The sequence below is a fragment of the Dromaius novaehollandiae genome, chromosome 3, assembly GCF_036370855.1.
Source record: "Dromaius novaehollandiae isolate bDroNov1 chromosome 3, bDroNov1.hap1, whole genome shotgun sequence".
Classification (NCBI taxonomy): Eukaryota; Metazoa; Chordata; class Aves; order Casuariiformes; family Dromaiidae; genus Dromaius; species Dromaius novaehollandiae.
The window spans coordinates 45,621,125-45,737,852 of record NC_088100.1 but is presented as its reverse complement, the minus strand read 5'-3'; the positions used below and the strand labels follow the sequence as shown (position 1 = coordinate 45,737,852).

The 116,728-nt window shown below is 40.8% G+C and overlaps 3 protein-coding genes and 1 long non-coding RNA gene across 8 annotated transcripts; 3 read left to right on the top strand and 1 right to left on the bottom strand.

Annotated features, from left to right (window-relative positions):
* The first annotated feature begins 4,028 nt into the window (after positions 1 to 4,028).
* PNISR (PNN interacting serine and arginine rich protein) lies at positions 4,029 to 32,984 on the top strand. 2 transcript variants are annotated; one of them, XM_064508814.1, is made up of 12 exons: positions 4,029 to 4,047; positions 17,574 to 17,692; positions 18,905 to 19,090; positions 22,124 to 22,347; positions 24,061 to 24,247; positions 24,500 to 24,690; positions 25,303 to 25,440; positions 26,221 to 26,320; positions 27,042 to 27,095; positions 28,409 to 28,579; positions 31,285 to 32,392; positions 32,639 to 32,984. In XM_064508814.1, the coding sequence occupies exons 2-12, from the start codon at positions 17,605 to 17,607 to the stop codon at positions 32,667 to 32,669; spliced, it is 2,478 nt and encodes an 825-aa protein (XP_064364884.1). In that variant the 5' UTR covers positions 4,029 to 4,047; positions 17,574 to 17,604; the 3' UTR covers positions 32,670 to 32,984. The 2 variants fall into 2 exon arrangements, with proteins under 2 accessions (XP_064364884.1, XP_025977875.1); XM_026122090.2 differs by lacking the exon at positions 4,029 to 4,047 and adding an exon at positions 4,921 to 5,072.
* A 4,933-nt stretch (positions 32,985 to 37,917) lies between these two features.
* COQ3 (coenzyme Q3, methyltransferase) lies at positions 37,918 to 45,959 on the top strand. The gene is made up of 7 exons (XM_026122100.2): positions 37,918 to 38,076; positions 39,495 to 39,615; positions 39,990 to 40,142; positions 40,303 to 40,402; positions 41,959 to 42,201; positions 43,348 to 43,507; positions 44,904 to 45,959. Exons 1-7 carry the CDS (start codon positions 37,977 to 37,979, stop codon positions 45,098 to 45,100), a joined length of 1,074 nt encoding a protein of 357 aa, XP_025977885.1. The 5' UTR covers positions 37,918 to 37,976; the 3' UTR covers positions 45,101 to 45,959.
* Positions 45,960 to 51,338: 5,379 nt separating this feature from the next.
* LOC112996552 (uncharacterized) lies at positions 51,339 to 56,951 on the bottom strand. The gene is made up of 2 exons (XR_003262481.2): positions 56,837 to 56,951; positions 51,339 to 52,785 (listed from the first exon to the last, which is right to left on the bottom strand). It is a non-coding gene; the product is annotated as an uncharacterized LOC112996552 (long non-coding RNA).
* A 1,874-nt stretch (positions 56,952 to 58,825) lies between these two features.
* Positions 58,826 to 112,632, top strand: FAXC (failed axon connections homolog, metaxin like GST domain containing). 4 transcript variants are annotated; one of them, XM_064508810.1, is made up of 8 exons: positions 58,826 to 59,307; positions 60,691 to 60,826; positions 68,006 to 68,202; positions 74,995 to 75,212; positions 84,234 to 84,350; positions 86,011 to 86,292; positions 86,372 to 86,489; positions 87,535 to 94,659. In XM_064508810.1, exons 1-8 carry the CDS (start codon positions 59,039 to 59,041, stop codon positions 87,611 to 87,613), a joined length of 1,416 nt encoding a protein of 471 aa, XP_064364880.1. In that variant the 5' UTR covers positions 58,826 to 59,038; the 3' UTR covers positions 87,614 to 94,659. The 4 variants fall into 4 exon arrangements, with proteins under 4 accessions (XP_064364880.1, XP_064364881.1, XP_064364883.1 ...); XM_064508813.1 differs by lacking the exon at positions 87,535 to 94,659 and adding an exon at positions 108,354 to 112,632 and having other exon boundaries at positions 58,844 to 59,307; XM_064508812.1 differs by lacking the exons at positions 58,826 to 59,307; positions 87,535 to 94,659 and adding exons at positions 66,809 to 66,948; positions 108,354 to 112,632 and having other exon boundaries at positions 60,690 to 60,826.
* Positions 112,633 to 116,728: the final 4,096 nt, after the last annotated feature.

The following is a 116,728-nucleotide window of genomic DNA, read 5'->3' as shown; positions in this document are numbered from 1 at the left end:
ACTTTTACAGGAAAAAGCATTCTGTAAAAATGAGGGCAACAGGTGCAGTTATGGCTTTAGAATGAAGAACTCAGAGAATGATATCCACACCTTTAGATCTAAGTTTTGTATCTCTGAGTGTATCCTTTAAGACCATGGTTTCTTGTGTTAGACTTGGGCTCCAGCACAAGTGGTTGTACACGAATATGCGTGTAGAAGACCTGTTACAGTTGGGCACATTCTGTATCAGGAATTCCAAAAGAAAAGTTCAGAGCATTCCAGGAAAACAGGGCTGTGCATCCTATATTTGCTAGTGTTTAACACATTTCTAGAGTCTATTTATGAAGTCTAGGAGCTCTTAGTTTCTTGCAGCTGCTAAAGGTGTGCAGACTATTGAAAAGTTATGGGTGTTTAGAGTTTAACTGAAGGGCCTGAATGTTTCAGACTCTCCTTGAAATCTCTTCTGCTACTAGACTGGGAGTTGATTCAGGCCTACAGTATCTGCTCTTCATAGAGCTATACCATATCGTTATGTTTTTGCAGCAGAAGTGCAGTAGCCTGCCTCACCAGGGCCTCACCATTTTCTTCCTCAGCCCCATCTGCGTTTTACACTTTGGAGTGTCCTTAAGCCTCTGTGTACATGCCCTTTCTTTCACCCATCCTGAATAATAAAATAATGTCTCCTCATCCCATCCCTTGGTTCCTTGAACTAGCAGAACTCTTACTGGAAGAGGTACTGTAATCATAGTCCTTCCTCTCCCTACGATCATACTGGCTTTATCTATAGATGGCAATATAGGTATCTAAGAAAAGCTGCGACTCCTGGGCAGTTCTCTGCTGCCCAGTCACAAGACAGTGCCTTTAAAACAAAGAAAAAGAAAACAAAGTAAAAAGTTGCACAAGTTTCAATAAGTAAACCTAATTTATGAGAAGCGTTTGATTTGTAATGGAACAACTGGAACCCTTAGAAAAGTTTCCCCATAGCTGAGGCATCAAAGTTGGCTCTATCAGCTGACGTAAGAAATTAGTCTAGATTGTATAGTCTTTACCCTCAGAAAGAGCTTGATCTTTGGATCTATAGCATTATGCTAAATTTGGAGGAAGATGGCAAAAAAGTCATGGGGCGGAAAATTATTGTCTGTATGTTGGTGTAGACAGGTCACTACAGATAGCACATTTATATAAGCCTGTTCTCCTATGAAAGTGGGCTGCAAAAGCTGAAGAAAAAAATTAAGAAGCTTCATTGCTCAAAATGTGTGTACTGTAATTGTCTTTGTTTAGAAAATGAAATTACATTTTGCCAAATGTTCTTTCCCTACCCCCATCTGCACCTTCACGGTGTATGAATGAAGAGCCCTTACTTATGAATTTCAAGTGGTAGCAGGTGAGAGTGGTTTATAAATTCATTAAAAGGCTGAAATGTCTTAACTTCACCATTTGCTTCTCTTTTGGACTTTTTTTTATACTAACACAAACTGAATCATAAAGGGACATGAAATTAGTGCATCTACATTCTCAAATTAACCCATTATATAGAATTCTTATTTGAACATATCAGTAACAAGCTAATATTTGGAAATGAAAAATTTCTTGAAGAGAAACTTCAAGATGTATTGAAGTGGGGACAAAGAAAGCATTTGAATACAAATTTTATGTTAGGAAGAATTAGCAAATGTAATACTAATTTGGTTTTGGCTGTACCCTATACCTATTTATGTATGTTGGGATGGACATAAGAAGGATGTCATTGATTTTCAGTAGAAACAGTTCAGTCTAATTATTTTGATGGGTTATTTTTGCTTCTGTATCTATATACTCTGTTTTAGGGTATCATTTTGCCTGTTGCTGTAGGTGTGTGTATCTCTCCCCTTAGTGTATAAATGGCAGAAATAATGGGAAAGTGATTATTCAAAAAGATTAAACATCTATTTTTTTCTATAAACTGAGTTTATAAAATATATTTATTTTCAGACAGAAGTCTGTTAGTGCAAGTCAAAACACTTCCTTTGCACAACATTACGTAAAAAGTCTAGATGAATTAACTTTATAATAAAATAAGTGGAATTCACTGCAACTATTCTAAAATGGCTTGGCATACATTCTATTTACATAAAGTTAAATACTTCTGTCTTCATTGATAACAGTACCAAACCAGTATTTTTTAAGTGTTAAGAATGTTTCTTCCATCTATTGCAGCTTCCAATATTTTTGTAGTACAAAATATGCAGGTGCAGTACTGCTTTTAAAAGAGAACAAAAAGCATTTTCTTTGAGTATGTTTATGACTTTTTAACATCTCATTGCTTGGCTCTATTAAATTTTTGTTTTTGAACTGCATAACCTGGGACTGCAATGAGTTCTGTGTCATGAAACCTCTATGTCAATGGCACCAATTCCCTATTTAGCCATTTTACAAAGTCAGGTTCTGATTCTATTATGTGCATGGGGATAATCCCTGATGTGCTCATATATGGTTGCACAAATGGCAATCTATATAGTAAAAAAAATTGTTGCTAAGTCTGAAATACTCTGAGCAATAAATTAAATACATTAAAGTTTCACATTGTTTTTGTTCATTTAGTCTTACAGGACCTTAGATGCAGATTCTGTTTATAAAAAAGAACACCAAAAAAGGTCTGATTATTTTTCCAGTCTATCTTAGGTACTTTCATGAGTTTCTCAGAATAAAGGTGCCACTTATTTTCCATTCATTTTGTCTTTTACATCTATGATATATATTATTTGACAGATGTATGAATAAAATATCCAACCATTTGGAAAACTGTATTGTCTAATTCTAAACTGTGTTGTACAGTTGAGTTCACAAAGCTTCTACTTTTTTAACTAAAGAAAAGAATATTTTTTCCTTTCACCTTGTGTGACAACATCACTGCACCTGGAAGAGCTCCCCAGATAAGTCCATATCTTTGAAAGCTTAAGCTACACCACTTGTTTCCCACTGCCTTACCATCTGTGGCATTTCTTACAGATTATGAGACAGTTTGTTCCCTTTACAAAAACAGTCTTGTAATCCTGTGATGTTAGACCAGGAGCTACACCGGATCCCTCCCATCCCCAGTTTCACTAGAGCTTGAGGCTTGCCCATGCATAAGGTACCACTCCAAGTTCCCAGTTGTACATCAGGGGACACGGCACATACTTGAGACTTCCAAACGATTTTTGTTCATGGAAAGCATTCTTGATCTAGCCATTTCTTACAACACAAAGAGGGAGAAGTCTAGACTACCTCAGTTAATAGTAATATGCAGCAGTAATGGCATCAACAAATCTTAAAAATAAAACCACTAAATGAAGTAAAGCACAAGTTTTTTGAAACTTTGAATTATCTGTACATTTGTAAAAGTTAATTTATTCTGTTAATCCATGTCAGTATTAATGTTGCTTTACCAATGATGAAACAGATTATGGATGTTTTATGCATTTTCTTCAGATGAAGTAAAGGAAGTAATCACAGTGGCAAGTAATATACTGGCTAATGAAAATTTCTGTTCTGCAAAAAGCAATGCAACCACTAATATTAATTCCTTTGCCTGCAAAATCAACCCACTGACCATACAAGAAGAGCTGTGTACCAAGGACAATTTTGATTTATCTTCACACTTGAGAATACAACGATCATAATATCAAAGGTAAATCTCATGAGAATGCAAAACTTAATTTGGATATTCTGAAATTATTGAATTATTAATATTTAAATGATTATTAAAACCATTAAAACTACTTAAAAAGTATCCTCCTCCATGAATACTCCAGATATACATGCACTGACCTAACCTATTTAGATGACACTCACATCCTGCAACTATGCAGGATGAGCTATTCATATATTTTAACACAACGTCACCACTGAGAATGGAACATATATAATGCAACATACATAACTTGCTTTTAGGCAAGGCTAATCGCAACACATTTACATGTCCGAATGAGAAGTCTGAGTCAGTGCTGGCAGATTGCCCCAAGCAAAAAACCTACCATCCAATGAGCGTGACTTGTGAGACAGACAGACCTACAAAAAACGGATCTTCTGAAGTTTGCAGTCACCTAGGTGAGTTAAAACGAACGCGTGAATACATAAATTGACATTACTGCAAATATCTTAGGCCTATATAAAGGCCTTATGTATTCGCTCAGATCCCGTTCTCCGGCCAGCAGGATCCGCTGAGGCCACAAAGCTGCGCAGTTGCCGTGGCTTTGCTCGCGTCGAGGCGCGGAGGAGGGAGCTTGGTCGCCGGTGGCTCCTGCCCGCTCCCGGCCGCCCCGCTCCGGCAGCCCGTCACGCAGAGCGGGGCTCGGAGGGCCACGAACCGCCCCGCACCACCGACAAACGGCTGCGTTTTTTTCTCTTGACGGGAGCCCGAGGGCGGGTCTCCCTGGCCGCCGCCGCCTCCCGTCCCGTCCCCGCTGCGCGCAGCCCCCTGGGGCGCTCGGAGCCCCACGGCGGCCGCCGCCCGCGTTACCCGCTCAAGACGGTGGTTTACGCCGAGGGCCGAGCGAGGACGCGCCTCAGCCGCCGCCGGCGGTGACCGTTGGCCGCGGGGGCGCGCGCGGGGCAGGGCCGCCGTTGCCGCTCGGCGGAGGGGAGGGGGATGGAGGGGCGTGCTCGGCGGCGCCCCCGCCGTGCAGGGAAGGCGCTGGCCGCCCGGGGCCGTGCTCCCCGCAGAGGCGGAGGCTGGCAGGAGCTCTCTCCCTCCCCTCCTCCTTCTTCCCCCCCGCCGCGGCTGCCATGGAGAACGCGGAGCGACAGGAACTTGTGTGGCTGCCCTCAGTAAAGATGGCGGCGGCTGGGCGTCGCCCGGCCGCTGCCTGAGGCCGGCCGCCAGCCGGTCCCCGGCAGGGAAGGGGGCAGGGGAGGAACACGCCGCCGCCTGCCTGCGAGCCCTCACCAAAGATGGTGGCGGGAGGCGTTCGCGTTGTCCAGGGAAGGGTCAACAGCGTGACGCGTTTTACTTCCGGGTGAGCGCCGCTAGTCGCCATATTGTCTTGTTCGTGAAGACGAGGAGCGAAGGGGGGGAGAAAACGGCCGTGAACCGATAGTAACGGTAGCTCCTGCGGCGGGAGGCGGGGGAGAGTGTAAGTAGTGGTGCGGGCAGCGCTCGCCGAAGCTCCTGGGGGGCTGGCGGGTGTGAAACTGGGCCGATCTTCCCCGTCACTCCTCCTCCCCCAGCCGAGCCAAGCAGGGAGGCGTTGGAGGGTGCTGAGCGCCGTGTCCGGAGCTGCTCGCGGTGCGTGAGGCGCGGCGGCCCCGCGCTGCCTGCGGCGGAAACCCGTGCGCCTGGACGAAAAGGAAAGACTTTAGCTCCTCGCCCTCCCCCACGGCCCGGGCAGCCCCGCGCGCATGCGCGGGGGGCCGAGAGAGCGGCTGGAGCCGCGAGCCCTTGTGTTTCCCCGCGCTGCCCAGCGCGCCTGCGCCGCCGCCCTGGCGGGGGTCCTGGGGTGGCCGTTGGAGACGGGTCCCGTTATCTGCTCGGGCGCATGCGCCGGGCGCCCCGGCGGGCGCGCGGTCCTGGGGCTGCGGGGCGGGCGCCCCCGGGCAGGGACTCCGCGGGGCGCCCGGGGCCGCCCCTGCCGGGGTCAGCCTGGCCTGGGTGCTCCCAGCCCCAGAGTGTGGCGGGAGAAGGCCGTGCAGGGGACATGTAGCCAGGCCATGGGGCGAGCACGCAGCTTGGCTGGGGGACTGTCCGATGGATGCTTCTCAGTTGCTCATAAAGTAGCGCCCGTTGGTGCATGGCTGAGGACATCTGCTTGCCCAGCTAGTAACCCGGTTAGGAAGCAACACTTGCCTTAGGATTTTGTAGTTGACTGTATTAATAACCTGGCTTGTGCAGTCTTTGTGGAATATTTGTGCTATTTCATGGGTATTCTGCTGAGTTCATTCCACTGGAGTGCTCCAGAGAACTAAAATTAACATTATCATCATATGCAGCAACTTTGTAAGACACCTGAACCTGATTCGGTAGCTTGGCAAATGCAGGATGTAGCTAAATGGATCTTTAAACAGACCACAAGTTTGCAAGCCTTTCTCCGTTAAGCACTTATGCAGACAGATTTTAAGTACTTTTCAGACAATTGCACGAAGTTCAGTGTTGAATTGAACATGCATGAGAAGTGCTAGGCTGAACCTTTACAGTTAAGGATGTGAATTGAAGATGCATGAGATGTGCTGGGCTGAACCTTTACAGTTAAGGATGTGCTATCCCAACTGAAGTTTGACTAGTTTCTGGAACAAGTTAATGTACAGAGTAATCTAACCACATAGGTTGTTGTTCATTTCATCTCTTAAAGTCTTACCTGTAATTGTTTGTCTGTAAAAGACCATTATTGAAAGTTATGGGAGATAGGGAGTAACAGGTGGTCTAAAGGATTTGTTTTAAGGTAAAGGGTCAGCAGTGTTTTAAAGATGAGAGATCATAGTCTTCCTTCGAAGTCAGTAGACAACATTCAAGCCTCATTTTACAAAGATAGGGTTACAAATAACAGTCTGATACAGCTGAACAGCTACGTCGTGTGCAGGAGTAAGAAACCTCATTCCAATTCTAAAGTCGGGCCGAGCTGAGAGCTGTTGCCTCTCATGGAGGTGAATGATGCTGTGGCTCATGCTAGTTGCACAACACAGTGGGAACTGAGCTTTGATTTTGTCGAGGGACAAGATGCTAGCATTATTGTGAATTCAGTAATAAGTCAGAAGACAAGCTACTGATTATTCGTTTGTCTGGGGCAACAATGAACCTTATGTCATCTCTGCTGTTTTGCCATTTGCAAGACTTCCTATACTGTCTTTTTCACATGTCGTGCAGACTCCTGCTACAAAGATTGGTTTCTACGCTTCTGGGCCCAGAGATTTTGTAGAACTTTAAAGTCCACAAATTCAGTACAATTCCACAAATTCTTGGCAGACAGCTTTCTGTATCATCTGTAGTGATAGAGGGTAGTCTTAACCACGGTTAATTTTCAGTTAGGCTCAGGATTATGCAAAGGTATTATAGAGGCAGGAGTATCCAGTCCATTTTCATGACTGAGGTACATTGTGATCAGAAATCTGCCTTTCACAATAAATAACGCAAAGCAACTTATCTGTGGGTAGGTTTAGCAGTCCATCTTGCTTCTGTCTCTAGCTGGTCTCTCTTGCTTAAATGATAGCTATTTTTATTGTTGGGGTAAAATCTGTACCCAAACAGGGAGGAATACCTGTTTATTTAGCTGTTAGTTCTTGTATTTTGTTAATTAGCTGTTGGTACTATTTGGTCCAGAACATGTCCTTCGAGACGGAAGTTGCAGATGGACAGTATGCTTCAGGAAAAACAGTACAGTGTGTTACATGTCTAATAGAAAATCTAATATCAGATCTTCTGTTGGAATGACACGTGCACAAAGTAATCAGATCAGACTTTTTTTTGCCAAACCCAGTAGAATTTTGACTGAAACTACTCAATTATTTTTAGTATTTTTGTAGTAATGAACATTCTAATGATGATTTCTGTGCTTTATGGTAGTCAAAGTAATGCATGTGTTTGCCCTTATGTCTTCAAAATGCAAGAAGAAAGATAAGTGAGTTGCTAGTATCTTGCCCTTTTGTGCTTTTGAAAAGGTTGGCTACAATTCAGCATACCCACTGTAGATTTAAGTTTAAAATAACAGGAGTTGGAAGCCTTACTCTTTGAATGACTCACTGCAGAAGTTTTCATAGCACTTTTTTTAAAATTTGGCTTTTGTTCAGCCTATTTCGTCCTAGTAGTACCGTAAGTATTAGTCAGACATGCTAACGTATCAACCAGATTCTGGAAAACTTTGTAGATACCAAAAAAGCAGTTTTCTTCAATTCCCTTTATGTTGCTGTATTTTGGATCTTGGTTAAGTATTTGGAAAACCTGTATTCCTCACTCTGAGAAAGAATAGCTTTTTTGTTGTTCTAAATTCAGTGAAGTAATTAAAACTGACTTCCAGAACTCTAGTGATGCTCAACTATAAATGAGCTGAAGGATTTTATGGATTTTTTGATTCAACAGCTTGCTAACAGATCCCAGCAGGCAAAAATACATTCCGGTTGTTTCTGGTTCTCGGGATAAAATACATAGTATCTCAACATTAAATACCAGCAACAACTTAGGCAATGCCATAGATACTATAGCAAAGTCTTTGGCCAAGTGTAAGTGGGATGGGTGGAACAGAGTAACAGTCAGGATAGTTATTCTAACTTTTTTCAGAAGTATGCAACCTTAACTCACCCCTGAAACATTACACTTTGTGATCAGAAGTTGAATATAGTATTGTAGCAAAGGTTGGGTTTAGCAGATAAAATGGAAGCTGGTATGTTTTTCTCTGAGTGATAATCCATGTTTGGTTTGACTCCGAGTGAACGTGTCTGCAGCACTCCTGTATTAACTCTTAGTGTTCGTACCCAGTGTGTAGGGTGGAACCTTCTTCTGTACTCTCAGTTCTTTTCAGCTCCTGAGACGGACTGACTACTTGGATCTCAAACATGAAGACCACCTGCTGATGATTTGTATAGTACCTTCTCTGCATTGTTTTTTTTCTTTTTGGTAGAGTGACTAGCCCCTCAGGGTGTGGAAGATGTTTTTTCATTTGCTCTCCCTTTTTATTCACACCTATTATATACAGATTCATACAGTAAAGTAGTATTTACTCCACAGAGGCACAGTCATGGAGGAAGTGCTCAGTTTATGCTTCCTTCAAGTTTAGAGCACACTGAGATAGGTATCCTTGGAGTTTGCACAGTCTGAGTGCTTTACTGACTTTGGACACCGGCTCTGTTGGAGGTTCGTGATACCCAAGATGGTCTGGTCTCTGCTCTTCCTTGTGAAACTTGTGAACTGTTGCGGGGGGAGTATCTCTACAGTATTTATGCATGAGTCCTCCTAGCCTCGTCAGTGAGGTGTAGGTTATCATGACCCTGATGAAGCAATAGCATAAGGAGAGAAAGAGGGAAAAATGGCTCTTAAGCAAAAGTGTTCAACTTGAATTCTGCTGGTGGCATTTATCTGATTCTTGTCTTGCTTTTAACTGCGCTGCTCTGAGTATTGTAAAAGTATGAGTGGATTTAACCTGCTCACAACTGAATGGTTCTGCAGAATTCATCACGCAAATTCACCACCAACCTTAGGTCACTGTGCTATAACTCCAGTGTCAATATCCTTTTGCAATAACTCCTCTTGAATGAAAGGAAAAGACCCTACATTAGAACAAGACACTACAAAGGATTGGAGATCAATCTGTGGATTTCAGGGACCTTTGCTTCTGAGAGCTCTTCCTTTTTCTTAAGGTCCATCTCCAGAGCCTAAATCTATACGGACCAGAGATGCTCTGCCTGGAAAGTATATGGTGTTCTTGATAGCCTCCTTCCCAAGCTGTGGCTTGGATGACCTGTTGCAGCCAAGGAATTCCACAAAGAGAATCAACTAGAGACTGGCTGATACATTTGTTGCTAGAAATGCTTATGTTATCTTGAGCTCATGCCAAAAGGTTACCCAGCTAATGACAGTGATTATGAAATAATTTAATGAAAATTAAATAAACAATAATTAGTTTACTGTAAGCCATCTGTTAGGGGCTTTCCCTTCAGCTACTCGGTAGACCTAAAGAGAGGCAAAAAGTCATGGCTGCAATGGCAGTTTGACTTAAAGGAGATAAAGCATCTGGTTTTTTTTACCTAGATACTGACTGATGAAAAGAACATCAAAAAGAGCAGGCCTTCTTTAAACCTTGTGGTCCAAAGACCATAGTTGTGTAGGGGTTCTGCATGCCTGCTGTTTCAGCATCTTTGTTTATTTTAGATAGAGGATGCTTCTTTGTTGAAGTACCATGCGTGTTTGGAAGGCCTGCAAGACCAGATCTTTATTCACCAGAGGAATTTCTGCAGGAATTTTTATGTATTAGAGCTCAGATTGCAAATAAAACTTCTTGGGGCATTTCACGTCACATCTGGAGTTGTTATTCAGAGATAATGAGTAGCATCATCACAGGGTGATGCAATGGCCTCTCTACTGCATCAGAAAGCATTTGGTTATTGGCACTGGTTCATTAGGCTCCAAAATTGTCTGTTATTCATCTGCTTGTTTAGAGGATTGAGAAAACTCAATTGCCAGATTGCGTCTTTGAGATTTGGTCAAAGGAATTCTCAGCCTTTATCTCTTCAGCTCATAACATAACAGAAAGTGCCTGTTACTTTCCTCCTAGGACAGCTTGAGTCCTGGGCTGTCTCGTGGTTTCTTGGAGTTGAGATTGTTGTGTGTACTTCCTTTAATCTTGCTTCTAACATGTATTCTTTGGAAGATGAAATTAAATAGGGTACTTGTTTTTGTCTGTCAAGATATTTTGGTTCCAGGAATTTTTCTGCCACTAGCCAGCAAGAATCTCCAGATCTCTTCCTCTTCTGCAGGAGCTGTTGATACATAAGGCATTTTCTCTAGTGCACTTTAGAGTATGGATCGTGTATGACCCTTTTATTGAAGAGGAACATATTTTCACAGTGACAGGAGATTCTTGGATTTAGGAGATTCCTAAAGCAAGGAAGAGTCTGCTAGATGCACTCATCTGACCAAGTAGATATGGTTGGTTCTCTTTATGATGGAGTTGAGGTAACTTCATAAGCCTCTGTGCTTCGTATCTTGGACCATCTGCATGAATTGAAGGAATTCACATTATCCATTAACTCTAGTAAATTTTGTTCAGGGACAGTTTTTGCTTATGTTTCCATGGAAAATTTCTTGGTATTTTTCAGTTCCGTAGTCACTGTCATGAGACATGTAATGAAGACAGTCTCTCCAGGATGACAAGACTTTGTCTTTTTACATTCACAGGACTGACCTCACTCCCTGAGAGTGCTCCTCTCCATTGTTGAGAGGTCCAACTGTAGTTACCTCTGTACAAGCACTGTTGAATCGGATGACAGATTTCATGAGTTTACACTATGAATCTGCCAAGGTAGAGTTGCCCCAGGAATCTGAGGGAGTGCATTAGAGCTTAAGCTCTGTTGGTGACCTTGTCTAAAAAAATGATTCCATCTTTGACATCCATGGGCCACGACCCAGAACATCACTGAGGCCTTCACCAAGCACTGTGCCATTGGGAAATCGTCAGAAAACTGCTGCACTTGCCAGGGCAGCTTTCCTGTCTGTGTGAGAGAGTCTAGCTTGCCTCAAGGTAACTGTGTTTTGTGGGCAGTGCTGGGGGGAGTCTCACAGAGTTAAGAGGTCACACAAACTACTGCTCAAAACTCTGGTTACTGGTAAGTAGCTTCCCTCTGTCTGTATACTTCTCAGAGTGTGTGGTGTGTCTGGGCACGTCATAGAACTCTGTCAGAAAATACCTTATTTTGTGGATGAATAGGTAGGTTAAAGAAGATGGTTTTTCTTCCTAAAAGAGCAAGTTAATAGTGAGTCTAGTCTGCAGCTGAGATGTGCATCACAATTGAGGAAAGGAGTGGAAAGGCGCCTTTTAAAATATTTGTTCTTTCTCTATCCTGACCTAGCATTTTATTGAGTAAAATCCTTAAGTACAGTAGAGAGTTTGAAACCTACTTAAATTTTTTCTGAGTGCTGTTGGTTCTTAGAGGTTGTTATCTGTTGGGGATCAAGGTAAGTCATAGATATGTCATTATTCCTGATTTTTGTTGCCAGAACAGATGCTTTCACTAGCAATTCTTTTGAAGGTATTACATTTTTTTTACCAGTAATTTGGTATATGAAAATTTGAGTAGATCCAGCCTTTGAATATAAATCAGTCTTTTAGGCTTACAACAGCATATACTTCTGAATGTGTCTGCTTTTAAAAGCTTTAGCAAAATTTTGTGATATTGCATTGACTTTTTGTAATCTGACAGTCAAGTACATGTAGCTGAAAACCAGTGATAATTGATTGGGTGTTTTTACTTCTTGTGATTGTGTTTCTGTAAAAAAAACAGAACAAAAAAAATCAGAATTGGCTTCTGTTTTTCCATTGGTAAACAGATTTTTAATAGATTCAGGTTCCTGTTCTGTGATCTGACGTGCGGGAACAATTCTTGGAGCACCAATAAACGCTCTTTTGTTACTCATGTTTGCTAGAAAGAGGAAATACAGAAAGGCTATAACCAACTAAATTGAAAGGTAAAACAGCTACATAAAAGAACTGAAATCCATTGTCATGAAGGAGGCTTGTGCCTGTGTTTTCCTTCGCAGGTAGGCACCTGTAAAATCTATCCTTTGAACATTTTTCCTTTTCAGAAGTTGTGGCATGCACATTACCCACCCATGACATCAGAACCAGAGTGTCTTAATGACTCCTAAATTGACATACCTCTCTATTAAGAAGGAAGTGTCCTCCTAATGTTTGAATTTAGGAGGTATTCATGTCCCTCCTTTTCAGTGGAAAATTAAACATTTCACTGGAATTTGGATGCTCTGCAGTGTATTTGGCCTCGCGTTACTAGTGGGAAATCGTCTTAGAGCCGTCCACTGCTGTTGGGTGAGGCCTCTCTCTTTCAGGAGATGCTGATGTGGGAATTTTGTAAGAAATCCAAACTGGTTTGTGTTTTGTGTGGCAGCACCGCAAATTAGTTTTGGCAGTGTAAATTTTAATTAGATCAGAGAGATCTTTCTTGTACCTGTAACTGATTCTCTCTTCTCCATCCTTTTATTATTACTACTTGCATGCGTGAAAACGATGTCTGCTTCTTGTCATATGTGTCAGCATAAGGGGTTCCAACTGTTCCAAGGATGTTAAGTTGTTGATTTGCTGGGGCAGGGGATGTTGTTTTCCCCCCTCAGTATTTGGGCTGATTTCTTGACAGTAAATTTAAAATTGCTGGATACAGGCTACTTAGTTGCATTTCTATGTGTACTTTAGAAGTAGTTTGTGGCCCCTTCCAGTTAATGGGCCTCATTTCAAAACACTTATTTTGGTGACTCTCACATCTGGTTAGTCCATTATGGGAATACTTGCATCAATCTGTATAGATACTATTTTTATTTTTAATATCTCTAAAATAGCTCCCCTAGCAAAGGAAAATGTCTGATGGAACAACATAAAGCTTCTCTCTAAAAATACTTATTATATATATCACAATAAAGTTACGCAAGACTTTGTTTTTTTAAGTAAAACAGACTAACATCAAGTAGCCTATGTACAGGTAATTTTATAGATGTGCATGTATATCAAATTTTTTTAGTTATCCTTTTGAATATGATAGCAAAGAATTAAAACCAGTTTATGTTTGCCTCTGAAACTTAAGAAAAGATGACATCATTAAACACAGCAGTACTTAGCATAGCAATCTGTAGAAACAAAACACCTTTTAATATCTGTAGCCTCCCTGTAGTAAATGAGAAAATGTTTCCTCTTTAAAGTCCCTTTTTCATGTTTATGTTATACTAGTTAGTAGAAATAGCAAAAGTGCTGGAAACGAAGCAAGGAGTAAAAAATCAGGGAAGTCTATTTCTCTTCTAAGAATAAAATGAAATGATGATGTTCTACTGTTTCAGGTCAACAGGTAGATTTAGGTTTTAGAACAGATCACTTCTGTTCACTGTTTGTGGACAGTGCATGTTAAAATACATCATTTAATTGTAAATGCTGAGAATATTTGAATAGATTATATTTTCTTCTTTTGCCAGTATTTTAAGGTTAATTTTATTTAATAAAATCACTTCAGAATGCTAATTTTCTTCCCTCCTTATCCAATTCCTGTTTCTGTCAATAGAAAAGATGAGTGAAAATAAATAGTATGTGAGAAATGGTTTTGGCCATTTTTCACATAATATTTGAAAAGTGCTTGTGTGTGTGTACACACAGAGATGCATAAAGAAGGCGATGTATTTGCTCAAGTATTTGTGTAGTACATGTTTCTGATTAGCAAAGGAAGTTTTATGCTAAATTTGACAGTAAAGCTGTTTACTTGAAAGCCAGCATGTTTTATAGTTGCCAAGCTATGAAAATCAGCATTTCTTTAGGAAGACAGCTAAAGTACAAATGCAATACAGAATTAAAATCTTTAAAATACAGATCACAAATTAAAATTTGCATTTTCAAATGGCAGTGATTTTTAAATCAGTCTGTTCTGGATGGTATAATTTGAATTAACCAAATGCTGAACTGCTTCAAAGTTTAACAGAATTGTTGCTGTCTTGTCATACTGTTGTGGCAGGTATTTCTATCAAAGTACAAGTCGATTCCATGTCTGTCACATCCCTTCGACCTCTTGCTTTGCACTCCCCCACCTGACTTTTTCCCCTAAAATAGCAATAACGGGGTGAAATCATCTCTCTGGGGAAAACTGAAGACTCCAGGCTGTATTATATTGTAGACCAATGCACTGGCAGCTATCTATACTAACAAATACAACATGACTGGGATTTTTCTCTTGCCCTGAAGCCAGCTGGCAGAGACCGGCAGTCTCTGACCTTCCAAAGCAGAATGGCCCCATCCTTGCTGCCGGTGGGGTGCTGGTCCCTGCTGCCTCCTGAAGTGTGCTGGGACCAGCACGGTGGAGCGCCCGCTGGCCTGGGGCAGAGCCATGCCAGGGACTTCTAATGGTGGCGATGGTTGAATTCCCATGCCGTTCTGTGGCGCTGCTGCATAGTCTGGACTTGGCCTCAGAGTCCTAACGCAAAGCAATGTACAGTGGGGAAAATCGGAGGACAAGGAGCTCTGCTGCTGCCTGGAGTCAGGATCTGTGTCTCTCGCACCACCTTTACAGATGCCACAGGATGTGGCCCCAGTATACTTTACCTCTCCCCATGATAAAGCTCAATTTATGTCTTTGGACAACTTGTAGAATAATAAGATAGTTGCTGGCTATCTTGAGTGTAGGTTATGTAGAAGAGATTCTGAGGAATTAGTTATCTTAGACCTTCTTACGTTCCAAACTGGTGTTTCATTCTGTCCCTGGTGAGGATCAAGGCCTGAGAATAAAGAAGAAGGTAGGATACTAAACATCCTTTTCAGTGATGAATCTATTAGCAGCAGATAAACAATGAGCATTTTAACAGGTACGAAAGTTTATTGCAAACTAATTATGTAAGTTGGAACCTATCAAAACATCTGATTTGTCCAAGATTTTAGCACGGAGATACAGCCAGTACAATAAGAATAAATGTTATCTGATCCTATTAGGGCAAAACTGTATGTGGGCATCTCCAATTCAGTTGAATATATAGATATGTTTTAATAATATTGCTCCACTTACTTAAGAGAACAATTTAACCTTGTAAATCTTTGCTGAATTTATTTTTGTGACATTTCACAAACTTTTTCCAAGGTAGTACATACGTAGGTAAATAAGTAATATCAGAAATACCAATTAGAGATACATTTTTATCATTGCTAGTGTCATTTAATAGTTGGAAATGGGACCATGAGGCAGTTCAGTTCTTTGAAGACTAGTGATTATCCTGAACCACAGTTGATGCAGCTTTATTTTAATATGTTAACAAGTTTATTTTGACAATTGAAAGATTCTGGATCCTGAAAGGGAAGATGAATTGAAGGGAGGAAGAAACAGAACGATTTGCTTTCTTCTTACTTTAGGATGATAATATTTATGTGAGATTACTATTTCATACTTAATGTGTCAAATAGGTATATGTGAGTCCTCAGAGAGCTAGATGTTGCAGGGCCAGCTTAAATGTACATTAAGTGGCAGCGTAGTTCCCTTATTAGCCACTTTTTCTGCACTCAACTAATACAAGAAAGTTTCCAGATACAGATCAAAATGCTGATGGCATGTACTGTCTTCATCTACTAAAAGTTTGAATATCATTAAAATGTCATTGAAATTAAAACAATATTTAATTTGGTTAAAAAAGATAATGAAAGTAGCAAAGCAGATTTTGCCTGATACTTTTCTCTGGTGTTAAACTTGATCTGGTCTTGTTGAAAGTCTCCAAAAAGGGAGTTGCAACTGAAGTTTTCTGAGCTTTACACATGTAGTTTTTGTATTGGTTTAAGTATAAGTGATCTCAAAACTAAGGTGATCCACAGTTATTCAGAATAAAAATAAAATTTGACAAAAATATGGAAAAATAATTTAGCTGGCATTCATCTGTCCGTGATCCAGCATCCCAGAATATTATGTTCAGCATTTTTGGTAGCCTGCTGCTCTCTTCCTGTACAATCATGCAATTATTTATATGAATGTGTAGCCGTTAAGCATGAGGTCCCTTTTTGAGCAGGACCCGCTGTAATTGTTTATGTTGTATCTGCTGAAAGCTGGCCCTGTACGTAGGGATACATGTATACCATAAACTTTTACAAAGTAAAAATGGTTAGGGGTATGTCCCTGGCTGTGCATCCAAATGGCACTGACTGCTTTGAGCTCACTTCCTCTGAAGCAGACTGGCTGTATTCATTCATTCTGTGTAGCACTTGACTGTGAGTGTCCTCTAGGTTGTGTGTGCTACCCTGGTGACTTCAGGAAATAAATATTTTTGTTGGGGTTCTTCAGTTGTTTCTTTTCCTTTAAGTTCAGAGTGTTTGAAGCAGCCCACATGGATGGTGTTGTATAGCATGAAACCAAGCGTTATGAGTTGAACGCCCTCTGGAATGTCATTATGGCCTATAAGATGTTTGAGGGTGTAAAGCCTTCTGAGTTGCTGTTAACAGAGACTGTGTAGGGCAGAGGGAGTCATGCTCAGTGTGATATCATCCATACTGGCATTTGGGAACAGTCCCTGGAGTGAACTGTCTCCAAAACTGTACCTGGGCTTGGTCTTCAAGAATGCAATTTGGGGCAGTGTAGACAGCACTCTCTGGCCCTCTGTATATAGCAGGTTGGATATACGTAAGAGGTGCAAATTACCCAAAGAATTTGGTGTGCTATTATGGACATACCTGGTAATCTGCTGTACCTCATTTATTTCTTGCAAACGTGGTCCCAGAACGGCACTTGAAGGAGGTTGTGGAGCTCCTCTTTTAAGTTCTAGTGCTGTTACTTGCCACTCAGCGAGGATGTACATCGCTACACCAAAAAGGTTTCTGATGATTTTAGGGGACCATGTGGTGAATCTGCATATATGCAGTGAAACTTTTCCTCAGATTTTAAAGCATATTTCACTTAGAAATCATAATGAGCTTATACAACACATAAAGCACATTTGGAGAGCATCTTGTGCCTGTTTAGCTCTCCAGTGTAATCGTTAATGAGCTGTTTACCATTTAGTGACTTTCCTTTGTCTTGGTTAACAGCATTGTATGAAACTTGTGTAGAAAAATACCTTTTTTTCCCTAAAAAGCAGGCAAGAATATCATTTAAATAACATCTTGTTTATTTTGACTTTCTTTAAATTGCATTTATTGTCATACATGTGTTTTTTCTGACAGACTTCTCATGTCTCTCCTTGAATGTCATTTTATAGTTAATTTCCTTACAAAAATATGGAGGAAGCATACTAATCTTCTGAAATCTTACAATAATATTTTCAGATATTACTCTAGAGGATGAACCATTTCCTTCAGCTAAAAATACTGAGCCAGCATTGCTTCAGCTTGCTTTGGAAGGCTTAAATGTATCTGCAATTATTTAAGTTTCAGTTATGTGATATTTCATGGACACCCATTTAAACATACAACTATTATTTTTAGTTGAAATATAGACTATATAAAGACTTAAAAGATGTGGGATCAAGGTGGACAACCTTGGCAACAATGGCCTTTGAACCAGCAGCAGTGGATGCAGTCATTTCAGCACCAGCAAGATCCAAGTAAGTATAGAAAGCTCTGTGGATTTAATATCTGTTGTAATCTGAATTTTAGAATCTTCATTACAGATCATTACTGATAATTGCTTTATTATATCTGCTTTCAAGATACTACATTTATGATGCTTTTCAAAACAACTTAAAAAAACCAGAATCCATACCTTGATTTCCAGAGTTTTGACACTTTTAATATTTAATATGCAAAATAGACCTCTAACTGAGTTTTCTTGGATAAATTATCAACATTGTACCAGTCACACAGACCTACTTTTAGACCTCCTGTTCTTTTACAGAATCTATATGCTTTTCAGTTCTTCAGCCAAGCTAAATCATAAGAAACCTTCATTTGAGAAAATCTGCCTTGTCGTTCAGTGCCTGCATGGAAGAATTTTTAATGCAGATGTATACATAGAAAAACCTCTCACTGGAACAATTGATACAATATGTATTTTAGGTTACAGTAGTGATGATCATGACCTAGTTTATTTCCAAAAAAAGTTTTAAGCAATAGAATATAATTTACCTTTGATTATGTACAAGGTAAAAATTCAAAGCATCCAGAGGTATCCAGAAAAGAGGTGGAGGGATGTATTTAATACTCAAGCAGAGTGAATAGATTGACTGGTTTTGCATTGTTATCCATTGCTTAAATTTCTGCAACCTCAACATCTGTTGACTTGATAATTAGTGGTAGACATAATACTGTTCTCAGATGACAGTGCCATTTATTTACCTACTGGTAGGAATGATGGTAAAGAAAGTAGGGGGAGAGAACTGTAACGTTAAATAGCATTCCAAAAAGCAGATGTTATACAAAGACCATACATTGTAAAATGTTTTCTAACTATGCACCTTTCCTAAGCTTGAATCTTTACGAATTTAGAATTTAAGGGTATGTTTCTTTCTGACATAATTAGTTTACTTAAGAAAAAAGAGTACTGCTACCATCCAGTGCTAATGTGAACCTAAAATAATCTGCCTTATGGTGTTGTGAATGTACATGGAGAAACTCTGCTTCAGCAAGTATGTACGTTTTGACATTTGCAGCCAGTTTGTTTTATTGTACACTGTGAATAAGTAACAATTGTGCTGGTGATACTTGCTGAAGGTAAACACTGCCTGTTTCTCTTGAGCAATTAGGCGCGTAATTGAGAAGCAGCGTCACACTTCAGAAATGCGAACACTAACCTCTCCTGTTTTCTCTGTTTATTTTAGGCCAGATAGACTGGGCTGCGTTAGCTCAAGCATGGATTGCTCAGCGAGAAGCCTCAGGGCAACAGAATGTAGTGGAGCAGCAGGGAATGATGCCAAATGGACAGGATATTTCGGGAATAGAATCTGGTCCAAACAACCATAATAATTTTCAGGGGGATCCCAACTTCAACAGAATGTGGCAGCCAGGTTTGTCTTCCTTCCCATTCATTTCTTTTTTCCTATAATGAAATTTTCTTTTTCTCAGGCATATTTTGGGTTTGTGTATGCCCTGTCCCTCTGATTTCAATATGCAACACTAGCAGTAGGATCAACTAACTAACCAAGTATCAAGCTGCTACTCACCAGTCAGTGTCCCGCAAAATATGGGTAAGAGTAGAGATACATACAAACACAACTCACTAATCTCTATATAAATAAAAACATTGGTTTATAATAGTACATATGCAATAGATTTGTTCTATCCCTGAATATTGTAGGATGGTAAAGTGTGAATTACAGTTACATACTTATCTCCCCAAATCTATTCTTGCATCTTACGTGTTTCGTTGGTTATCCCAAGGCACTGGGAACTGTAGCACTGAAGGCAGCACGATGCTCCAGAATTATAGAACATCTGTTACTCTCTCTTGTAGCCCAATATCTGTTTCTGGCATGATTTTGACATGTAGAGAAAGTTCATAATATAACTGGCAGATTCTGGCTTTAGCTGTCTTAAAATCTTGAAGAAGGAGATGGGTGAAATTCCATGTATAAAATATACTTCTATTACATGTTTCATATATAAAGAGGTTAATAGTTGCCTTTTTTGTCTTGAGTATCTGATTGTCATGCATAATTTTTCATTTATAAGTTAAAGTTGGTTGAAAGCTTCTGTTAATATTGATTACTTTCACTTCTTTATAACTATCTCAAAACTTCAGTTTCTTTTTAAAACTTCATAAAATAACACTGACATCAGGCATGGGGTAGAAACAGGATATTTTCTGCTAAGAATTTTTCTGAAGTTGTGTTCTGAAAATTTTCCAGAACATTTGTTGCTTCAGCACAGTATAATGTAATTTGAAATTTGTGAGGAAGGTAGTTTGTGATACTTGCAGATATATACATGAGTCTGGCATGAAGGCATGCCTTCAGACTTACCTCAGTAAAAACTGCATTTCCTGCTTGATTCTGTTAAAGATTGAGACAGTAATACTTCCAGTTTTCATTGCAACTATTCAAATTTGCATAAGTGCAATATTTAATAAAAGTAGGCTGTCTCAGAATATCATTGGTAGTTCTTATACATGCATAAAAATGGATGTAGATATCAGGTTTCACTTAAATGTAACATCACTGCCCTGAGCTGTAAGTTATTGTAGCCACATGTAAGAATTTAAACTTTACTATGTGGTAGTATATAGAGCATATTCTAGCTATATTTCTGTATTATAAGCAGAAGTTTGCACAGAAATATTGTGTCATTATCAAACAGCCATGTTCTTTATATGATCCTGCAGTGATGAGTTCTTCATCCTATCCTGTTTCATTTGTGAGGTGAAAGAGAATAAGATCTTTAGCGTTAGTTTTGTAAATAGTCACAGAATAGTAAAAGCGAGGAAGATGTTTTGCTGCTAACAGGGCTTTAGGAGCTCAAGCTCCCCCAGAAAATGGAGAGCAGGAAAGCATCCATTAAGAATTAGATTAGAGAGCAAAAAAATGTGACACCATGTGTTGAGGGGAAACTATGCCAATGAATTCTGTTACTGTTATTTGGCATATCATTCAAAGAATATGTTGTTTTCCAAGTCTTTTGGGATACTCCAATAAAGACCATGCTGATGCAGATATAATCCAACTTCCCCTAATTTAGGCAACTTCACTCTTAGTTTATAAAAGTAATCACAACAGACAAACTAAATCATAGTACATATGTTTAGCCAAATTACTCCTTCACATATTCACTCTGTTTCTAGAAAACTTCATCTTTCTTCATATCCCTTCTAACTTTCTCAATCAACTTTGGATCCAAAAAATTCTATGCACACTACTGACAAAGGAGGATAATGACAGTGTGAAAACTGACTGCATAGCTAGCAAACAATTCATTTTGAAGGGTGTCATGTTCCAGAAGTGAAAACAGCATCTGTTGGTGTGCAGCTTGGAAGTTTCCAGTCAGTTAGATTGAAGTGAACCAGGCATTTAAATATTGTCAAATATTAAGACATACATTTATAAACAGTAGCTGTTGTAGGCTGTTCCTAAAGGATAAAGCATTCTGTCCTGGGAGGTATTGGCTCTGGAAAAAGATATGAATAATGAGCTAGACATGACCTTACAGGATGACACTGAGAGTAAAAGGAGTGATACAGTCTTTGAACCTACAAATAAGGGGACTACCAAGTAGAAAAGATATGTTACACCTTTTTAGTAGCTACAGTAATGGATCCAATTCTGATACTGGCAGGTGGAAAAGGCTCTAAAAAATGAGAAAAAATGGAAGAATTATTAAAGGATCAGAAGCCAGGTACTATCACAAGAGGCTAGGTATTCATTCTTTAGTGATGAAAGTTTAATCACAGTCTATAAGTATCTGTATGATGGATATAAATTTTAGACTGATTTCCTGAGAAAACAAAGCTTATGGCCAGAAGAACTGTTTATTCATTCTTCCCAATAACGTCACTCTGTTAGCAAGTGGTAACTTGAGTTTGAGGGTTAACGGCCACAGCTTATACTGGGACTTCTGTTAGATATTGGAGAATCCATGGAAACATCCATTACGAAGACATATGACTTTGGAAAACAAATTTAATCAGTTTTGCTGCTCACAGACCATTTGTGTCTATAATAGGTCTCTTAAGTCTGTCCTGCAAAGGAATAAAACAGCTCAGTGGTTAGAAATTTGAATAATACAGAAGTAGAGAAGTAGGGGCAGTTCTTTAACAGTTGGTACGATTTCTAAGTGCTCTGGTGGACTCAATATTCCTGTAAACCTAGAAAAATAAATTTACAAATTTAGATATTTTTTTTCCTCCAGAACATATGTTCTGGTTCAGCTATAGTTATTTGTCTGTGTTTCTCTCATTTGATCAAGGAAATTATTAATCAAGACAGTATAATACAGTCTGTAGATCAATGATTCTTCATAGCTTTACCATCTGTGTTGCTTTGAGGAACCTTGTGACTCATACAAATCTTATTAACTTAGCATTGAATTGTATTCTAAATCCTAAACAGAATGGGGAATGCCTCACCAACCCCCTCATCCACCTCCAGATCAGCAGTGGATGGCTCCAACCCCAGGTCCGATGGAAATTGTTCCTCCATCTGAAGACAGCAACAGTCAGGACAGTGGAGAATTTGCTCCTGACAACAGGCATATATTTAACCAGAACAATCACAACTTTGGGGGACCTCCCGATAACTTTGCAATGGGGCCAGTGAACCAGTTTGACTATCAGGTGAAACATATTTGTTGCTTTAATATTGTAGACGTGCAGAGTCCCTTCCGTGGATGTGTTCCTCTAATATCATCTAGCGGCGACTTTCATTCTTCGGTTCTACAAACAACTACAGAATCTGTTATCTGCTAAGATACGTTTTTACAAAATACTTTACAGAAGATGACTTTAGAGTTTTCAGTTCTATTTTGAGGCCAAAGTTTTTTTTCTATACTAGTAATGAGAAATGGCTGTTGTGTGCAATGTTAAAATGACTCACTGTTTTCCACTATATAACGAACATTATGAAGTTTTGTGTGTATTTAAAAAAAAGGAAAAAGAAAAAAAAATAAAGTTCAGAAATATATACTTAAATACACTAGATAATGTACTGTAGGGAACAGTCCTGTATTGGCAGGGAGATAGATATGGAAAAGATCAATAGATCATCCAGTCTATCTACTGTGATTCTGTGAATAAACAATGCTATTTCTAAAAATCCACATCCAATTTTTTCTTCATTTTGGCATACAGGTTTTGTAGCATAATAAAATTAGAGGCAGTTTTAACACTAATAATAAAAGGGGGCATTTTACAACTCTCTAAACACAAAAAGCCTGTGGATCTTTCCCCAATTTTCAGTATTCTACATTCAAAACTCTTGAAATAAATGACAAACTGTACCTTTTGGAACATCCACCTCCTATTCAGAAACAAATCCAAGGGAAGACTGACAGAACTGTAGAAATATGTTTCTATCTTCTGGCCTACTCTTCTCTATTGTTAAATATTCATCTTCAGCAATATTGTTAGACAGGAGGTGAACTAATCATTTTCAAATACCCTAGGTTATAATAATTTCCTATGTTTACTATCATGGGATCAAAACTTAATTTCTCAAAATTCTCTAAAGAGTACATAAAAATTGTTTTGCATGCAGGAATACATGACTTTAAGTTGTAGTGGAAGAGTGCTTCTACTACTAGTGATTTAAATGGATAGTCAATAGAATGTAATAAAAAATATTTGATGCTATAGCTTTCTTCCTAAACACTGTCATCTTAAATAGTTGCATTAGGCATTTCTGGGCACAAAATACAACAAAAACTGTACACCTCAAGATTTGTGACTCTTGGTTTATACAAACCTTGCTCAGAACCCAGAGTCTGTACCAAACTTGCATATACATGTATTTAATATTTTAATCAAGAATAAAATTTATTTTTACTGATAACATCCATGAGTAATTACTCAAAACTTCACAGTGCCAAAATTTTTGTGCAATAAAAACTTGAACTTTTTATTTTTGTCCTCAAGTTGTAGTTGCAGGGAAAGACTGCTAACGTAACCAGACCCTAAGACTTTATTTCGTATACTCTTCATTTAACTGCATGCTCTGACAATAAGTTGGCAATAAATTGGTGGAGTTAGATGGTGATTGTAGTGCTTAATGTTTAGCTCAGTATGAAAGGAGATCGTTTGAAGCCCTTTCAGCTTTGTTAGTATCCATGCTTATACTCTAAAAATCTTTTTCAAATCTGTAAATTTTCAAATCCTTAAGTATTTAAAGAAAATCTGTTTCTTGAGGACTACAGGAAAGCAGATTGGGAGATCTCGGTAGTCTAGAAATCGTGGATGCCTACTTGCATGGATTTCTGTAGACCAACTTGCACACATGTTCATGATGTATATAGTAGTAAATGTGAAGAAAAATAAACTGCATTACTCTTTCAGCATGGGGCTGCCTTTGGTCCACCCCAAGGTGGATTTCATCCTCCTTATTGGCAGCCAGGACCACCGGGGCCACCAGGGCCTCCAGCACCTCCTGCACCTCCTCAGAATCGAAGGGAAAGACCCTCGTTCAGAGACCGTCAGCGTTCACCTATTGCGATGCCAGTGAAGCAGGAGACTCCACAGATTGGTATATATTAACCACTCTTTAATGAAAAAAACATGAAAGCGTTATTTTAGAAAGAGATTTTGTTTTAAAAAGAATTTGAAGAGGTATTTTTTTTCTTATAAAGTAAAGAACAAAGGAAGGGAGAAAGCTATTATTTAATGTTTTTTGCCTGCAATCGGGTGCATGATTTGTTTGAATGGGGGTGGAGGGTTTGCTGTTTTTTTGTTTTGAAGGTTTTTCCATCTTACAAAACTGTAAACCTCACTTGTGTAGATGCTGTGAAGCGTAGAACTCTTCCTGCCTGGATTCGTGAGGGCCTGGAAAAGATGGAACGAGAGAAACAGAAAAAACTGGAAAAAGAGAGGATGGAGCAGCAACGTTCACAGATGTCTAAAAAAGAAAAAAAAGAAAGCGAGGAGGCTGAAGAAGGGGATGGTCCACGGTTACCTCAGAAAAGTAAATTTGTAAGTAGAAGGGTTTGCTTTTTGCTCAGGTTTGTATTTCCTGAAAGGTACCAACTTTTTGGTCTCTTCAAAAGAGAGACTGTGTATTTCAGTTTGTTTCTTTCTGTTACTTAAAATCAAGTGTATATAGCTAATTCTTTGTTAATATTTACTTGGTATATTAAAGTCGTTAATGGCTAAGGTAAAAGTATAATACTTGATCTGTATTGGCAAAGAATGATAAAATTATGCTTCTTTCAGTTCTGTATTTTGGGGTCATGTGTGGTCTTTAAAGAGGTGTGAGTTCTAAATAAGTAGCTGAACAAATTCAGACATTGGTATTTGTTAAACGGAACCAGTTTAAGGAGCTTTGTGTTATATTCACTTCAGTAGTTGGCCCATTTGTTTGCAATTCTGAGTGCCCGTCTGGCAGTGAACTGACAATTTATTTATCCCATGTGGGAGTGGAGGGATCTGTGTGTCTGTTGCAAGGGAAAACAGAAAAGAAACAGGGGTTTATGATAGCTGTAGGACAGACTCCATTACAAAATAAATGAAGTTCATTATTATGAATAGAAACTAATGAGCTTTAAATCTAAATTTTTTCTGCAATGTGCAATGCTGTTCTTATAGGACAGTGATGAGGAAGATGAAGATGCTGAAAACACAGAAGGTGTAAGTGTTGGGAAAATCAGCAGGAGTCCATCCCCAGCTCCTCAAGAGGAGCAAAGTGAACCAGAAATGACAGAAGAAGAAAAGGAGTATCAAATGGTATTAATAATCTAGTTTTCACTAAGTATTTCTATTTGCTGATCTTTTTCATGCATAACAAAATTTAAGAAGTTTTTCTCTGCCTGGTACTGTAAATATGGGTATAGTACACATCATGTAGTGAAGACGAGTTATATTTGCATGTCTTTTTATAATGCTGTCTTTTTAATATAGACAAGGACATAGATTATATAACTCGTATTTAGCATAATAGTGGAAGAATACAATGACTGTAACCTTTACATTGATCAGTATTAATTCTGTTGTTTTGGTTAACTCTGCAAATTTCTGAAAACTTTTAATGATTAAATGCATCCCTCTGAGGTCTATGCTTCAACCTCACTTCCTGTGCAAGGAAATTTTAAGAAGTGTGTTCTTGCAAGGAAATGCCAGAAACTTTTTAAGTCCTGGACCAGCAAGAATTTCACTGTGGCTGCAAAACCTTTGTACTTTGATATCATAGTTGTTGCTCTCGAAGGGGGAGCTTCACACTCACATGGAAGTAGACATGCCTAATTTTAGCAGTGAGAGTTAGTAATTCCTAAAAGTTCTCTGTCTTTGATATTTCATGTATAGCAAAATTACTGCATCTCGTATATAGCTTTTCTGTTGATGTTTTCTGTTTTAAGTGATGTCTGTTGAAAGAAATTATTAAATAAAACATGCAAAAGAATGCTTTTATAGCTATTAAGAGAAATGAAGTTGTGTTGTGGAATATAACTTGAATGCCCATTTTAGTCAGGAGGTTTTACCTTTAACCATATATAAAATTTTCTTCAGATGTTGCTGACAAAAATGCTGCTGACAGAGATTCTTTTAGATGTCACAAATGAAGAAATCTATTATGTGGCCAAAGATGTACACCGTAAAGCAACTAAAGGTATGCTTTTTTTTTTTTTTAAGTTTCTTCTGTGAATATTCTATATTTGCATGTCTCTAGAACACAACCTCCATAGCTGTCCCCAAAGAACAATCCCAGTATAATGCATCCGACTTTATCGATAGAGTTCTAATCCAGTAATCATCAAATCCAGTAATCATGTACTGTTGTCCTGTGCAGTGTATTGTGAGTTACTTCAGTTATTCCATTTCCTTCATATAATTCATTTATATAGTTAAAATGGTACCTGTGTGTCAGTCGCTCTTGAGTTGTAGCTGTTTCTTAATGCTATCATTTTTATCTCAAGTTCTTAGCTGTTCAGAAGTGAAAAGAGACGAACTTTGAATCCTCAATTAGTAATTCTTTTGCTTTTACTATTAACATGTTACTGTATTTATGTAACAGGTGTTTTTTAACATAATTGAGTTAAATATGTAACTACCGAAACTTGAAAATCATGTGCAGATGCTGTAACTTGGAAAGTGATTTATGAACATAGATTTTTTTTTTGTCGTTGACTATTAATTTGCAGTTAAATTCTAAATCTTCGTGGTCAGAAAATCTAGAATTGGTTTTAAATGGATGATGCGTTTTTAATGTTTCTTCTCTCCCTCCAAGAACAGCAATAGTAGTAGATTTAACAATACCGTAGACTCTCATGACTATGAAATCGTGGCTATTTGTGTTAACATGTTGTTCCTGTTGTTGATGTGATACAAAGCTCCTGCAAAACAGCTGGCACAGTCCAGTGCACTGGCTTCCCTCACTGGACTCGGTAAGTATGTTCCTTATTTTTGAGAGGGCTTAAAGGGGGAGTTGCACTCTTGCCTTGCGTTTCTAGAAATTGCATTTTGAAACTAGATTTTAATTGCCCAGAAGTATGGGTCACTTTCCAATAACTTGATCATTACCAGCACCTCTTATTTGTTCCACAGGTGATCCTACTGATATCAGTGGGGTGGTTTTTGGAGTAAAGGCCTAGTCAGTGTGAGTTAGTATATCAGAATCTTGCCCTAATTTTGAAAAATATGTAAAAACATGAGATAAACTTACTTTTCAATAGGATGATTGTTCCAGGAGCACACTGCAATCTCTTAGAGAGAAGAATACATTTTTTATATGTTTCTCCTATTTTGATCCATCCAAACAAGAAAGGAAAGTTGGTAGAACAATAATGTTTATAAACAAATGTTTATAAATAAAAATACAATGTTTGAAATTTCTATTTTATTGATAAGCTACATATGTACAGAGGCTCCCATATCTCAGATTACCAGTTAAAGGCAATGCAGGAAAAAGAGCTTGAAATTCCAGCTTGAGACATAACAGCAGAAGATCTTTCCCAACATGCACTTTCTATCATCTAAAAACATGACAACAAAGTGTCAGTGATCATTTGTGTGTCCATTACATGGTATTACAATGAATTTGAAAGTTCTCATTCCGAGTATTCAAACACTTTAAGAGTACTTTATTAAAGATCGTAAGAACCTCAACCTCAAAGAAAGTAAAGTATCTCCATGTCAGATGTTTAAATTGACTATTTTTTTTATCAGTCCAGTAGTTATTAATATCTTTGGGGAGAAGAAAGACCATTTCTGTTCCTTCTCTGTACCTGTCAAAGTGCAGTATTTTCTAAATCAATATAGAAAAATTGATGTGGCATTCAGAATTTCTGTTGCCTTGGACTACGGAGGCGGCTGAAGTCATTTCAGAGATGTCTTCAGGGAAGAGTCCCAGGCATTTCCCCGCTTTTTCTGTGCGCTTGCTGATAGGAAGGCATTATGATCTCCACAAGGAGTTTTTTTGCCCTTCCATACAAAGGAGAAAGTATCGTGATCACAGTGGTTGCCTGACGAAAATAGACAAGCTGTTCCAGAAGGAGTAGAACCAGACACTAAGCATCAATGCAGATATGGGGGCCTTGATCACACCAGTCAAACAACATTGGCACTTACCAGAATAAAGTGGCTTCTTCAGAGAAGAGAAAGTGAAGGAAGGGCAGTGTTACTCTCCTCTTTGCCCCACAGAAATATTAAGAACAAAGCTTAATCTTTCCTCGTGATAGACTGGACTTTATGCACGCAGGTGGACTGGGTGGTTATGGATCAGGAGACAGTGAAGATGAGAGGAGTGACAGAGGCTCTGAATCATCTGATACTGATGATGAGGAATTACGACACAGAATCAGGCAAAAACAGGAAGCATTTTGGAGAAAAGAGAGAGAACAGCAACTATTGCTAGAAAAACAGCTAGAAGGTAAATCATGTTATGTCTTCCTACTATGCTACTCCATGTGCATTCTTCTATTTAGAGAGTATATGTTAATCAGTTTGAGCAGAAGAACATTTTGAACCAAAAATGTGAAGCCTAATTTAGAAATAATGTTCTTTAGTAAAATATTTTAATAAAAAAGGTGTTCAAGCTACTTCATAAAAATTGGGTTTGCTTCTCTTCTTTCTAACAAGGAAAAATCCATTAAGTATATTTTTCATAAACTATTCTACCTCATTGTTAAGAGAGCAGACATGTTACAAACATATATATATATATAAAATCTATTAGATCTCTGTGTGTGTATAATATACATGTTTAAAAAACCAGTTCCATTAGTATCCGAGTTGTGACAGGGGATAAATATTACCCCTCTGAGGAACTGCAGCAGACTGCATTGCGTATAGACTTGGTTTCTTGAAGTTGTCCCCTCTGAGTACTTGAAGCACCTTTTAGTTCTGAAAAACTTGCTTTTAGATTACATAGTCTTGTGCAGTGTGCCTTTCAGAATGTATGGCCGGAGGCTATAGCTTCTTTGAACTTACTGTTTTCAGTTGTAACTGAGGCATGTGTCCACATGCTCTGTCTTCGTAAATGGGTTTTTGGACCTAATACTGGGGACAGATTATTGAACCCAGTCTCTGAGAATTATTGAACCCAAGCTCTGAGAAGTTGGCAGGTGTGATATTTTTTTTTCTGTGTTTTACTGCTGCTTTTCCCTGCAAGGTAAAGTATCCTATTATATCAATATTATAACTCAAAAGGCTATCATAGACAACCTTGTACTTTTCTAGCTGCAGAGCAGTCCTGATGGATAGATGAATACAATGGAAGTAAGCCCACATGATACTTGGTGATCTAAATTTCTAATCTGGAGAAGACAGAAAATGCCATCACAATAGCATATTTATTTCTTGTTTTAAGATGGATGATTTCCTCCATTTTGTTCTTATTCTAAAGGCCTAGGAATAGGTATATGGATCATTTAATAAAAGAATGTGCTATCTAAACTTTTGCCTTTCTTATCATTCTTCTCTCTCCCTCTGAGTATTTTAAGATTTATGTCTAAAAGGATAGCAATATGGAGAGTGACTGAATAGTTGCCTATGACCTCTGTCTTCCTAGTGCGAGAGGCCAGATGCCAGTTTGGGGGATGTCTCTCCGGGCTATTTACAAAAATACGAATCTAGAATACAGAAGTCCATTCTATAAATCTAGAATACTGAAATTTCTTCCCTAAACTATTCTCTGTAGAAATTCATAGTGCTACAAAGCAACTTTAAGCAGCACTAGAACTGTACACGAGCCAGAGTCTCATTCGACTCAGTACAGCATCTTCTAACATACACTGGCTTCTGCCTGTACTACCTGATAACTCGGGGGCCAGATAGAACTGGTCTGTGGGTTAGATTTAACCATGAGTTGCCATTTTGAGCATTCTGGGTTTCCTGATGCAGTTTTATTCCCTAAGCTAATTCAGGAACTGATGGCGCACATCAAAAGGCCATTTCTTGACTAAAAATATTATATGTGAGTTATTTTCTCTAAGTTCAATTAAAAAATGGGGAGGGGATGTAAACTTGCCCGGTGATGCAAAGGATCCTATGTGGAACAGAAATAAGTAATACTTTTTTAAAGTTCGAAACCTCTGGAAAATGCTCTGAAGGTCTGAATTTCTTTGTTTTGTTATCTGAAAATCTTGGCCTGCATACACATTATATTACTTTTAAGAAATGTATTTGTATTTCCACAGTTGTCATCTTACCATATTTATGGTATTTGCTGACTACCAAAATGCTATACAATCTCAACCAATGTTAACTTTTTCTTTTGTAACAACTTCACAATCTGTCTATATTAAATGCTGTGGTGTTAACTTTTGAGCTGAGTCTTAAGCAAAAAATTATCTGTAAGTCTCCTTTTTTCTGCTATTCCTCCCTTCCTTGGTATTCATTTACTATCAAAACTGTTTAAAGAGAGGAAAAATGTAAATTGTTTGTAACTATTTAGCATTTAGGGCTAACCTGGGGTTATCCCTAGATAAAGCCATAAAAGGGATGTTTTCTCTCAAAAAGCAAACATGTATCACTACAACAGAAAGTACTGTACAGAAAGTCTGTAGGACTGTTTTGGATAATAAGTCCTACAGAACATGTAGGCAGGTACAGCCTACATTGTTCTGAGGTTGAGAGGCACTGTTTGGGAAATGCATCTTCTTCAGACCAGACAGTGATTACTCAAAACCCAGGAATAGGGCTGGAAGAATGGCAGGGAGCAGAGGTATGGCTAGAGGACTAATGCAGGGAGGAGAAAGGGAGAACCAGGTGTGTGGAAAGTTTGCAGGAGGAAAAGTATATTTATGTGGATGAATATAGTGGTCCAGGGTGTTTAGTGGAGAACTTTGTCTTAAGCCACTGAAATATGAAATGACATCAGATAATTCTAAAAGTCTCTGACTTCTGCACTTTTCCTGAAGCAGGGGAACAATCTTTCTAGAATTAAAACAAAAAAAAAAAATCCAAGAAACAACAAGTTGTTTGGTAAGTAGTTTGTATGATGACAGACTGTTTTAATTATAAGTATTAGGAAAGGTGCTTGGAAACCTTGTTTTTGCCAAAAGTAACAGCATGGAAATTATTGACATATTACTTCAAATTACTTGTATTTTTCTTTTGTATATTTTTTTTCAGAAGAAAAACTGCAAAATGAAAAAGTTTCAAAAGAGATGAATGAATTTATCATCAAGGAACAAAACAGTAATTTAATATCACAGGAGGGAAAAGAAATTGAAGCAGATATGGTTCATGAAAAGAAAAGATCTCCAAATGCAATTGCACCTGATATAGAACCCAAAAAAGAGGGTAAAGAAAAAGAGAGGACAGGAAGGAGTAGGTCAAGAAGCTCTAGTAGTGGTAGCACTAGCAGCAATAGCAGAAGCAGTAGTAGTAGCAGCACTGTGTCTAGTTCATCGTACAGCACTAGCTCAGGCAGTAGTCGCAGTTCTTCACGTTCTTCGTCTCCTAAAAGGAAGAAGAGACATAGTCGCAGTAGAACCCCTTCACATAAAGTTAGGCGCAGTAGAAGCAGGAGTTACTCTCACAGAAATAGGAGAGAGAGAAGTAGGAGTAGGGAAAAAATAAGGGAAAGGAGAAGACCTAGTAGAAATCGGAGTACTGAAAGAGGGGAGAGACGAAGAAATCGGAGTCCTTCCCGAGAGAGAAGTTGGGATAGACGTAGAAGTAGTAGTCGTTCAAGAGACAGACGAGTTAGCCGTGCTAGTCGCAGCAGAAGTAGGGATAGACGTAAAAGTGAAGACCAGCGTAGAAGTCCAACTGGAAATAGGCACAAACATAAAAGTGATGGCAAAGATCAAGAAAGGAAAAAAGAGCAGGGTGGAAGTATAGATAAAGACAGGAAAAAGAACAGAGAAAGGGAGAGAGATCAGGAAAAAAGAAAGGATAAGCCAAAAAAAGAAGAGAAAGAAAGTAAGGCCGGCAATCATGATGACAGTAGATTAAAGAGAAAAAGAGACAGTGAAAGAACTTTCTCTCGCAGTGATTCAATATCTGTGAAAATATTAAGACAGGATTCCAGACAAGAAAGCAAAAAAAGTTCTACCAAAGATAGCAAAAAACATTCAGGCTCTGAATCTAGCGCAAGGAGTAGTTCTGAATCACCAGGAAGCAGTAAAGAAAAGAAGGCTAAGAAATCGAAGCATATTCGATCATGCTCCATGGAGAAATCTCAAAGGTCTGGTAAGAAGGCAAGCCGCAAACACAAGTCTAAGTCACGATCAAGGTAGTATACTTTTTAAGTATTTTGACTGACTTTTTTTTTTTTTTTGCTATTCGTCTTCATGTGTACAGCATATCAAAGTTTTTTTTTTTTAATAAAGTATGGTATTTATTAAATTTCTTGTCTTGGGCAAAAGTAACTTTGGAAATTCTTTTAAAACTATTAATTATTAAGCCTGAAGTGTGTGTGGGCTTGGGGGTCTTTTATTTTTTTCAATTAACTTTTTCCCTTTTTTCCTTTATTTTTCAGATCAACGACTCCTCCTCGTCGTAAACGTTGAGGAATGATGTGGCACCAGTGCTATGACGTTTAAAAATTCCATGAGTTATAAAAGGCTTGTCTCATTATAGAGGCACATTGTGGCTATGTAGGTGAAACCAGAATCCTTTTTTTTATCTGTAAATAGGTGTATTTTTTCCAAATGCTGCTCAAAATTAAATACCTAATAGGATTTCTTTGTATTACATTTTTTCAAGAACGGTAGTGCTTAATAAGAGTATAAAACATGCCATTCTCTTTCAGCTATAATGTTCTTAAATTACTATTGAATGTACTGTGATGTCAATAAAGCTCTTTAGTTCATTTTTGTTTAAAATTCTTGCACCTGAATTTTGTGTTAAGCTGTAGAAAGTACTTTTTTAAAAAAAAAAAAAGGCAGCTTTTTGGTATAACAAATTTTTTAAAGTACTTGAAAAAAGATTTTAGCATAAAACACTTGTCAAACTATGTTATCCATGGACTTGATGAGATTAATCTGTTGGGTGGGGAGTGTGGAGAACAAAGAATAGACATTTTATTTTTTCTTCAGATATGTGTAATAGGTTTTTAATCTCTCTTTTATTTGGACTATGAAGTGACATATGCCGTGTGTGTTAAATATGGGTCACTGTAATACAAGCTATACTTAAACAGACTGAACCCCTTTAGGAATATGTGCAACTAAGTGAACTTGTGTGACAGTGTTAAGCTCTGGAACTATATTCCTCACCCACTTTTATTTGATGTTCAGAAAAAACTTTTTGGACAGTCAGGGATATTACAGGAACAAGACTCAGCATTTTAGATGTCTTATTGAATATAATTGTAAAGGACACTCAGTACACATTAGAAAACTGACAATAGATAAAATTTACATTTTGGCACACACATCGAATGTGTAGTCAAAATTAAGAATGGTTATTTTTGTTAGTGTTATGAGAATTGTGATTCCTGTAAAGTTAATACATTGGTTAGACAGCAACTTAACTAAACCATTGATTTTAGTATTACCGTAAAGTGAAAGAAGTCACCGATTACCTCCTTGTTCAGAAAATAAACTGTTGTTAGTAATGAGACTGTGCAGTAACACTAATAAAAAAAAAACACAAAAAACAAAAACAACCCTAGGCCAGTGACTGTTATAGAAGAATATTAATTTAGACAAAGATTAGTGATCTGTACCTAGAAGGTCTGGTATAATAGCAATTGTGAAAAAGATAAAAGGCATAACATCAAAGTGAGCTGGCTCTTTGATGGCTATCTCTTATAAGAAAAAATATACTAGTACCAGCAACTTGCAAAGCATGCCTTCTTGAACAGATTAATCCATTTAACTAAAAGTGGAGTTCAGCTATGTAGCATTTTTGCTTATGTCATTTTTTTCATAAATGAGATGCAGAAATGAATTCCTTTGGTGCTTTGGCAAAGAATCCACATTTTAACTATACATTTATTAAGCAAGTTAATGGCTGGTGAATACATGCATGTTTATCAAAACACTTTTACAGATAAATAATTAGTTAATTCAGTTATAAATAATATACACCCCAAATTTAAGTCTTTTTACATGGAGTAGATTAAGCAGTCGTACCTGATAGCAAAATAAGGCATAATTTGCAACACGCTACTTTTACTTGCATTGGTATGGTTATAAATAATGATGTATCGATCCAATCTCAGTACACTATTGGCTCTTGGTAAAAGTGAGGATTTTATTGAAGAGTAGGTAGTATAACAGTTCAGATATCTTAGAAGGACTTCTTTTTTGAGAGACAGAAAGAAACTAAAATTAAGTGGAAGAAAAGCTATTGAGGAATACAGTTTCCATGATGCATTGCATTTGATTTTCAGTTCAGATTTTATCTTATCTGTTCAATAATAAAAAAGATTGTGTATGAAAAGCTTTATATACTCTGCCAACAACTGGAATTTTGTCACTTCCTGTAAATATGAAAATTATTTTTTTGACACATGCACTTATATGGGTAGTGGCTGTATGCCAATAAAAAGAGCATACAACTGCTGTATTTAACTGCTTCGGAAATCTTACTAAGCAGCAAACTCAGCACATCAGTAATTAACAGTACATTGGTATTGTGTCAGCTTCACATTCATTAGACTTCATCATGTTTTAGTAATTCCCTTACTGAGTGTTTTTCAAATGTAAAGGCTAAAATAACATCCAGTTTTAATTCCATATATTTGAAGTGATCTTAAATTAAAACATAAACAAATATATACAAAGGCGGGAATTGTAGAAAAGTCTAAATTCAGTTGTTATTCTATTATTGTACATTTTAAAATAAGAATATTTTAAGAGTACTTGTGCTGTGTAGGGGAGAAAGACATACAATCAGCAAGACGTACACCTTTGAATGTTATGCAGTGACTCTGGGGGAATTGCCTTGAAAGTTTTTTTTTTTAATATATAAATAAAGAGATGGTGTGGAATCAAGTGGGAAATGGTTTCCATGCAAGTATTGCTTTGGCCATAAGTACAACAGAAACTATGTAAGTATCCAGAAGTACCAGTTACATAATCTAAGACCAGGAGCAGGCTGCTGCAATGGATAGGCCAGAAAATGGTAGTTAAGTAAGATCGTCTAACCGTAAAGATTGAGCAACTCCAAGCTTTCTGAAATATGGCATAATAACTCTTCCTGGTTTGGAAAATAAATCTGCTATCATTTGTGTCTTTGAGGGCCTTTCTTGGGGGATTCTAGGAGGAAGAGTTTAGGCTGCTGCTTTTATCTGTTGTTATCTCAAAATTTGCATTTAATAATAATAGAAAAATGGAATACCTACCTGTAGTTTAAAATCAGCTTATTTTGTTAAGTAAAATACTTGCCAGTGTGCATGTATTTAATTTCTTGCTTGTTGTTAATTTTTTTGAAATAGCAAATATAAAAGTAATGGCAATCTAAGTATTAGTTCTAATTCTCCATATTTTGCCTTTGCTTTGCCAAATAAATGAAAAGTTATGAATTAATTTGCTTAAGTCTAATACACAAAAACACAGTTTATGGGTAGCCTTAATTTTGAATTTTAAGGAAACTGTTTTTTAACATAAAAGATTTCTTTCTTTGAGCTCTGCTTGTTCAGTAGCTCCGAGATGTTATTAATGACTCCTGAGTCCACTGCACTGTGAGCTTTGGTGGATGGAAAGCAGGTGAGTAGGGAAGCTGTCCACAGCTACAGTAAGAAAGTTTGTCATGTATTTACTCACTGCTGAGACAAACTTCTTGGAGAGTTTGCTGTAGTTTTAGTGGTTTTTTTTTAATTCAAAATAGCGTATTTTCAGAATATGCTGTACAACACTTTCTGATAGCAAGTCCTTTCTAACTGGAGTAAGACTGGAAAGAAAATAAATCAAGAATATGTTTGTGTTATCCAAGGATTAAACTTCTGTGCATTCACAAAGAATTTGTTCAGGCTTTGTCTGTCTGACAGGCATCAGTGTATTACAGCAAAGAGAACTGCAAAAACCACTGAAATGATACAGGCATTCTCAAAGAGAAGGTAACTAGACAAGATTGGAAAGTTCACAACATTTTGTCACTGAATTATTTTAACTATGGATGCTATGCTTTCTATCTGATTCGGGCAGCATGAGAGCCTGTTTGAGGAAACTTGAGTGGCTCCTCAGTGTTACCCAACAGAAATGTTTTGGAAGTGTGAAGGGGAGAAGGTTACGGGTCTGATCCTGTCTCAGAGATGTTCTTGTCTCTTCTACTGAATTTGTAAGAGCTTTACATACACGGTATTTATCATTAGTCTATACTGTGCCTACCATGGTAATCTTAAAAAAAGAAAAAAAAAAGTTTTCTGTCTTCAACAGCAGATCTACAAATGGGCACAGATTTCGTATGTGAGTCTTGTAACTCCTAATAATATCAGTTAATGAAACAGACTTGCATTAGATACAGGGAAGAGTGAGTCAAATCATGACTATTTTATACTACTGCAAACCTCCTGCTGCCAGTGGCCTTGCCTCGCCTGTGCTGATGGCAGTGCCTGCTGGCAGGGCAGGCCCCCGCCTCGGCATGGCGCTGCCCGGGCAGTGTGGGGAAGCTCCCAGCTGCTGCACTGCTGCTCTGCTCCGCTCCCCTCCGGCTGGCACTGGCTTACATGAGACTTTCTCGTGAGACCCTTAACTCACTAAAGTGACAGAAAACTATTCTTTCTTTTTTTTAAAACCAGCTTAGTTCCTTAGCACTTAAGCATGTTAAGCTAGCTCCCCGGGGGGATCTGAAAATACCAAAGTCAGACAGTGACAAAGTGCAGGGAAACAGAAGCCCCCTTTTTTTGTCAGCGTTGAACTGCTAGATTTGCTTACAGTGTCTCGTGGATCTAAACGCTTCAGTTTAACAGTGCAGCTAAATTAATCTAATGCCTTGCTGGTACTCATGAAAGGTTTGTCCTGTCCTCTCCTCCGTATTAGCTCCTGTGCTTGTTGGGCCTGTGTGAGCCAGTTCAACTTACTAACGTGACTTAAGAAAAAGGAGTAATTTTCTGCTGGGCTAGTAAGATGAATTGTGTTTGAGAGGTGTCCGATGTGCACTGGATCTGGTTGTGAAAAGAGGGGAGCGATGAGCCAGGGCTGCGAGCAGTACTGCCTGCGTGAGGGAGCGGAGTGAGCCCTGTCCCCATTGGGCCCCAGCCTGGACTTGGCTTGCGTCAAGCAGATCATGAAGGAGCACCCTATGTACAAAAGGCAGCAGACCAGCTGTGGTGGTTCCCAGCAGGAGGGGCTCAGAGGTTTGCCTCAAACCCTACCAGCTCGGGATCCGTGTGCTTTGCTCCCTGCTGCAGACCTGCAGCCCACCTGTGGTTAATTTGCTCCCTCCCCTCCCCTGTCCCCCCAAAAGAAAGGTGAGGAGTCTCCTGATTTGGGCACTTTTAATCCAGTAGAAACAGTGGAGGGGATCCAAACTTTTATCATGGTCAAAAATAAGCATAAAATTGTTTAATATGACAAAGATAGGGCTGCCGGGTTCTTTTCAGTATTTCCTGCTAGCCAAAGCGCCCGGGCTCAGCAAGCTCGCCAGCATCCGCGCTGCGGGTCCAAGCGCTGCCTCGTGCCCACGGTACGAGCCCTCGGAGCGGTTCTCCTCAGGATTCTTAGAGGGAAAACTGCGCTGAAAGCAATCTGGGAGTAATCAGTCACTTGGTTTTAGCAGGAGGGACCCGCTAGTACGGCAAGGGCTTTTCCCGGAGAGGCTCTTCCGCAGCGGGCAGGGCTGCCCGCGGCCCCGCCGGAACGGCGCGGCGCGGCCCCTGTTGCCGCCGGACGCCGGGCGGTGGGAGCGCGGCGGCGGCGGCGGCGGCTATGTGGGGCGGCGCGGCGGGCCGTGCCCTCGGCCTCAGCCGCGCCCTGGCGGGCCGGCGGGCGGCGGCCGCGGTGGCGCGGTGCTGGCGGGCGGCAGACAGTGAGTAGGTAGGGGGGCGGCGGGGAGCAGGCCCGGCCCTGCTGTGGGGAGCGCGGTACTGGCGCGGCCTTCTGTTAACGGCCTTCCGGTAACGGCCGGCCGCGCGCGGCTGGCGGTTGTGCTCCCGCCACTCCCAACGGCTCTGAGGTCCCGCGCGGCCATGTTGTGCCGCTGCCGGGCCGGGCTGGGCCCCCGCACCCCTGCCTAGAGCCCCCTGCACCGAGCGGCAGCGTCGGTCTGGAGTGCCCTTCGGTGCCGTCATCTCACACCAACTCACAAATCGGTTTTTAAATTTCCGCTCTCCCATAGCAAGGCTCAAGCTGCGCTTTTTCACCCGCTCGCCCCGGCGTTTCTGCCTCGGCCTTCCTGCTCTGTTCCTCTGCGGAGGCACACGCGGCCCTAGCCCACTGGGCTCGGCCTGGCAGGAGTGTTTTTAACTGGGCTCCTGCTCGCAACGTGCTTGCTTAGCCTCTTACAAGCAGTGAGCAGTTGTGTCTGCACGGATGCATTTTCTCCCAGCTGCTGCCTCTGGTCTCTGTGCCAAAGTTGGTACAGCTAACTCTTCGGTCTCTTTAGCGTGTGCACATGCTGAAGGGTATTTGTAGATCTCTCCATCAATCACTCTAAAATCACCCTCGTTACAGAATAGATTAAAACTCTAGGTGTACTGAGGTTTATAGAATTTGAGGTACAGGTTTTGGGTTTGTTGGTGACCAGATACCAGTGGAAATTCTGGGTGAGTCTGTGTTGCAGTGCGTTGCCGAAGCGTGCTCGGAAAAGACAAAGGAAAACAGTTTTTAAGATTGTGTTCTTGTTCAGCCTGCACAACATCTGCAAGGTTTTCTTACACATTTTATTACCATTCATACAATAAAAAATAGAAAAAGAGTGTGCAGCTGTGCAGTTCTTATTCCCGTATGTAATGAACCAGGAGTCAGAGTCCTGTGTGGATAGTGATTTATGGCGTGCATGTATATGCACAAGTGGTGGTCAGAATAGACATTTTGGAGTGAAATTTTTACTAGCCATGAAATGTTTCAGGTAGATGAAAAATTGCTGTTTGCTTAGACTCTGAGAAATGTTATCACATGTATTTTGACAAGTACAGGTATGGTAAACTAGCATATACTGTCCTGTTTAATCCCTGTGCGTTCCTTAAGTAGTACAGTGAGCAGGTATGTAAAGATTTGCACAGTTAATATCCAAGAAAAGCCTGTAAAGCAGGTGTCGCTATTTCAAATGAGCCACTGGCTTCCCTTTTTTACTATAAGTGTAATCAATAGATGCATAAACTGCATACTGATGAATGATAGATTTAACAGTTGTTCTGTAGCAGCATTGATGAACTAGATTTTTTGTCTTTGGGCAGTCGTAAAGCTGATGTTTTTCATTCAGTTGTCTTTTCTTCATTTATGCAGATGACCATGGTGATCTGTCTTTTCAGACAGGCCCAAGGGGTACTCTTGAGAACACTACCTGGAAAATACAGCTGAAATCCCATATTACTCTGCCTGTCTCTCTAACTGAAATAAAGAGCCTGTAAGTATTGTGTCTAAAATAATCCTGAATGATGAGCGTCATTTTCTGTAACAATTTAATTTTACTTTGTGACAGTGTCATATGAAGTCATTTTTAAATCTCACAAATATTTAGATATTTGATGTTGCCTATTTTGTTTTAATAATTACTAATTTAAGAATTATAGCCATGCAGTCGTCTGTTCTAGAAAATACATTATTCATACAGTGCATAAAATCTGTTTGCTTTTAATCAAGTATAGCTAGAGTCTTTAAAGGAAGATTGGAATTTTATCTGTTCTTTCTCTTCTGATCTTCAATAATTTGTTTTTCCTGTATTTCAGCTGACGTGAAATATCGATATCAGTTTCATGTCATTCTGCTTTTGTTATTTAGGTTCACCACGAAGAGACTTTTCAGCACTTCACGCTCAACAGTGGATTCAAAGGAAATGAAAAAATTCCAACTCCTTGCACATAAGTGGTGGGATGAAGAAGGAGAATATTCAGCCCTTCATTCTATGAATGATATTAGAGTGCCATTTATTAGGTATGCTTTTGAAGATGCAGACTTTTCTCAGATGCTATTTCTGTGCAACCTCAGAAAATACTGTAAAGGAATTACAATTACCAGTACTTAAGATAATTACATATAATATCTATTAAACCACCTTGTGTGTTTGCCCTTAATCACATCCCTTTTCTTTCAGAGATACTCTGTTGAACATGAGTAATAATCATCAACTGGGAAACCCACTTTCTGGACTAAAGATTCTAGATGTTGGCTGTGGTGGTGGATTGCTAAGTGAAGTAAGAAACAATTTGCTCCTCTATTGTTTTAAAAAGTCTAGGAAGATTTTGTTTGTTTGGTTGGTTTTTTTTACAAATTTGTTTAATTTCTCAGCCTCTGGGGAGGAGCTTTTCTCTTCTACAGTATATTAGTTACAAAGTGTTTGGAGTGCAGTGAATTCTACAAACCCTGTAGATTATTTGTTTAGGAGAGTGGTGGTGGTTCATAGTAAAGAAGGGAATTTGTAATGGGAAATGCTAAGATCATCTCAAGGGTCATCACAAAAGTAAGATTTCAAGCAGGGTAAAGAAAAAGAGGAGAGAATGATGTAAATGTCTTCTAACATTCCTCTGGGCAGTCACAGTATGAAAATCCTTTTGTTTTCTTTTGGAGCCTTGGCAAGAACACTTTACCATGACAACCCCTGTTATCAAAATAGTATTTTCTATTACAAACTTGGTTTTGCTTATCGTCAGTTTTTTCATGCTGTGGTGAGATTCTTGCTTTTGTTTTGATCTCATCAAGAAAATCATGGAATAATGTCCAACAGCTGAAACACACCTCCTCTCTGGCAGGAGAGAGTCTCCTGATGCAAGGCTGGCACTGTAGCTGCTGCCAGAGGAGTCTTCACAAACTTGGAACTGGGAAGGAACCTGATCCATCAATGCTAGAACTGTATGGCCATGCAGGCTCTGAGCAGTGCTATTTCCTACCAATAGGCTAGAGATAGTCTGCAAATTTAGGGTTACAGATAGAGTTACTCTGGGAACTTCATCAGCACCTGAAATAAGAGGTGTTACAAAAACAACTTGAGTCTCTCCCCAATTTTTTTTGTTTATTTTGAGCAAAATTCTCTAGTCTCGTGAGGCTCGGTTCTCAGACATGACTGGCAAAATTGGTATGCTGTGTAAGCTTCTCAAATTGAATAACTGGTGAATTTCAGGTTGGAATAACATACATGTGGTCATGTTCTGCAGGCTGCTTCAGTTTCAAAAGAGGTGATGACTGAGGTCATAACCTGTAAGTAAGAAGACACTAGAGAAACTTGAGTGACAACCATCTCTGATGCTATCCTAGTAAACATCAGTGTTTAGTTCTCAGCAGTGAGAATGTCCCAGAGATAATCATATATTAAGTAACCATTAAAAAGATATGAGGATTTACCATTACAGGTGGATGTTGGAGAAAGTAATGACAGTAATTAAATACTGCATTGGTTTTCCCCCTTTGTTTTTCTGTATGTGATGATAATAGTGGGAGAAATCTCTATTTGGGGTAAAAAACATGGATTCAGACCAATTTATTCTTTAAAAAAAAATATCTACTAAAATGTATACTTATGTCTAAGATTATTCCCTCTTCTTCTCAAGGAATTTAGGGTTTTTTTTTGTGCTTTATCTCTAATAAACCTTTAAATAAAGCTGGAGGATCAAAGCCCATCATTTACTGTTGTTTGTCTTATTCCTCTATTAATGTTTTCTGCAAGTGTTTTCAGGATTATGGAGATTCCGAAGTTGCAGACACCTTTAAGTAAATTGTTTTCAGGCATAGAATAAATTATACTCTGCATTATTAGCCTCTAGGTAGGCTGGGAGCTTCAGTTACTGGAATAGATCCTCTGGAGGACAACATTAGAACAGCAGATCAGCACAAGTCATTTGATCCCATCCTGGCCAAAAGAGTACAGTACAAGTCCAGTTCACTGGAGGAGATTGTGGAAGAGTCTGCGGAAACCTTTGATGTAATTGTAGCTTCTGAAGTAGTGGAGCATGTGGCTGACCTTGAAATGTTTATCAAGTGTTGCTATCAGGTATTAAAGGTAAGAGAGCTTTCGCTTTCGTTATTGGGAATATTTATTCTCTTTTATTATTAAAGCTTTTATGTGAAGTTAAGTGTATGAGAACACCTAAATCTGGATTCGTTCGTCCACCCTGAAGTGCTTAAAATATAAACTGTACTCTAGAGATGCCTTTCTTTCTCCCTGGGGAATGCAAGAAGTTGATCTTCCCAACTTCAATGACTAAAGTTAAAGGGAAATTATTCTCCCAACCCTGCCTTAGTGGCATTACTTAACATTGCAGTGTTGCTTTGCATCAGGATCTCAAGAAATCTGGTTGCATCTGATCTCTTCTGGGTGAGAGAAGACATTGCTGTGCTGCTGCTGATTAACAGCTACAGCTCAGACTGCATTGAAACTCTCTGTAATGACATTTCTGATTCACAAGATTTTATTCCAGATGTAGACTCATATCAGGTGTACTCCAGGATTGCTTTTAAAGGATCATGGTCATGCTTAGATATAATTGGGCTTTGTTTTATTCCTTCTGATACTATTTCATTTGCAAAGAAAGATGGTAGGCCTAGCACACAAGCAGGAGCTCTCCTTTAATCTTTTGATTTGTGTTTCTGATCATCGGAAGGCACGTGTACTATTTGAATGGAACCCTTGACTAATATTCAGTCTATTGGGGGTATAGAAATTATCCTTTATTTCTATCAGACAGTCTTCTAAGCGCTTACAATTCATTCCTGGTTTTTTTTGTCCTTGTAATCGTTAAAACAAGCATTGTATTCAGCAGTATCTTAAGTTAAGCAGTGTTGTACATTTTCTTTTAGTTTTAATTAAACAAGAAATGTGTGTATATATATTTACATTAGGTCTTACATACACCTTATACCTTTCATTCATCCTTTTTCTGGGCAATAGTATGTGTTATATGTGATTTGGGTAGATGTTTTCTGGACAAGGAGATAGTTTTCAGGTAATCCCAGGCTTTGGTTACGTTGACTGTTTGAAGACTACTTAGTCACACTGTTAGAACATTACATTCTGACTTTATTTTCTTACTCTTGAAGCACATAGATTTGTACATAGACAAATTATGTGGCTTAGTGCAATCAAACTTAGAAGTTTTTTTTTTCAATTAAATATTCTTCTAATTGAACATTTTAATCTTTTAATTAGCCTGAAGGTTCTTTATTCATTACTACAATCAATAAAACGCAGTTGTCCTATGTCCTGGGAATTGTGGTTGCAGAAAAAATAATAGGCATTGTACCAGAAGGAACACATGAGTGGGAGAAGTTTGTTCCCCCTGAAGAGCTACAGCGTCTCCTGGAATCCAGTAAGTACCAGGCTGGATGATGGGAATGCACAGAGTTGTTCATTGTAGAAAAGGCAAGGGGACCAGAGGTGAGGCAACTGATGACAACTATACGCAGCTTTTCCTATGTGAATTACCAGTCATGTATTACAAATACAATTTCTGGTTTAAAGTCATTTCTGCTTCCTGGCTTTTGCCTGAAGCAAATAATCTTATTGGAGTTCTGAGAATGTAGAGATTACTCAAGGTTGCCATTGCTGCTGAATCCGTGTTTGACAGCCTAAGCAAAGAGGTAAAGTTTTTCCGTCCTGTTCTGATGACAGCATGTACACTGTGAAGAGGTTCATATCTTCCAGCTCGGGTTTGTGAATCTAACTGTATTGGCACTCCAGAACTGCACTGCTACAGCTGCACTGTTTGTCATCTTCATGCTGGGAGGAGGTGTTTTTTCTTTTGGCTGTTGCTTTTTGTTCTTTATTCATATTATGTTACTAAAAGATTTCCTAAAAATGTGAAGATGAAACCCACCACAGATGTCTTAGTCAGCTATTGAGAAACTGATTTGAACAAATAATTAACCTGCCCTTGTTTTGATCGCTTTTAAAATAAAGCACTGCCCAATGACCTCCTTCTGTACAGATCGTATAACCCCCCCCAAGTATTTTACTTTGCTTTAGTTCCCTGTAGAGAAGCTAAAGTATGATTTGAGTTACTCTCTTGGTAAGGTCTTCTCATAGCACTTTCCAGTGATGCTATAAGGAACATGACTAATACTTGTTCGTTTGCTGGCTGTTCTTTCCATCCTCTCTTCAAAGGAGAAGCAGGTGCAGAGGAGTGGTTCGTTTTGATAGGGTGTTTGTTTTCTGCCTTCTCTCTTGTATCCTGCTGGGACACAGCAGAATCATGCAATGAACCTGAGAGCTGCTCAGCAGGGAGTGCTAAATCACTCCTCACTTGCACTGAGGCCTTGATTGCATTCTTTTGCCTCTTGTATTTACCCTTCTTAGGGGGGATCTCCGGAATCCTTCCGAAGACATGTTCAGATATTGATTTTGAAATGAGTGATGTCAATCTGAAGAATGTGTCCACCTACAAAAACTCTATCAGTCACTCACATGTGGTGCTGTGAAGCTAGCACACCACCTTGCAGTGGCTTGCCGTACAGCATGCTAATGGTATGTGGCCTGACACACAGCTATCGCTGCTGCTACCAAGAGCTGGACCCACTGTCACCAGTGCTGCCAGCGGTGATGCCTATTGCCACTGCTCGTGGTGGTATCTGACAGAAACAGGCTTGTGAAGTGCTGCCCCAAAGCTCAGAGGAAGAAATATTTCAGACTTGCTGTTCTACAGTGATGTTGCAGTGACTTAGAATGTTTGAGAGTATCAGTTGCTTTATGCCTTCTTATTTTTCCAGGTGGCTTTTCAGTGAAGGCTGTGAATGGGATGTTGTACAATCCTCTCACGGGGTCATGGAGCTGGACGGAGAGCACGAGCATTAACTATGCAATGCACGCTGTGAAATCTGGGGGTCAGGGACAGTCAAGCTACACAGACCCCTCGTCAGAGATGCAACGTGAACAGCACTCTGCCACAGCTGGCACTAGCATGTGACTGGGACATGTGGTGACAGACTGCCACCAGGGACAGAAAAGAAGGTTTTATGCAGATGGACATCATAAAACCTTTTGTAACAAGTTTGCTGTTTGCATGAGTAATGCTTATGCTATTTTTGGACAGTTATGTTAGGGCAGTCTCAGAAAGTGCCCATTATCTCAGGAATCATTTAAGACTGAGATGAGTAAAGCTTTTGAAGAATAAGTATTTTTATAAGAAAGTAGTTGCAAATTTTCAGACAGGGAAATGTAAATTATTCTGTCAATAGCTTGGAGGAGGCTCTTCTGTGATAGCTTTTTCGGTCCTACCAGGAAAACTCAGGTCTCCACAGAATAATAGCTTAAATGTAGAATGAGTTTTAAAAATACAGTACTGCATGGTAAATAAAATGCCTTAAATAGTCAAGTTACTAAGTCAGTTAAAAATATAAATCACTTAAAACCCCGCAGAAAATGATTGTTTCCATATTATGCCTCCTCCATGGGAAAAAAAGAAAGAGCGGCGAACCTTTTTTGACAGGTCATGCTATTTCTACAGTTGACGTGAGCTAGCTGTGCAATGGAAGAAGAGTCTCCTAGACTAGAGTGTCTCTGCTATCAGAAGTCTCTTCTCCATAAAGGTACTGTGCCTGTAACTTCAACTTCCTCCCCCATCCAAATAAAAGGAAATAAAGTTGCAAGTAAAATCTTATTAAGCAACTGTATCTTTATGCTAGAAAAATGATACATTTGCAGTCTGTCCTAGAATTGGATTGCTATGCCTACTCAGTCTTAAAGTCCTGATTTCACGCATGCTAAGGAAGAGTGCTGGTCTGCATTGAAATAGGACTTTCTAAATAAAATGAGTTGTGTGTGTCCATGGTTGTATCTCTTTCCTTAACTCTCTCACTCTCAATCTCTGAGCTTGTTTACAGGTAGAGAGAGGGGCTGGCTTTTTTTTTTTAACTTTAGTTTGCAGAGATGAAAATTAAAGCTTTCTTTTTGGTTAGTCATGCATCTCTTGTGGTACAGGCTTGGTAGGCTAAATTATTATATTACACATTTGCATTCTTGCTCTGCTGCATCTGCATGTTGCTTTGGAATCAAAGTTTTATGATGGATTTGATGATGCACAGAAGTATACAGTTCATTTATAATGGAAATATTAGTCATTCATTGATAAAAAGACCGAAAAGGATTATTATGATTATTTACTGTGGCCATTTCAATAACAGTAAATTCTTTGTAAAATCTGTTTGGTATACAGCTTGACTTTTGGGAAGAAGGCTCATATTCATGTAAAGAGTTCAGTGATAGAGAAGCCACTATCTTGATAAGCAGATTGTTCCACAGGTGATTAGTTGAAGTGTACTAGCCTCAGATCCCAGACAGTCATGTCTTTATGGCTTTATTTGTAGATTAAGGCTTCCTCTGCTATCGGCTGTCTCTTTCTTTTAAATATCTTTGTTGTGGTTTGGAGTCAAGTCATCCCTTAATCTTCTCTTGGGTAAATGGACTGAGGTTGTTATCTCAGTGTTGCTCACTACAGTGTAAGTTTCTGACTGCATATAAAATTTTTCTTTTACTTTTTGTGGTAAGCATTTGAATCCATCCCAATTTTTTATTTTCCTTTCTGAAGCATGACCATGGAAATGGATGCAGTGTTTCAGTAATGGTCTTGCTAATGCTGTCTGCTGGAGTACCACTGTCATTCTCCTTCTACCTCGCATCCCTGTTTGGCATGGGAGTGTCTGCTCAGCTGGTTACGCATGCTAAGTGGGGCATAGTGTTTGGGAGTGGAGAAAAACATTGGGAAAAAACATGGAGCCAGAGCACATAACCAAGTCTTTGTTCCTAGGAATGTGGCCTTGTGTTTAGGCATATTAAAGCATGTGGTTTGAGTGAGTTCCCCTAGCTAAGCAATTTACTCAAATTGAAGTTATTTACCAATGCCATAACTGTTCCACATTTTACCAACAGTGAATTGAAAGAAATAGTATCTGAAAAGCACTCAGACCAAGACAGATTCCTGTGGGAGCCCACTAGAAACATCCTCCAAGGGTGATAATCTGCCATTCACATATTTAAAACTTGTCAGGGTAAAATAAAATTAAGGTGGATAAAATTGGGATAGAAAGCTGATTTTTGTTTGCTTTAGAAGTCATAAATATGGATACATATGTAACCAGCTGTTATCATGGCTTTCTCATTCTTTCCCTTCTTCTCAATTGCATGTTACTTACTTGTATTTTTTCATTAAATTGCAAGCTGCTTGGGAAGGATTTTTTTTTTTTTTTCATGGCTATTTCTATTGTACCTGACACAAAAAGCCTTTGATGCTACTTGAGTTCCCTGGTCCTGCTCACAAGAGGGCTTATGTAGCTAAATTAAGAATGGTTGACATTTAAGCAACTAGCACATGCACCTGATTGTCCATGGATTTTGACAAAAAGCTTTCTTAGGCACCTGATCTTCTGCTCCTACACGTGTACAGGAACACTGTCAGCTAGGGAGAGTTCAGTGAGTGGTTTGGGCAAAGCAGTGGGACTGCTTAAACAGGTCCCTATAACCATGACATGTCTCCTAAGTGTCCTGATGTGATCTGTCCTTAGTCTCTAGCCTGCATTTTTTCTTTCCTGGTAGAGTATCCTAACTATTCTGGCTGTATTTCATCCCTCTATTTCATCAACCTCTTTTTAAGCTAGAGAGTAAATTATTGCACTAGAAATAATTTTAGTGAGAAAGCGAACATTCCAGGACTTTCCTAAACCTTGCCTTTTAGTTGAAAATTCTTTTTAAATCCATGCATTATTCAAAAATTTGCATCTCTGACATAACATAAATGCAGTACTATACCCTGAATAATATTATGTATTCATGCTGCAAATACTTTTTTTCTTAAGATCTTCTCTGCACTGGAAACCAATAGAAATTTCATGCTTCTCTTAACTCAGTTGCTGTGGAAATTGCTATTGAAGTAGAATTTAGGTCAAATAGATTTTCAGATCTTTGGCTTTTGTGCTGCAAGTTTTTGTGAGCAGGAGCCACACCTTTGAAGCTTACAGGAACAGTGGTAGTAGGAGAGAAAATGTGATGTTAATGGTAACAGGTAAGCACCTGGGACTCTAAAGCCAAATATGAAGTGATTCTTGCCTTGAGATCATGAAGAAGTCACGTTTTGGGCTTACTCTTCCTCAGTCTCAGTTTTTATTTCTGGCTGCAGAACCATTTAAGCAGTCCTTGTCTCTCCTGTTCCCAGCTGCTCATTTCTGCAACACAACAAACCAAAGCAAGGAGCTGATCTGGCTAAAAAAATCTGACAAAGCAAACTACATTGCTCTGGGTGGTCTCAGCTATTCAGCCCCAGATTTGGCTCGTTGTGTTGTCTCACCTCTCCCCTGTCAGGCCATAGTCTGTCTCCCTCTTCACTGAGTCTCATGCTCGTCCGAGTCTTCCGCACACTGATTCAGCTCTTTGACACAATAAAAATCTTTCTTTTTTTTTCTTTTTGTGGGTTTTCTGCTGTTTAGGGAGCCAAATGGTCCCACTGTTAAGGACCAGAGCCAGTCACCAGGTAAGTAGTGAGAACACATGATCGGGGAGAGGGCATGGGCAGAATGGCCTCTTTGAGTGGCAGTAAGCTTAAAGGTTGCCTCAACCTTTCCTGTGGAACTGCACTTTAAGAAATAATTGAAACATTAATTGCACTCAATTCCAATTTGAATAGTGTAAGAGCCTCAGAGAAGATTTGCATTTAATTTTCTTCTTAAATAACAATAGAACTTGATGTTTCCATGATGTTTCCTTGTGCTATCTCATTGCCTGATATTCACTTGCATGTTTCATGGCCATTTCTAAAGAACTTTACAATTTCTTTAGGTATGATTTCACAAATAACCTGTATCAGTTCTCCGGTGAATGGAAAAGAGAGAAAGTAGTGGGACTGGAAATGTGTAGTGGCTGTGAGTGGAGATAGTCTTTATTCTTATCTTTTAGAAAGTTTTTCTGAAAACAGCTTTTCAAGTTCTTTCATTATGTTGAAATCTCAGCTTTAACTAAAAATAGCTTATTTTTCTCACACAAGAAATGTTTGAAAGGAATAATCACATGCAGTCTGAAGGTTCAGAAATCAAAAGGCTCTGCTTCTGTAATAAACTCTCTCCCTCTTTTATTTTTTTTAAGTGGGTCTGATGAAGCAGGGGAGAGGAGAACAAGTGAGACAGGCAGAGTATGAATCATAATTTAAGTGCTGGTGATGTAATTGCAGTGACTTGAGAGGAATCCAGGTGTATCTGGTATAGGGAACAACACTGGAAAGCTGGTAGTTATAAAAGGAAGAATATTAATTCCTGGAAGATAGATATGACTCTTTAAGGACTGAGAATGTTAGGCAAAAGTATATAGGCCAGTCAGGTTTGAGTGTGCCTTGAAAGAGCAACGACCAACGGTCGGGAGAGTGCCTCTGTCTCAGATTAAAGCATAACAATTCAGGTATTCACAGCCTCCCACTTGTTTTTGTATATTAATCTCCAGTGCCTCATTCCAAAATACCTATGCCCTTGCTGAGTTCCTCGAAAGAAAAGCTGAGCTCCTCTAGATACAAACTGAATATTAGTTGCTTATTATGTGTGATTAGCTGCTAGCTTCCTCATTCATGGTGTTTCCTCTGTTTATATAGAGAATCTCTTATTCTGCTGCTATAAGATGTGTTCCTGCACTGTTTCTTTGTATTTAATTCACTCTTATCAGGAACACAGGCTATGGGAAAACTTCTTCACCACTTATGCCCACAGGTTGGAACAACTTTAATCCTAGCACTGCAACACTGAGCAAGTGAAATGCTTAGGGCAACATTGATTTAGTAAAGATACTGTCATTAATTTATTAAAAGGGAAAAATGTGGAAGCCCTAATGGATGATAAAGAAACCTGCTGCGTAATTTCTCTTCCACATCCCTTCCCCTTTGAAGTCCTCAACCAGCCAGCTTAGGACACCTGAATACCTTTTGTCCCTAAGTCTTTACTGTGGATCTTTATTTTGAAGTCAAGGGCCCACAGTTAGTTATGGGGCTGCCCTCAAAAGATTTTCGGGAGGTAGAGCCTGCTCTTCTGTCCTTTCCACAGAGCAGAGGGAAGATGATATAGTGAAAATTGTATCTCACCGATTTTCTTAGCAGATCGCAAAGTGCAGATCTCAAGTAAGCATATTGTTCCCATTTTATGGGGAGACGAACTGAGGCACAGAGTGGTGAAGTGAACTGCCGCAGTCGCCTAGCTGGCCTCAAGTGGACTGGTAACAGAACAGCATCCAGAGGACCAGCTGGCCATACACCGCTCTTTGCACTAGGCAGCATTGCCTCCCTGGTATTGCTGAGCCCACAGGGGAGGGAGTGGTATCGTTTAGTATGTAATTATCCTTGAATATATCTAAAGCAGATCCATGATTTTATTAGTTTCTCTGCTGTCTCAGAGTAACTTTGTTTTTCCAATGCAGTGTGAATTTTGTTGCATTCTGTCTCCTGCTTCATGATGAGTAATCAAAAAATAGTTCTTCTTATGCAATGCAGTTATCTTGTCATCCTAACCACATATTTTTCTTAGCCTTCATCCAGTGGAAAGTAGAACATTGGTTTTATAACTCTTAAAATCATTAATTCTGCTTAGACTAACAAGTACTACGAATCTGAATAAAAATAACATACTTTCAGATGATGTTTTTCTGGTAAAATCAACCTGCATTCACTCTGGTTCTTCCAGATTATAGGATAAAATTCCAATCATTTAACATTCATGCTAACAGTAGACATTCTTTGTACTGATAGACTCACACCCTGTTTTCTTGAAGGGATATAGGATGATGTCGTGTTTTATTCTAGGCAGAGAGGCTAGGATTTCATCTAGGATGTAAAATCACCTGACCTGTCTTGACTTATACATGCATTCTCTGCGCATCCAACACTCCTTATGACGTCAGTGCATTAGGAATTCAGGATAAATACTTTGATCTGCACTTTATAGTGCTTTTATTTCCACATGAAGTCACTGCAGTAATAGACAGAATCAATATTCACCTTTTCTAAAAAATACAATATTTTTCTGCTTAAAAGGATGGTGAAGACCATTAGTGTTCCATTAATAAATGTGAGACCTCCATTGCATCCTCAGGAGTTGTGCTAACAAGAAAACCCTCTGAAACAACTGGGAGATAAAAATGCTAATTTTGCCTTAATATACAGTAATTATAAAAAATTATAATAATGGAAGACAAGATCTGAAGTGTTTTATTCTCCTGAATTAGAAAAAAGTGTGTAACACCTGAAGACATAAAAAAATGAAAATAAACCAACAGTGCAATAAAGGGACATCAAAAGAATGTATTCAGATCACATAAAAAATATAAAGACTAAATAATGAATATTGTGCTGACTTTCAATCTATTATTTTTATTATCAACGCTATTGAACAAATGAGCAATTTCCATGAGCGTACAGATTTACCCTGAATGCCCTCTGAAAAGAACAGCACCAGCATTGAATATTGGGGATTACTTCCCAACTTTGCCTTCCTCCGGCTTCCTCTCTGCTGCTGGACAAGAAACAGCTCAGTACCTTGCCTACCTTGATTAATCTGGAAGTTATGCTTTATAAAAGTAACGGGACCTAAGCATCTTAAGTGCCTATAGGAGTCTGCCCTTAATGTGCTCTCTGCCTCGGTTCCCCAGCTGTAACACATGAGGCTGTGACGTGGATGGACATACTCGAGATTATCAGGTGTCTGTATTGCTACAGGGACAGAAGCACCTTTAGCAGACAGATGGTTAGAGATGCACAGGGGAAGTTGTGCTGAAATAAGTCAGACACAAAATGTAATAAAAAATACAAATGCAGCTCCTTGGAAGGCAGTGGTACTTGAAAGGTAAACAAGAATCTACAGACACCTAATAGGCATGACACAGTTATAGTACCTACAAATGCTACTGACAGGTTTTTAAATGTTTTCTCCTAATTGCACCCACAACATCTGCAACACTGAGTATTTAATCTCTGCCATATCCAGACATGTTAAATAACAATAAAACCCAGTATTATTCTTTCTGAAAAAAAAGCAACAAACCCAGAAACAAAACAGTACCATCTTTCTTTAAAATGCAGAAGAAAGGCACCTATATGTTCATTAACACCCTCTCCCCTCCTGCTGCCAAGTATCTAATTCCTTGACCGAGCAAAAGCTTTTAAACCACTGAAACTATTCCCCGGTCACGTGCTTGCATGGAGTCTTCTACTCTGCAATCAGGAAACATGCAACCCTTTAAATTTTAAATCCCTAAAACAGTATTTCTCAATACACCCGCAAGAGAAAATGTCCTGCCAAAGCTCCCTGCAAAAGATGCCCGCTAAGGAGAAACATACGCAGGAAGGATGAGATCTGATTCACCCAGCTACGGCTGTTGACAAAGTATTCTGGAAATGCCTTATTTTTTCTGTAGGCTGTAGAGGAAGGATGAGACACTAGCTGAACCTACATGCCAAAGTTTCTGAAACTGAAGTCAGGTGAAAGGATCTCCCATGAAAGGATGAGGAAGAGAAGGAGTTACATGGGCTGAAGCACTTCATGGTGACAAAAGGAGGAGGTTTCAAGTGGCCTGTCCAGGCAGGACTGCATTCTTGTGTAGGTGGTGCAGCATCTCTCCCTCACCATCTCCAGCCTGTGGATAAGTAAAAGGCTTCTGTCTAAGGTCCTTGCCAAGTAGCCCTTTTTTTCCCAGCACCAAATGCACAACAAGCCAGAGTCCTGCCATCTGCTGTGGTGCTCATCAGCCTGCGTTCCCAGAGGGTGCAGACAGTGGGACAGCTGTTGTGCCACCCTGGCTCCCATCCATCTTCATTGCCAGAGCTCTCTGGAGGCGCAAGAACAGTCTTAGCCTCAGGGCTGCTTCCTCTGAAATGGGCTCTCCTCCTCCCTTTTTCCATTCCTCCTCTTTCTCCTCTCAGTGCCTTCAGCTTGGAGTTGATTTGCAGACAAATGTGCTGCACTGAGATGATCTGCTGCTCACATTTTTTTGTACTATTGCCCTGGATTGACAGGGTTTGTGTTAGCTAATGGGACATTGTTCTATTTTGCAGGGTCTGCAGCAGCCAGGCTTTTTGTCTCTGTCATTATTACCTTAGGCTAGTTGCTAGCTAATCTAAGGCAGATGCATTAAACAACTCATTTTTCCACAAAAAACAACACTTCCCACTTAACAGGATTATATCTGAAGACTGGACATGTCTTTTGAAAATAGTAAATACAGTGCTTAGAGAAAATCTGCAAAAACGTCTACATCTTTATTCTTAATCAAATACAAACTGAGACACTAACCAGATCACCGCCCTGTGCGTTGCAAATCTAAATTCTTCTGGAGGATGCTATAAATGGGTGAGGGAGAGAATTTAACAAGTGGCAAAAGATTGAGAGCCATTGCACTAGGCTAATAATAAGTGATCTGTACTCAGTGCCCAAAACTATTTTCCTATTTACAGACTTTTAAATGAAAGATCTGACTGTAAAAGCTTGTAGCCGTACACATGACGTTCTCAGGTTTGTCAGCTGTTCAAAAAGCTTGTAAAACATTGCAATAAAATTATAAATAACTAAAGGATCAAAAGACTGTAGGTATGTCAACTGAGTATCTTTCTCTGTACATCTAGCTCTGTATCAATAACTTATGAATATGACCAACTTAGCAGGGAACTGACAGCCTGAGTATTTCCATCTGCAGAAAGGAGATTTTATACATAGCCATTTTTTTGCAAAAGCAAGGAAGAACGCTGAGTTATTCTCATCATTTGGGGCAGTCTCATGGTATGAGTCACCTCAGAAAGTGGCTTTGCTTACCAGAAAGTACAAGGTAAACTCTGCGTAACTGATTGAATTGTACGTAATGTGGACTTACATACAAGAACTTCTGTATAGCAGACAAGAAGAATGTTTAGCATTTTCTATGTATTTGTACATTTATACTTAATTAAAGTTATAATTAACCCATTTTTAAAATCCAGACTAAAAGGCAGCATGAATGTTTTGCAGCTATACTTTGGCTATTTTTATTTGAATAATTAAAAAGATGTGTATATGAAACTCAAGCTGCCCAAAGAGATCATTAATATTACAACAAAATAAATGCTGGCAGCAATAAATGATTATTTCAAAAGGAACTTGGAAAGCCTGCCAGCTATGAAAAAGCCCTTTTTCTCCCTCTTGAGCTCAGCCCTTACCACAAAACCCGATGAAATTATGTCTTCTGCAGACATAATTTCTGCTCAGGAAATTTGGGCTATTTCTGAACAGGAGGAAAGTATCTCCAGAACACTGGAGCCTTCCCAGTGCATGCCCTGCCTGCAGACAAAATGAGAGGTCTTACCAGTTTGCCTGGTGACAGCAGGTCACTGCGTACCAGCAGCGTAAAGTGGTTTTGCTTCAGGAAGAACAATTCTGAGCAGCATTTGCAAAGGCCACGGTCTGTTATACAACAGCCACTGGACCTGATCACAGTATAAAGCTTTTCCTTCAAGCACTCGGAGACCGGAACGATTGCTTTATGCCATGTAGCATCAGAAATAAACACAAAACAGTCTGCACAAGTTAATGGAGTTGTTAAAAGCTCCACTCTGTGCAAACTCTGAACATTTAGAAGAAAGGTAGGCAAGTTTCAAACACTGAGTAGAAGCCATGGGCATTATTAGTGTGGAAGATAAGCAGAAAATTGGTGGCCTTATTGCTAAAAACTGTGGGGGAGAATTGGTGAGTGAAGTGCCACTTTCAAAAAACATTTGACAAAAGTACCAGGAAGCAAAACTCAGAGCAAAGCATTTCATGTGACATCTGATTTTTAAAGATTTCATTAGATCTCAGATAAAATACAAACTGTGACTGCCAAGACAGCTTCTGAGAATGACAGTCTGCAAAGACTGTTTATAACTGCCTGGCTAAGACTGTGTGGTTTCAGTAACTATCTCCAGCTCAGTGGGCACCCTTCGGTACTAAGTGGATTTTTTTTTTTTTTAAAGAGATACAGTGATCTCAAGGACTTTACAGAAAAAAGATCAATGTAATAAAGAACATGAGATTTTATACCGAAATGCAAACCCCAGTTTGTATATACAACTGACGACCATCAGAATTCATATGTATGGCTACACACTTTTACAGTTGGATTGTTCATTTAAAACCAAATTAAAGCATTTCAGTGACTCCCTGCCCCCATATCAAATAAGAGAGTTCAGGATACTGGCAGAGGAAAGAATCTAACTTGCTATAACAAAGTAGGTTTAGATTTATATTTACTGGAAATTACATTCACTGAAAATTCCTTTAAGCAGCCTCACTAGGACAAATTACAGATAAAATAAACTACGTGTAAGATCTTGTTTTGCTCTGCATTGATACATCTAATGGATCACTGTTCAAGACTGTGCTGCTCTCAGTTGGCCTGTGTTTGCAGCCAAACAAGAGCGTGGGCGTCTCACTATTAGTTCTCACTTTATTTACCCCCCAAAAGGAAAAATGATGAGGTGGTTATTTAGCAAAGATGCAGCGTTCACTTCTCTTCCCTATTTAAATGAGCGAGACGCAGCTGTTGTTCCTGTGCATATTACCTATGATCTTCTTTTACACAAAGATGGGAAAACTGGAATGTAGCTCATGAGACTGCAGCACCTGGGACTCACAGAGGCACAAAGCAATACACACAGCTAAACACAATAAAGCACTACAGCTTGGGTTTCTGATGACTACCGCCACTTAGCAAACATCTGTAAGAGAAATCATTGGTCACTGCTACAAGGGATGACACTGCTGTCTTACGAGGTTGTCCACTTTCCTCGGAGAACGTGACAGTCTGACATTCAGAGAAAAGGCAGACTAAGGACATGCTGTTTGCCAGTTTGCCTGCAAATATTACTGTGTCACAACCCCAACGAGGAGACGAGACTGCCAAACCAAATGGATTCAGTGTCCTTCTGAGAGGAGACTTTGAAAGTCCAAGGAAGAGAGGCTAACTGACCACTGTTGGTAAGCTTAATGTGTGGGGTAGGTATAAGAATATACAATTTGTGCTTCATTAGTGTTGTTTATTTGCTGTTGTAATTCTGGCTATACAGTAAGATATGATATTAGGACCTTTTAAAATTGTGACTTGCACCCTTCAAATGGTTTAGCTTTGGTGACACCCTCAAGAGCATCTGCAAAAATCCCCATTCCACTTCCTCGTGGCAGTAGGAACTAGTCAGTGGATAAAATGATCTCATTCATCACTGCAGCGATCCCTCAGGCTCCCCCAAGTCCAGCTAGTGCCATGCAGGTCATAGCTGACCTCTGAAAATCACTTTTATGAGCAGCAGGGCAAGGCTGTAAGGGCTCCTGTTAGGACCAGGCACCTGGCGAACAGCTGGGGCTTTCTGCTCAGCTTCCTTCAAGGCTTTGCTGTGCGCTGTGCCATCATAGCCTCAAGACAACACGGTAACAAGAACAGAAATAACGTCACAAGGTCTGTGTCCAAACGAAGGGTGGCAGCCTCTTTGCCAAACACATGTTAAAAATCTGACTAGATTACTGCTCTAATAATCCTGGGGCAACTGGTTTGCCCTATAACATCCCTTGAATTTGTACACCATTTTAACACCAGCAGAGGTACAAGCTGGACTACCAACACAAATAATTGACTTTCTGAGCCTAAATTGCAGCAGTGTTTCCCTCAAAACACCAGGTTTGCTTACCTTGTCCAAGAAAGCAATGAGAAGTGAAAGACCTAATACCTCCTCCTCCTCTTCTGTCTCTCAGGTCTTCCCCACTTGTGCCAGACACGGATCCAAAGTGCAGGCTTTCGGATAACTCACTTGCCCCTGAAAGTCAAAGAGCACCAGCAGCTGTGATGTGGATGCCCAAGACCTTTCCTTGCCCTCAGGGAAGCTTAGATCCCATCTGTAATTGGATCAGTCTTATCTGTAACATAGTAAGCAAAAGCTGAGACCAGCTACCAAGCTGAGGCAGTCCAGATTTATTAGGCTGTCTGCCACTTGAAACAAATCTTCAGCCTGAGATTTGCAGATGCTGTAGCAGAGGGAAAGAGCTTTTCTTTCTTTGTTTGCTGTCCTACCACAAGAATGTAACCAATCCTTATGCTGTGACCGATCAACTGCGGCAGGAAACTTCCTCTGCTACTCTCACTCCCCACTTACTTCATTATTTGTGTGTCTCTAATGTGGAATGACCCAAAAGTTGTGAAGAGAAAAGTTGTTGGCCAACACCCATTACGGATGAAGGCAAAGGAGCGCAGCAGGTTTTGGAGGGAGCAATCTGTTTGTGCAATGAGATTTACCAGGTACCCAGGACCTATCTACCGCCATTAGCTCCCGGGAGCACCAGCACAGGTGCTCTGCATCCAAGGTGGCACAATGGGCTCTTGCACTGTAGCCTCTGGCTACTGAATACCAGTAAACAACCATTTATAAGTAAGGAATAAAATGAAATGCTGCAAGGAGCCACTGCAGGAAAGTGGCTCGAGCACAACAACATCCTTCCCGCTGAGTGAAGGCAGGACACAGAGCCTGTTGCTCTGATGTTGCCAAGCAAAACTAAACACAAAACTGGCCACCACTGACATCTGGAGAAGTCAGCATGCGGACCTGATCTCCACAGCTTCGCTGCGTGGCCATGCCATGAACTCAAAGCTCTCCTCCTCCTCCTCCTCACTCCAGACTGAGGAAGAAGAAGAGTCAGAATCTGGCCAATTTCATATCAGGGATTTTGGTTCTGTTTCATCTGTGTTGTCTAATCTGTCTCATACCCTGAAGCTGAGCTTCTGCAAAGCCCTGGGTCACAGACTCAGTATTTCCCCTGCTGGACACTGACAGTTGCTCATTTGTGTGAAGCATCTTGTCACTTTATTCCTGTGAATCTAACTTGTGGGCATTTTTAGAGCAGCTGCGTACCCACCGCTGCCTTAAATAACGGACTCAATGTTTGGAGAATGGCATTAATCGGAAAAAGAAGGGCATTTACTAGCATTACAGAGCCAGCGTGAAGCGCAGAGCCACAGATACTCTGCAGAATATAAAGCGAAGTCCTGCTCATCCCACCGTGGGGCACCCATGGCTCCCAGCAGCGAGTCTGGAGGTAAGGGAGAGCACTAAGGTTATCCCAAATGAGTGCAGTAAAACCTTGCCACCTTGTGGACCGAGGTATTTGTGTTAACACAGCTTCGCCTCCATTTTTCTGTACCTTTTGCTTTTCAAGGTGATCTCCTCGGTCACCTGCTCAAGCATCAGCATAATAGAAAAAAATATATTTCTGCTTGATCCCAAACGTTTTTAAAAAAGCATAGTGCATTTTCTGCGACAGCCGGACACTGGGATTTTGGGGGTAAGACACGAGGCCCCCGCTCCTCAGTGCAGGAGGCAGCAGCACGGCCGGGCTTGTGTCAGCGGGGCGCCGGTGCTTTAGCACAAAACACTCGAGTCACGGCCGGTCCCGCCGCGCCTCCAGCCCAGCCCGCATTTTCGGAAAGGGCCCCGAGCCGCGTCCGCTGCGCGCCGCGTCCCCGGCACCCGCGCAGGGCCAGGCCGCCATGGCGGGGGGAGAAATAATGATAAAAAGGGGGGGTGGGGTGGGGTCAGGCTGTGCGTGTCCTGTCGTCCCTCCCCCGCCCCCCGGCCGCGGGGCCGCCGAGCGCAGCCGCGCACTGAGGGCGGGGGGAGCCGCCCGGCGCGGCCCTGCCCCTCCGCCGCCGCCCCGTCCCCTCCCCTCCCCGCCGCGGGCGCGGGGGCTGCGCGGCGCCGCTGCGCGCGGGCGCGGCGCCGCGGCACGGGCAGCGGCAGGGGCGGCGGCGCCGCGCAGCGCCCGCGGGTCGGGGGCATGCGGGAGCCGGCGCCGGGGCCGCGCCGCCGCCTGCCGCTGCCGCGGGGCGGCGAGGGCGCAGCATGCCCTGGGGGGTCGGGCTGGCCGCGCCCCGCTCCTGCGTGGCGGACCTGAGCCGCAACCGCAGCCTGGCGCTGGGCTGGTGCGCGGGCCCCGAGGAGCCGCCGCACGCCCTGTATGGGGGGGACATCGTCGCCTTCCCGCTGCCCGCCGCCGGCGGCACCATGGCGGCGCTGGGCTCCGACTCCTGGTGGAAGAAGACGCTGTACCTGACGGGCGGCGCGCTGCTGGCCGCCGCCGCCTACCTGCTCCACGAGCTGCTGGCCATACGGTGAGCGCCGCGAAATGGCGCCGGCCGGAGGCGGCGCGGGCCGGGCGATGCCGCCGCAGCCGCCTCCCGAGGCCCTGGGCGGGCGCGGCGCGGCGCGGCACTGCGGCGGCCCCCGCCACCCTGCGCGGAGCGGGGCGCTGGGGAGGACACGGCCGAGCCCCGCGCCGGCCCGGGGCAGGATGCGGCCGGCGGCCCCGAGCGCGCAGCTTTCGGGCAGCGTCGTTCACGGCGCCTGCGGTCCGCGGGGGTCCGGGTCGTTGTGTCGCGAATGTGACATCGAGGTTGCCGGGCTAAACGGTGGCTTGGGTCAGGAGCCCGAGCGCACAAACGGCATCTCGGCCCGCTTGGTGCCTGGGCGTAGCGCGCAAGCATGGCACCGGAGTGTCGTCCGCCAGGTCCAGCTGAGTGTCCTGGAAAATAAACCCTGCTCTGGTTCGATGCTGCGAATGCACATAGATCATCTGAAGTACAGCTTTTTTTTTTTTGAAAAGCACCACATCTAGCAGTCACATCCCAGTTCGAGGCAGCCCACTGAGCAGACAAAGCCGTGTTATCCTTGCAGGGCCGTAAACGGCAGCGTGGATCTTGGTTTCTGAGGGCTGAAGGTACCACGGCGATGCCCAGCAGCGTACGAGTGGACGAGGTGGCTTCTCCCACGTCGGGCTCGGTGCCATGTCCTGCGCGAGCAGCACGGGGCCTTGGGCCTCCTCTCACCTGCGGCCATTTTACGTCTCTGGCCACACCAGGGCCCGTGCTGGGGCTCTGGGGCCGGCGGTGGTGGCAGCTGGGCCAGGAGTGGTGGTGGCTCCCGCTCGTCCTGGTGTAGAGCCACCGCAGTCCTTTGCGTTTACACCCATGGAGCGGGGAGAATCAGGATCCACATTGAAGCTTGTGGTATTAGTGGTAGACCTGAAGTAGCCCTTGGAGGCATTCGCATGCAGCGATAAGGTTGTGAAGCCCGATTTCTTTTTCAGTTTTGTTTCGTTATACTGTTTTTCTGTTTTTCGTTTAGCGTTTGCAGCTGTGCAGAACGGATGCAAAGCATCAGCCCGCTCTGTGGAGGGTGGTCTGTGTGTTACCACAGGTGGCACAGGGACACAGAGACTTGGGACGTTATTTGCTTATTCTGTATATGGACTTTGCTTATTAGTTTCTTTGCCAGGTTTCCAGTTCTCCCTAACGTAGAATTAGCTAAGCCTCCTATCTGCCACAGCAGTGTAAGTGCTTTTTAGTGACTCCAGATTCAATGAACAAAAACAATTGCAGTAGTCCATTAAGGAAGGATGTATGTTTTGCTTCAGCCAGGATTTCTCCTTTGTGTATTTAATATATTGATGCATGATGCACCTGTTTGGTTTTTTAATTCTATTTTGTTTTTGACAGGAAGGAGCAAGAGGTTGATTCGAAAGATGCTATTATACTGCATCAATTTTCAAGGCCTAACAATGGTGTTCCGAGTTTATCTCCTTTCTGTCTGAAAATGGAAACTTACTTAAGGATGGCTGATTTACCCTACCAGGTAAATTTACACGTTTTTCCTTTACGTTGCAGTAATTTATAATCACATGAAATGGCAGAGTTTTTTTTTTCATATTTGCCTCATGGAAGGAGATGTAGATGTATACATGTAGCTAGGTGGGTAGACTGCTGCTTGCTTGTCTCTTGGGCTGTAACCTTTAAGTGTATGACTTGAATAAGCAGATTGGTCTAAACAGCTCTAGGTTTAATTGGCAAAGCTAAATGAATGTTAGAAATTAATTCTGGTTAGAAATGCTGAAGTGGGAGAATAGTCTGGAGTTTATGTAATGCTAAATAATACCCTAAAACTAAAACAATGTTATTTGGTCTTTGATTTTCACCATGTTAAAGAGATCAAGATTGCACAGCTGAAATTTCTTGTTTTCCCTGAGAGGTTCTCTCCTGTGCTCTCCTTGGAAGATGTGCATTCTTTTTTCATTTAACTTCCTGTCACCGATGCTTCCCCTCTTGGGAAGGAAGATAGGATTGTTTTTAGAGGTCGCGAATATTGCGTTTTAGTAGTGGCTGGGTTCTCGTAGAGGAGTATCTGATGCCATCTTTCCACAGGGCATGAAGCCCAGGCCACTCCAGTGCATGAAAGACAGGAGAACAGAATGTTGGATCTAGCTCTCTTGTTTGTTAATGTCAAGGTGTAGTTGCAACACCACTAGTTTGGTAACTTCCTGTCACCGATGCTTCCCCTCTTGGGAAGGAAGATAGGATTGTTTTTAGAGGTCGCGAATATTGCGTTTTAGTAGTGGCTGGGTTCTCGTAGAGGAGTATCTGATGCCATCTTTCCACAGGGCATGAAGCCCAGGCCACTCCAGTGCATGAAAGACAGGAGAACAAAATGTTGGATCTAGCTCTCTTGTTTGTTAATGTCAAGGTGTAGTTGCAACACCACTAGTTTGGCTCACAATACATTGCGGTGTTGGCAGACAGGTTATACAGAATGCAAGCTCTTCGAAACACAGGATGAGTACTTTTTTTCTGTTTATATATGTGCATTTAAGATGGTACAACAGTAATGATAAATATGATAAGGATCCTAGGTGGGAGAAACTTCTCTTTATTTTTTCAAGTGGAGTAAGTTTGGGATCTTATTTTGTCTGAAAGAGAGTGAGCTGTGGGTAAGTTGCGTGCTCACCCCAGATGGGTTCAGATTCTTTTTTTGCTGTGTGTCAAGCCGTTACGAAGAATGTTTTATGTCCAATGTTTTACGAGGGAAAAACAATCCCTTTTACAATTTTTAATGTATTTGTGATTGATTTCTATCCACCTTCCGATACGATTAAAACACCTTTACCTTTTAAAGCATGAGTTTTAATGCTCATTATCTTAAAATTGAATGGTACTTGAATCAAGTTCTGCAGCATATTGAAGAGAGATTTCTAGCCCACAGGATGTATTTTCCTTGGTTTGGTTTACAGAATCTGTGAAATACTGAAGTTTGAACAGGGCCAGGAGGACTTAAGCTGCATTGCTTCTCAAAACAGTGTAATATGGGTAGAAATTGCGCATTTGAAGGGAAAACTGTATTTTTGGGTGAGATCTGTGTTCTTTCTCATGGCAGTTTGTGCAGTTCAGGGGTTTGGAATGATTAAAATTGCTGTAGGGAAGAGTAATTAAAGTTGCAATATAAAAGATGATAGTCACAGAATTTGATTATTTCTGAAAGATAATGCTCCGCATTTGTATGATTCAGGATGGAGTCTTTTAGAAAGCTAATACTGGAAAGAAGCGAGTCACTCGATTGTTTTTTAGAGAGGGAAGGATTTCCAGAGGGTTTTTCTCCCCTTTTTATTTTTGATATGGAAGATCAGCATTGCTTTCTGGTGTTGCTTCTCTCTCTTTATCCCTATTCACTACACAAGCAATCAACTAGCTGCGGGCACACTAAGCTGGCGTAGGTCAGCACAACCACCAAGAGCAAGAGTCCTGCCTTTCAGCTTCCTTTAGCTGCTTCCTTTTGCCTCTCTTCTGCCATTTGCCAGCACGTGTTTTTCTGTACCGTATGGCAAATCAGATTGGGAAACCCATTTAGGTCAGAACTCACACAGAATCATGAACAAATAGTTTATTTAGTTTTAACCAGATCAGGTGTCCATGTACTTTGCTCACCGTGCAGACGCTGTGCTGACACAAGGAGGTGGGTAGCTGGGGGCAGGAACAAGCAGCTGAAGGTGATGGGAAAGCAAAGTTGCTTCTGTTAGCAGTGCTGGCTTTTACTAACAACGCATTTGTGGAACTAAACCTTACTTTCAGATAGTTAAAGATGAGGGGGTTGAAACCCAATCTCTGAGTGCACACTGCCGCCTGTCCCCTTCTGCAACTGATGTTGTGGCAGGTAGTTAGGTACTATCTTGTGTTTGATACACACAAAAATATTCTACATTATTGACCTGCTATGTTGAAGGTGGCATCAGTGAGTGATGGCAGTGCTGCTATTGGTAGCTGTCACGGGCACCAGATGAGGTGACTGCCTGGAGGCATGTGAAGTGCTGTCAGCCCTGCCTTCCACATGAAATTTGACTGCAGCTATTAAAAAAGCCAGGATACCTGGGTTTTAAGGGTTTAAGTGTTTTTGTGTTCCCTGTTGAAGTCCACCTTCTAAACATATGAATGTTTTCAGCCTGTCCCATTTTAGAGAACCTTTTCCACAGTGTAAATTTAAACACTGTCTTTAATTTTGGTCTCCCATACTCTGCAAAAAGTAGAAATACAAGCAAAATGGAGGCATCCAGGAGGAGTACAGTCATCTGCTGGCATTGTGTTGAGATGGGGCCTGAACACATTTTGGTTAAGTCACCAAGTCAAGCTAATGCTTGCACTACTGGAGGAAACCTTATTTTAGGCAGAACAAAGGGTAGTATTTAGTAGCAGTGGCATTGCTACCTTTGGGTCAGTTTGTCCTACCTCACTTCATGCCACTCAGTAAGGCTGTTAAAGTAGACTTGTAGTTACCTGTTACATATCTGTATGACTGTAGTTCCTTATACAGCAGATAGATGTATGGGCTTATCTGCTGTAAGAGCATGTTCATCCCTTGTTTGTTAGGTTACCAACTGTACACAGGATTTTAGAGCTGAAGCTTTTTTAGAGGTGAAGGTAAGCTTATGAGCTGAGGAAACTGCTTTTCTATCTGGAGGAAGCAGAGATTGTGTGTGTGTGTGATTAGGAATGTGGTGCTGCTTCTGGCTGCGAGAAGCAGAGGAGGATAGAAACACAGGAGTAAACTATAGGGGGACATTACGAATGCCTGTTATTTGGAGGGTAGAAGATAAACAGCGTGGTTTGGAGCTGGAATTAATGGCCGGTGGGGAATAATTATCTGAAGAATTATCTATATTCAGACTACCCAGAGACTTTTTTTTAATTTTCTTTTGTCCGCTCCTCACTGTGTTACCAGTAGGCCACTGTAGGTGACAAGACACTTGATGGGCTTCCCATCAGCTGAGGCAGTTGCTGCCCGCACTGCTTGGCTGGTTTGGCTGGGCACCACTGCCAACAGGTTGCCAGGACCTCTTCATCTGGTGAATATTCTCCAGGCCAGTAATCAGTAATACCAATTCTCAGTATTACTGATTTCTCAGTAATACTGAGGCTGATACTACTGTTGCTGGGCCATCCTGCTTGTCCTGAATGAGGCCACTAATTGCTTGACGTTTCCAGCTCTTTGTGACGACTCTGCCGGTGTCCGTGTTTTGTTGCTTATCTCATCCCTTGCTGAGAGGGGACATACAGCATGTAACTACTACAAGCAGCGGTTGCACTGAGTTACAGCTGCACAGCTCTGTTTTGAAACTGGACACCAAATAAATAACACCAAGGGCTGGGCTGATTCAGCACTTAGCTACGGAGGGAAGTGAGCAGGAGCAAGATTGTTGCTCCCTTGTAGTAGCTACCAAGATTTAACCTGGGCAGGGGGCTACCTACCATGCAAGAGGGCATGGGCTGGCCCCTCTGTGTGCTGGCAGTGAACAGGGCTAAGACAAGCCTCCGGAAGAAAGCGCCTTTCTTTCCCATGCACTGGTGGGGACCATCGTGGAGAAACTGCGGTGCTCTGGGTCATGGTTCGTGCTGTGGCTACCTCTCTAGTCATGCCCTCCTGGGGAGGAGACTGCTTGGGAGGAAGGACTTGAAAATTGGCTGGAGAAAAGGTGTTTCTAGTCAAAATTTGCTGACTGCTTTGTGAAACAAAAATTCTGAACAGTTTCCAGTCGTGACTTATGACATTTGGATTTTACTCTTTTGATTCTGTGTGCTTTGACTTTAGTGTACTAGAATATTGAATAACATGCTTTGTATCACATAAAATGTTTTAATGGCATGTGAGAAGAGCAGTGGAATTAAGTGTAATATTCCAAACTTTTTCAAATCTGAATTGCTTCAAACAGATGTGTTCTTGCAATGTATTTAGATTTTTTTTGAAACTGCATTTCTTGGTGTTAAGCTTTCCATCTCAGATAATTCAGGCAGCCCTTTCCTGGCTAGACTGTAATACTATAACCTAGCTGTTTTTTCAAAGTGTGTGAATTTGATGCTCCTCTTCATAAAGTTTGTTTTGAAGGAGCCCATCTTGGGTGCTTGTGGAGATCTTTTGGGTGTTACCCTGTGGATATTAAAGTTCTGAGCATTTATATAATCTGATAAGTATTAGCACAGCAGAAATGTGCTGTTTCATATGAGGTCTATGAAAGTTATCACCTCTTTGAGAAGATACATGAAGAAAGGTAAGACATAAGCAGCAGTAATTGAGAACTTGGAGCCTTATTTCTTCTGGATGTTACTATAAAATGACTGCAGAAGTGCCCTATGCCATTTTGTTTATAAATTCCTCTATAAATGAGCTTCCCAGGAGCTCTTATTACAGTTGCTTTGTAGGCTGCAGTTAAAGTTAATGTGCTATGAGAGGGCTTTTTTTTTTTTTTTTTTTTTTTTTTTTTTTTTTTTTAAATGATAGTACCATAGCTTTTCCCTGCTTTGCAGCTGGACCAGTTTTTAAGTGGAAAGTTGATAAATATTTGATGGCAATTAGTAGCAGCTATAAGGATACTAAGGTTTCAAGCCTAAAAATACCTGCTTGAGAACAGTGGATACAAGAACAGTACAACTGAACATTTGTCCAGAGATCAAGGTTTTCTTAGATCATCAAAAGATGCTTCCTATTTTGTTTGATGAACTAAATGTAATGAAACATGAAAATCCTGAGGAGTTTTTTTTTTTTTTTAAGTTTATCTAAACCAAGGTTTCCTATTCCTTACCAAAACTAAGGTTTCCTATAGGAACCTTAGCTCTTAAATTAAGTTTTAGAAAGTGCAGTATTAGCGTTGTACTAACAAATCTTTTTCTACAAAATATGTGTATATATGTGCTTGAATAAGTGTGTATTTGTATAGAAAGAACTTGTTTTTTCTGGAATGCAGAGGCTACAGTAATTGCAATACGTAATAAATACATTTTAAAGTCCAGCAGTTTCTGCAAAACATCAGTGTTTGTGCATAATAAGGGAAATCTCTTACTGAAAGGCCCTATGGGCCTTAAATAGAGATTAAATCAGCAATGTTCAGTGCCACATAGACACATTACACATCACTAGAAAAAGTTTATGATTCTCTGTTGAATACCTAATGAAATATCTATGGGAAGGTATCAGTTAATTTGGCCCACGAGGAAGGGCTTTTCCTTGAAGGAAGTGTGTGGAAGATGAGAGGACAGGGCAGTGTTCTTTAAGTTTCAGGTGTTCAGCAGCTGTAGTGTTTCCCCTGTTGACCAGACTAATAACCCCCTTTTCACGCACTTGTGCAAACTAGATGGACCCTATTGCTTTATTCATCCATGCATAGATTCAGTAGATGAGACATTATATAGCTGGCTACTCCTACCATAATATTTGTTTGGGCAAAAATCCCAGAAAAGGCTACAACCAGAAGGCATTGTGTTCCCAGCAGCATTACCCATTTCTTCTGTTTTGATCCAAAAGGGAAGAGCTTCTGGAAATGACCACACATTTGTAGTACATTACACATCCATGTTTTGAGCTGTAGCCAAGATGATGTGCGTTCAAAGAGCAGGACTGAGTTGGAGCTGCATTCTGTTATGTGCTCTCGGCTGCATAATGAGGTACCTTAATCAATCTTAATGGGTTTATGAAAGGTAAATATTTGAGAACCAAATAAATCAACACAGAACTGCTAACCCTAAAGCTTCAGAGATCAGGAACTAGACCCCAAAATACTCAGGGTGACTGCCAGGTATTGAGTTCAGAGCCTGTTCTTTGTGAGTCTCCGTGATTTGTGTTTGTAAGCTAGGATATTTTTCTCTTGCTAACCAGCAGCACACCAGGACTTGAATCCCAAGAAAGGAAAACATTTCTGCCTTGTGTCTCTACTTTCAGAAGAAAAAGAGTTGAAGTCAAATGCCTGATCACATTTTGCAAGCCAGGAATTCCTGTAGAGTTTGTCAGATGAGAAATACATTTTCTGTTTAAGCTCCATGTTTCACCTTCTTCAGTTGTAAAACGCAGAGAATACCTTATTATTCCTGTAGGAGTACTACGTTAAGAAGACTAATGCTGTACTGAGCAAAGGTGCCAAACTCCTGTAGATCCAGTTGTAATAAGTGTGTCTGTAAATACTTGAAATTTCTAAGCTGTGAAATTGTAGGAGCATATGTAAAGGCAGACTTCTCTCCTGCCCAGTGTGGGTATGTGTTTTATTCTTAGAGCTAATGCAGCTTGCTGAGATAGGTAGTGGATTGATCATTGTAAAGTACTTAACATGAAAAGTGTTGCTCTGTGTAAAAGCCAAATTTAGGTGTGATTTCTGCAATTAAAAACTTGCTTAGAATATTGGGCCCAATCTTTTGGGAGATCAGAGCATCTACAATCTCTTAAGTAAATAACCCAGTTCTTAAGTAGTATTAAATCACACAACCTCTGGTATAAAAGCATTACAGGACATGGAAATAGCTATTTTTATATTTTCATATAGAGTAATGCTGTTGCTCTGATTCAGTAGCTACCACTAGTAAAGAGAGCATTGATTTTTTTTTGAATGTTTGTTGGATAATGTTGCCTTTAAAACAGAAAATTATTAAAAAAGCTTTATTTTGATATAAACAGAATCTCAAGGGCCTTTTTGTCTGTATGTTTGTTTGTTTACTTGCTTTTTTTTCTTAGAACTATTTTGATGGAAAGCTTTCCCCTCAAGGGAAAATGCCTTGGATTGAATACAATCACAAAAAGGTGTCTGGCACTGAGTTCATTATTGACTTTTTGGAGGAGAAACTTGGAGTGAATTTAAATAAAAACCTTGGTCCACATGAAAGAGCTGTTTCCAGAGCAGTGACAAAAATGGTGGAGGAGCACTTCTATTGGTAAGCTTGCATGGTAAAGCTAGTTCTGTTCTGATGCTGTCAAACCTGCACCTGCACTTTTGTCTGGAAATGTATGCTTATATGTTTTGCAGAAAACTCAGAAACTCATTTATTAATTTCACAAGTCTTTTCACTCTAGGGAACTGGTGCTTCTTTCTGCTCATGCTAGCATGAATAAGGAGTAACTCCTCTGGGAGCTATAATGATGTGTAGGTGAAAGCAGGAATCAGGCCCTTTGCCTGCAACTTTGCAGAAGGGAGCAACAGTGGGCTCAGTCCTGTTACATATGGCCTTCATAACTAGAGAAACAGCCTTGTTAATAAAAAGCTAAAAATCAAGATGACTGTATGCTTTCATAGTTTGGCAGGAGAGCACTCCCAGCAAATCCAGAATTTGAAGTTAATCCAAAATACTGTGTTCTTACAGTTACTGATTTTAATTATCTATGTGTGTGATTGCAATATGTATTATTACCTTTCCTTCAACACAGAATAGTGCTGTTAGTATGTATTGTTACCTGTAGTACCAGTTGGAAGGATACAGTATTAGTCACAGTATCCTGAGAAGTACAGTATCCAACCGAAGTATGTATATGAATGAAAATCTAAATGAAACTGTTGGTACTTAATACACTTTACTCTCACTTAAAAAAAAAAAAAAGTATCTTTTTTTTTTCTTTCCTGTCACCCTTTACATTTCAGTCCTTGCTTAAGTGTCCTTTCAAAAGTGGGTTCATGGAAGTAAAAGATGGACGTGGCATCTTGGATCCTGCATTGGATACTTCTGCAGGCGCAAGGCTTTTTCCCAATAGTTTGCTTTCTAGCGTGCATTTAAGCCCATGCTCTGAGTCTTAACATTTGTGTAGCACTTTTTTTCTTTAAAAAAAGTATGATCTAAATTGACTGCATTTGCCTGTTTTTTCCTTTTCCACCTTATTGAAGATTAACACCAATATGTGTACATGTAGCTCTTCAAGTCATTTGTAGTGTCCTGGGAACAATTTTAACATTTAGTAGACAGATTTAAATGATGTGGTTTAGAAACATAATCCCTCCTTTCCAAACTCTGACCTTTGTCTATTATACCCCATCTGCAGTGACGTATCCTCAAAAATCTAATTACTGTTCCCAGACTTCAGTAACCTGCAAATGTGATTTTTTTTTTCCTTTTGTTCTTTTTTCCCAATTAATGCAGCTGTCAAAGGGGAAATAAGGCTTTTTAATCCCCTGGTGCTCCATCTCCTTGCCTTAGTATTGGTTGTTTCATGGTCTGTGGACTTGCTGCTTTAAATGTAACATTATTGATAAGAAACATACACAGGTATTGCGTGTCTTAATTATAATTGCTCTTTCCTTTGTGAAGCTCCCGGCTGTCCAGCCACACTCCCACTGAGCTGGCTTAGCACCACTGGGCATGAAACAGGGGAGGTGGGGGAGAGGTATTGCAAATTCAAGTGCTGACTGAGAGAGATGGCATTGAAAAAGACGAACAAAGCTAAAAGAATTAAGATGTGTCTGGGTGTATTTCCATGTGGCCTTTTCTGTTTAATCCTAGGGGTAATTTTCACTAAGGCACATCCTTAGCTTGTTTATATCCTTGTTTTATATCCTTGCTGTGTGGCTGTACCAGAGGTTTGCTACGTTGGTATGATTACGCTTTGCCCATTCTCTATACTGGGAAAACCCTGAGGCCAGAGTGATGAGGTGTCACACATGCATTGATGCAGTTCATGAAAATCAGCTTTGACCATCATGTAATTACACCAAGATAAAATCAGGCCTTATCTGTGTAAGACTGTTTTTAGCTGACAGAACTGCATTCATGATGGTGGAGTTCCTTCACATTGGTGGTTGAACCTTTCCCCTTCCCAGCAGAAGTTTACATTTGCTCATGGTGTCCACAGATCCCACAGTGATGAACCTGTGACTGTGATAGCCTTTCTGCAAAATAAGGGTTAAAAAATCAAGGACAGTGATATAAAAGGTGATTAATACAGTTTCATTGCCAGCGTCATGCAAAGTAGTTTCATCATAAATAAATACTGTATTACATTTATTGAATCAAGAAGCAAAGTACATTTTGTGGCGTGTTGTCTCTGTATGGAGCTGATCCTGATGAGTGCTCAGCATCTTATTCTGAAATGTTTAGCTTCAGCTGAGCTAAGAGCTTATCTTCAGCAGGAGATCCAATTGCTTGGTACCTCTTAAAGGCAGAAATTGCTGCTCTGGTTGGAGTTGAGATCAAGGTAGGGCTGTGGTGAATCTCAGCCTGTGGGCCCTTAGGGGTTAGGCTGCAATGCCTGGCAGGGGTCATGGAGAAAGACAGTGAGTGAGCCTACCTGTATAACTACAGGCATTAGAGTGTATCCCTGGGATGCATAAGTGATTCGGAGCAGGCACTGGAACTCCTGTCCATGGAAAATGCCAACTGTTAGGCCTTTTGTATGCTTAAGTGAGGCAGAGGAAAAAGCCTGCTTACCTGAATAGGTATTAGGCCAAGTGAGCAGGGAAGAGATGGAGGCAAACTGATTCTCCTGCCTGGATAGTGACTTCTTACCTAAGGTCTTGGATCTGGGTTCAGATCTCATATGAGTTGCAGAAGTCTTAACCTGGGTCATTTCCATCTCAGCTGTGTGCAGAAATCAGTGGGCTGTCAGATATCAGCTGGGTACCACACAGCCACCTTCAGGATGCCCAAGTGTTGAGTTTTTGGTGTATCCACAGCACATTAGTGGGATCAGACTTTCTGCATAAGCAAGGCCAGATGATGCCTGATTTCTGATTCCTTCTGACATTTGCATGCTGGGCTAGTCACCGCTGCAAACATTAAAAACCAGGTGAACTCCTAGAAACTCCTAGTGCTTGGAGGGCTGGCTGTAGCTGGCAAGTGCTTTCTAACACTTTAATCTTAGCAGAGGGATCTCAGAGTCATTAACACTAGTGAGAAGATAAAGCTTTGAATATGCAACTTAACCAATCTAACCCATTAGACTGGTTAGTTGTATTGTCAAACATAACCTTAGTGATTTTTACATATATTTATGCAACTCATTGCTGCTTTTGTCTTTCAAGAAGGCCATGTAAACATGCCCTCTTACCTTGTCTAAACTGGATATGTGCAGTGAGTGTTTGAAGAACAGGAAAAGCATGATGTGATAATATAAGTGAATGTGACTTCAGGTATTCAAACTTCCCATGTATTAAACATAATATAAATGACGTTTACATACGTCAAGTCAATTATAACAGTGCTGTCTCTCCCATCGTTGGCAATGATGAGGGTTGAATACTGCTGGCATCTTAAAAGCCATTTACTCTGAGAAGCTGGCGGGCAGGGTTTCTTTAGCCGTGTGTGGAATGACTTTGTTAGAATCCTTTTGTATATGGAGAAATCCCAGCCTGTGTACTTCAACCTGATGCAGGATTCAGAGGGGAAGAATAACCTCCAGTTCACATCATTCTGACCACTTCTCCCTTGCCTTGGTTGCCTTGGTATTTTTTTTTTTTTTTCTTTTTTTCAGTTTCAGTTTAGGGATGATCAGACAAGCCACTGTTGATGAGCCACTTTCTCCATCTCTTCTTCTAATTTTCATAATGAGGCCAAAGCTACTGTTATACTTCAGGTTTGCTTCTCCCATGTAGCATTACTCTTTAATGTGATATTGTTGTATTTATACTCTAAGATTTGTACAGATGTTCCAGCACAAATGGAAATGCTAATATGTTTCCCAAAACGCTCAGTTCAGGCAAATATTTAAAATAATTATATGATCACGTAACTACTAACTGTACTGTAAGCTATATAATTAGGCTGAATTAGGTTACACAGACTACCTGATTTCTGGCATTTCCTAACTTTCTTGTAACTTTGATAATATTCTATTTATGTAATCTGGGGCGGAGGGATGACAGGTGGGATTAAATACAGAGGAGCACTTTTGTTGGGAAGCACAGAGTAATCAACCTTTGAATATAATTATTTTGATAAAGTGCCTGGTAAAGCCAGTTTTAAAAGTGGTTTTAACTTTGTCTCTAAATCTGACCCTACGTTTTTCTTTGCTTTTGCATGCTCAGGACCACAGATTTATAGGCATAAACTCAGTTGGTTGTCTCGTTAGCTGCATTCTTCACCCATGTAAATTTGAGGTTTGGGACCTGTGACAACTTTGCTCATTGAAAGTGACAGGCACACATCTAAGGCTGTGTTTGACAGTTTAGGCTAGACAAGATTGCCTAAATCCAGTGGCATTCTGCTTTCACCGCATCGCTATTCAGTTTGTCAGACACTTCATCTGGTCTCTGCCTCCTCCACTTCCAAACATTTTCTGCCCCAGAGCTAGCAAGTGAGCACTAGGGAAATGTATTTTTGTTTTACAGCACACACTAATTGGCTTTGTGGGACACCTTGTTCATCCTGTTGCACAAAATTAAAGCTGTCCTAGACATGGTTGATTATTCTTGGTGCAGTGCCAGCTAACTGGTGAGATCCAGGCCAAACAATAGTCGTGGTAGCTCTAAAGGGTGGAATTAGTTGTGTGCGACTGTAGTGATTTTTCAGAGCTACTACGGCAGAGTGTCCTCCCTCCTTTTTTGTTTTGTCTTGTTTTTCTTCTTGTCCCTCCCTGTGGCCAGCTCTGTTGTCTTAAAGCAACTAGGTTGTGTTGCAGAATTCCCAGGTGAAGCTGATTTCATAGTACTGGGGAAAGAGTGTTCTTGTAGTGAGACACACAACAGTGCTTTTAGAAAACAGATTTTTCCTAGCTAATTAAAGTAATACAAGTAATAGCAGACAGATATAGAAAATATTTGTAATTATTTCCTTAGGTTAGCATCAAGACCAGATTCTTTCTTTTTGTTCAAAGTTATATCTGTCCAAGGGATTTTGTCCTTTCGCAGGCCCGTGAAACAGTAGCTCTGAAATGTTCTGCATTATCAAAGACCTGTATGCTTTCAGCCCAGTTTTATTTCCATCTTTCTTAATTTCTGTTTCACCTTTTATATATGTTGCTGGAGCAAAGCAGTGTTGCACCATATCTCTTAGCCAAAGTTAATATTTCCAGTATTTCAGTACTTGTTTACTCCTTTGTTTGCTGGCTCTGTGTTCCTCCTTTTACGTTGGTGCCCCTTTCTAAATTTGGCATTGTCTCAAGCTCCACTTTGCTGATACTAGCCTAGCAACTGAAGTAAAATTCATTACTTTGAAAAATAAGAAGGCTAGTGTAAAACGTTTCCATTCAAAGGGTTGTATCGAAGTGTATGAAACATTGGTGGAATGCTTTTGTCATATTAATTTGATACAAGAGGTTGTGGAGAATTTTGTGGAGGATAAAAGCCATCAAAAACATAGCGGCCGTGTTTTTGTTCTTTATTGTTTATGCATTTGCAGCAAAACATGCACATGCCTCACCATTACTGACTTAGTGAAATCAATTAGAGTAGAAGACCTTGTCCTGCAGTAGGCAATTTATAATAGAATGTAAAATGCCTTTCATGCTCTGCATTGCTGGAATCGTAAATTTGAACTGTAAGTGGATTTTTTATTTTCAGCTGTTATGGCAAATATTCTCCTTTTACATCATGTTAATGGTAATTCAAATGAAGAATCTGTTAAAACAGCTTCTTAAAAGATTAGAACTTTCTTATGGTGTAAAAGTAGTTATTCTGTGATGGGAGTGCCGAATTCAGCTTCTGTTTGTGATATACAGGAGTTTGATAAAACATACATGTAAGAAATATACAGGAGTTCCCCAGATGATTTTGCTTTGTTTTTTCTTTTTTGAATTGTCTGATCAATATAGACACTAAGGAAATAACATGCAATTAGAAATATGTGCAGTGATAAAACTGAAGTCATATTAAAAATTAGAAAAACTGATTTCTGATCATCTTGAAAACTGAAGCATTTAATGTAAAGATACTGCATATGCAAACTTGCAACTTTTGATATTTCAACTTTTCTATGTAATATCACCTGTTTGTTATATCTCTGTGAGCCTGTTTTCCTGCAATCTGAAGTGTGCAAGTCCATTTTTCAGTCTGGAAACTGCTGAAAATATCATAAAATAATGGCTAGAAACTCCCAATGTTTCTGAGACCCTGTTGGCTTCATATATTTGTCTCATCTACTTTGAGATGTAATTGTCTTCAATTATCTTCATGAGAAGGTGAAAAAATAGAGAAGATAACTAATTTAATAACTACCTCTTCAGTTGCGTGTGTGGTGGGGTTTTGTTTTTGTTTTTTGTTTTTTTTGGTAAAGATTGTGTCATTGCTAGTTTCTGAGGAGAGCAGAGTCCTTTTGAACAAATGCCTGTTAAAAGAATATTTATGTTGCGGCAAAGTTGCTGCATTGCTAAGTTTCAGTAGTATAGAAACCGAGAGGAGTTGGTTCCTGCTTTCCCAGGTCTGTGCAGTCTGTTGACTGTCTTCAGCTAATAAATCTGTTTGGCACAGCATTTTGTTATGGTAATTTAGCAAAAATTTGCAGCCCTATTTATATTTCAGTGTGAATCTCATTTTTCCTTATGGGAGTCATGACTTCTTGAGAGAATAAACACTGGGCAACCTGTATAAGTGTTGGAAAACCATTTGCAGTATCTAGAGTTCTCACTGACACTTGAGTTGCCACGAAGGTCTGCTTTTTGTCAGAAACTAGCTCTCTGTCAGAGCAGTGAGCCACTAAGTCACTAAGTATTAAGGAAGTTCTCTGTCTAACTTCTGTGAGAGCTGTTGAAGAGTGGCAATGGGCTGTCTGGGTATTGCACTGTTATAACTTATTTTCACATCCTTCCAGGACTTTAGCATATTGCCAATGGGTGGAAAATCTCCATGAGACGCGAAAGATGATTTCAGTGTGTGGCCCCTTTAGTGACTTGCTGAAGTGGATTCTCTGCCATCTGACAAAAGGGATTGTGAAACGGGAAATGTATGGCCATGGCATTGGCCGCTTCTCTGAGGAAGAGATATACACGCTGATGGAGAAGGACATGCGATCTCTAGCAGGCCTTCTGGGTAATGTACAACGAATTACATGTATTCTCCTTCTTTGCAGTCCATTGTCTGCATGTTTAGATTGACTGTGTATGCTTCCTGTCAGCCTGGGCAAAACCTCCCATTTTGTTACCATGGGCACAGATAATCTCACTTTTGTCAGTGGATGGAATATGCCCTAGTGCTGTAATTCAGTGCCAGTTTCATTCTTGTAGGGACAGTGTTTCTTTCTTTGCTGTTTGCTTGGTATTAAATTGTGTTCCTAGAGAGATAAATGTACAATCTGATTTCCTTGCTAAGCACTCGATATCTCTATGTAGAGGAACAGAATGTGACCTGTGATTTTGGAATGGCATTTTGCTATGCAAATTTAGAAAAATGCAATGTTCAGTTCCGGAAATGAAACCTCTTATTTATACTCTGGGGAATCTCATTTTTCTTAATGGGACTCATGACTATTTGATGGATCATTATGAGGCTGTTGTTTGAAAATCCTTTGCAGATGTTATTTTTATGAGCTGGCGTGTGTCGTATTTGGTTGCTGTTAGCAGCTTTATTCAGAGCTACTGATAGGAGATGGGTCTGTGTTGTCAGAATGGATGGCTTTAGGCTTGTTGATTATTGTAGGTGGATCCTTTAGCGTTAGTCTTAAGGTTGACCTCACTGAGCTAGAATTGTATGAAACTCTTTTCTGTTGTGTAGCCAAGGCTGAAATGTGTACCAGAGCTGTCTACTTTGCACTTCTCACCTTGCAGCCTGCTGACCCAAATTACATAATGCTTCGTTTAAAATTAGCATTTCAAGGAATTGGTTTGGGAAAGATTGTCCCTTGATTTGAGCTTGTCTCTCCTTATATACAAAGAGGTAGGGAGTACTGGATAACCTGAAGCCAGAAACCAAGAGAGGCGGTAGCTGTATAGTTGCTTTGTTCACAGTTATGAATCTTCTAAAGAGGTGACTGAGCAGATGGCAGGAAAGATGCCTCCTGGCCCTGTCATGGTTCCTGCACTGTTCCTGCACTACAGAGGGAGGAGAGATTGCATATGCTCTAAATAGATAAGTGTAGGGTGGATGAGGAAAGCAAGGGTGAGGACAGTTCAGCAGAAAGCAGAAACTGAGTGCTTGCTGAGAAAGGAAAGGAAGAGACTTCAAGGCTGACAGCACGTGGGTAAACCCCACATACATCGCAGAGAGGAATGGGATTGTGAGGGAGCTGGAGAAGGTTTAACCTACAACTTGGAAGTTCAGCAGAGCCCACTGGTCCTGGCTGGACAGTCTTGACAGGCTGACCTAAGGGGTTTTCAGCAGCAGTGGATGTGTCTATGCTAAAGTCATTCCTATCTGCCAAGAGTAGATGTACATACATAGTCTCCAAGAGAAAACTGAAACAAATTCCTGAACACTCTTAAGAGTCTTTTGACTTCTTTGTTTAGAGTAGTCAGTGTACTCCCATGCCTCTCGCACACCCGATTTCATCAGATTGCTGAGTGCTGCACGAATTTCACGCTGTGGTAAGACAGATGAATTTCAGTAGCCTTAGTCTGATCATTCTCAGTCTTCTGATCTTTCCCTGGGTCCATGCACATGTGCTAAAGTTAAGGGTAAAGCTCTATTCAGAGTTAGCTTAGCCCTCACTGCGTCGCAGATGGTCCTACAGAAGTCATGCGGGTATGACAAATCGAACTGAAATCGAACTGAACCCTTTTCTATTCATAACCATTACTGAGTTTGCATTTCTATAATTGCTTTTCAGTCTGTCCCCTGGATTTATCTGCATCTTTCTGTCTCTGGAATCTACAGTGATGCTCAGATTTTAAAGTCTGAGGTTGAAAGGGATCGTTAAATCATCTAGACAGATCTCTCTGAATCAGACTGTTCAGTTTCTGCCTGGAGGCCAGTGTCTTGTTTCTGGCTAAAGCATGTCTTTCGAAAAGGCATCCAGTTTTGATTTGAAGATTTCAGGAGGTGGAAATGCCACGACTTTCATTGCTAATTGGTGGCAGCTGTTAATCACATCAAAACCTGTTCAAAATGTGCCCGTTTTAAATAGGAATTTGTCCGCAGACTCTCCTCCTGGGTGGCCTCTATCATCTCCTGAAGATAAATACTATAATCAAATTCTGTCTCAGTCTTGTTTTTGGTGGTAAAAGTAGGTGGAAGTCTTCAAGTATCTCCATAATGTATTTTCTTCATCTGCTGAACACACACCCACACCCCCCAAAACAAAACAAAACAAAACAAAAAAAACCCAGAACTGTTTCTTTCTGTCTCCCATTCACTGGATATGCCCTCCATTCCCTGCTCCTAGATATGCATCTTCATACTTGTACTATTTTGCTTGTAGTGGCCCAGTTTGTCAACCCTCTGACTGTCCTGGTGGTCTTATTATTTGCCACTGCATCAGTTTTTTAATAGTATGATATGTATGTTATTTATTGTTGTATATTTACTTCCAGATTATTGATGAGAATGTTGTGCCTTGCATATTTAAAAAAAAAAAAAAAAAAAAAAACTTGATGGGCATCTGCTGAATTCCTGTTACTTTACTACTCTACCAGCTGAATCTTGTGCATTTTTTTCATCTTCCTGTCTGAAATGGATGTCAGATTAGTCAGTGTACAGTTGCATATTGCCGTATTTGCCCTTTTGATTATCGGTGCGATTTTCAAATCTTCCGTAACTACCTTGGTTTTTCTGCTAACATCGGCATGTTAAAATCTTCTCCAACCAGCTCTTCATGATTCTGTCTATATAACTGTGGCCTCCATGTAATATCCTGGGGTGGGGATTGGAAGTGGGTGAGTGACTTACAGCCTCACTGGAGACTCTCCCGTTTCACTGGGGTTAAGAAATGGTAGTCAGTCAGCTTAGCGTGTGCAGAAAAATCTCTGCAAGATTCCTTTCCACATATATATGCCCACATGTTTTTGCAGAAGAGAAAGCAGTTGGGATTTTGACTGTTAATTAGGGGGCAATATTAAGAACTTGAAAAGGATGTCTATAATGCAGAATAGCTGCATATACACCAAACTGCAGCTGTCAGTCATCAGGCATGTCAGATTAATTTAATGCTCCCTATTTTTTTTACAGAAAAAGTACACATAGGAATGCAAATAACTTTTTTAAATTCCAAGAGCTGCTTCCAGAGAGTGATAACTTGGCAGCTGCCTGGTCTTGTGACACTCCTTTTGATAATCCCAGACATGTTTTTTTTTCCTTTCCGTTTCTGAGAATCATCTTTTTCCTTCTCCCTTGTCTCCGTTTCATTAATAGACTCCTCCACATCTTTCAAAAATGAGAATTAGAATGAATTCTTCTGTGATGGACCACCCCACCCCACTGATACAATCTTGCACTCTATCCTGCAGTCTCTAAACTGCAAATCCATTTTCCTTGTATTGTTTGAAAATTATATTTACCTCATACCTGATGGTCGTATAGCATCATGGCAGGGTTCTGAATCTGAGTTTTAATATGTGCTGTCAGAGGGGGCATAGAAGAAGGTAAAACCAGAGTGCAGAATATGCTTCTCATCGCAGAGGGCTTTATTATGCCTGACTCAGTGTGGTTCAGATCCTTAGACTATATCTAGGTCAGTGAAGTTAAAGTGGAAGACCTGAGATAAACACAGGCGCTGGGGACTGCAATGCAGATGAAAGTGGAGTTTCTTTCGGCGCTGCTATCCTTGCACTGAGCTGGCTCCCGAGGGGGGCCCAGCTGCTGTGCCGCGGCTCCCCAGGTGCAGGACAGCAAAGGGGGAGCCTCTCGGCTGCAGGAGCGGGGCTGGCCTGGTGCTGTGTGCCGGCCCCATGCTGCACCCGAGCTGGCAAGCCCTCCTGGAGCCACTGCAGGGTTGGCTGGGCTTGTTGGCTTGAACTAGCACTCTCTGACCGAGGCTAGCCTGATGCAGCATTCATCGCATTTATCTGCAACATTTCCTAGTATTCCCAGTAAAAAGAGTACAGCTAGGGATCTTTGCCTAGCCTCTAAATAAGGCTGGACAGGGATTGCTCTCCGGCCTGAAACCAAGTGGCTCAGCGTGGTTTGTGTCCAGCAGCCTGAACTCCCACTGTTTCCCCCTGCAACCCAGCAACAAAAAATAGGGGCTCTTCCCAAACTGGTTATTGTGAACAGCCCCCTGACATAAGTTATTTTCAGTCTGTGCCCAGATGCTATCTGAAACTGCACCTGGTGCATGATAGCAATAAAACAGGCTGAATGACTGGGCCAGCGCTGGAGTTCTGTGCCCTGGTCCCGTTCTGTTTACTAGCCTAGAAGTAGCCAGTGTTTGCTATCTCGGAGCCCAGCTGGACCTGAAAATAGCATAGCTCCATGGTCCTGGTCTGTGGTCTGGACAAATGTGCCCATGAACGGTTTGGTTGTATATTGTGAGCAGAAAAGCCAGCTCAAATGCGACTTCAGCTTCACATGTAAGAAGATGATGAAGTTTGTGTTGCATCCATCCATGTGCTTTGTGGTAGTGCCTGTCCATCTTCACAACTTACCTGAGTCATACCTAAGTTTCCAGCCTCCAGCAATCTTGGCTCCACGTGGATCTGCGAGGTAGCTGCATGCCGGGAAAGGTGGGGAGTGCAGCAGCGAAATGCTGAGTCCTAAATGTCTCTTAAGATGCTGAATACTGAAATTTAGGCACCAGCTACATTCAAGAAACCCCTCTGTACCTAGCTTTTCTGCTGTGGGTGCTACCTAGGCCAAACAGTGCTCTCACACCAAGTATTCCTGACCCTCTCCCTGCTGTGGGGCTGGAGCAGTGCAGAGGGCATCAGAGCCAGAGAGAGGCAGACACAGGAGGGGAGTTTTTGCTGGAGTTGCTTTTTGTTAGTAGGCAGAGAGCATACAGAGTGGGAGGTGATAGCGGGCTAGCTAGAGTTCAATAGCTCAGCGATCAGGTTGTGTGCTTGAAGGGTGGCAGGCACATGAATAAAAGCAGAGGCTTAAAAACAGACCTTTCCACTCCTAGGAAAGTCTGTAGAATAGAGGTGGGCTGTTCAGCTTCCATCAAAGTTGCACCAGGGGTTGTGAGTAGTTAAATACCCCATTGAACTAAAGGAAACTGCTGATTTTGTAGTTTTTTGTATAGTATAGGAGATTTTTGTTCCTGCTCCTGATCCAAATAAAGCCCAGTAAACTTTTTAAAGTAGGCCAATGTCTTAAATGTTGTAATCATAAAGCTCTGGGAAGGAAGGGATTAAAAAAACCCTTTTTCTTCTGGGGTGAGAGTTTAGAACTGACTCCAGTAACTTTCCGTAGGTTGAATGTCTAATTCTCTTGAGTTTTTTTTTCCCTACCAATGTGGTATGATTTCATGCTGAAGTTTTGGCATTTTGAGTCCCTTTCATAGTCATACAGCCCCTTCCCTGTGTACAGTGTGGGAACCCTAAATGCCTTCCTGATATGAAGGTAGACAGGGGGTGTAAAATTGGTGTATATTTTCAAGTGTAATGTTCCTTTATTCTCAAAAGCGATAGTGGGAGGCCTTGCTGAAAGTGCCTATTAGATCTATAAAAATACAACCTTTGCCCAAAGACTATACCACCTAATTAGGAAGATGATCAGATTGGTTGATTTGCTGATTTAAGAGAGGATGGGCAGGAAAGTGAGGGGAGCTGGACACATGGTTATGTGGACTAGCAATATATAAAAGTGTATATTTAGGTAATTATTTAGAGGTTGCAGTTGGGTAAGTGTTGTCCATGAATCTTTTGGTCCCTGCTGAGCAGTCTCAGCTGGCTGCTGGTGTCAGGCTTTTGGGTAACAGAGGACTCTGTGTTGGGAGTTGTAGGGCAGTGGCTGCCCGAACTGGTTTTTGCAGGGCGTTTGATGTTTTGTGGAAGGCAGGCATGCTCAGAGCTGAAATGGGGTTGGGTTTGGTTGCTCTGGCTATAAGCCTCTAACGCCGTTTGAAATGCCCTGCTGTAGCCCTGCTGGCCACTCTGGAAGGGTGCAGGTCTCCCATAGTCCTGTGTCACATTAATCGGTTGCATGTGGGTATCCTAGGGCCGGACTAGACACCTCCCATCTACCAACTGAATGAGGCCTGCTCACGCTGGGGTTTCTTGCCCCGATGCCAATTCTTTTTAATCCTGTGGTGCGTGCGTGCGCTCATAAATACTGGACCTTTGCGCTGTCATATCACTGGGCAGTACAAATGTGATCCAGCTCAGGCATGGCAGTGTGATTGCACTTCTGTAGCATTAGCCAAGGGATGCAGCAAGATGTTTTTAAGATTAGTAGCATTATGTCAGCCCTGAGAGGACAGACACTATGTAATCTAGTGTAAAATTAGGCACTGAGAGATGATACCTGATCTGTCAGAAAATCTTCTGGGGGGAAAAAAGTTACTCTGGAAAATTTTGTGAATAAATTTGTACTGGTAGGACTAAATGTATGTGGGGGTGGTGCTTTGAGATGTGAGGTGACCTATAACCAGATTTACTGTTTTATGGAAGCACAGCTTTATTTCTTCTTCTTCCCCTTCATTTCCATTCCCTTCAAAGTAAGAGGTGTTGTGTACATGGAATTGCTCTGTTTACAAGAGAAAGGGATGGCTCAGCTCTCACCTTAGTTGCGGCAACATCTAAAATGCTGTATTACTTCCCAGCACAACATCGTTATGAGTTGAATCTGGAGCTCAGTTGTATGGTATTAAATTTTCCTAGTTGTTGGCAAGTGAAATGGCATTTTACATAGCATATAACTGTGGTTTAGGGACCAATTTTTGAGCTGTGTTTGAGATCAGTGAATGCTAGGCACCACATAAATACTAAAAATATACTTACAACATTTACCCTGTACATAGTTTTCAGGAAATAGATAATGAAACTGTGAGGAGTTGGAGAGAGTTTACTCTATTTTAAAATCATATTTGACATGCTATAGAAGTTATCATTATTGCTTATTCCTGAGCACTGCTTTGTTACGTTTTAGTACAGAGGGATAACAGACTTGGTTGTACTGTACTTTGGAATTTGTTGCATTTTACTGCTGAACAGCTTTTCTAAACCCACTTAATAACCCTAACATTTAATAACCCACTGAATTGCAGGCAGTTTATATCAGACAGGGGAAGAAAGTCCTAGGGAGCTGCCATAACTGGATTTGGAGAATTCAATTACATGCCACATTTCAGAGTTTATAGCACTTTGGGCCAAGGGAGGGACAATTCAGTCCTCTAACCTGATCTCTAAAATACAGCATGTTTCATTTGTATGTCCTGCTTGAGTCTTTGCTCCAGATGTAGTGCCTGTACTGAAGAAGCAAACTTATACTGGATCTTTTTTTGGTAATGGTGTCTTTGAAATGTAATTTTCTTCCTTATCTTACTTAGTTATCCATTTATTTGCACTATGGTAGCCCCTTGGGACCGTTCATGGTGGTCAGCTCCCCAGAGAGCTGGGCAGGATACCGATGCAGAACAGGCAGGTGTGTTGCTTGTAGCCTGTGGACCAGCACATTCCCATGTGGCTGTTTTCACTTGCCTACCTGCATACCTGATGAAATGCTGTTATTTGGTTCCTGCCAGTTAGAAATGAGGAGTGCTGCACTGGTGGTAGGTGAAATGAGCTGGTGGTCCCCTTTTTGTGCTCTCCTAGGCGCTCTTTATGTAAGGTAAAATGCCATGAAGTTGCCCTTGATTTGGAGACCTGTGGTGAGTGGAAAAGGCTAGAGTCAGGCTGCCTGCAGCAGGTGTGCAACGTGGGTGTTGTATCCACCTCTCTCCGGTCCCCATGTAGGCAGCAGGTCTGTGGGACTGCCAGTGAGTGGGGCAGCCTGAATTACCATTTTTCTTGTATGCTGCTGACAGAGGCACCTCTTTGAGCTGTCTGAATCATGGCCCTTACAGGAGAATATATCTTGCCCAGCTTTAGCTGCTCACGTTTTAGGTGCCTGGGCTAAACTTTGCCTGGGTTCCCAGTACAGGCCACCAGGAGATAAACACTGCCAGGGCATGGGCTAGTCCACTGTCTCATCAAAGAGGTACTAACTTACCTGGTGACAGAGGGGCGCCCAGGCAATGTGCTTAAACAAGACACCTGCCTTTTACAGGGCTAAAACTGTCGGATGAATCACACCATTCAAGACTAGAGGAACTAAGAGCAAAATATCGTGTTCTCCATTTTTATAGTTAAGGCAGTGGTGTGTTCTCAGGTAGTGTGGGGAAAACTGCTTTGCTGTTGTCTGTGGGGCACTTGTCTCTTTAAGTCTCTCCAGGGCTTTCATTTTGGTGCCTTTCACAAGCACATTGTGCCTGCATTAGGGCCAAAATTGGAAATAGTTTGGAGGGAGGGAAAGGGAAGAGTCTTGTAGCAATAGTCAGAGCAACATACCATGTGAGAAGGTTCTTGGCAAACTTCCTCAAAGCTCCAGCCTGCTCATTCCTGCCTAGAGCTATGTCCTGCTTCTAGATATATTGGCCTCTTTTGCAATCACTGCCTGTCTGACTGATGCATCAGTTTTGATCTGAGAAAGCACTGGGAGAGGAAAGCTTTGGGTACCACTTTCACTTTCAGCATGATCAGAGGGATGACCTGAAATGGGATCAGCATGCATGGGAGATACAGGGTGACCAACTTCTTTCAACAAGTGCATTCAACATGGGAATGATTCTGAGCCTAGACCCAAGGAGAAAATCATGTTTTCAAGCACCTACTGGTTGCAGAGAAGATTTTAACCACAGCAGAACTAGTGCAGTGTGTATCCTTTGCCTGCTGTGATGAAGAGAGGAGGTTATTTGGCCAGTGGCTCTATAATTGGCCTAGTTACAGAAGTGGTGGACACAGGGGGAAACCACAAAATGGATTTCACTTCAAGGAACAGCTTTTGAACCATATTTTGAACCATATTCTGTTTGAACTATATTGAGTCCCTGTCTTTGAACCCTTATATCTTAAGGAGCATAAAGGTTTTCAGCTAAATCATTTCAGTAAAAAGATGTGTTAAAGATGTAGTCAGGGAAAGATCCAGTTTTGTGCTGGGGAGAAGTGACAGCTGTTCCACAAATGTTTACTATTGTATTTATAGGTGACAAGAAATACATTATGGGACCAAAGCTTTCCACTGTTGATGCCACTGTCTTTGGACATCTGGCACAGGCAATGTGGACGCTACCAGGGACTAGACCAGAGAGACTAATCAAAGGTAAGAAAGTTTAAATGATCTCTGATGAAAATTATGCGATGGCATTTGCTATGTTCAAACTTGAAGCACCTTGAAAGGACATGTGAAGATTGCAGGACTACATCATGAGGGTTTTTTTTGCCTTTGATGCAATGTTTGTGTTCTATAATGTTGTTTTTCTCTTCAAATTCTTGTTTGTTTTCACCTTAATATTCTACGTGGTAATTGTTTCTATTCCTGTACTTGATCATTTCCTGCTTAACATAGCGAAGACTGAATACTTTTAAGGAATGAATGTTGGTGAGGTATTAGAAGATGGAAACACTGCCATGAGCCTGATTCTGCTGAGTAGTTTCACTGAACTGTAGGTTCTGTTGTCCCACTGAAATTAGAGCCTTTGTTGTTACTAAAGATACAGGATAAGGAAAGAATCCAGCCTGAGTTTGGAGTCACTGTGTTTTTGCATAAATTGGCAGCCAACATACTTCCTTTTTTTTAAGAAAAAAATTTTTTTCCTTTCCTTTCTTGTGGAGTGATAAAAGCATGCAAAAGCCCAGTGGAACCATCTTGGTTTCCCTTTTCAGAATCAAATCACACGGTATGAAAAGTGGGAAGAGCTGAGGAGGAGGAGAAGGACATGAAATAGTTATAAAAGGAATGAATATTATCTGTAAAGCTAATCTCTGCAACAGATAGCTGCTAAAAGAGCAGTTTGGAGGCATAGACTTGCTCATTTTTAAAACATTGCATGAGCTAAAAAATACTTGAGATTGTTTAATGGGGTCATAAATATTGTCTGTGCAGTCCTTTTTCTTTCTGACCTCTAAGGGAATCACAGATAAAATTCTGAGGGGTCCATGGATTTCAAGAAGAAACACTATGTTTGTTGACCAAAATAAATAGGTGATAATGGATGCAAATACCCAGGCAATATGTACGACTACCCAATACAGCTGCTCATGCTGTGATATATTGTGAGAGTGCTGGTTTTGCACACACATACACATTCCCTTGAATATGCTGTGACGACTTTGTTCTTCTTTGAAGTTTTTATAATGTCTTCTCTGTAAGCACACTCTCATTTACCTATGTGAATATATAAAGCATAGTTTACTCATATGGGCTAAAAATATTCAAAGGTGAGCCAGTGACCACATAAAAACCTTAAAAAGCAACAAATTTATCTTGTGGACAATGCTGCCATCTGGTGGTGCAAAACCAAAACGTTATCCAAATTCACTATATTTTAATAAACAAATGAATTGCATCTATTGCATATATGACTTGGAAAATTCTGTCTTTGGAAATCAAGTTCCTGCCAAATGAGCAATAATTTTTATTTTGAACAACTTGTAATGCTAGAATTTTGTTCTCTTCAACTATTTCTGTGAAGGTTGAACTTGGGATAGTTATTTTGCTGCATGCATTTATGTTCATTTCTGTGTAACCCTTCTTATTGTATGTAGGTTAATAATATGTATTTTAAGTTATGGTAAATTATAAGCAGTGTCACTAAGAACTGACTGGACCTTGGCCTTTTGAAGCAAGGTTTCTGATGCCTCTTTGGAAAGAACCTGCACGATTTATTTCCAAACATTTTTAATGTGTTTGCACATCAGAAGGCAAGTCACAGTATTACTGACTAGATGTATTTACTGGAGTCTTTTGTGTTGTGTTGCAGGTGAACTGATTAACCTTGCGATGTATTGTGAACGAATAAGGAGGAAATTTTGGCCAGAATGGCACCATGATGATGATAACACTCTGTATGAATCTGAGGAAAGCAGTGAGGCAAGCAAGACTCACTCCCCCTTGCAGGACTTCAGCTTTTATTCAAGGACAGAAACATTTGATGAGGAAGGGACAGAGAACAGCATTTCTCATACCCCTGACACAGATTACACCGGACACTCCCTCTTTGATTCGGATGTGGACATGGATGACTGCCGAGATCAGGAACAATGCAAGTGATGTGTATGAGCATCTGCCCTTTAGCACACATGCTGTTTCTTGGGATCAGTCTGATTTATTTTTTTCTCCAGGTTCTGAAGAGGTTTGTACCACTTTGGAAGAGATCATTGTCCTTGATGTGGCTATCACATGCAACCTGGACTATTTCAACCTTATTTCATTTTGTGTAACTGTTCAGATGGAACCAAGGTAAACAGTTATTTAAAACACACATGGGAAAACTGGAGGTCCGGAGGGCAACGGGACTTTTCAGTCTGCATTTTGCTCCCATTGCAAAGCAGATCCCAGAATTAGGTGGGAGAATCCTCCAAGAAGTGGAGCATTTTTAAGAGCTGGTTTGTGTTGAGATCTTATCTTCACAGAAACAGGCTGAGGACAAAAAAGGAAAACAGGTTACTGGCACACCCTTCTCCCTTAGAAGGAAATGATGATGCAGTGTTGATTTGGCAAAGTTTCGGGAGGCTTTTATTTGATGGCTTCCTATACTTTGGGTTCATATGCTATTACAGAATGTATGCAGGAAAGGACTGCTCCTAGTTATTTTGGAGACTGTTGAGAAAGGCAGGAGGAAAATATGTTGCTAAAGAAGGCAGCTTTTTAATGTTTCTTATTCTTTGCAGAAGTTTGAAATCTCCATTCTAGAATGTTTTTATTCGGAAGGAAAATGTTAGTTTTAATGTATAATCTCCCAAACGCTTGTCTGGAAAGTGTGTTGGCCAAAGCCTGCCTCAAGCATCTAAATTTTCTCTGTGTTTTTGAATAATTATTATGTTTTTGCTTCCTGCCACTGTCTATTGTCTGCTATTGCCAGACACTGCTAAAGAATTGGGATTTATTACTGAAAGTCTGGTTCATCTCAGGAGTGGGTGCTTTATGCTCTTCACACAAAGTTTGCAAAACCATTTTGGATGCTTCTAGGTGTGGGATGCTGTGTAAATACAAGATGCTGGCCCAGGCAATCAGATGCTTTAGAGCTGGCTAGGAAGGTGCTTCAGTGAATGTCCTGCATTGTGCTGGCTTTATAATGTGCAGTTCTTAAAGGCAATGCATAGGAGCAAGCTGTGGTAGACAGCTGTGTCAGTGCTATGGTCTGTGAGGGTTCCCAGGTGCTGAAGTAGTAATCAGAATTGATCTTAAGGCATCTTTGTTAGCATGTCTGTGAGTCTGGAAAACCAAATCAAGAATAATTGCACAGGTGCTGATGTGCCTTGTGTTCATGTCTCCCTAAATGCAGGTTAGAAGTCAGAATAAATCTACTGGATTTACTCACCTGTGTGAAGTTAAGCATGATCATCAGTGCTGCTTGGCCTTGACTGGTTGATTTTAAGCAGAAAGAAAGCATATGGAAAATAAAGACAATTTTGGTCTTTGTAAACATGTGAGTAAGACCAGATATTTTGCCTGCAAACTTTGACAGTGGTCCTTTAAAAATATTTTAACTTTAGCTTTCTTGGTGATTTACATTGATGAGGATCCCTCAGTAAAATTTTTATAATATGTTGGTTGTGTCACAGGTTCTGGGAAGAGACAGGGCAGATAGGTGCTGTGGAATGTAAATTGTTGGCTGTCCTGATAGTCTGGAGTTTGAAATAAGCAGAGGAATTTCAATGCTTTCAGGGAAAAATCTCTTTTTCTAGGGATCTTTTCACAGTTTGTAGAGTGTCTCCTAGATAGGAAAATGCTTGCTCTGGGGAAACACAGAGCTAGCTGTGGCTCTGATAGCAGAGGGGAACAGTTCTGCAGTGAATGCCCCTGTCTGTTCCATGCACGGGGCCTGCTACAATGAGAGCAGACAGCTGGTGTGGTCTGAGATGTGTGTGTGTTTGCCTCTGTTTCCTAAATCCCCTACACAATTCCTTGTAGCCAAGTTCCAGTCAATGATCTCCATTGTCGTGGATGGTTATCATTTGCAAAATGAATCAAAAATGAGAAGGCGGAAGATATAATCCAATTACTTAGGACTTTTCCCAGCAAACTAAGCACAGGAATAAGGCACACAAAGTTATGTCTTGCCTTGAAAACACAGAGGTGATGGTCCGAAATGCCTATGAAATGTCACAGACACCAGGGCGGATGTTAGCTACAAAAATTTGAGTCCTGGTATTCTGAATAAAAGGGATCTACATCAGGAAAATCTTATTTAAAAACGTTCATGTGTTTGTGTATCCACGAAGTGAGCTTTAAAGCTCTGTATTTGAAGGCTATGCTTTCTTGGCCTTTTTAGCATTAGGAGAGTTTTATTTGCAGGCTTGGTGGTCCCTGCTGACAGCAGATACATGCCAGCAGTAAAGTCTCAGCTATTAAAAGACCAGCCTGAGTTCAGGGGGCAGTGTTTTCTTTATAAATTCACTAGACTGGCACACCTGTCTGTGGCAGCGGTGTTTGTGTAATCCCAAAATACAGGTTAACCAGAAGTCAGTGACATAATTTTATCCTTCCACATATGTTCAGCTAGATTTTGATTCCATATGGCTGCACACAGCAGCAGGCATAGAAGTGGTGCAAATCCAGTGTCATGTCACTATCTTTTCCCCCAATATCTGAAATGCTTTTCAACAGGTAGCCCAAAACTTTGTTTCCAGGATTGCTTGTGTGAATGATTCAGTGCTATTATGCAGCACTGAGCCTAGATGAATGAGAATCTGAATTGAGAATATCCCTCTTGGTGTCTTTCCTATGTTGAGGAGAGTGAAAAAATCAAAAGCATTCTGTAGTTTTTTATTGCAAGTGACTGCACTGCTACAAAGGTTTTTTCCCTCCCTCACGCTTGTATCTTCATGAATTTTGATTTTTTTTTAATGTAATAGGAGAAAGGTGGAAGAAGCAAAATCATTTGATATCTTTACCACATCTCATGAGGAATATTTGCTGGAATAGCGTTTCAGACAGTAAAAACTTACAAAACTGTAGGCTTGTGGTAGGTCTCATTGGAGTATGTTCATACAGCCTGGGGAAATCATTTCTTCAGCATGGGCTTAAAATCTGATGTTTCTGGTATTGTTTGAATCCAGTGCAAATGACTGCACTGTGCGGGTGTTCAGAAACAGCTCAGACTCAGTTCCAGGAGTGTCAGACTTGCTCCACATGCTCAGGCCATCTGTGGTGCGCGTGTATTTATGCCTGGTACTCCAGGCACTGGGCATTCAGAGTTTGCAGAATTCAGTGTTTCTGAGGAAAGCAAATAATATAAGAGAGGATCCATTTATTCAACTTGTATGCACACAAGTAAGCCTTAATTTTGCATGTGTAGCCACAGGGATCAGAAGCTTTTAGAGCCTGCTTGGAACAGCATGAATTGGGCTTTCACTGTATTGGAGTTGATATAATTTAGGGCAGAGTTTGGGTTGGTGGGTTTGCTGTTTCAGTAGATTGCGGTGTAACCGTTAAGACTGCATGAAGAATAATTACTACTCTGAGAATTTCAGAGATGAGACAAGATCCAAAAAAAGGATTTGGGTGTCCCAGTGAAGACTTACCTAGTTGCCACCTACTCTTGAGTGCTGGGTTCTGCTCCAAGGGCATTTTATACATTGACTATTTTTGTGTAGAAGGCATAAATGATTTTTGGAGCAGGGACCAGAACTCAGGTGACCCCAGCAAGCCTGAGTTCCTAGCTAGATCCTAACAACCAGGAGCTCTCCTGTGAGTGCAGGGAGTCCTCCGGTCAGTTGGTTGTTTTTACAGTCAGGAATGGGAAAATGTAACTTCTTGTTTGAAGGAGCTTATAAAATGTCTTTTGAGGTAATCACCTGGGAAGTATCTTCTGATACTACTACCCTGGATAGAAGAAGAAATTGGACTTTGTTGTTAACCCCGGATGAGTACCTGAACTCTAAGATATTCATGAAGCTAAAAGGCAAGAGACTGAAATACCACAGAAGAGCAAGATAGAAGGGGTGGGGGAGAGAAGGAAGGTTAGATGAGGTGGATCTCATCCTGGGCTCTGCTAAGCAATCGGAGGTGTGGCTGGGCTGGGATCATGTTGCTGCATTCCTCCGTGGCACAGTATCACTTCAGTTTGACATTTCTGTCATGTCAAAGCTTGCAATGGGGCTACAGTTATATTCACAAGTAGTTTTTGCTTTTGCTTCATTTTTGAATAATCAATATGTCTCAGTGGAGGCTTAACTTTGACAAGTGCAGGAACATGTTTTGTTGTAGCAAAGTGAAACAAAATAAGAGGAAGGATCCAAAAGGTTTACAAAAGCAGAAGCAGCTTTTTATTGTCAACTGAGATGTTTCAATTTATTAATCGGTTAGGTGAATGTATTTTATAGCATGTCATATGCCTTCCATTTCTTAGGAATTACTCAGGTTATTTTAGAGGAGAGGCTGGTAACATTCTCCTCATGACAGTTATTCTAGAAAAAGTCTACATTTTGTGTTTGGCTGTGTTTCAATGTAGATGTAAAATTACAAAGCAGTGTCTCTTGCTGAGAACATATGTCTAGTGTACTCTCAAGATTTGGTAGGAAATCTTTGGGTTAATTTATCCTGTCCAAAACAAATATTGACTGTTAGACTTGCTTAAAAGAATTTAATCCGTGCTTTCTTCTTTTGAAAACTGGTTTTGGCAAAATATTTCTGAAAAAAAATTTTTTTAAAAATCTTTCTTTTTTAACAATAACAAAAGAAATAGTAGTTCATTTTGGTTCACATGGAGAAAGTGAGAAGACGACTCTTCTGCAACAAAAATACAGTTTTTTTAAACTTCCCAAAATTTTGCTAAAAGAGCAACCTTTTCTTAGTCCTGATATAGAACTGAAAATTGTCAGAGAACATCTTCTTCCCCCTTTTTTTCCCCTCCTTCACTGTCCCTAGATCTGACGCCCTATTCTTCAAAATTGCAAGCAAGTCCATTTTAGAGATGAACTTAGAGATCCTGGCCACAACGCTGACTGGGAGCCTGGGAAGTAAGGCATCTGTAGTGGTGAAATCCAGGCAGCCCCAGACTGCAGAATGACTGGCTGGTGAGTTTTAATGGCCTTTTCAAACTAGAGCTGGAGGGCAAAGGAGTCCATGACATTAGGCCTAAGATGACATTGACTGCAAAAGATTTCTCTCTGGCTGAGCATCCTACTGCTGCTCTGGAAATGGCCAGAGACTCATTACAGAGTGACATTAGAAAGGGTTCAAAGGCCTTTGTCTTCAGAGTTGAATGGCTTTGAGAGAGTCATGGCTCCTTTTCTTCTGGCACTTGAGTGTGCTGCCTGTACACTAGTTGTGGTCTTTTCTGGTGGCTTATACCGTGAGGCTTCACCTGTGGTTTTGAAATGGAGCCTCCCAGCCTGTAGTGCCCAACGCTGAGTGCAGAGCAGCCAGCACATATGCAGGGAGGGTGGTTATGGTCTTGGCCTGTAGTTACCTGATGTGAGCTTGGTTGTGGTCCCAGCTGCATCCCCCTGTCAGGTTTTGGATAGAACCCTATAGGCAGTCCCTGCAGAAGGAAAGCTAGCTCAGCAAGCCTCCTCCGCTCTGTCCATCCCTTCCCAAAATATTGCAGGAAGTGCTTTATACCCTTTGGATGGGCACTGGAGGAGGCAGCATGTGTGCGTGAGAGAGATCAACCATGGGATGCAAGCAGGTCATCTACTGACAGATCCGCAGTAAAGGACACAGTCTGAATCTGTGATCTCAGGCTAATATTTTGCAAGTATAATTCTACTGACCTTATTGGAGCCATGCTTCATTCACAAGCTGGAGTCTCTATCTTCATTACTGTTAAGAGACGATGCAGTTTCTCCCTGTTACTTCATTTTAAATACCATCAGTGGCTAAATAATAAATTTATTTCTATAATTCTGTTTTAAGAGGATAAATAATTAGTCTTTTCCTCATTTGGCAAATGGGAATTTAAAGAAACCCCTGCATTTCCAATAAAGTTAAATTTAAAACAGCCTGCTTTGTTTCTTAATGTGAATTGCAGCGTCTGATTGTGTAACACTTTGTCATGTCAAAATGGATTTGTTTATCAGTATCAGCATCACTGGCTTTGTCAGCAGAGCTCACTGTTACCAAGTATAGTCAGTGGGGAAAACACAGACATTGGGATGTATAGGTTCTACAGAAATCCTACAGATATGGTGCTTGATTTAAAAACCAAACCAAATCTGATGATCTGATGTTTCAGGTACAGAGGACTGTTCCTTTCCAATTATAACACTGCAAGTCACACATTTTGATCTTTAAAACCGTGGCAATGTCTCTCTAGATCTATATTCTCTTTGAAAAAATATTGCCTGAAATATTTCTGCAGCAGCAGTTCAGGCATAAATTTCTTTTTGTCAATGATGGCTGCTCAAGTAATCATGACAGTTTCATACTGTTTTCATTGAAAGGGTTGTATCTGTCAAATACTAAGCCTTACAAAATATTGCCTGCTGGAAAAGTGTGTTATGTGCAGATTTATGCAGGGCAGCTCACCAAGCGAAATTTGAAGGGGATGAATTTAAGTGGATATTGACCTTAGATGTTTGAATAATAATTTGAATTTGTGTTCTAACAAGTAGCTATTTAGCATAACCTCCCCACCTCACCCCCAAATACTGCAAAACTATGAGTTAAGCATAGGATCAAACTAAATGCTCATTAAACACAGAATTATGTTGGACAGTCTGGTAGCTGGGATATTGGAATTGATAGACAGTATAGATGTGAGTCATGCCAATACATACCAGCAACTGCGATGTAGAGGAATATCCAAGTAGTGTTGTCTAATCTTCCATGGACAACGATGACTGAAGATACCTTTGAATGACCACAGTGGTTTTCAGTAGCTTGTTAGTGCTGCTAATTTTCATGTATGCTGTGCTTTGCTTCAGGTATTCGTTAGTGCTAAATGGACAGAGAAGGGACTCCTTTCAGTAGCTGTTCATCAGGTGAGGCAGTCAATGTGCTGTCACCCTGTCCTTGTGCTACGGAGCTGTGTTCTTATGAGGAAAGGAAAGGAAAAGGAAGGGATCCTTCCAGATTCAACCTTTTTATAGAGCGTTACAGTGGGTTCAGCTTCAAGCTTATTGAACGTGCTCCACTGAGGTACCATTTGCCTTTGTATTCGGTTGACACCCTTTTGAAGAGAAGGCGCTCTCCAGCCCTCTATGCCTCATGGCTAGGTCTGTGTGGAGATGGGAGGGGGGATTTAATTTTCAGGCCACTGACGCTAGTTTTTACAGCTTTGCATTAGTGGAGAAAAACTGTGGCACCACTGATCAGTTCTGTCTCGGCAGTTTTGGCAGTCCTCTCTTTGATGGTTGTCATGGAGGGCTTCTCTTTCGTCCCTTTTCTATACTTGGTAATGTGAAGTACTTCTCAGCAAAGGTTTTTGCAGTTTCCTGATGAGTTTGGAAAATAAATGGGGTATCTGTGTACAGCACAGGAATGTTAATTGATGGAAGCATTCAGCGTGTCACTACAGTGCTAAAATCTTAGTACCACATCCTGTTTGCCCTACTCACAAATTTTTAAGCCCAGATGAGAATGTTACAGGCATTTAGTTTGACTCATGCATAAGAAGGATTGTAGGATTTCATCTAATGATTTCCACATTCAGTTCAACAACCTAAAGCTCAACTGGAGTATATGCTTTCAAAAGGCATTCAATTTTTACAAAACAAATAAATTCTACCGCCTTTGCAGTCACCGACGTAAGTGCCGTAAGCTTCAGCAGAGCCAGCATTTCCCACTGAGGTTACAAGTGACCAAGAATTTACTGCATCTCTTATTCTTATGTCTAATTATCCTCACTTTAAAATTTGCATTATTGGGGCTATTTCCTAGAGTAAGACAAGCAAGATGTTACTCTTGTTTTTTAAACTCTCTAACAGAGTGCTTTTTAAGCTTCACTTGTTGTGACAATATTCTCACTGGGCACTGTGTTTGTGTGTGTTCTTCCCTCACTTTTTAATTTATTCTTATGATGAATCTTTCCTAGAATGTACAGGTTTTTATTTTTCAGGATACTTGAAAAATGCAAGTCCCCAGGTTTTTATCATTGGGATGTGTAATCCAGCAGGAATAAAGTGTGTGTGGGTATGGGGGGAAGGATACATCCAGCTATATACAGTGTACAAGGTTTTACTAGTAAAATGAAACAACACATTGCTACATGAGGACTTCAGTGCTATAGCTGCATTATGTTGTTTGTCTGTGAAATTACATGGGACGTTATTTTAGCACTATTACTACTAGTTTATAAAGCCATATTTAAACTTGTACACTTAATTGTAACATAACTTGAACTTGTGCGGTGTTGATTTGTGTGTATATATATATGTATATATATATATGGAAATCTGTATATTTCGTCTTTATGCCGTATACGTCATTGGTGTGTAAATTATAATTACTGGATCTAAAATACCGTTCTGGTCCATGTCCTTATTCTGAACATCTCTCTGCTTTCTGCAGACCTGTAAACTTAACTGTGCTCTCTTAAGTGGGAGAGAGGGGAATATCTGAAATTTTAACAGCAAATGAGTTAAGCCCACATCTCCCAGGCAAATATCTTTAGCCACCAGCATGTTTTGGATCAGGTCACTCAGTCACTCTTCATCTCTCCCACTGATGCTGTACTGTTGTGGGAAGGATTCCAAGCGTAAGCACAGGAGGAAGTACAGTAGTTAACCTTAGGCATGAGGAGGTATCTCTGCTCCTGTCCCTGTTTATTCCGTGGCTAATGTAAACAGCATGAAAATAAATAATCCTGAGAACAGGATTCTGTCAGAGGAGTATATATATATTTTAAGATCTTTGTCCAAAGCACTGGGCTGGCTAGTTCCATTGTATGATAATGTTCTGGAAATTTTTCAGTGAATGTAAATCCTTAGGCAGGCTTAGCGTGCTGCCTAGAATGATGTGCAGGTACTGCATACCCAAAGATATGGCCTTGGTAGGAGAAATACGGGGCAACAGCATGCTGGCAAGTGATAAAGGCACAAGATGATATGCAGGTGCATTCAGACTGTTTAGAGGTTGGCATCACATCGTGCTTCATAGCTGGTGACACCAATGTTGCAGACCTATATGTCTACGTTACGAAAACCTGCTAGCTGGGTGCATTGCTACCTGATGTTGCTGCATTCTCCTTGGGCAAGCCCCACTCACTGGCAGCGTGGAGACTGTGGGGTGGTCTTGCACCAGGGATGCTTGTCACAGCGGTAGCCTGGGTAAAGGACTAGAGGAAACCACCCAAGCGCCCAGCCTGCCTGTAATTCTTGCATTTGCAACTCTCCTCCCAGGCACCCCAGCCTGAGAAGCGGCCAGGAGCAGGTAATGTTTCCCTTGCAGTGAGGATCGGGCAGCATGCATGCATATGTGAAAACACTATGTGAGAGGTGGGAGAAAGGAAGAGTGGGATTTGTAGGCTATTTACCCAACTTTGTGTTTTGAGAGCAGGGGAGGAGACAGGTAAGTGCACTTTGCCCACCAGAACATTAAAAAATGTGCAAGTCAGGCCAAAACTTAAAATGCCATTCTGGAAATATTTTGAGTTCCTTTGATTGCCTTACAGTTTTATGGTCTGTAAAGTAGATGTCCATAAACTCTTTTTTCTGCCATTAAGACTAGAAACTTCAACTGGTTTAATAAAAATTGAGGTCTGAAACATATGCCTGGGTTGAAATACAGGACTTCAGTCATTAAATATTGCAAATTCGGAAGAGCTGGCAGCCGACAAGAACTGAGAACCTTTTTGATCCCGTCAGTTCTCTCTCAGATCCAGTGAACTTTTTCTGTGTATGTGAAGTACCCACAAACTCTATTTATGCCAGAGTCCCCAAAACTTTAAATTATGATGTGAATAATATTTAGCAAATTACATAGAGCTTTGCTCTTGTGAACAGCTAAGAGACAGAAAGAAGATTGTGGTAGAGCAGCTTTGTGAGTTAGCGTGTATCAACCATTTCACAATAACTGGCCCACTGCAAATGCAAACTAAAGGTATTAGCTTAAACCTCAGTAAAAGAGATTGAAGCTAATGTGTTTTCCCTTATGTTAGTTTGGGGCCACAAGTGCACATGGAATTCTTTACTGCAGTCTTGCTGACAGAAATTTGTTAAATCATAGTAATTAGTGGTACAAATGATCCTTACTTCAGAAAGCACTGCTGAAAAGGTTATGGTATGTGTGTTTTAGATGTGAGGAAAGACAGTCTGAGAGTTCCCCAGGATAGCACCTGTAATGGGAACTCTGCAATTAACTTCCCAAACAGCCTTTTAGCTATCAGCTAGGTTCTGTGTGGGGAATATTCCTCATTTTCAAGCTAGATTATTAATTAATAGCAGCTGATTAGAAGTCTCTATGCCAACTCCATACCCACTTCTGATATCTGTTGAGAGGATGGGGTTCATTTGCCTGCATGTAGGTGTCTAGTGCTGCTTGAGCTGCCCTAGGAGACCTGAGACATCTGTCAGAGCTGGCTGGCAGCACCCCTGGGAGACCTGAGACCTGGAGCAGCAGCTGGAGGGCACACAGGATATTGTACAGCATCTAAAATGATGCCTATACACATATGTTTAGGCAACTGAATCCCACCCTGGTTAACCACTTTAAAGAGAAACAGCCCCCCCCCCCAAAAAAAAAAGAGTGATGTTGGTGATGTTGTTGTCATTAATGTTACCAATATTTACATCATGGTAGGGCCCAGATAATCCGGTCAGCATGTGTCCTTGGATACAGTGTATGCCACAAATTTGGAGAGAGGACTGTGTACTGGAAAGTTTATAATCCCCCCCTGCCCCCCCCCCCCCCCCCCAAAAAAAAAGAGTGATGCTGCAAAGGTGAGAAGGACAGAGTCAAGCAGCTATTATTTCAGTATTTGGCTCTGAATTTGGTCACATACATTTAAGTTCAAATTAGGACCCTGGAAGACATCTCTAGGTGTCTGTAGGTGCATGGTTGCAATCAGTGGAGATCTACTCCGATGCAGCTGAGGGAGCTCCTCAGCTGACCACAGCCAGGTGCCTGCTCTCAGGTGAGGTGAGTCCCTTTGGCTCTGCTGACCCTATGGCCATAATCTCCACAGCGAATAACTGAAGCCAGACTTTTTGCTCACAAATGTACCCTGCAGTCAGACACCTGAGTTAACACCTCTTAATCTCAAACTGAATCTCACCCTAAAACGTCTGTGTCTTAACCTGGAACCCCACCTGTCACCTCTACTTTGATACTTTTTCTGGATAGTTACATATAATTGCAGACACAAGGGGAAGTTTGAAGAAACTTTAGGCTGTAACATTGAGCACTCAAAAGTTAGGAAATACCAGAATTAAGGTTGCCCATGTAGTCTTTATAGTTTTATCTCTTTTTGCATATGTATTCAGTTGCAGATGTCAGTTCTTTCAGTCTCTATTTTTTTCCTCAAGACCTCTGCCTCATCTGGTGCATGGGATAGAGACTAGTGAATTAATGACTAGCTGTTGGTTATTTCATTTGAAGTGTGACACCAAGCCTTATTCACACAAGCGCAGTATTCAAGCCCTGCAATGGAAAGAGAATGATTAATTTCCTCATGAGCTTTTCTGCGGCAGTCATTACCATGGTTTCTGGGTGCTTCACAAATATTAAGTTTATTTTCACAACATCCCTGTTGAGATGCAGTAATAGACAAGACTAGAAAGGTACGGTTGTTAAGGGCCTTGAAACTAAGGGCAAGAAACTGAAATTTGATATAGGAACAGCCAGTGGATGGATTCAAAGAAAGGAAAGATATAAGCAAACAATAGGCTTCAAATGTATTCTTAGTAGATGTACTTTATGTGGGTTAGAGGGTCTTAGAGAATTGTAGATTACTGTAGGATGGAAGATCAGGCTCTGAAATAGAGCTGTCTTTGTCAAAACAGCAAGGGAAGGCTTTAAAGGAGAAATATAACACAGAAGTAATCAGATTTAGAAAGAGGAGTCTCAGACTGTCACCAGACATAGGTCCTTTTTCTGCCCTTCACAGAAAAACTAGTGTGGCTCTGCTGCCGCTGGAGCGTGCTGCTCTTAGGGACAATAGTGAAAGCAGCTTAATTTTATCTGCTTAGGCAGGACAACTTTAAGGTTGGGCCATGCTTTCCCATCATCTCTAAGGCAGCAGTTGTTATTGTTTATTGTTACTGTTAAAGAAGAAGCTTTGGTTTGTTGAAGGGCTTTGGGTTGCTGAAGGGTCTAGATCAATATGCCAAATACATCTACACATACAGAAATTGCCGTAGTTTAATGTAAAATGATTTACCGTGACCAAGAATCCTATAATTATTCAGTGAGCAAACTTCACTGAATGCTAACACAGCTCTTGTCAGTGCAGCTTCTCAGCATCACTTTTTAATGTGTAAATACACGATCACAGAAATAGCCAGTGGAGCAGGGAAACATGATTGCTCCCCCAAGGAGTTGAAGTGCACGGAAGTGGGGCAACGTGCTTGCTGTCGCTTGGGAAATCTTTGGCTGAGCATAGAAGAGATTCCCTTTACGCCAGCCTTTCTTTACTCCCAGTCCTGTTTTTGGTCCCGATCGTCAGTGATTCCTTGTCACAAAAGGATTTAGAAAGGGAAAACATGAAGGTTTTCTGATAAAGCAAGCATCATCATGAAAGCAGTTGGTTCCCAGATATGTGCATCTTTTACTCCTGTAAAATCAGGGTCTGAAGGCTCTGCCTCTTTTCTTCTGAGTTGTTATGCAAGTTCTGAACAGCCACTACTTTTGCAGCTCTCAAAAACTTTGGTGTAATATTTCAGCTGTAAAGCAGTTACGTCTTTTAAAGATGGGAGCGTACCTGCTCTGTGTTATCAGACTTAGTGTCGTCTCAGTAGTCAGTGTGTTCCCACCTGAGTCCTGAAAGGCAATGTCAGCCCTGTTATTCCCATTAAAATAATTCAAAAGGTGGTATTTACTTTAATGTACGTGTAGCAACAAATTTGATTTGGGAAATGTCTGGATTTGGTTATAGCTCATAACCTTTTGGTATTCTGCAGGGTTTAGGTCACTGGTTGTAAAAGTTTGAGGGTGATATGAAGACTTTCTATCTGCTACAGCTATTGTTACTTAGATTTGGCTAACAAGATGGATAAAAGTACTTAATAATAATTTGCCATGTCCATTTTTTTAAATCCGTTGATAGACTTTGGAGAGCTTTGCAAACATGTGTAGCCTGAGCCACACAGTGTGAGAAAATGTCAGAAAGGACTGTCTGTATATGTAATATATGCTGGCAGATAGCCATGGCTGGTGCGAAAAAAAAACGAAAGTTTAAGGCAAGGGGCTAAAACACAAGCTAATGATAGGAGGAATATGTAGAAAAAAACCAATCATTTTACAAATGCAGACCTAATGGCTTTCATGTGAAGTTTTTAAATTCTGTCTAGTAATGAAATCATTTTGATGTAGTGAGGATTATTTAACATTGCTTCCCAGCACTCACATGAACAGATGAGGGACTTGTAGTCTTTCTAATAAGACTAGGTATCTCTCCAGGTATCTTTAGTAGATCCCACAAGAAATGAATAGTAGTTTTTTGCACACTTACTCCCTTCCTCCATGCACAGAAATGGGCATCCACTTTGCTGTCAGTGTGCTTTCAGTGCTTGCAGCTCTGCATGAAGTCAAATTCCTTTGCTTCAAGGATTTGGCCTGTTACTTGTAGGCACTGTGAAATGAGCAATAGATGGGATGTATTAGCAGTTTTCTCACATGCCCCTAAATGATCAGAGATCACTTTCAGCTAGAGGTGAGGCCTGGTGCCCCGCTATGGGCTTCTGGGAATAACCTGCCAGCTCAGGCATCTGCCATGGCAGGAGTTGCTGGCACTCATGAAACCTCAGTCTCTCCAGGTCTGTAAAGAGCCCCACACATTGATTTCTTTTCTAATTGGGGGCGTGAGGGAGGAGATCCACAAAAGGGTGTCTGTATCACATTTAACACTATGATACCCAAGAATAAAGAGCGAGCAGCTGCAACAGTCTAAGCAGTCCAGTTCACAAAGTCTGTGTGAAACAGGATGCTTTACTGCAGGCTCAGTCAGTCTCTTTAGGAAGCTGATGCTGGCAAAGAGGCTAGGTGGATTTTATGATGAACTTTCGCTAGTCTAAAATCTGACCCCTAGGTTAGTAACATTTGGTAGCATCCTGAAGACTTCAGAATGGCTTCTAACAGACTGTCTTAAAATGGAGCATTTTCCCATGCTAATAAGGTTAGAAACTTCTGGATTTGTTGTTGTTGTTTGTTTGTTTTCACACCAGGAGTAAATGTTACTAGATTCTGCAGCAATTTTAAATTCACACAAATATAAGTGGGTGCTTGTCACATTGAACTGTGACTCTGGAAGATGTTCTTTCATCACGTAAATCAAACAGGGTCTCAGCTCAAAGGACGACCTACAGACAAGCTGGTATTCCACTGTCTTTTGGTGGCTTAGGAGATGGGAAGAGGGAAAAGAAACTGGGATGAGAGAGGAATTGATAAAAAAAATACTTGGCATTCAGGTAAATGAACCATTACTTATAATTTTTACTGCCCTTATTACAAACATTATGATTAAATGTCATGGATATCAAAGCATATGTGGAACAACTCACAACAAACACGGGTCCTGTATTTTGGCTTAACTACTTCCCTGCAGCATGGGAGGTGCTGCCCGCTGGGCAGTACCCACCGTGTCGCTCCGCACGTGAACAACTGTTGAAGCAAAATGTGTCATCTTACAGTATCTCTGTTTACAAACCTTGTTAATCTTTCCTGTTTCCATCCAGATTTGAAAGAGAAGAATGTTTCAAAATAAAAGCATTTTTAGAGAAGTGAATGGTTTTACTGAGCCAGCTCCGGTTAGAATATTAGTCTGAAACCACATTTCTTATCCGACTCCTTGCTGGTAGGTGTCAGAACCAGTTATTAATTGAACATCCCTGAAGTTCTGTGCTTGGGTTAAAATGACAGCTTAGGTGCCAATCACCCTGATTTGGATCTTGTACAACAATGCCCTGAATGAGGTAAGATTCAGGAAAGTCTTAGTTTAGCTGTTTTTTCATTTGCAGGCTGTGTGTAATCTGCATCAAACAGAAGTGCCACTTTTAACTGTAATCTAAGCCTACTTGTTTCTGTACTAGAGTTGAGGGTAGTTCATGTCATCAGGCCACTGCAAACATAAGCAAAAAAATCTTTGTTAGGTAAGTAAATGTTTTCTGTTTGACACATGAGTAAAATGAAACAGATATGAGTGATTGACTGACTTGAGAAACATCAGACCTCTCGGATGCCCCCCTCCTGGCCTAGTTTAGTCAGCATTTTGTACCATATGTATTCAAAATATCATTAGTTTTTGTTTATCAAGCAACTCTAAATGAGAGAAAGATGTTTCTAATTTAAAGTGCTGATCCTTTAACCTCCTTTAACTGCTCCATCCTGAATAGGGTGCAGTCAGCCAGCTGAACATTCAAGCCAAGTGAATCATGCCACCAGCTTTCAGCAGTGCAATTACATCATCTAATGCAGTTATATCATGTTTCAAAAATGTCTAGTGCTCCCTACTTGCTAATTCTTCTCTCAGCAACGCATATGAGCAAGCCGAGACAAATTACCCACTTTGCGTTCAGCTGAACTTCTTTGTGAAAGGGCAAAGTTGGGTTTGAAGCTTGCTTGCCTTCCTTTTGCATTTGTAGTTCAGCTTCTGCCTGGTTGTTCTAACTGGCCTCCAGCAGAGGCGGCTGCTCTCACACGTGTGTGATGTTCATATCCCGTTTTCATACCGTCTGCCATCTCACTAGAAGAGGCTCCAAACAGAGAGAATTTCAACCATAAATATTGCTGTCTTATCTCCCTGGGAAAATTGAAAGAGACTCTGAAGAGATCTTCTGGAAGAAGCTGCATAAAAGACCCTGACGTCTTTCTTTAAAGGGTTGCCCATATGACACTGTTGTTGATTTTAATTATGTATTGTTACTAGAAGAGAGACATCACATGTCCCATCCAATCTTGCGGTATTTGTACATCAGTGAGTCATACATAATTCTGTTACCCGTGTCCCTTTCTTTTCCTCTTGCTGAATCCTCGCTGAAGATTGATTGTTGTCAGCCATGAGGAAGGTCCCCTTAGCCTTCTGACTCATTCTTCCACAAATGCATCATCTGTGTTTGACTAGATGGATATCTGGTAGTGGTTCAGTATTGCTAGAGTGCTCAGATGATTCCTGGATTCCCTCTTGGGGACATAAACGTTTCCTTAGCTCCTGGTGTTTCCAGTTCCTTATTACTTGCTTTTCCTTTTGTGGCGCCTGGATGTAGCTCTCCAAGCTTCTGAAGACACTATGTAGCAGGTTTGCCCCTCTGCAGGGATTTCCCTCATTAAGGGGTCTCCACTGCTGCTGCAGCTGGCAGCCTCCAATAGCCTTCATGGTGCAGGGACCTCTGTGGCAGGAAATCTGGTCCTTAATTTTCACATCTGCATTGACCCCGTTTCTACTGGCAACTTGTCCTTCATCTGACCTTCAGCATTTGCCTCTTTGATGACTGGCTATCTTTTTGTTACATTTATAAAAGCCAGCTGCACCTGTGCTGTATTAGCAATAAGGTGGTAATTTAGCAATATGGATTTGTAGATTAATGATTGGCAAAAGTGGGAAAAAGCTCATATACGCAGAGGAAATTCTTAAAAATCTATTCAACTTTTGATTTCAGATTGTTGAACATGTCTCTCATGCCCTAATCTTATACACATTGACAACAAATACGCCACCTGCCAAAAATGCTGTTGGATCAAAAACCGCAAAATAACTCTTCCAACGCACTCAACAATTCCAATCCTACCCCTTTGGTAACAACATGGGAAAATGAATAAGACTTTGTAATCCTATCTGAGTCTGATCCAGTAATTTTACAGGGACTCTTGTGTTATATGAAGGGAAAATACAGGTTTAATCTCAGATAAAAATACTATTATATCAAGAGCTTATATTAAATTTGTCATAGGAACACACTATTATATTGTTCTATAAATTCTAGAGATGAGTTGACACGTTATACTTTCCCATGGCTTTGAAATTGTACGCATAATATACTTCCAACTTATTCTAATTAATATTATGCCATTATTTGTGTTAGAAATGATCTCGCTGCCAACAGTCAAGCATTAAGTGCTGGGGAAAGACAACATAAAGACAATCTACTAATTTAGTATATTTATTTGAATAGACTTTAAGATTAGGCCTTTATCTGAAGCCAAGTGTTTGAAGGCACTTTAAACTAGCCACAGGAGGGCAGTAGATGACTTCAATATGCTGTTTGGTTCTATTTTTTTATCTGTATTTTAATCGTTTCGTTTCCCTTCCAGTGAGCTCCTATCTTGTCGAGAAATAAAAATTTGACACTGATGCGAGAAAGGGGATTTGATTTTCATTTCCCTCTGCGGGTTTGGCACATTTTCTTCATATTCTTGTTAGTTCAGCTTATCATCAGTGTGTGGAGAGTATGTGATACCATCCCTTGTACTGCACACAGGGCAAGAGGGGTGCCGGGGGGAAAACATGTTTGTACAACTTCCATGTTTACACAACTTTCAAGGTCAGGACTTCCTCCCAAGAAAAAAAATAATAGAAAAGCCCACAAACACTCTAATGGTTGTCTTTGGGCTCACAATTTGTCCTGGTCGCACTGCGAATTCTTCCTTCTTTATTTAAAAAACCAACCCACGTTCAGCAAAGATTTCTGTCAACAGGCAGTTTAGTAAGAAAACCATAGCTGTAGGCCCTTACGTGGCTTAGAGGTTTGCCTAGTCCTAGACTATGGACTAGTCGATCTTTTTGCCACTATGACATTCATTCAAATCCAGCTTCAGCTGGCAATGAATAAAGGTTGTAATTAAAAACAGAATTAAATGTTTTTGGCAAAAGGAAATGACAATAGGTCTCCTCATTATCACTCTTTGAGTCTGTGAAGGACAAAAAACAACAACTAAAAATGTCCAGACAAGCTCTGAAGGCTGACTCCATATCCTGATTAGATATATAGAAGCTGGCAAATGCTCAAGATCAGAGGCAGTGCAGTCAAGTAATAAGCAGAAACAGCCAAATACTGGACAGACAAACACTCCTTAGAGACTGGAGGCAAGTTTTACAGTTCACAGCAGAAGTGATGCTAAAAACATTTGGAACCAAGTTCAAGAGAACAAAGACTGTTTCTGTAGCGCACTGAGTATGGGGAGAAGAGCAGCACATCTGCAGTATGCCAAGAGGGTATGAGATACATGCCTGTGTCTCAATGTGCCAAAAATTGCTGGGCTTTATTCCCAGCACTCCTACTGACTTGTATGACCCTGTGCCAGTCACCCACGCTTCTTGTGCCTCAGTTTCCCTATTGCAAAGTGGGGGGCAATGCTAGCCTACCTCAGAACAGCTGTCCAGAAGCTGAGTTTGTAACCCCTTTTTGACACCCAGGAGAGGGCCTGCATTTGTATTTGAGTATTATTCTCTCTCAAGCATTTTAGAGTTTTTTGATTTTGTATTAGTGTAGTCAATCTTTGTGTTGAGGCATTTCAGAAGACGAAGGTCACAACAGAGGCAAAACTCACATTTCCCCGAAGTATCTCGGGTGAGTTACAGAAGGACATCCTGTGGTTGATGATGGAGTAGGAGCTCTGTGGCTCATAGTGAAGTAGTTTTGACTCCATTTAACAGAGATCAGTAGTGGATAGATACACTGGCCAGATACACACCACTAGGTTGTAAACCTGTAATTTCAGCTCCCAGGCTGGTTTGTCACCAAACCCTGTTGCAAAAGGCTTTGCATGCCCAGTAAGATTCTAGTTGATGAGCACTCTGAGGAGAGGATGCTCAGCTTGGGATCTGTGACCATTTCAATTGTTTCAAATACTGAGTATTGCATATTGCCAGCTGATTCCTCGTGAGCTATCCACCTACCAATAAATAAATGTTTCTTCTTCCTTTTTTTTAATGTCTGGAGCCTTCCCCAGCACATCAACAACCAGTTCTAAAAATTCAGCTCCTTGCTGTGAGGTCTTGGCAGCCTACTTGGCCTTAAAGTTCCTTATTTGTAAATTAGGAACAATACTCTCTCATTATTTCCTATTCTGAGGAAAAGCACACTGGAAACTGTGAGTTGCCTATGTCCTGAGATAAAGAAGGACATACAAGTGACTAAGGTAGATATTTTTTAATTGCTTATATTGAGTGTTGCTATCTTGTAAGTACATAAAGGAATGGCATTGTGTAATATGCTGGAAATCTATCACTGTGCCTTACGGTCTCACCTGGCACATTTCTAGAGAATTCCAGTTTGAGGAGTACTGGAATTTTTTCCATAAGAAACAGTTTCTAGGAAATACGAGCATGGAAATTGCTGCATGGAAAGGGAGTATTGTCTGTGTCCGATAGGTCTGTGTCAGGTGGAGGTGGCGGGAAGTAGTGTGTAGAAATGGCAAGCAAAACTGGAGTTGGGACAGTCACGTGGATTGTGGGAGGTGGTACTTCGAAATCCTCCTCTAATTCAAAGCAGTGACCAAACTCACATGTTCTCCACTGGACTGTCATGTGGTCTGCAGCCAGCTGCTTTCAGTTTCTTTTGCTGAGGCTGTTCTGCTCTGTATACGTGTCAAATAGGTCCATAAACACACACTAGGCAGGGATGTGGTCTCCAGAGTCCCTGACACATGTAGATTCTGGAGAAGGACAAAGAAAGTGGATTACAGGTTTGAGCTCAGACTCATCTGCTCTCCCAAAAGAAAATCCATTGCCACTTTCTGAGGCAGAATGAGGGCCTGGATGTACCACTGGGTCCCGCAGGGCAGGTACAAATTCAGGTATTCCCCTTCCTGGGAGAGCACTCCCACACCAGGATATACACTGTGCTTGCTCTGCTCTTCCTGTGGCCAGGAACATGTATAGGAAATATGCACATTTCCTACCAAGCAGATCAGCTTTAATAAGAAGAGTTCAAGAGAGTTTTTGTATCAGGATTTGGGCACCTTAGTCCCTGTCCTAAAGAGTTTATCATAGCCCAAAATATGCATTCTGGTCTTCTGACATGGGGTCTTCCCATGAAGGTAGAAGGAAACCAAGCAACCTGCTCCATAAGGGAGGGTGGGCACCATGGTGCTGTGATGTAGGGACTTAGGGCACTGCTCCAAATAGTGGAGTTCAGCTCTCTGCTCTCGGAGAAAGATGCACCCACTGTGTCAGTGCCCCCCAATCCACACATCAGTGCTTTCACCACCAGTGTGCGAAGTTCTCCACGTCGTGACCCCCCTCACTGAAGATACTTCTTAACCGTGACTACTCTCATTGGTCCAGTCTTTACCAAAGTTGACTGGACGAGGACAGGTTCACTGGAAATGCTGGAAAAACATTGATCTGGGTCAGCCTGAGAAAGCATTTTGTTTCCGAGATCTATTTTGGTTGCTTATATGGCTGGAAACCAAATGCTTCCAAAGATGTTGAAATGGGTGGTAGAAGGAAGAAAAAGGGACATAGGATCACCAAGATCAGCTCTGTTCTAACCAAATTTTGAGACAAATTTGGTTTTGTTGCTGTTGTTATTTTTAAACCACTAAATAAACAAGAAATATTAATGACATCAGCAGTCCCTCCTGGCCATATGCCTGGTCATTAACTTTGCTTATTTTCCTAAGCAATGGCAACAGCATCACATTGTACTGATGTTTTTTCAAGAAAATATCACTAGCAAATAATCCTCTTATGGAAGTGCAAGTGGCTGGAGGCGATGCTCGGGGCTAAAAACACAATGCGGACTCAAACCAAAACAACTGCTACCCTCCATGCTACTTTGCTGCTAGGCCACCATTAGAATACTAATACAAAGAAGTCTGGTCAGCCAGGCACTGGCTTACAAAAGAAAAGGTTTGACCCCTTTTGATAGAAAAAAGCTTTGTTTGATCAGTGAACACTGTCATATCTTATAAAGGGTAGAGGATATATCAGTTAGCAGATAATTATAGTGTCAAAATGGTGGATCAAGTGCATCCCTGCTGCATGCCACTGGAATTCTGATATGTTTGTGCAGATGTATTCAGGGTTTTTAAGTCTTGTTTCAGTCCTGGTCCAACTTCCATTTAAGGCTGTGCTAGCTGGTTTTTAGTGGGCCTTCAGAAGGTTTTCCAAACGTTATGGAATCTGGTTGCTCTACATAAGCACAGTTTTAATGGAGCAAACTTAGAAGACTGATGAAATCTGTGTGCCTTGCAGTCTCATTTTCTTTGCATCTAAAAAGGATTCTGAGGACTGTTCCTTTGCAGAAATAGGCCCCACTGACTATTATGACATCCTGAATAGTCACACATGTATTTCAAGAGCCTGATGATAAGCTTATGGGTGAGATTTGCAGAGGAACAGTAGAAGGGATAAGAATTTCTATTATCTTGTACTGATGTTCATCACCAAGCCTGTTTCAAGTGAAGATTGTTTTTAACTTTCTTGCTTTTAACCAATTTTATTTATGTTTTCCAGTACTTAAGCAATGTTTTCTCCTGGAGAGAGGTCAGAGTTCTAGGCAAAGTTCCACATGTCTGGCTTTGGGAGTTCTCTTCCATTTTCATTTAGGTATTTAGACAGTCTCAGGTTCCTCTGGGCTATTTGCTCAGATGTGATATCTAAAAGCTACCTCTATTACCTGTATTTTTCCTCGCCTTTGTAACATTCCTTTTGATTCTAAATCAAATAATCTCCTCATCCTCTAGATCCTCTGATCCTGCTCTGCCAGAGTCATTTCTTACTGTGTAGTCAGTCCTGAGGCTTCTTCTTTGCATCTCTTAATTCTGGTTCTTTTAAACCTTGGTGTGTTCCATGTTTGTGTCACCCAGTCTGAAAATGCTGCCTCATCTTTATCTTTTTTACCTTTGTTTGCCAAAGTACAATGTGCTCTTCCTCCTCCTGAATCCTTTTCTTTGTGTCTTTCTCTGCAGGTATGTTTAAGCATGTAATTCCGTGAAGGAGAGGGCACAAAGATCTCTGTGCATGGCTTAAAAGTGCTTAATATTTTTGTCTTGGGATCCTTATGGGCCTGTTTGCCATTGTTTTCACTCTAATTCAGTGAATCTTTTCTTCTTTTTTTTCAGTGCACGGGAACTAATTTCTCTAAGAAGTCTGCAAACTTCATTTGCTCAACTAGCCCTTATTCAGACCATGGGATTCTGGTTTTCGGGACCCAAATATCACGTCTTTTGGGGCTCAGGTCTTTTGGAGATGCTGGAAAGTGAGCAGTGAACGAAACAGAAGACTGCAGTAAGAAAAAGGACAACACTTCAGTTTAGCAGCTTTCCTGGAAAATTGGATTTTGCCCCAGAGTTTTTATGTGATACCAAACTTGTCATTTAAATGACTACATATTCAAAAGTAGCCACAGCTGTGCGGACCTTTTCTATGATTGCTCAGTGTGAGTCACTCCGGCCCTGGTTCTCAGAGCTGTAAAACATGCACAGCAATAACAGGAGTGCGGGGAAATTGACCCCTCACACAATTGCTGCTACAAAAATGCTGGATATCCAACAAAATAGGCACTGTGGGTGCTTATTTGTCTTCCCTAACAGCTAGCTCTAAGTTAGAGATCTAGTCACTGTAGCTTCTGTGTACTCAGAAAGTGAAAGGTTCCTCCAGAGGGCAATACCCCCCACTGAAGGTTTCAGTTTGCACATGCAGGCACTCCCAGAAGCATCAGGTTTATGGAGTTTGTGCAGAAGAAGTATGGCATGGACTATTTGATTGTGTGCATGTGCATTAAATCCAGCTCTCAAAGCGGCTGATAAGATACCTTGCATATCTGCAGTAAGCCTTGTGCTCTGGGAAGTACCAGGTCTGGTATATAGATGTAGAACAGTGACTGGAGGGTGGTGTAGTTACACTGATGTAAGTGGTTGGCAAAAAATGGTTATCCATTGCTACAATAAATTATAAGGAAAAAAGCAGCAAATAAGAAGCATTAATCTTGGTACTGAAAGAACGAGAGAAAACAGTGGCAATGTAAGTAAAAATCATATCGTAAGACATTTGCACAAGACAGCTTTGGTAAATGTTGAATATGGTCACATTAATTTTGTCATTTCCTAACTTCTGAATGCTTGTATTACTGTCTCAATTATTAACATAATAATTATATAAATGGCGTGGCTATAGATGCTTGGGGCATGTCTCCAACTCTCTTTCGATGCCCCTGGGGCAATGGCTTTTGGCCTCTGCTACTATTCACTATAACATTTCAGGAAGTGTTTTCTGGGCTGGGCAGTGTGGTGACACACGGAGCAGATGTTCTGTATACCGAAATACCAAAGTACAGTGAGCTGTGATTGTGGGTCCTTTAGTCCTGTGTGGAAAGAAAGCAGCTGTTGGTACACAGCCTTGCTTTGCCTGATGAAGTCTGACTGCAAGAGAAGCCTGGTGGCAATGAGTCCATGGCATTACGTCATTGCATTTTTAAGGTAGAAGTGTATTTCTGTATTTATTTTGTTTTCTGTTTTTTCTAATTTCCTATGGTTAGCATAAGAGTTTGCGTCCCACCCAACTCTTTTGCCTGAAGTATGTCTAGATAGTGTATTGACTGGAGCAGAATTTGAGCTGGATTTTTCAGCCCATGTGTGGCCAACGGTAAAGCTAGTTGCACTGAATTTGAGAATTATGAGCTTATTTGCTTTGTCTGATCACAGAGAAATAAACCAGTCCTTATATATTATGAGGCAATTATATGAGTTAATGATCAAATTTTCGTACTCAAATTGTAATAGCTATACTTTTTATTTTCAGCTAGAGCAAATCTAACACATGTTCAGGCCAAGCCAATAATGATTGCCAGTTCCCATTATACCTTTAAAAGTTGAATAATATATGTAGCACTTGCAGTGTTTTAGTGGCGCTTAATATAGTCAAAGAGCTGAACAAGCAGTATTGCATTTCACACTCATTTCTGTCAAGCAGGTGTTCACTACTGCCCTCCTCACGAGGTCCTCAGCAAGGAAGCTGAAGGAAGTGACGGCCTGGAGAGAGACAGAGGCAAGTTTTTAGCTCAGGCACAGCTTTGCACTAATGCAGCTCTCTCTTCTTCATGCTGGAGTGAGATTATGGCCTCTGATGGCTGCTCCTCTTCCCATTTCTCCTCCTCAATGTGGTTTTATGGGGTGGTGGGGAAAATCTTGTCTTTTTGCTGGCTGCAGGCAATTTCTATTCCTTGCAGTGAACCAGCATTTCAGGTGCATGAGCTGTTAGCTTGAGTCTTCCCATGTTTAGCAATCAAAGGTAGAACTATTTATATGCTTGAGCCTTTCTAGCTAAAAAGGCTCTTGGCCAAGTTAGTACCTAGAGAAGCTACTATTGAGGTAAGGAGCACTGGATGGCCAGATGCTATGTGCTCCTGATGTGCCCAGTATCTCTTTCATCTCACAGTGACTAGCTGGGGTCACTATGTGCAGTGAACACTGTATGGGGGTCACAATTTTTCCTTATCTTCTGGAAAGGGATGAAGAGATTAAACAGAAGGAAGACCAGGTGAGGTACATCCAACCTAATTTAGCCATCTAAAATTTAGGTGTCTACACCAAAGCTAGATCCCTTATGGCTCTTTAGATGTCTACATTGGAATTAGATCCTTTTGTAGTCCTATGTGTAGAACAGGCATCACCAGAGAGTGTTTCTTGTCATCCTCAGATACACAGCTATGACAGGTTGTAATGAATCACCACTGGAGACTTCTGTTTCCTTCTGTTGGTAATTAAGAAAGCATAAATCAACAAGGTCAAGCTTAGCCATCTTTTCAACACTGAAAGTTAGGGCAGATGGATCCTTTTGTCAGTGTGGCGAGTTCTCAAATTTCATGCCCTTTTTGAAAAAAATCGGTCTTTCCTTGTTACATAATTGTGTCCTATCTTCTGACACTGCCTGTGCTGCTCATTCCTGCACTTTTTCTGCCTTCACCTACAGTCATGAAGATGGGTCAGTGATATTATTTTATTGTTAAGAGCATTGGTGCCAAACATAATTGCATGCCTTTCTCTTAAACATATGTAGTTATAATCAACTTACTCTCTAGAATAGCCAGGCTTAACATGTGCTGTTAAGAACAGCTTAATGCAATGACTGTGGTGTCTGAAGTTCTAAAACTAAAATGAGAAATTCTTCCATTTACTACAAGGGACTTGCCATACTCAGTCTTATTCTACATATGAGATGTCACTAGGTCATGATTATCTGTGTCTCCCTTTCTCCTTTGGTGGGAATTTTAGAATTTGTTCTGTATTGTTTTCTTTAACCTTAAAGCAAAAGAATTCAGATTTTAAAATGCATTTTTAGCCTGCATTTACAGAAAACAAAATGACCAACAAAACTGACTACTACCGTTAAATATGTTATATGTCATACTGGGAGAAGGATGGCAAAAAATAATTTCTCAACAATCCAAAGCCCAGGTACAAGGAAGTATATGCACAATCAAGCATTACTGACCCAGAGTGTAAACTTTTGCATGTTTGAATGTAAAATTTCAGGCTACAGAAGGAGAGAGATTGGTTACCCTATTTTATGCTGAGAAACAATGCGGGAGGCCGTACTTGGCAGCTCAGGCTTGGGCCAGAGCTCAGGTAGAAAGCACAGTGGGCTCTAAGACCAGTGGGAGAAAGGTTCAATGACCTGAAAGAAGAGATCATACCAAAAGCTAGTTGTGTTGGCAGCCAGATTTTGAAAGGAAGATTTTTTTAAAAAGTAATTAATAGATTATGACATTAAAAGTGAAGGTTTTCACTGTTAGTGAATACACGGTAGCTTGAATCATTCTTTGGAAAGAATAGTTTAAGCTACTCATAGACATTGTTGTGATGTCAGTTCAGCATAACTAAGAAAATAATTAGGATAGCCTAAGAGCTCAGTGAAAGCAGCTCATCGATATACAGCTGTGGGTGAAAGAAACAGTAGGTTGGCCATGTAAAAAAGAGTGCTGAATACTGAAAAAATTATAGTCATATCTAACATGTCATAAAACATAAATCGTAAAGTATGACATCATCCCAAGTTCTGGTCTAAGTTCTGCTTCCTCTGTTCCAAAAGGAAGTATGAAAACAGAAGTTGCAATTTGGGTAGCAGAGGTGGTTGTAAAAATAGAAGGTGCTTCCATCTGAGTTAAGGTTGAAATGACTAAAGTTGCTTAGTTTGAAAAGAAGATAAGTAAGCAAGAACCTGTTGGCAATATATAAAATACTGAAAATGGAGAAAGTATATTGAAAATGGAGAAAGTAAACCAATCACGTGTATTTTTTGTATTAATGCTAGATGCAATGTCTAAACTAAAAGGCACTGTTACTACTTAAACTCCTATAGAAATTTTTTTTAACATGATGCAAAATAAACTTATGAAACTCATGGTGACTGGATATCACAGAGCTTCAAGTGGTTAGCAGGATTAAGAGAGGATTAGACATTTACTATTAGGGCAATTACAGATAACTAAGAAGTCTACAGTCATATTAGATAGGATGAAAATGCAAAGGGGATATAAACCTTCTTGCTTCAGGGAATTTAGAAAATGTTCAAGAGACAGAGGTTAAGCAGACACTTCCTTTAAGGGCAGGTTTCACCATATTTATCCATATGAAGACTTCTTACGCCTTTCAAGGCATCTGTTACTGGGCGTTATCAAACTTTGGTTATTTGGATATTCTATTTTTATGATGGAGATTAGGTGAAATCTCACCAAAACTGGTGAATATAACAGCTTTCTTCATTCAGGACCAAAATAGCTACAACAGTAGGAAATATTGCATAAAATGTAGGTTGCTTGTAAGCTTGGGCAGAAACTGACTGATTTAAGAGAGGGAGAAGAAGAGTTTTATCAGCTGCACAGCCCAGATAATCCAAGGGACAGAAAGAAAGGACAGGAAACATGATGCTGTAAGAAAGGAAGAGGTGTAGAACTGGGAAGGAAGAAACTTCCGTTTTGTTTGATTCCTGCTGTGCTCAGGGAACAGGACATTGTATACATGCCTGCAAATAACAGGATTCCAAGAAATAGTTGACTACATCATCAATTTTAACTGCTTTTATTTATCAGGATACTGGCAAATTGATCAGGACAAAGAAGTAACTTCTGTTCTGTTCTGTTCTACTCTACCCTACTTTACTCTACTCTAATTCTATCACAATAACACTAACTTCAGTTTGTCAATACTAAGCTCCTCCTATGCTACATTAAGCAGTGCGTATTTTACATTGTTTGTTTTCTCCTTTGTATTTGTCCCTGGGCAGAGAACTGTGGAGGCATCTGCTGTAGAGTCTTTCAGATTTTTTTAAAAGATACCTTGCTGACAGTGCTAAAGATGAGAAGATTGGTGAAATGCGCTCTGCCTATGGAGCAGAGGAGTGTTAGCAATGGTTCATCATTCCTGTGAGGGTTCATTCTGCTGCCACAGACTGGCCCATGAGATTATTTCTGCAGAGATGAACTTTCTAATAATAAAAAGTCCACTGACCTGCTCTCATGTAGCAATTCCTATAGCATGAATAATTGGCAACATTAAGAGTGCTAAGTGAAATAATTAGGAAAAAATCAGATTTCATGAGCACACCATGTTCTTACTTTGAGGATTTTATTTGTACCTCTTCCCTCTTCTGGATAGTCACCACTCCACTGTGCTTCTGCTGGGAGATAGGGGCAAGCATCTGCCTTGGTAGCTCTTGCCAGTCTGACTCTGGCAGGGTGTCAGTGAAGCCCTCAGAATAACACATGACATTGTCAGTGTATCTGGCCTTCAGCGGTCTGGCAAATGTGAGGTGAGATTTGAGTCTGTGGCACCGTATTTTGGTAGCAAGTGCCTCTGGTGTCTGGAACTGGGATTTTTCCATGACTGCAGGTAGCAGAACACTGAGGAAATGAATCACTTTTTAACTGCAAGGTCAGTGTCCCTCAAATTAATGAAGATTGATCCTCCCCTCTCAGATCTCTACAAAAGCAACGGTGACAAATTTACCGCAGAGCAGTCATTCAAAGCTGTCTAAGTGCAAGCATGCAGTCTGGCCATGGGTCACGTAGAGTTGATGAGAGCTTGCCATCTTTGCTGGGTCAGTTTAAAACTGAAAGAGAAAATCCTTAACCATCTGGCAGGATGCAGCTGGCACCTGTGTTAGTTTAAGATCTTCTGCTGGTTGCAGGGCAAGGGAGAGCTCGCCACAGAGCAGTGCATGCTGTTCACAGACAACCCCAGGGAGAAGCTCCCGTGATGTGTTCCAGCTTTAACTAGCACTGATCCTTGCAGATAATGCAGAATTATCATTTGACATCCATCCATTGCCTTAAAAAGATAGAAAGAGAGAAAGAAAGAAAGAGAGAAAGAAAGCGAGAGAGCAGAACAAGAGCAGTGGTGAAGGCCAGGTGGTTCCTGGTGCCACACTGCTGGGATGGAGAGGCGGTGGTGCAGCATCTGCAAGGGGCTGCAGTGGTGGGGATGTAAGGGGACTCCAGCCAAACAGATTTCACAGGGAATATCACTTCCTATCATGCAAGAGGTGATGGGAAAAATAAGAAGTGAGAAGATCTTGAAATTGGTATGATCCAGTCATAATCTGGGCAGACCAAAGAGGGAACAAAAGGAAGAGCTGGGGAATTCCTGGAGAAATGCTGCAACCAGTAATCAAACCAATCCCTTGTGAACACAAGAAATAAGGAAATGGGAAGGTGACCAAGGAATGAGTGGCCTCTCCAGGACCCTGTGATTCCATGGGTTTGGGATCTTCTCTATTGACCTCTGCCCACCTCATGTCACTTGGGAAAAGGCAAGGGAATGAGAGAGAGTTGATGGTTGTCTTCAGGTCCAATACCTGTTATCTTCTCTAGCATATTGCTGCTTTTCTTTTGGGTGGATCTCCAAAATCTCTGTGCATCTCTCACACAAAGAACCTACATCCCTTTTCCTACATCCCTTTCCTGGTGCACTGGGCTGCTCCCTGTCATAGGTCTCTCACTGTTGCAGCCCTGCTCCTCAGCACAGCCCCCATGTTATACCAGTTAACCTCACTAGTGCATTCAACTTTCAATGCTGACATGTACTGGTTGTGCTGTGTGCCTCATCGCATGCGGGCACTAGCCAGGGATTAGTGTTCACAGGCTTTGGAGAAGAGGTGTAAAGATAGGATGGAAGGTGAAAATAAACAGGTAAATGTACATGGAAATCAGGACAGCAGAACAGACCTGAAGCGGAGGCCTGGGCATCAGTTAAGTGCAGACTGTTAAGCTGCAGCTGTCACTAGCCCACATCCCTTCAGAGCATCTATTGGGAAGATATAGCAAACTGGGTCCCAGCCTCTCTTCTGTATGCCTACTACTCCTGCAACCCAGTCTAAATCCAAATATCTTTTTCCTTTATGATCATTAATTTCCATACATCAACATGAACAATAATAAAGATCAACAAAAAGAAAAGAAGTTTCTAGTCAGCTAAAATAGGAGGAGAGGGAGAATTAATATTAAGGGGAGGTTCCATGGAACAAAGGCATCAGGCTGCCTATGGGGAGTCGAGGAAGCAAACACCACTGCAGATGAAGATTTATAGGGAGATCTCTAAATGTTCTCAGCTGAAGACATTTCACGAAGTAAGCTGATCCAGCCTCTTAAGATAGGCTTCAAGCTGGATTCTCCCTTCCTTAACACTCTTTTATTTTGGCAATTATATCATTTTTATTTATCTGCACTTCTCAAACTTTGTGTAATCTGAAGAGTTTGCAACATCACGTAGTATGGCTGATTCAGATACTAGAAACAGCTTATGTAGTAAGATTATGTAGAGAGATTTTTAGCGTTTTTGCCACATTCTTTTCAAAACATCACATAAACAAATAATTTCTGTATTATTACTGTTTCTGCCAGTCATAGCAGAAGTAGTATCCTCTTGCTCTTTCCAGACTGTTTTGTATCAGAGGAAGCAGCACAGAACTTCAACATCTTTTTTGGTTTTGCTCTTATATGGAACAGAGAGACCAGAACTAAAAATGCTGTTCACTGTGGGAGCTACCTAATACCAGATGATGACTTGCCTCATCCCAGAGGACACTCAGTCCTCTGCTTTTCATTAAGTAGTAATAGGAGAAAGTGCTGATTTGTACACAGTGAACTCGTAATCAGTTGCTTTTGCTTCTGCGTAACTCATGTCATTACAAATTCAGAGACAGGCGGGACATTCAAAACATTATAGCCTGGGCAATATTTGGATCTTAAGGCTGGGGCTACTCCACTTGAAGGTCCAGTGGGAGTGCATACCATTACTGCATTGCATGTTCTGGCTGTACAGTGAGACTGATTGTGTCTGGTCCCATTAGGCAGATTGGAGGAGCTGAGGTCAATTTTGCACAAAGGATCATAAAGTAAGTTTGCATAATGAGGGGAGTGATCTTTGGTGGCTGGGACTGGTCGAAAACTGTCTCTCAAATCTTTTTTCTTCAAATGGGAAATTGATATTTTGGTGGAAAA

What these genes read in the sequence shown, in the direction of transcription:
- FAXC (XM_064508813.1), top strand. Translation starts at nt 59,039, where the DNA reads ATGCCCTGGGGGGTCGGGCTGGCCGCGCCCCGCTCCTGCGTGGCGGAC. An exon ending in TGGCTGATTTACCCTACCAG is followed by an intron (nt 60,827 to 68,005) that starts GTAAATTTACAC and finishes TTTTTTTCTTAG; the next exon opens with AACTATTTTGATGGAAAGCT. An exon ending in ACCAGAGAGACTAATCAAAG is followed by an intron (nt 84,351 to 86,010) that starts GTAAGAAAGTTT and finishes GTTGTGTTGCAG; the next exon opens with GTGAACTGATTAACCTTGCG.
- PNISR (XM_064508814.1), top strand. Translation starts at nt 17,605, where the DNA reads ATGTGGGATCAAGGTGGACAACCTTGGCAACAATGGCCTTTGAACCAG. An exon ending in GCAGGAGACTCCACAGATTG is followed by an intron (nt 24,248 to 24,499) that starts GTATATATTAAC and finishes TCACTTGTGTAG; the next exon opens with ATGCTGTGAAGCGTAGAACT. An exon ending in ACACCGTAAAGCAACTAAAG is followed by an intron (nt 26,321 to 27,041) that starts GTATGCTTTTTT and finishes TGTGATACAAAG; the next exon opens with CTCCTGCAAAACAGCTGGCA.
- COQ3 (XM_026122100.2), top strand. Translation starts at nt 37,977, where the DNA reads ATGTGGGGCGGCGCGGCGGGCCGTGCCCTCGGCCTCAGCCGCGCCCTG. An exon ending in GTGCTGGCGGGCGGCAGACA is followed by an intron (nt 38,077 to 39,494) that starts GTGAGTAGGTAG and finishes TCATTTATGCAG; the next exon opens with ATGACCATGGTGATCTGTCT. An exon ending in GTTGCTATCAGGTATTAAAG is followed by an intron (nt 42,202 to 43,347) that starts GTAAGAGAGCTT and finishes TCTTTTAATTAG; the next exon opens with CCTGAAGGTTCTTTATTCAT.